Genomic DNA, 140306 nt, shown 5'->3' on the forward strand with positions numbered 1-140306 from the left:
AACCGAATGTGTCAAGTACAGAGAGTGGGAAACCTGTGGCCTGTGACATGTGGGTGGCATGCCTAAGATGCCTTACATGTAGAGGGTTGGTCACCTGTAGGATGTTTTACATGAAAAACATGATCATGTTTTTCATGATGTTTACAAGGAAGGAATGAGCAGAAATGGTACTATAGATAGGCAACGATGGAAAGGCCAAGCCATCAGAAGTGGACCGTGCATGTCCAGGCTGAAAGCTCAGATACCTCTAAACCAGGGACCCATCAGTGATCCCTGTCATGGCCCAAATTAGGCCCCCGAAGCACAGACTGTCATGGCTGCCCTGTGGTTTACCATGGGCTATAGCTCGGTCAGCAATGCTTGCCCTGAGTCTCTGCAAGGAAGCTTGAGCATGGTGGTCCCTGGTGCCATCTGTGTCCTGGCCCCTTGCTCAAGCATCAGTGCTGGTCTTGGTTACCAGCGAAGGTTGAGAACAGGACAGGATGTGACTGAGGATCCAGGTGTGTGGTCCTTCCACCCACCTGTACCCCACACAAAGCATTAACTTTCCACTTCTCCCACGGTTTCCACACATGATATCCGTGGATTTACCATACTCTGTGGCCTTTCTGTTCTGTGGCTGGTCCTGTACTTGGAGGCTACGTCGCTTCTGGATAATTTCCACACACCAGGATTCTGTTCAGAAAATGTTGATCTAAGGATCAGACCAGGAACCAGTTCTTGAAGCCAAGTTGTGATTTAAGATCATATTTGTAAGGTCACTGGGAAGGATACTGTCAGTTTAAGAAAACTCCCTTGCCTTTCTTTGTGAGTGTGGGGAGGGGCGGTCAGTGGACATGTTTAATGCTTGCGACCCTGATAGGAAACATCAGCTAGTGAGAGACAGACACAATCGGCAAATTCAGCACGGAACTTACCGGAAGGTATCAAAGGCTCCTAGGGCACGGTCACCTTCTTAAGGGTCTAAGCAGTTGGAAGTTACGGTCAGCAACAAGAAAGAAATAGTGTTAATTTTTAAAAAGATTTTATTTATTTAGAGAGAGGGAGGAGGAGGAGGAGAAAGAGTGTGTGTGCTGGGGGAGGGGCAAAGGAAGAGGGAGAGAGAGAATCCCAAGCAGACTTCCCACTGAGCAGGGAGTCCAATTTGGGGCTTGATCCCACACTCACAAGATCATGGCCCGAACCGGAATCAAGAGCCAGACACCTAACTGACTGAGCCACCGAGGCGCCCCAGAGACTATTATTTTTAAAGGTATTTCTTAATTGTTCTTCTTCACTCTTAACATTGCCCTGAGCTGGACATTTTGGGGGTAGCAGATTAAATCGGGCAAAAACTTACATAGCTGCATATCTGTGTGGTTTAAGGAGATCGAGTGAACTAATAAATGGGGAATGTTTATTCTAAAGGGAAATGCTGGACGGACTTTTGGTCAGTGTGGAGAACTGGGAAGAACTGAGAGTTTACCTTCCTTGCAAGCTGAGAGACTCCCTGATGCTGGCAGAGGATAGGAGACTCCCGGTTCAGAGATAAAGAGCTTCATTACTCATGGCTTGGCCAGTGGCATGGGCAGCAGCATCTTTGTGTTGGTTCCCTTTGCCTCCAAAGGGGTGACATGGATGGGTCCAGATAGATGCCAGCACACACAGTGGGTCACAGTATAGGAGAGGAGCCCTGACCTCTTCAGGGGCTCAATTCGTGTAAGGGAGTAGGAAGCTTGTCTGCCTTTGCTCTGGGAGGAGACACCATATCTATTTTCCAAGGTTGTTTGCTACACAAACACTGGTTAGCTGAGATCAAGAGCAGTTGATGAGTCATATATGCCCAGCCTGGGGAGTGGGGAAAAAACATTACACCACCTGGGGATGGAAGGAAACAGTAGGGTTGTGGCAGGGAGCTTTGTAGGAACAAGAGGGTGGAGTGCCCTCAGGAGGTTTCCACAGGAGACTGTGGTTGGCCTGTTTGAATAATTCTGGTTGGGGAGTGGAACTCACTGCTCAGGGGTGAGCAGCAACTGTTCCTGGTCCCTTGATAAGGAGGGTTGTTTGACTAGGGGTCATATCTGTGGGAGCAGAGCAGGGAGGGGAATTTGTGGTTAGGTCACTCAAAGCCTTCTGATGCCACCAGACGTCAAGGCAGCACACATCCCTGAACCTTAATTTAACCCCGTATGGATAGTTAATGCCTCAGTCATATGCACAAATGTGAGAGACTTGAGAATTGTCTCCCAACAACCAGTGTATCAAATGTATTGTTTTCAAGACCGGATTACCAAAGAGGAAAGAAAACATGGCGGCATGCTTCCATAACATTTACTTAATAAATAAAATAAAATACAAGATTTCACTCCATCTTCATATTTTAAATTCACTGTTAGAGAAGTTTAAGACTATAATACAGGAGTATGCAGATTTTTTGGTAAAGGGCCGGGACTTGTGGGCATAGTTTCTGTCAGAACTACCCAGCTCTTCCTTTGTAACTTGAACATAGCCAGAGACAATATGTAAATGAGTGGGTATGACTGTCTTTTAATAAAGTTTTATTTTAAAAACAGGCAATGAGCCTATGGGCCATAGTTTGCCAACTTTTATTACACCGTATTATTTTTCCTTGGCGTGTGGTGACTTGAATGGTTCAAACATTTCCAAGTTTTAAGATCAGCCAGATCATGTCTTGTCTCAAACAAAGCACCCACTCAGACACCAAAGAGACATCTTAAAGTAATTTAAATCTTGATGAAAATCAGAGAAGGTCAACGAGGACGTTGACAACAGAGAAGTTCATCCCATGACACCCTGAAAAATGTCCTTAAATTTGTGTCTGTCCAATTATATCCCTGAAATATAACTTACAAAACATCCCCCATGTCATCCCCTCCTAGACTCAATATCAAAATTCCCATCAGCCTCTGTTGATTTCCCTATCTCTTCTCCCAGCTTCGGCCACACTGTTATGTAGATATGTATTAGCTGTGGGCTCTAAAAGACTCTGTTATTCTACATCATTGACCAGCACAACCAAACCGCAGAAACCAAACCAGAAACTTACAATGGTAGGGGGATGGGTTCGGCTGGGGGGGCCTCTGTCCTTCTGGATTTGACATTCTTATGCATATAAATGTTGGAAATAAAAACATGTTTTCTCCCGGCGATAGCGTAAAACTGAGATATTCTATGACACAGGTTTTAGAAGGCATGTGAGACTTTGAAAAGCATTTAAAATTCCTCATTCCACCTATCTTATTTTTTTTTTAAGATTTTATTTATTTATTTGACAGACAGAGACCACAAGTAGGCAGAGAAGCAGGCAGAGAGAGAGGAGGAAGCAGGCTCCCTGCTGAGCAAAGAGACCGATGCGGGGCTTGATCCCAGGACCCTGGGATCATGACCTGAGCCGAAGGCAGACACTTTAACCCACTGAGCCACCCAGGCACCCCTCTACCTATCTTTTGACAGAGGACACTAATCAGGAGACAGGAGGAGGTTTGCCTGGTTTATTTGCATATATCCATATTTAGATATTGTTTTATGAATTACAGAAGGTAATTTGGGTAAGGGGCAACACTAGGTGCCAAGTTCAGTTTGCGGGGTGTTACACACTTGTCCACGCCCCTCACCAAGTGTGGCGGTCATGTGCACACACTAGGTCAGTTTCCCGGGATACAGCATGTGGGAGGCAAGGTCTCGTTCTCACCCTACATGCAGTTGCTGTGTTGCTTGGGCAAATCCTTTTACCTATACAGATCATGAAAAGGGGGTGAAATCTTAGCCCTGACGGGATTGTTGTAGGAACAAAATGAGACAAAGCATGTGAAATCCCTAGAAGATCACCTGCCACAAAGTCAGCCTGTAATGCATGGTAGGGGTTCCCTTTAGTACCATCAATAAAGGAACCAGGAACATGGAAATCCACTTCAGGTGCAGGTTGTGTGGGGTAGTGGTGAAGTGTGCTTGTCTTTACTCCGGTGAAAGTGAATTCTTCTTAGAAGGGGTGGCTCCTGACTTAGGAGCTGAAGGACTGGTAGGCTGAAGGTCACTATGTGTCTAGAGAAGCCAAAGTTGCTTATGTGGTCAAGGGAATGAACCTGGCCAGGTGGGAGAGACCTGCAGCCCCTGGGGGACTCATGCCCTTGGCTAGAAGAATGTCCACGAAAATTCCTCAGACAGCAGGTTTGCAAGTGGCCAATTCTCTTGGCTTTTGTTTGTCTAGAAAAAAGAGTATTTTTGAAATCTCTGTGCCTTTCTTGTTCAATTTTGCTGTGAACCCAGAACTTCTCTGAGATAAAAGCCACATCTTTTTTTTTCTTTTTAAGATTTTATTTGTTTATTTGTCAGAGACAGAGGGAGGAGAGCAAGCGAGCACAGGCAGACAAAGAGGCAGGCAGAGGCAGAAGGAGAAGCAGGCTCCCTGCCGAGCCAGGAGCCCGATGTAGGACTCGATCCCAGGACCCTGGGATCATGACCTGAGCCGAAGGCAGTTGCTTAACCAACTGAGCCACCCAGGCATCCCTAAAAGCCACATCTTAAAAGAGGATTTTTGCTTTTATCATTGAGGGATACACTCACTGAGTATAAAATCCAGGCTTGATAATGGGTGGTTTCTTTTCTTTCGGCACTTAGAAATCATCCTTCTGTTCCTTCTGGGGGTACTGTTTCGGCAAGGTGAGAAGTCAGCTGTGTCACCCTGTATTCAGGGAACTTCAGGGGCTGTAAGAATTCTTTCTATCACTTATTTTCAACAGTATGATCATGCTTGGTCTTGATGTAGTTCTCTTTGTCTTTATCTTGCTTGGAGTTTTATTTATCTTGCTTGGAGAATCTTGAGCTTCTAAGATATATGGGTTTAAGCATTTCACCAAGCATCCCCCCAAATTGTCCAATATTTCTTCAAATACTTATTCTCTCCTCTCCTGCTGGCACACCAATTACATGTCTGTTAGACGCCTTGATGTCTCCTGGGGCCAGAGGTTCTGTTCATTGTTTTCAGCCCCGTTTGTCTCTCGACTTCAGTCTGCAGAATTTATACAGTACTGGCGTCAGATAAACCAGCCATTTCTCCCACTATCTAATCCAAAGCCCGCACAGTGGATTTCATCATCGGGTCATTTCTAGACTCTATTCTCCATTCAGATTTTAAAATGTGTTCCCTCATTATATTTTTATGTTTCTTTTAATGTTTGAACATTTTAATGCAGCTTCTAGGTCTATTTCTATTCACTGTTTTTTCTCATGACTATGGGTCCTGTTTTCCTGCTTCTTCACACATCTGGTGATGTCTGGTTTTGCGCCGAACATCATGGATACAATGTCGTGTGTCTGGCTTTTCTTATTTTTCTTAATAAAATAATGAGTTTCATCCTGTTAGGCAGTTAATTTACTTGCTGGGTGAACCTGATTCTTTAAAGACTTGTTTTAAAGTTCTGCTAGAATGGACACGGAGTGACTTTCCTCTAGAAATAGATCAAGCCTACTTTGATGGCATATTGTGGGCTGAATGTTTGTGTATATCCTAAAAATTCATCCGTTAAGGTCTTGATGCCCAGTATGGTTGTATTTGGGAGGTAGTTATGGTTAGGTGAGGTCATGAGGAAGGAATTCTCATGGCGGGACACCAGAGAACTTATTCTCTCTCTCTCTCTCTCTCCCTCTTTCTCCACCAGGTGACGACACAGTGAAAAAGTGGCATCTGCAGACCAGGTGGAGGGCCCTCCCCTGAACCAGACCACGTGAGGAAACTTATCTTGCAGTTCCAGCCTTTAGAAGTATTTAAGGCACCCTGTCTGTGGCATTCTGATGTGGCTGCGCAAGCCAACAGAGACATGACATGGCCTTCTGTGTCCCTGCTGATGACCAACATGGCCAACAAACCTACTTCCCCATGACTGTCAGAGCTCAGATGATTGCTGCCACACTACTTGTTCTCCCCTCCAAAGAGCACGTTCTTTTCTGGAAGCTTCTGCCACCTGCTCTTATCTTCATGGGCAGCTAAGTCTTTGCCTAAAATGCCAGAGAGACCACCACTCATGTTTCTGGAGCACCCTCTTCTCCGGGACCCTAGCCTGAAAATCCCCCTGCCTCCATGGCTTCTAATTCCAGCCTCTGTCCCCACGGCTTGGTGAGGCTGCCTGCTCGGTGTGGTCGCCCCGCCGGGCTGTGGTCCAGGCAGAGCCCAGGGTGACCCAGGGACTCCCGCCCTGCTTCATCCTCTTAGCTGCCTCGGTCTGTTGCTCGGCGTCTGAACATTCTCTGTCCCATAGATCCAGTGACTCAATGCCGGGGAGGGAGAGTCTGGTCCCAGCTTCTCCATCATAGTCAGAAGCAGAGGTCCAAACAGGTAATGTCTGAGAAAGTTCCCATTTGTGGATTTCTGTCTTCTCTGCGAACTGATAGAAAATATCACCCCCAGAGTTGGGAGGGAGGAAGGCGCGGGCATGGTGGTGCTCTCAGAGGGGAAGAGAGGCTCTGAGGCAGTGGGGGGCCTTAGCATTTGAAGAACAGGTGTCACGGGAGTACCACAGAAAATGTTAGATGCTTAGGACATCCAGAACAGAAAGGATATTAGCAAGTCTTCTTTCTGAGTAGAGGCTGAGTTCCAAGTGTGGTCACGGGAGACACGCGGCGACTTGGCGAAGGGATGGATGCTTCTAGAGATGAGGAGGAAATGGAAACCGGGTGACATGAATTTGGATGAGCCATTCACTGGGATGCTGAAGCCATCCAGGAGGTCACCAAGTGGTGGCGTGATGAGGGACACAGTGAGTTCAGTGCTCAAATCCTGAACAGAAGTGACAGGCTGAAGGTCGGGAGATGACAAGAGGGCAGTGGCATCGGAAGTGGTCTAGTACACAGCCTGCATCTCTGAGGAGTGTGGCTTTGCATGCATGTGGAGACAGTGGGGCACAAGGCCAGTGCCCACCCACCCTGGCCGGTGACGGGCATGTGGCCACCCAGCAGGGCCGCGAGGGTTGTGGTGTGCATGGCTCCGCGTTCGGGGGTGGAGGGTCACGGATGTGGGAGACGGTGCGTCCATTGTCATGATCTGCCCACAGCTCCAAGTCACCTGTCTTGAAGGAAGCAGCGTGCCTGGGGGACGCTCCTGGGAGGAGCACAAGAGAAATGCGTCTGGGAGGCACAGGTTTCTGCAGGCGCCAGGAGGGGTTGCAGGGAGAGACATCAGGGACTCAGTGTGGATGAAGAGGTTCTGCAGGTCTTCTGGAAGGGTCAGGATGGGGGCATTGGGAGGAAGCGGGTAGCGGGTCAGGGAGAGGAAGCAGGGTGGGGAGGCAGTGGTCGCACAGACCCTTTGTCTTGTGGGTGACCAAGGGTGGTGGAGACACAGGATGGGGAAAGTTGACTTTCCAAGGTTTCAAGGAACCCGGTGGCTTCCCAGTGGGTCAGGGACCTGGACTGGAGGGGCTGGAGTGGGTCAGGCAGAAGCTTTCTGGACCCCGAGAACATTGGGTTTTGGATTCTGTGCCTCTGTGGGTCCCTGGCGGCTCAACCCACGATTCACTGATGGGGCCCCTCCGTCAAGACCGCAGGGGCTCGTGGCTCCTCTCAGCCCCAAATCTTTCCTCTTTGTCCCTTGGGGTGCCTCCCTCTCCCCCGCCCCCTCTCCCTCCACCCGATCCGTGGGCTCTTCCCTGGACCATGGCTCCCCCCCACATGAGGGCAGGCTTAGGTCTTTAGGAAACACACGGGGCTCCCATGGAGGAAAAACAGGCATTTCAGGGGTTGCTGAAAGGATCTTGTGATTTTTACCCATCAGCCTCAAGCCCATGGAGCCCAGGGGACACGGAAGACCGGAGCCTGGCAGAGGCATCCACACCGACCTTGAAGTACGGTCTTTTCTACGCCGTGGGCTGGCCTGGTCATTTTCCCCAGTAACCTTGGGTCTAATATTAAAAAAAAAAAAAATCATGTGATAACCACTTACTTTATCAGGAGACATACCTGACTTATCCCTTCCTGGGTGTGACCCTGGGGTGGGGGGTGCCCAGTGCCAGAGGTGCATGTGGCCTCTTTTCCACGTTGGCGCCCTCGCTCGACCTGGCTCCCGGCCCCGGGGCAACGTGGGAGCCCCTGCCGGAAGCCTTGCCTGCACGCACAGCCGCTCGGTCTCTGCCCAGTGACCTATCTCAGCTCCTGTTCCCAACAAAGGACCCGAGGGGTTGGTGCCACAGGGGACAGAGAAAAGCTATTTGCACTTGCTGAGCAAACAGAGAGGCTGTTATAAAACAGCTGATGGCAGCGGGCGGTGCACATTCTGTAAGCGGCCCCGGCGCGCGGCGTGGACATGGGATCTCCAAGCGTCCAGCTCCTGGCTGTGCTCCTTGTCCTGGGGCTGTGTGCCCTGGCGGGGGCCCAGAAACCTTGTAAGTGACTGCCCACAAGTGCAGCCCAGCGTCCTTGACCGGGCAACAGAGCATTCGGGCCCGCGAGCTGGGAGAAGCTCCAAATGCCATGGGGGTACGCCAGTCGCTCGGCCTTGGTGCATCTCCGCTCTTGTTTTCCTCAAAGCCACGGGGTGAAATGACGGGCTCACTGGGGGCAGAAGTAGCTGAAAAGGCATCCTAAGCTCTGCGATGGGGCTGATTGCCCTCGTGCATCCTTTCCTGCCGTTGAGGAGGGACTCCCAGGGCTGTGTGAGACCTCCAGAAAGGCCTCCTTCCCAGAGAGGTCAGAGTGACCACAGGTGCTGCGTGGCTGGCTGGGGAGAGGGGCCGGGGCAGGAGGCCCCCAGGGCATCTGGAACCCACCCTGATTACCTCCCATCTCGACTTTCCTGAGGTCCACGGTCCACTGTCTTTCCTGAAGTTTCCTTTTCTTTCCTTTTCTCTTCTCTTCTCTTCTTTCTTTCTTCCTTCTCTTTTTTTTAACTAATAACTTCTGCAAAGCCCTGTTTGTCCCTCAGGACATTGCATAGTTCAAATCCGGGCGAGATGAGACGTCGCCGTTTCCCCGTGTGGCCGCAGGACCCGAGGAGGGGTCTGAGCGCGCCCCCGAGAGCAGGCAGGGGGCATGCGAGGGGACAGGTTGACAAGGCTCTCTCCGCAGCCCCCTGCCGGTGCTCTAGGATCGCAGCGGAAAACAGGAAGAACTGCGGCTTCCCGGGCATCACCCCCGACACGTGCTTCAACATGGGCTGCTGCTTCGACTCCAAAGTCCCCAATGTGCCCTGGTGTTTCCACCCGCTCCCGAAGCAAGGTAACCAGCCAGGGAGCTGCCCGTCTTCCCGCCCCCGCCCCAGCCAGCCAGAAGGGAAGAGACAGCGGTCCCTGGCCCACTGTCCACACCTAGAGCCCCAGGTGTGGTTCAGTTAAGACTTCTGGAACTTTCCTCCGAGAATGAGGTTTACAGCCATGCACGTTCACGAGGTGGAAGGTCATTCATGCCTAGGTGCGCACAGAAGAAAGTGTGGGTGCGCAGCACTCTGTGGGGGTGGGGCTCGGTACCCACAGCCACCAGTGCTGTGGGTCACAGGCTCCTGGGCTCTGAAAGGGGCAAGACAGATGGCTGGTCACTAGGTAGGGCCCTTTCTCTGGTGGATGCATGGCTGGCTTTCAGGGCGCTCGCTGCCCCTTCTCATCAGGGTACCGCGATCACCCATTTTGCAGATGGGAATGTCAGGTCCAGAGAGGTGAGCTGAGTTTCCCAAAGCCCCGGAACATGGGACCTGTGGCATCTGTGCAGATTCACGGGCAGCCAGCCCTTAGACGGTCCCTGGGGCTCGTGGTCAAGCAGCCCCTCACGACACAGGGAGGCTGACACCCGGTGGCGTCCCCGCGAGTGGGCGGGCAGAGATGCCGCGGGTTCCGGAGCTGCCCTCATTGAGAGTCTGCGGTGCTGCTTTCCAGAGTCGGAGCAGTGTGTGATGGAAGTGTCAACCCGGAGGGACTGCGGGTACCCGGGCATCAGCCCCGAGGAGTGTGCATCTCGAAAGTGCTGTTTTTCCGACAACATCGTCGAAGTGCCCTGGTGTTTCTTCCCCATCCCCGTGGAAGGTAACGTCCTGCAGGACAGCGGCTGAGAGCCTGGGCTGCGGCCCCTGAGCCCATCTCAGGAGAAGGCCGCTCTGAGGGGTTCTCTCCACGGTGACGGCTGCTCTTGGGGGTGCCGACAGCTGCTGGCATTCCTGTGGTGGCTTGTGTGATGGCCGCAGAGAGCAAGTCAGCTTAGGCGCACGCCCGGATCCCGGCCCGGCTGGTGGCCCCGCCTAAGTGACTGCCGTGGGTCGACCGTGCCCCTGAGGGTCACACGCTGTGCCGGGCGCTGGGGGCAGACGGGGACTTCTCCCGTGGGCCTCGCTGGGGACCTGGGAAGATGAGGGACAAGTTCTGCCCACGACGGCCTGCTCAGGGCCACCCTTGCGGGGGGTTGGGGGTGGTCTGGTCCTCCCCTCTCCTGTAGCCACAGTGCATGTCCTGACTCTGAGATGTCAGCACCAAGGAAAGCTCCAGCATGTCCCCCAAGACGGGCAGCGTGCCCGTGCCCCTGCCGGACGCTTTCCCTTCCCCGTTTCAGAACATCGAGGGGAGCCAAAGAGCTTGCCCTTTGTTTGGACACTTGCGAGCGATTTTTGTGGGACCTAAGGGTCTCTCTGAACAACTGCAGTTACACCCCTGAAAAGTGCCCCCCCCCAGGAGGGCAGACTCAGGGCCTGTCAGCGCAGACTCCCTCGGCCCCCGACGCTGTCGCCCACCGCTGGCATTTCACACTTCTAGATTGCCATTATTAGGAGGAACCCCTTCCGAGAACCCACCAGGCTCCGCGGGTGTTTGGAAATGAAGACTTGCCGCCGCGTCTCATGTCCGCAGACTTCCTGGCTTTCCTTCATCTGCGTTTTATCCTGGTTCAACAGTTTCTTCAAATAAAGAAAACCCTTAAAATCTGCTAAGTTTCCTTTTGGCTTCATTGACATGGAGGTGGAGAGACGGAGGGAGAGAGGGAGTGTGTGAGTGTGTACAGGTGTGGGTGTGTACAGGTGTGTGTACAGGTGTGAGTGTGTACAAGTGTGAGTGTACAGGTGTGGTGTGTGAGCGGGGGGAGGGGAGAACTCATCTAGCAGGTGCACCCCCGGAGCAGCGAGAGGGAGCGGCGGACCCACGACCACTCCCAACCCAACCATTTGTACAGAAACTCAAACGACTTTGCCCCTGAACACCTCTTGGAGCAAGGCCTGATTTCAGATCGCAGTTACAAAATCGCCTCGCCGTTCCCAAATACAGCCCAGACCATGGCTTTTGCGGGACGGCAGGCCACCATCCTCCGTCCTCGCAGGGGTGAGGCAGGGTGGACTCCGACGTTTCCCGCCTTCCACTCGAGAGCAGCTGCGTCGTGCCAAAGTCTTGGCCCAAAGAGAAGGCTGCCACTGCCACCGAGACCAGGCCGGCCTGGGGGAGGGTTTTGGCACTAAAACCTCGGGCAGGCAGCTCCGCGGAGGGGTCCCGGCGTTCTTTAGTCCAGGTTGGGTGTGCAGGGGAAAGAGCCCACTGGCTCAGCCAAGGAGTGTCCCCATGGCCCACCTGCCACTTTGGAAATCCAAGGCCTCCCCTTCCAGGGTGAGGAAGGACCAGCGACATTGGCTCTGTGTGGATGGAAGGAAGGACCTGACCCCGGCCCACACCAGCTCTCGGGACACTTGTTTTATGAGTCAAGTCACTGCTGTGTCTCGTCTGGCTTACGCAAACAAGGGTTCTTGTTGGACTTGGGGCCTCTGACGCAGAACGGATGGCCGGGGGAGCCGGACGCCCATGAACTTACTCAGCACGGAGCACCCTGCCCCTCGCCGTGTCGTTCTGAGAGAGCACGGACCCCTGTCGCGCTCGCCCTCCCTGGGACCCACGGCTCAGGGACGCACAGGCCGCTCAGTGCCTGTCCTCCAGTGCCCTCTGCTGGCCACGCTGGGAGCGGACGTCCCCAGCCTCCACGGGTGGGGCGCCGTGGGTCTCCCGGGGCAGCGAGGGTGCGGGGTCTGACCACACGCAGCCTCCCGAGGTCGAGAGACTCATCTCAGTAACTCTTGTAAGTTTCTAAACTGGTCACATAAGCCGGATGGGGCCAGGATGTGGGCACAGGAAGCAGAGATTCTGCATTTAACGATGCAGCTTTGGGGGGTCAGAAAGGCGTTCTTCCGGCTGGAAGACCTGGGGCTTCACTGGCCTTTCCTTTGTGTGCAAATGGAGACGCAGGGAGCACGGGAGGGGGGAGGGAGGGGGAGGGAGAGAGGGAAAGAGGAAGAGAGGGAGGGGTGCACGGGAGGACGGAGACCAGTCTCTCTTCCTGTCTGGACACTAATCCTCTTGCGTAAGGAAAGGGTTAAGGTATGGGCAGAGAGAGGAGGGGCCCCTGGCCTCCGTCAGGAATCTTTCTCTTTGGCGCTACAGTGTATCATACAAAATGACCAAACTCATAGAATGAAGTCATTCAGGGGGTTAGCAAGAGCCCACGCTCAAACCAAGATGGTACCAGACTCAAGACCACAAGCTTCCCGGTCAGTTCCCAATAACACATGGCGCCTGGAAGCCCTCCGTGGCTGCCCATTCCGGACCCTCTCACTCCTCGGAGCTTTTTCTTCCCTTTCTGCTCTCGCCTTATCTTCTGCGTCCGCGGGATTTGTTCTTCGACTCCGCGAGACAAGAAGCCTGTGATCCAGCAACACTCAGATCAGGGTCCTACAGTTATGACCTCATTTAAGCTTAATTACATCTGCGGAGTGCCCCCCCCATACCATCAGCTGAGGGTTGGGGTTTCAACATACAGACCTGGGGGGGGGGGCGAGTTACAACTCATCACAGCATCCTTGATCAGCTCACTGTCTTTGTACTAGTAACACTGATAATAGTAACCATTATATGTTAAAGCTTTTTCTTAAATTAACCCTGCTGGGGGCGCCTGGGTGGCTCAGGGGGTTAAGCCTCTGCCTTGGGCTCAGGTCATGATCTCCGGGTGCTGGGTTGGAGCCCCACATCGGGCTCTCTGCTCAGCTGGGAGACTGCTTTCTTCTCTCTCTCTCTTTGCCTGCCTCTGCCTACTTGTCATCTCTCTCTCTGTCGAATAAATAAATGAAATCTTCAGAAATAAATTAGCTCTATTGAGGTATAATTTAATATAATATAATTTTCCCGTTTTAAGTGAACTGGTTTGTTGAGTTTTGAAAAACATTCCCGGTCATGGAGACTCTACTGCAAAGAAGATGCTGGGTTCCCTCTGCCCTTTCAAGGTCAATACGTCCTCCCAACTCCAGCCCCAGGAGACCAGTGATCCTTTCTTCCTCTACAGTTTTTTTTTTTTAAAGATTTTATTTATTTATTTGACAGAGATCACAAGTAGGCAGAGAGGCAGGCAGAGAGAGAGAGAGAGGAGGAAGCAGGCTCCCTGAAGAGCAGAGAGCCCGATGTGGGGCTCCAACCCAGCACCCGGAGATCATGACCTGAGCCCAAGGCAGAGGCTTAACCCCCTGAACCACCCAGGCGCCCCCATCAGTGGTGTTTTTATCTGTTTTTGCCTGCGTGACCCATTTTTTCTGGTTTGTAAAGCAGAATACCTTTGCCCAGCCTTTTATGGGTACAAACATGTTCATAATGGTTATATCCTCATCGTGACTGGTGCCTTGTAAGTCATCCTTCTTGGTCATGTCTGAGTGCTTGGGCCTGAATTCTATTTTGTGGGATCATTGAGATGGGCTCCCCTATTCAGTGTCCTGTTAGATAAATCCCTTCTGATCCTTAGTGTTTTATAGTTCTATATTTTTAGCAATCTATCGATAAATTCCAATTATTCTGATTTTTCAGTCATGACGACTATTGTTTAAAAGCAGAAAGCAGGGGCACCTGGGTGGCTCAGTGGGTTAAAGCCTCTGCCTTCGGTTCAGGTCATGATCTCAGGGTCCTGGGATCGAGTCCCGCATCGGGCTCTTTGCTCAGCCGGGAACCTGCTTCCTTTTCTCTCTGCCTGCCTCTCTGCCAACTTGTGGTCTCTGTCTGTCAAGTAAATAAATAAAATCTTAAAAAAAAATTGTAGTAGCAGATGGAATCCTGGGAAAGAAGTGTACGAAGCAAATGAGGAAAATCATGATACAAATAATTAGAGTGAAAATTCATCTTTGGATATCACCAGATTAGTTAGCTGCTGGATTGACTTAAAAATCTTGTTGACATGAACAGACATTTCTGCAAAGAAGACATCCAGATGGCCAACAGACACATGAAAAAGTGCTCCTCATCACTCGGCATCAGGGAAATACAAATCAAAACCACAATGAGGTATCACCTCACACCAGTCAGAATTGCTAAAATTAATAAGTCAGGAAATGACAGATGCTGGCGAGGATGTGGAGAAAGGGGAACCTTCCTGCACTGTTGGTGGGAATGCAAGCTGGTGCAACCTCTCTGGAAAACAGTGTGGAGGTTCCTCAGAAAACTGAAAATAGAGCTACCCTACGACCCAGTGGTTACAGTACTGGGTGTTTACCCTAAAGATACAAACGTAGTGATCCGAAGGGGCACGTGCACCCGAATGTTTATAGCAGCAATGTCCACAATAGCCAAACTATGGAAAGAACCTAGCTGTCCATCAACAGATGAATGAATAAAGAAGATGTGGTATATATACACAATGGAATACTATGCAGCCATCAAAAGAAATGAAATCTTGCCATTCGCAACAACGTGGATGGAACTACAGGGTATCATGTTTAGCGAAATAAGCCAATCGGAGAAAGACAGCTATCATATGATCTCCCTGATATGAGGAAGTGGAGATGCAACATGGGGGGTTTGGGAGGTAGGAAAAGAAAAAAATGAAACAAGTTGGGATTGGGAGGGAGACAATCCATAAGTGACTCTTAATCTCAAAAAACAGACTGAGGGTTGCTGGCGGCGGGGGGAACGGGAGAGGGGGGTGGGGATATGGACATTGGGGAGGGTGTGTGCTATGATGAGTGCTGTGAAATGTGTAAACCTGGTGATTCACAGATCTGTACCCCTGGGGATAAAAATATGTTATATGTTTATTAAAAATAAATTAATTAATTAAAAAAAATCTTGATAGCATCCACATTCCTCAGGAAAGTAAAAATAATGTTAAAAAGGAAAAAAAACTGGGGGTCCCTGGGTCGTTAAGCATCTGCCTTCTGCTCAGGTCATGATCCCAGGGTCCTGGGGTGGAGCTCCACGTAGGGCTCTCTGCTCTGCGGGGAGCCTGCTTCCCCCCCTCCCTCTGCCTGCTGCTCCCTCTGCTTGTGATCTGTTAAATAAATAAAATCTTAAAAAAAAAAAAGAAAAGAAACATGACCAGAACATAAACTCTTGTGTTTTTAATGAAGCACTTACCAGAAGTAAAATATTTGTCTACCAACTCACTTCTCCCTACACCCCACAAAGTTACTAACAATTATTTGTCGTAATTCGTACAAAAGGGCTTGCGGCTCTGTTTTCTATGAGAAGTATCTACAGAAGGGAGGGTCGGGGAGCGTTGCTCAGTGTCTGCTTTTATGTTGCTAACTGCTCTTGATTCTCAGAACCACACCCGAGATCTTCATTGGCTCTAGAATCTGAATGCCTGGTCCCTGTCTCTCAATCAGCTCAATCATTCCATCCCACATAAAAGACAGCGAGGGACCCGGCTATGACCACTCTGCTTGGTTCTTGCCATCTGGAAGCCAAGCACCAGGGACCCTCTGTCCCCGGCTGCCCAGGGTGTCTTCCACCACATATGCTCCGAGCCTGGGGACGTCTGGCTCTGCCCCGATGCCCAGGAGAGAGGTGCCTTCTTGCTGCCATCTTCATGTTTAGACAACCCCGGCCCCATGGACTGGCTGACATCGTGTCCCCCTGCCGGAGCCCACTGCAGAATCTTCTGTTCCTTCAATACCGCCTCCACTGGAAGAGTGATGGGCTGATGTTGACCCCCGACACCCACATACCTTCCCTCCTACAGCCTGCACGTGTGTCTGTGACCTCGCTTGCGAAATCAACACATTCCCCTGCCGGATCCTTCTCCGCGTGCCAGGCCACTGGAGGGCAGTTGCCGCAGCGTTAAGGAGGCAGCCGGGATTGCACAATGTGGCTTTGACTTTGAGTTTAGGATGCCCTCCCCATGACCGCGGTTTTCTTATCAGTGTTGACCACATCATCTTCTTCCTCTAGAACCTCCCACAGGACCTGGGCTGAAGCTTGTGCACACAAAGGATGTTTGGTAAATATTGACCAATCATCCTTTGCTCGGGAACTTATCCACCTACAGGAGCTCAACAAATATTAACGCTTTGGTAAAAGCCCTCAAGATGTTCAAAACAAGATGTCGTAGGGTGCTATGTGGGTCCGCATCACCTGCGCACGAACCACAATATTTAGCTTCTTGCCATTTGATATGCAAAACAGGTTACGATGAATCTTGAGACTGTGCGCGCCTTTATAACCAAGCACTGCGGGAAGGTATGGGCCCTGCGGCTCTTGCCTGTGGTGCTGCCACTCTGCGTGATCTCACACCTGGTTTTCAGTTTCCTGAGGGATTACGTACTTATTGGGGTACACCTGCCGCAGCAGGGCAAAAGCATTCTTTGAAACGTTGATGTGATGGCGAGTCCTGAAAGAGCCAACACGAGCCCTATACTGGTTTCAAAGCCAACACATGTCCAGGCGGCTCCTTGAACAAGAACCACCCAGAATCCCTGAGTGCGGCTGCCCTGGAGAGGTCGCTGCCGTGAGGAATTTCTCCCCCGCTCAGAGGATTCTCCCCGCCTGCGTAGACAGACACAAGGAGGCATGTGGAGCATCTGGCCCAGGCCATCAGGAACATTCTCTCGGCAGTTTGGATGGTCCAATATGGTTTTGGCTTTTGGCAAACCATGCGTTCCTCAAGGATGCGATCTGCCCTCAATTTCTTTTGAGCTTCCTAAAAATGACCGCAGCTGAACTGGGACTTGTCTGGGGTGGGGTGGAAATAACCAGGTACGGTACAGGGTTGTGTTTTAGGAGACGTAGGTTGCTTCCAATTCCGATCATTCTTAGGCTATGTTTTAGTGAAAAATCCAAGGGGCCATTTTTTTTCTCCCCCAGAAAGTCAGAGTCATGGTCTGTAGCTTGTTCTCTCTGATGGACGTGGGGTGAAGGGTAAGAGGGTAACCCAGCAGGGGACCCTCCGGCAGCAGCCTTCAGAGGTTGGTGAACGCAGGAGGACTCACTCGGTGCTCCCCGCGGGGCCACCAAGTCACACTCCTGCTCGCTCGTCCTCGCCGCCCAGGATATAGTCAGGTCTTCCTCTCTAGAAGCTTTGGCAAACCTTCTAGCATGGAGAGAAAGTTGAGATCGCACAGGAGCGGCCCCAGGAGCTGGGCATCAAAATCAGAAAACTTGAAACGACTGGAGACTTGATTAGCTGTTCGGACAGATGCTGGATGGGGTTCCGAAGTGCCCCTCCTGCATCCCAGACCGGTAAGCCTCTTCCACACGGACCAGGCATCCCCAGTGGAACGTTAAAACGGTTCCTCCAAACCAGGACCACAGGGCTCGGACCCCCGAGCCTCAGAGCTGGCTCCTCCTAGCCTTGGCCACTCTCCGCGCTTCCCCCCTTGCTTCCCGAACTGCCTTATGTCACCCGGATTTTTTTTTTTAAAGATTTTATTTATTTATTTGACAGAGAGAGATCATAAGTAAGCAGAGAGGCAGGCAGAGAGAGAGGGGGAAGCAGGCTCCCCGCTGAGCAGAGAGCCCGATGCGGGACTCTATCCCAGGACCCTGAGATCATGACCTGAGCCGAAGGCAGTGGCTTAACCCACTGAGCCACCCAGGCGCCCCTGTTACCTGGATTTTTTTAAATGAACAATTTTCAGCAGCCAGATTTCATACCCTTCTCCTTGGATAAACAGTACATAAGTAGTGCTCCGCTCTACCCAGTTTTATCCATGCCGGACGTTTGTTTGGCTCGATACCTCTCACTCTATACAAAAGGAATAAAACGAAGAAAGTGCCACCTGTACCCATTCTCTTCCCTCCGTTCCTGGAAGTAACCACCATTCTGAAGTGAGTGCATATTATTTCCACATGTACCCATAAATAGTATGCGGTGTTTTTGTTGTTTTTTAAATAATCAGGAATGGTATTATAATAGAAAGGCTTTTGATCTTGTATTTTACACTTAACTTCTGAAATTTATCCCTGTTGATAAAAATAGGTTGATGCCTTCATTTTAATGCGGAATGCATTCCCCTGTTGATAAGCAATCACATGTATCATTCCCAGTGCCCTCCTATCAAAACAATATCGGGGCACCTGGGTGGCTCAGTGGGTTAAGCCTCTGCCTTCAGCTCAGGTCATGATCTCAGGGTCCTGGGATCCAGCCCCGCATCAGGCTCTCTGCTCGGCGGGGAGCCTGCTTCTCCCTCTCTCTCTGCCTGCCTCTCTGCCTACTTGCAATCTCTGTCTGTCAAATAAATGAAATCTTTAAAAAAAACCCCAATATGCACTTGTTCCATTTATTTGGTTTTGACAAAACGCTTGCCCAAGGAGCTGCGTTAATTATTCTCAGCAACGTTGAGGAAGAGTTTCTTTCTCTCTGTACCCTAGTCAGTGCCCTTGTCAGTCAGTACCCTGGTCTCTCGCAACATGGGTACAATCCACGTGCGCAAAATGGTGTGCAAATGTTAGTTTCTTTTGTCATTCCCAGCTACGAGGGAGGCGGGGCCCCTTCCCTCCCTCCCTTACCGTCAATACCTCTGTGTGTATTTTAAAAACCGGGTCTGTCCTTTTCTCATTGGTCTTTAGAAATTCTTTATGTATCCTTGATAGTGATCCTTTGTCAACGGCGTGGGTTTCAAATATCTTTTCCTAGTTTGTGGCTTGGCTTTTTTATTCACCGGTCCCGTCTGGCTGAGTGGGTTGTCTGAATTTTAATTGAGTCAGACCTATCAAGTGTACCTTCACGATCGATATGTTTTTTAGAAAATCCCAAGAAGTCTTTAAAACCGCAAAATTATAGGATACAAAGTTAATGTGAATTGTGGTTTTACGAGTCAGCAGCAAACCGTTGGAAATAAAGCTATGCCCCGTGAACAAAGGCAATCTTGCATCTTCTTCTGTGATCTTTATGACTTTCCCTGCCCTCTTGCCTATTGGAACCTTTACAATGTTGAATGGAAATGAGGGTAAGAAACCGGTAAGACTCGGTCCCAGGCTTACGGGGAGAATCTCATGAGCTTTGTTAAATGCTTCTAACTTGTTGACTAAAATGACACGTTTCTTATTTTCATTTTTTCTACCAATGTCTTGAATGCACTGATGGATTATCTGATGTTAAAGTTACCTTGTCATCCTTGGATAGACCCTTGTCATCCGTGATGTGTCACTGCGTACGGGGCCGGGCTCAGCTTGCTGGCATTTCGTTACTATTTCCTGAATCCATGTTCCTGACGGTCTTTCAAACGTCATAATGTTTTCGCCGGGCTCCGGCCGGAGATCTCTGTCGGCCCCATAAAGCGAGCTGGGCCGCCCTTCTTGGTCGTCTTTCTTCGTTCACGTGTGACGGGAGCTCTTCCACAGAGCGAAGCCGTGAAACCACCTGAACCCGAAATTTACTTTGCGGGAAGGATTTTGGCCGTAACTGCAAATTTTCCGTAGAAATCGGGCTGTTTAGATTTTCTATCTAGTCTTGTAACCGCTTCGGAAATTGCGTTTTTCAAGGAATTTGTCCATTTTATCGGAGGCCTCAAGTTTGTTAGGATAAATATTCATGAATTTGCTCTGTGTTTTACCTGATTTTCCTCTTAGTGCCTGCGGGACTCCAGCCACCGCCCACCGTTCCTTCCCGATACTTGTCATCGGTGTTCCCGCTCACTGTTTCCTTGACGGGTCTGTTAGAAACATAGCGATAGTGTTTTTACCTTTTCAAAGATCCAGGGTTGTTAATTTTTTCTTTTTTCTTTTTCTTTTTTTTTTTTCTATTTCACTTCTGTGAGACCTTGTGCTGCTGCCACCGCCCCAGGCCTGGAAGCTTCGTCTTTTCCAGCTTCCCCCACCTCCTCCTCCACCATGCAAGGTGGAAACGCGTGTGAGCCGGAAGAGAGCCCTCACCCGAAGTCAACCACGTGGGCGCCGTGAACCTTGACTTCCGGCCTCCAGAGCTGTGGGAAATAAACCGATTGATAAGCCTCCCCAGCCACGGCTTCTGCTGGAGCTGCCTGAGCACACGGAGGGCTAGACACGTGCGCTCGCAGCCGCCCAGAAGTGTCCCGTCAGCGCGAATGTCAGACGTGGTGGGTCGCGAATGTCAGACGTGGTGGGTCGCGGCACGCTCACGTCTCACGGAAAGCTTGTGTGGGTCCAGAGCTCGGAGGAGTACCCGTGCCCGAGCTCCATCAAAGCCGCACGGACTCGACAATGAGTGCCACCCCCGGGGGGCTGGCGGGAGGTCCCCCTCCTGTAGGCTCTGAAAAGTGTCCCAGTTTAGACAACTCATGACACAGTCCCCTCCGGAAGGGGCCTCCCCTGGCGCCGGGGGTTGGAGCCTGGCCCAGCTTCGACCAGGATGTGGGAGTCTCACAAGTGCCCACCGGCCTGTGTTGTCTCAGCCTCCCCTGAGACAAGGAAGTAAGAACAAAGTGCTCCTTGAGGATTATCTGGGTGAGGTGTGGGACGGCAGGAGAGGCTTCCACAAACACTGGTGATTGATCACCTATGGCCAGCGATCTGTAGAGACCAGAGATCGAAGGTGACCAGGGAGGACAAAGACAGGCCCAGGACGGGGTGGAAGCCCGGGGCTGGGGCCGGCAGGGTGGACAGGGTCCCAGGTGCAGGGGCACCGAGCCCTAGGCGGAGGTCCCGGAAAGCCCAGTCGGGGTGGGAAAGGGAAGGTGGGTCCCGGGACACAAGCCCTCCAGGCCCTCCAGGCCTCTGACTCTGTGCTTTCCTCCCCCTTGCGAGAAGATGCGAACGAAGGTCAGTCCCAGAGCTAGAGGTCCCTTGAGGGGAGCAAAGGCCATTGAACTAGGTGGTCCCAGCAGCGAGACCTCTTCCCTCGCAGTCTGGGGGCCAGAAGTCTGAAATGAACGGGGTGTAAGCTGCACCCCTCCCGGGACGCCGGGGGAGGGTCCCTCCTCTCTCCAGTACCCCCTGACCCAGGCAGTCCGTGGTGTTCCTTGGCCCTCTGTGCGTCACCCCAGCCCAGGCCTCCATTGTCACATGCTGTCTCCCCGTGTCTCTGCATTTCTGTCCCTATAGGGACACTACAGGGACACTACAGGGACATTCAAATTGGATTATGGGCCACCGCACTCCAGTCCAACCTCATCTTTATTTAAATAATCACGCTTGCTGCAGCCCAATTCCAAATAAACCATGCTCAGCGGTTTCAGGAAAGACAACGACTTTGGGGAGGACACTGTCCATTCCCGCACCCCTGGGAAGTCGCTCGGTGACAAAGGCTGGCTTCACAGGGACGAGCGCTGTGGCTGGCGGAGGGCCCTCTTCCGCCTTTCCTGGCTGTCCTCCTGGGACACGGCTCGGGGCCGCGCCAAGGGCTGGCAAGCGACAGGTGCACGTCGGGGGTGTCTCCGCCTTCTGTGTCAGGGCAACTGCCAGAGCCGGGGCTTCCTCCTGGAGCTGGTCCAGCTGCACCAGAAAGGCCCATCCGGGTCTGAAAGGCAGGGCTGCCCGTGCGGGGCCTGGTGCCCCCAGGCACATCTGCTCCCCGGCTGTCAGTTCTGTTTAGTTCTGACTTATCTCTCTCGGTGTCCTGGTCATCGGCTCCCTTATTCCTGGGAAACTTTCCTTGTTGTAATAGCAGCTGGGCTGATGCAACAGCCCCAGACTCCGAGGAGCTCTGGGGTTAGCCCTCCTGTGGCTGAAACCACTGCAGTAGGCTCCGGGCTAGACACTGGTTTCTCCAGAACACCCAGGGGCTGTCGCATGCCCCCGGATATAGTAGGACAGACACTGGCCCAGTATTTGTCAGGGGGCGGGAGACACACGCTCCATGTCCGTCATGGCCTCTGTTCTGACTCACCCTCTGTCCTCCCCCAGATCAGGTGGGGGACTCATCGGCACAGATCTACCCTCCCCCAGTGGTCCTCAGCGCAAACCCTTGCCAAGGACAGGAGCCTCCAGGAAGGCTCTGAAAGCCCCTCTCCAGGAAGCAGGAGGAAATTCTGCGCAGAGCAGAGAGCGAGGGGCCCACACCCAGGGCAGCTGCAGAGCGTCTGACGGACGGTCAATAATGCCGGGGGGTGTGAGCCCAGGGCTGGCCCAGGTGCACCGATTAACCTGACTCTGTATTTCCCCATCCGGCTCTCTGCCGGCTTGAAGACCCCAGAGTGACAGTGAGAGGAGACTCGGCATCTCTAAGCCCGCATAGGCCATGTCGACTCTTGTGTTTGGCTGAGTCAGCCGTGCCCTCCTGGGACACACGCAGACCCTCACCCGTCTGTGAACTCCTACTCCCAACAAGAAGCCTGTTGGCCGGCGTCCCGCCGGCCCTTACCACTCCACCACTGTCCACGTGTCCTAGCTGGCCCCTGGGCTCTTCCCGGCATCCTTAGGGTCCCATAGTAGCGTCCCGCCCTTGATCCACGCTCAGTCCCTGCTTGTGGCATATACGCGCCAACGGCCATGCCCTCTGCAGGGGGGAGTTTGCTGCCCCAGCACTCGGGGCCAGACCGCCCACTGCTCACAGCCATCTGGGAGAACCTCCCCTTCCCTGGGACACCGGCACACAAAGCCCGGGGCAGCGAAAATCGCAGGGGAGGGATCCCAGGACAGTCCAGACACGTGGCCAGGGAGACGGCGGCAGAGGAAGGAGAGGACCCCCAGCAGGGGCCAGAGCGCGCTCACCCTAGATTCTGGGCACGAGGGCAGCCCCTTGTCAGGGTAGGGCTGGGGCCAGTCCTGGGGCTGCAGCTCCTGCCCTAGTTTTCTTTCATTCCTGGAAGATGAACGTCCCCCCTGCGCCGCCCAGAGGAGCTGGAGGCTGGGGGAGGCCACAGGCCCGTGAGCTCCGGAAGGCAGGGGGGCTCCTTGGGCCCCATCCTTCAGCAGGACAGAGAGGAGGAACGCACAGGACAACCCCCAGCCCCCACAAACGTTTACCCAGCGCTGTAGTCCCTGGGGCCAGCTCAAGCCCGCTGTCCTCTGAGAATCCGTGCTGTCTCCGGCCGGCAGCCCCCACTCTTCTGCCGTGGACACCAAACCACGGTGGCCCTACCAGACCCAGGGCTCTCGACCCTCTCTGGCCACCGCTGCTGGCCACCCCCGGCAGATGCCTGACGCAGCTCTGCATTACCTGCTCGTACAGCCCTGTGAGTAAGGCGCTCTGGGACAGGCGGGGAAACTGAGGCATGGGTGGTCAAGGGCCTCGGGCCAAACCTCTCAGCTTCCCATCAGAATCCCAAAATGAACCGGCCTCCTCATGGGGGACTCTTCAAGGGCAGGGATCTGTCACCTCAGCGAGAACCCCGGGCTCCGCTGACATCTGCTGAGTTAAACCGAAGCCAAAGAACTGGCGGTTTCCCCCATGGCGGTGGCGCTGGGTGCTGGCTTCGCCGGCGTTCATCGGAAAGGCCTGCCCAGGCTGGGTGGGCCGGGGGCAGCTCCCCAGGAGAGGCCAGGTGGAAACCAGGGACCTCCAGCAGCCCCGATTCCGGGGCATTTGCACTTTCCTGGAGCCTGGCTCAGCCCCGCAACCCGGCCGGGCCTGAGGACAGTGTGGGGGCTGGGAAGGCAGAGTCTGTCCAGGAATGGTTCCCAGGGACTTTCTCTACGATGACCTTTTCGTAACAGAACTTGTGCCGTCTGTTAGCTTGGAGACACGCTCTCCTTCTGGGAGCAAAGCAAAGCCTGGGAAACAACACAGACATTCCTGTCTCCAGCCTGCACTTGTCTTGGAAGCGGGGAGCAAAGCAGAGGGTGAGGGTCGCCTGGGGTGGGTTCCCCGAGGGTGAGGGCTGGGCGGTCACAGGTGGGACCCAACCCTCCTTGCCAACGCGTGTGCAGGCAGACCCCCTCAGTCGGTGGGTGGAGACAGCTTTGTGGACAATCTGCAGGGGGTTAGGACCTCTCCAGCCCTGCAGCTCCATGGGGGGCTGAGGTGACCAGACGGGTGCACCTGCTTCTGGGTCCTACACAGCTCCCAGGATCCCCGCTCTGCCAGACCCACGAGAGGAGACCCTGACAGGCACCCTGCATTGTGAGCCTTAGTTGATTCGCCTGGACGATGGGCGTAACTATCCCCACGTCGCTGACAGGCTGTTATAAAGTCATGTCCAGGATACAACCTTCATTGAGAAAGAAAAAAAAAAAGCAAGCTAAGTAAAGATGTCTAGTGAGTTCTCATTTGAGTTAAAAACGTGCTTAGATCTAGAGAGAACGTTTCTGGAAAGATACCTAAGAAAGTGTTAAATGCACATCCCACACGCATCTCTGGGCAGGAGAGGGCTTTTTTGGGTTGTCTGATCTTCAAAAACCTACTGCGTGTCTTCTCTTTTTATCAAAATATTGCAATTTATTACCCTCAGTTTTGTTAAAATATGGAATAAGTTTATGGAATACATTTATGAAAGTGTACTTAATGACGAAAAGAAGTCTTGCCATTGACAATACAAACAGAAAGGGCAGGATTTTGAAGAATTACGAGGGAGGAAGGAGGTCTGTGCGCACAGCAGGCCTCACCCGCGGGGGGGACCCGCAGTTTCAGTCCCCAAGGCCGTCAGGGATTCTGGGCTCTGTGTTCACTAAGGAGGGAGCCTTCTAGACTGATCCTGGCTGGGTTTCTGGCTGCCAGCCAGCCCCACGCCGAGCCTCTGTCCTCTGCCCCAGGCCAGGCAAGCCTGGGACGAACAGCCCTGCCCCTGGAGAGGAGCATTAATCTGGAGACTGGAGTCTGGCCTCCCCGCTGGCTGACGTGCTACCGCGGCGGTGGCGTCAGGCTGCCCCGTTCCCCTTCAGGAGGACGAGCCGCTGGGGGCTTTTCAGTCCTGTGCAGGGAAAGTAGGTGTGGTCGGAGCCAGAGGGGAGGGCCGTCCCCAAGCAAACAGAAGCCAGAGTGCCTGTGCAAACACGGGGGTATAAATGCATCTTCTCGGCTGTCACGGCAGGTTCTCCGAGTAGACGGGTCCCCAGAGCCCGCCTGCCTGTGACCATGGAGGCCAGAGCGCTCTGGCTGCTGGTGGTGGTCCTGGTCCTGGGGTCCTCCAACAGGGCAGCGGCGTACGAGGGCCTGTGTGAGTACTGCTCTGACTTCCTCCCCACGCCGTAGGCAGGAGGGCGCTGGTCGCAGACAGGGAATGGAGTAGGATAAGAAGAGACCCAAGATCCAGGCTCGGGGGGCCGTGGGGAGGCTTGAGGAAGGTGACCAGACCCCCACGTTACTTAGTAATGGCCATTTACCAGACGCACACGGTTCCTCCCAGTAGCCCAGCAAACTGGGTCTCGCTGTTCCCATTTTACAGATAAGGAAACAGAGGCTCTGAAAGTTAGTCAGTGACTGCAGGCGACCTTCCCAGGTGGTGCCAGAAGCAGGTTAGAGCCCAGGTCTGCCTGGCCTGGCTGGCGGCTGTGGCCGACCCTTCTCACCCCATCGCCTTCTTGGCACGGGTTTCTGAATTACCAGAAAGGTCTTGGCGCACCGTGTCGGCACATTTACCAAACAGAGAGCCTGATGAACCCGGTCTCTTCCAGAGTATTTTCAGCACAAATGGCCCATTTCCACTTAGCCCTGGCCCTGCACCTGCTGGAGGGGGTGTGGCTGTCCCATCCACCCTCGTTCGAAGAAATTAGGGTGCGGCTCTTATCAGGTGCCAAAGGCGGCCTGGGGTTCCCAGGCAGGGTGCCCGCCGGAGTCCCCCGGACGGCTTGGCACATCCTGCAGCCCGGGACGGGGCCCCCACGCCACGGCGAATCTGGGATCCCGGCACTAGGGAGGTTCGGGAACCCCTGGAGCGAGGACTTAGCGAGTGGCAGGGGCAGGAGAGGACGTCGGGGTTCCCTGTGGTTTCTGTTTTCCTAAGGAAAATCCCGTTAGGTGACGAGGGAAACACCGCAGCACTTGAGACAACGTAGGCTTCAAAAGCAAGTGTTGCGGCCAGAAGGCTGTGCTGGGACGACGGGGCACAGCAGCAGCTGGGGGACAGGGAGCCGCGGGAAGGAGGGAGAACAGCACACGCTGTGGTTTTCTGTTCTGAGTGTGTGTCTTAAAACGGTGTGTTTAAGGAGGCAGAGATGAAACAGTGAAGGGGAACTTCATTTGTGGGTTCGGTGACCCCCAGAGGGTCCCTGGTTCCTGCCCATGGACCCCTGATGGGACACTGGGGGTGCACAGTGCCAGGGGCCCCCGGCAGAGGCCAGAGCTCCCGTGGGCAACACGGGAAGAGTGACCTCCTCAAGCAGGCGTTGGGGTGAGGGTGGGGGTCACGTGCTCTGAGCTGGGAAGCGGGGGAGGCTGTGCGCTGGCCAGCAGAGGTCAGCGGACCCACCGGGGTCAGCCAGCCTCCGGCGCTGACCGGGTGCTCTCTGGGACAGCGACGAACCTGTGTGAGGTGCCGGCCAAGGACAGGGTGGACTGCGGCTACCCCGAGATCAGCTCCGAGCAGTGCACCAATCGGGGCTGCTGCTTCGACTCCAGCATCCACGGAGTGCCCTGGTGCTTCAAGCCTCTGCAGGACACAGGTAAGCCGTCCCGCGCGCACAGCATCCTTCCTGGGTCCCCGGAGGCCATGCACACCCCAGCAGGACCCTCGGCACCGTGGCTGTCCGTCAGCTGAGTCCGTCAGAGGAGTTGCGCCCAGGGACGTCAGGGGCCGGAGGCTGTCCCCTGCTGTCCCTTTGCTAAGGGGTTTGTGCCGATTCTCAAAGCCATTGTCTGGGAAAAGGAGTTCAAAGTCAAAGCACCGCGTGTGTACAGGGAGCCGGTCTAAAAACTGGCCTGGAGAGGAGTGGAAAATGCTCAGGTTAGGGAAGCAGGGCCGGTGCTTGAAGCCACATTCAGCAAACAAAGCACCGTCGCTCGTGACGTGCTCCTGGTGGGACACAGTGGCGGCCCCGGCACTGAGCCCGGTGCCTCTCTGCACCCCCCATCTTCCTCCAGCCCGCCTCCTCCCGGAGGGCCCCCATCCTTCCTCAGCAGTGCAGTAGGGTGAGGACAGCCACCCCGGGGTGTCAGCCGCAAGCAGGTGTTGCCCACGCGGGGGCGGGGGCGGGGGCGGGGGCGGGGGCGGGGGGGTGTGCGGCCCTGGCTCTGTCCGTCCAGCCCCACATCCGGGGCGTGAGGTCTTTCGGAAGCCACCTGGCAGTCCAGAGGCCAGGTCATCTTCTAGGAAGGACACAGGTGCCTTCCTGGAACCAGCCCACGCCCTTTGTGCCCCGGTGATGAGGGACTAGGGCCGCCTTCCAGCTGATGCCAACTCCCCCGGCCTGGGGCCCCGCCCACCGCCCCGAGCCTCCTGGCCCCTCCCGGCACATCCAGGCAGAGGCCCAGATAAGGCTTTGGGAGCAGGAGGGAGTCGGCCACGGCCTCTTTGCTGGCTGTCCCCGTTCTTTGGGGCTCCTCAATGGAGGGGCGGGGAGGGGGCCGCACCTTCTCCTTTGGCTGCTGACAGCGGACCCCGCTGAGGCCCATCCACCAGCCCGACCCCCTAGGTTCTGGTGGGTTCTATTCTCCACAAGGTCAGACACGCAACACTTTCCCAGTGACTTGGGGAGAACCCAGCACGAGGCACTGACCTTAGAGCCTGTCTTGACCTTGAGAAGCCTGGCACCTGGTGGGTGAGGCCAAGGCTGGTCGTGGGGACGCAATGCCTCTGCTTTGTTTCCAGAATGCCGATTTTGAAGCAATGTGCAGTGGCCCCGGACACGCTGGGATAAGACTCCCCACCTCGGGGCCCCGGCCTGGGTCCTCTGCCGGCCGCTCCCTGCTCCCTGCTTTTCTCCTACCCGGCTCGCGGCAAGCCCTTCCACGGAAAGCTAGCGCCTGGCGCCTGACGCCTTTAACGAATAAAGATCCCGTGCTCAGCATGAGGGCCGTTCCTCGTTCCCGCGACTCGAGACTCGAGACTCAACGCTCCTGTGTCTTATTTCGCCAGCGGCTCTCCTCTCTCGGGGTCTGCCGGTTGGGGGCTGCGGGGATGGGGGGGGGGTGAGCGCCTCCAGCCCAGGGCCTCCCAGCCCTCCCCTCCCAGGGGTGGAAAGTCCGCATGAGCTCTTAGCCCGGCCCGACACGGCAGGGAGGACCAGCCCCCTTCTCAGTGGCCACCACGTGGCGCAAATTCAGAAAAGACATTTCAAATGTCAGTTAAAAAAAAAAAAAGACACCAAGGTGATTAATGTCTTCCTTCGTGAAGAGAGCAAAGCACGAAAGCCGTCTTACCGCTGCACGTTTGCTGTTTATTTGTAAGTCAAGGGTGACCCGGACGCAGCGCTGTGAGGAAGGGCGCTGGTCTCCCCGTGAGGGCTCTGTCTCGGGTCCTCGGGAAGTCCTCACGGCCCCGCGATGCAGGGCGATTCCTTCCATCCCTGACTTTCTAGGACACGTGGCTCCGCTCCGACGTCGCAGGGGGCCCCCGGGTGTCCCTCCGCTCAGGCCGGGTGTCCCACAAGCTGTTTCTGCCACCCACACCCTCTTACGCCCAGAGATGCGATGCCCCGCGTGCTCCTTCCTGCCGAACAGCCGTCAGGGAGGGCTGCAGCTCACAGAAATGGGGTCTCTTGGTCTGAGACACCGTCCTACACCAGCAGCTCCCATCAGAGCGACAGGCTTTGTCTTGGGGCCAGGTCCGCCGAGCTGACAATGTCCCCGCAGGTGAGGTTTCGTTACCCTGGCCTTACAGATAAGGACGAGAAGGAAAAACACTTGAAAGATCCCGTGCAATGAGGGCTGCTCCGAGGGGCCACGACAGGACGTCCGGGCCTCCGGATCCCAAGCCCCGTGTGTTCCCTCTCACGCCCAGCCACGCCACCTGCTGGGCTTAGGGAGCGACCCTTTCTGGAAACATCTCGGGCCACGCAGCAGGTGCAGCCCAGAGCGGTGCTCTCCGGGACGGACCCCTCCTTGGGCCTTTGGGTCCGTCTCTCCTTACACACCCAGCCCAGCCTCGGAGCCCAGCCTCGGAGCCCAGCCTCGGAGGCCAGCCTCGGAGGCCAGCCTCGGAGGCCAGGCTGGATCTGAGCTGAGGGTCTGGAGGTCATCCTGCTCCTCCTTGCTCGGCCCGTGGCTCCTTCCCCCACGGCCCGGCTCGCGGCCTCGGCCTCACAGCCCCATCCATGGGGACAGCCCGCATGTCTCCGCCTCCCTCTGCCGAGTCTCGGCGCCGAGCCGGACGCCCCTCCCTCCATGCTCCCCACCGGCCCCGGGACTGCCTGTTGGCCTGTGCCCTGGAGGACAGCGTCCACCCAGAGCCTGCGGCTGGGGCCCCCTTCCTCCCCCCGTCCCTTCCTCGGTTACAACAAGGCTTCGAGAATGTCCCCGCTAGGTCAGCTTTGGCTCTCGCTGTCCCGTGGGGGGCGGGGAGGCGAGTTTGCTCCCGTCACTAGGTGGGCAGACGGGTCCCTCGAGCTGCCATGGGAGAGCAGGACCCCGACTGACGCAGCGCTGTCCCCCCCGAGCCCGTCGTCACACCGGCGCTCCCCACGCCCTCCCACCAGCGAGGGGACGCCACCCAGTCTCTCAGCTCCCTCTGCCTCCTGCCAGCCCCCAGTCCTGAGCCGCGGCGCCCCCGACCCGCTCCATGGGTGAGATGCGCACACGGTGCCGAGCCTCTGTGGGGCTGCCTCACCCCCCGGGGCTCTCAGCGCGAGTTCCGCAGCCCTGGGCACCGCGGACCTGGACCTGGGCCCATGACTGCCAGCTGAGGAGTCACTGCCCCACGGGCCGACGGCCGACGTCCCGGGGGGGCTCGCTTGGGGTAGGGGTGCAAAGAGCGGCTGCGTCCCCTGCGTGCCGCCTGCCGGGCTTGCAGCCTGGTGACCACACAGGCCCTTGGGGACGCGCGGCTTCCAGGCATGGTCACGCATCTACGGAGTGAGGAGAGCGCCGAGGCCTGGCCAGGGACAGGGACAGCCCCCGGCCCCACGGAGGCACGAGGGTCCCCAGGCCTCCGCGCCCCCCCCTTCTTGGATGCAGCCATCACCCCTCACAGCCACCGCGCTTGCCACCTGCCGCCCCACTCGCGGGCTGGATCGGAGGCCCCTGCCCCATCACAGCCCAGACACCACCACGGGGGGGCGGTCCTGCCCCCCACCCCCACCCCCCCGGGGAAGTCTTCCGTCCCTCCTTGTGCATTCTAGTTTTGAGAGCGTCTTCCCGGGTAACTTGCGGAGAGCCCAGGTCAGACTCAGACGCAGAAACAACCTTCTCTCCGGCACAGGGGCCTCCTTCCAGGGACCCCCCAGCTTAGGAGAATCATCTGGGGGGCTGGGGGTCTCAATCATCTCATCCTGGAGCTCAAAGTTCTCTCCCCAAACTTCTCTCTGTGGTTCCCCCAGGGGGCACGGGGGATCTTCACACGGGTCGTGTTCGGACTGTCTGCTCCCTGCTCCCTGGGGGTCCCGGGCAGCATGAATGCTAACCCGCCCCCCCCCAAGCCAATAGCATCACAACATCTTCAAGGAGGGACTGTGGATGCTACAGTCGTCTGGGAGCTTCTGAGGCCTCAGTCGTCAGGGTGGGTCCCGGCCCAGACACGGGCCGGCTGGGCAGAGACACCAGGCAGCTCCCTCTGCAGGGGGCAGACGCCCAACCGCGAAAGCACGTGGGCTGTCGGGAAGGAGGGGATGGCCAAGTCCAAGGTGCGGATGCTGACCTCGGCCCCAAGGTCACAACTCTTCTCCAGCCTGCATCAAAACCAAAGGAGCAAGCAAAACCCTGTCTCACGTGTCCCCTTAAAGCCTCTGGGGGATCAGACGATCGGGGGACCCTGCCAGGCCACTTTACAAAATTAGTCCAGTGAAATACCTTTTACCTTGATGGCTCGGATTCAGGATTTCCCTTTCAGTGTCGGGCCTCAGCCTAGCCCTGTCCCGAGCCCATGGGGGGCTGTGCTAAGCTCACAGACGAGTTCACAGACCACCTGCAACCCGCCAGGCTGCGGACCCCCATGGAGACACCCCAGCCCCAGCCAGGCCCCCACCCGCTGACCAGGTCTGGACCCCAGCGACCACCAGCCCCCCACCGCTGGCTGGCCCGACAAGGATTTACTGGGATACCCAGTCTCTCAGCTCCCTCTGCCTCCTGCCAGCCCCCAGTCCTGAGCCAAGTCACATAGCACACGCCCAAGTCCTATCGAATCTTTCCTCGCTAACACCGTCTTACCGAGATGCCCAGCGTGCGTGGTGTCCCTGGAAGGCTCGTGTGTTCCTGCGGTCTTCGGCAGGTGGGCGTCGCCAGGACTGGGCTGAAGGCCTGGTGGGGTGATGGGGGCCCAGGGACACGTGGACTTGGCCAGTGGTTCTCGGCCTGGGGCTCCCTGATTTCCTAGGTGGTGCTCTCGCTGGGGGACGGGGGGTGTGGGGTTCTGTGCAGGGGCGCGCGCCCGCACCTCTGACACCTTCCCCCCGGCCGCCATGCGGGGGGCGGGCACACAGAAACATGAGGTGTCCCTCGAGCCACCGTCCCTCTCCTAGTACTTCTCCCATTTTGTAGGGCGATATGCGCAGTGATCTTACGTTGTGTGTAGGCATGTCACTAAGCGTAAAATCATTGAGATGACTTCCTTTCAGGAGATCCAAAGGGGTCTTGTGAATGAGGAGGTGGGCTCTGCGGGGATGAGCCTCGTCGCCCGGTGAGGGCTCCCGCCTCTTCTTGCCTGGTACCCCCAAGCCGGGCAACCCCCGGAGACCCCTGCCTCCCTGGCCTGTTTGTTCCCATCCTTTCCATCTTAAACCTGAATCTCAGATTTTGAATTTTAAAAAAATCCTAAAGGCTGACAGATGTGTCCTCTGTTCCCCTAGGGCCACCTCCCGAGAGCCCCCCCCCTCCTACCCAGGTCAGGTGGGGGACAGTCAGCGGCCCACAGAAGCGGGGATGACAAGACCTGGGCTCCCACCTGCCCCAGCGTTCTGCACCCTTACTTCCCATTCAGGGGCTCTGCTCCCACTTTCTGGAACAATCCATTTTCCCCCAGGATCCCAGCAGCTGTCGAGGCTCAGGGGGTAAAGCCTGGTGTCAGGCGCCCCCACCCTGGCGAGCCTGGCCGCACCCAAGGCACAGTGCTGGGGGACCCCGAGGCAGGCACCTGGGAAGGTCGGGTCTGTAGTCGGGTCTGCGCCCCTGCGAGGCTGGGATGGAGCTGGCCAGAGCCCGAGAGCCCCGGGGCCCCTCCCTTGTGAACAAGGGCTGCCTGGCCCCTTCCTCCCCGCCCTCCCTCTCTCCCCACTGACACCACCCAGGCGCCGAAGGACCAGTTCCGCTTCCTGAAATCCTGGCTCCGACCTGACCTGTGCGTCAAAGACCAGGATCCCTGCAGCGGGGAGTCACCCCCCCCTCACTGCCGCCCTTACAGACCGACCTCCGGTCTCCATCAAGTAAGGGAAAACATCTTTGCCAACACGTCAGAGTTCTTTCTCATTCTCCTTTTCCTGTGGATGAGCTGAACCCCGGGTGTGGTCTGTGCCCCCCATCCCCCCCCAGAGAGGTGCTCCGTGCTGGGGGGAGACTGGACTAGAAGAGAGGAGGGTCTGGGGGAGCCCTGGCTGCCCTGCCCCCCGCACGCGATAAAGGGGCAGTTCCGGCTCCTCTAAGGAAGGCTCACGGCTGCGGGGCTGTCCTGTTTCACGCACCTTACATCGCGGGGCCCCCCAGCAGCCCTGCCGAGGTGTGGATTACAAGGAAGCAAGTGGAGGCACAGAGCGTGAGGTCAGGAGTCCAAGGTCACTCAGCAGAGAGGGGACAGGAGCCCAGAATCTGGCGGGTTCCAGGGTCTGCAGAACCCACCCCCTCATCCCAGCAGCTCCAAGCTCTCAGAGCAGAGGAGGGGAGTCGTCCTCAGCTCATGGTCAGGACACTGGGTCGGGGGGATCCTCTGGGGGAAGGAGCGAGAGAGCCGGAGACCCCAGTGCCCTCAAGTCAGTGAGCAGCCATGGCCACGCGGCTGCTTTGCGTCCCACCAGAGAGAGCTAGAGGCAGCTCTGTGAACCTGCAGGAGGGCCCCCAAGTGTCTGGGACCCCCCCCCCCAGGCGTGCACTAGCCCAGGGGAAGCTGGGGGGACAAGAACCCATGTTTGGAGGAAGCTTTCAGAAGTCCGGCCACCCACCCCAGCCACCTGGACGCACTGAGAAGTGCCCCCAGGGCAGGCCAAGCAGGACCCTGCCCCCTGTTAGAAGCCAGGAAACCCACAAGCCCCCAGCACATGAGGCAGGAGACCCCAGACTGGATTTACCCACATGTGCCTGGATGGAGGCTCTAAGTTCAGCAACAGAGAAACACCAAGTCACTGTTTTGCACAAGGGATTTTTGCGTGAGGAAGAATCACGTGTTTGCTGCACATTTCCTGCGTCTGCCCGAAGCCTGCAGCTGCGTCTCATTCCTCGGGATCCGTGCGAAGGCCCCCCCACCCCGCCCTGGGGCAGGAGGGGGCGCCTGGGGAGGGATGCGTTTCCCAGGGGAGCCCCCTGTCTGCGGCGGAGTTGGGGGTTGTTGCCAGCCTGGGGGTGGTGTTGGTGACCCCAATGGGCCGTTCTTCCCACGTGCCACCCAGGGCATGCAGCCCCCGTGGAAGAGCGTGGTCGGGTGACGGGCCTGCCCAGGTGCGCTGTGCTGCTCTGCTTCGTGCTCCCAGCCGCAGCAGGCGCAGGGCGTCGGGGAGAGATTACCTCGTTCCTGGGTCTCAACCTCGTGCAAAGGTCCCACAGTGATCTGCTGGGTTTAAAAACACAACGCTGTACCCTAAAGACACAAATGTCGTGATCCGAAGGGGCACGTGCACCCGAATGTTTATAGCAGCAACGTCCACAACAGCCAGACTGTGGAGAGAGCCTGGATGTCCATCCACCGATCAGTGGATCAAGAAGATGTGGTGTATGCACACACTGGAATACTATGCAGCCATCAAAAGAAACGAAATCTTCCCATTTGCGACGATGTGGCTGGAACTAGAGCGTATCATGCTGAGCGAAGTAAGTCAATCAGAGAAAGACAATGATCACATGATCTCCCTGATATGAGGAATCTGAGAAACAAGACAGAGGATCGTAAGGGAAAGAGGGGAAAATGAAACAAAAAACGAAACCAGGGCGGGAGACAAACCATAAGAGACTCTTAATCTCAGGAAACAAACAGGGCTGCTGGAGGGGAGGGGGTAGGAGGGACAGGGGGGCTGGTGATGGGCCCTGGGGACGGTCCGTGCTATGGTGAGCGCTGTGAACTGTGTAAGCCTGATGATTCACAGACCTGCACCCCTGAAGCAAATGATACATTCTATGTTAATAAAAAAGAGAACCTACGACGCTGAAACACACAAACTAAGTCTGAGCAATTACTTCTAACGACTTGCTTGCCAGGAGCCCCAAGGCCCCCAGAGCCCAGTTCTTTCCCTGAGTCCTGCAGGACTGGCTGGGGGTCTCCCGGGGGGCAGGTCTTCCTTGGGATTTTTAAGCAATGTTCTTGGCTGGGGACTGCCGTTGTCAATGGAGCACCCAAGAAAGCGCTAACCAGTGTTAAAACTGGGGGCTAGGACGGGCTGTAGCGTGGACTGGAGACCTCTCTTCCCTTTTACTCAAACTGCTGTGGGAAATCACATATTTACTCTTTACCAATGAGGAAGTGGAGAGAAATTTACTCAAGGACACAGCCTTGCTGAGGGTCAATGCCGGGACGTTCTGGAAGCTTCTGTGGGGCCGCCGCGGCAGCTCTTGGCCCTCTCGGGCACCCTGGCCGCAGCCACCCCCAGAGGGCCCCAAAGGGCGCCCATTACACCGCCACCTGCTGGTCGCCCAGCAGAGGCTCTGGGTGAGTGGCATAATGAATTGGGTTCCATAGGACCCAGGGCTCATTTTGAGATTGAACACCTGCCTCAACAACTTGGACATGGTACACATGTGTAGAACCTTCCAGAACCCGCAGAACGAGAACTTTGTCTTGCCCAGGGGAAAGCCAGACTCCCTTGCTGCTGGTGGGAAGGGGACATAAGTGCTAGGCTCTCCGCCTCCTCACACACACACTGTGGCCACTAAACCTGATTATTACTTCCTGTCGCGTGTACGTGCGCTCCCCCACCCTTCAGTCCAGCGGGGCAGTAAGAGTGAGCCTTTAGGGACCCTTCTACACTGTCGGTGGGAATGCAAGTTGGTGCAGCCTCTTTGGAGAACAGTGTGGAGATTCCTCAAGAAATTAAAAATAGAACTTCCCTATGACCCTGCAATTGCACTACCGGATATTTACCCCAAAGATACAGATGGAGCGAAAAGAAGGGCCATCTGTACCCCAATGTTTATAGCAGCAATGGCCACGGTCGCCAAACTGTGGAAAGAACCAAGATGCCCTTCAACAGACGAATGGATAAGGAAGATGTGGTCCATATACACTATGGAGTATGATGCCTCCATCAGAAAGGATGAATACCCAACTTTTGTAGCAACATGGACGGGACTGGAGGAGATGATGCTGAGTGAAATCAGTCAAGCAGAGAGAGTCAATGATCATATGGTTTCACTTACTTGTGGAGCATAACAAATAGCATGGAGGACATGGGAAGTTAGAGAGGAGAAGGGAGTTGAGGGAAACTGGAGGGGAGATGAGCCATGCGAGACTGTGGACTCTGAGAAACAAACTGAGGGGTTTGGAGGGGACGGGGACGCGCGGTTGGGGGAGCCTGGTGGTGGGTATTATGGAGCACTGAGTGTGGTGCATCAACAATGAATTCTGTTACACTGAAAAGAAATTTTAAAAAATAAATAAATAATTTTTAGAAAGAATAAAATAAATCTAACATAAAAAAAGAGTGTGCCTTTAACCTTCTTATTTGGCAGTAGTTCCTCCTGCGTGGGCTGCGTGGGTCTGTAGCGTCCCAGAATATGTTGGCCGGTCACCGGAATTCACCGCTCTGGTCTAAAAATCCTGAAACTTTCCAGAGAGGAAGGTGGGTGGCCTGTGGCACAGCGACTGTCCCAGAAAATTCTCCCGCGCTGTGTGTGTGCTCTGAGGCCCTTCAGGGTCCTGGGTGGCAGAGGCTGGAAATTCTCCCCTCGGACCTCTGGTCTTCCGCGGTCACGTTCTGGAAAGAGTCAGACATCCCCCCATCTTCCATGTCCCCATCGGCAAACGGGGGACCACGGCTATGGGCATCAGAGGGCGTTTGGTGGCTGTGACAGCAAGAGGCAGACTCGGGGACACCTGGGAGCTCCGAGCCGGCACACTTCGGAGGGCCATAACCCTTCTGGGGCACGGAGTGTCTCCACATTTCTGAGCTGGAGCGAAGCTTCTCGTACGTCGTGTGCTACTCACCTGTGCTTTCTGCCAAGTGAAGGCGACGTGTGCGTGATCACACCCGCACGATGGGCCCAGAACAGGTACATCCAGGGGACAGGAAGTCAGTTAGTGGCTGCGCGGGGCTGGGAGGAAGCAGGTGCGGGGGAGTGACTGGTGATGGGCTCCTTCTGGGGCTGACGAGAATCTTCTGGAACCAGAGCGTGGTAGCAGCTGCAGGATTCTGTGAGGACGCTGGAAAGCGGTGAGTTGCACACTTTAGCGGGTGCACTTCCTATTAAATGAGCTCTCTCTCCTTCCATCATATGTCTACAAACCCAACTGTGATTGTATCTCTCTCTGTTGATTTCCTGACTTTCTGCTCCAAGAATGGAGCTGCCCTCTGAGACTTTACCACGGGCCCCATCCCGGGCTGGCTCATCTTGTCTTCAAAGCCATTGGTCCTACCAGATGGCCTCTGAGGGGTGTGGCCCCCTTCTGGGTGTCAGACCCACCTCTACCTACTGTAGCTCGGGGCACGAGAATTATTAGCCACTTCTCACCTGGAAGCGGCCTTTGCCCCTGCTGGCCTGGATGCTCCAGCCTTTCTCGGTTTTGTGGGGCCCAGGTGCCTCCCCCCTTCTCCTCCATCCCACAGACCTGCCTCCCTAGGGCTCTGTCCTCCACAGCCCCGTGGCCGGCGGTGCACAGCCCCAGTGCCCACTAGAGGACACCCACCCCTGCCCTCCCCTGGCTTTGGTCCTAGTTCTCACCTGCCCCCAGGAACTTCCTGTCTCGGGACGTGCAGAGATGCTCTCTCCTCCTGCCACCTGCTGTCAAAGATGGCCACCGGATGAGGGGATCAGGACAAACGAGTCAAGTTCTGAGGTCACCGCGCCCGCAGGCTAGGCTGCCGGCACGCCTCCTTGTGGCCCGATTAGCGGCTCCCAAGTGGAGCAGCTCGGCGCAGAGCGACCCAGGCACCTGGTGGCTTGCGCGGCAGGAAGGAAGGAGCCGGGCGGGGGGGGGGGGACGTCAGCTGGTCCGTCAAGAGCGGTGACCCGCCATGAGGTTTGACCTCTATTTCTTACGTCGTGTCTCTCTGGAGGATGAGGTTAACAGGAACACGGACTTGGACTGCCAAGGTCACGGCGATCAGCAAAGATTAGCTCCCGTCGATGGGGTAGGACTGTCTTCCCTGACGAGGCTAATCTTCCCTGACAGCATCACGAACGAGGCCTGGCAGCTTTGTGAGGGTTTCCTGTCCCCCCGCACACCTATAGGCCCCAAGAGTCACCATGCCCAGGTGACAGAGTGTCAACCACGTGGGACTGTCCTAAAAGCTCCCTCAGGGGCACCGTGGGAGTGAGGGGACACACAGGGGGGCTGCAGGTCCCCACCGTCTCTAGGCGCCCGTTTCACTTTTTGGATTTCCTTCCACTTGCGTTTCCAGAAAGGCTTCTGGGATTCAAATCGTCAGTGGTGAGGATGTCAGTTTAAGATGCTTTCCAGATTTTCAGATTTGTTTTTTTTTTTTTCAGTATTTTTTTTTTTAATTTGTCATAGAGAGAGAAGCGAGAGCAAGCACAGGCAGACAGAGAGGCAGGCAGAGTCAGAGGGAGAAGCAGGCTCCCCGCCAAGCAAGGAGCCCGATGTGGGACTCGATCCCAGGACGCTGGGATCATGACCTGAGCCGAAGGCAGCTGCTCAACCAACTGAGCCACCCAGGCATCCCTTCAGATTTGTTTTGAAGCCTGGTGGTTATTGTAGAAACAGCCGCAGTGTCTATCAGAAGGCAGACGGCTGCAGGGATTCTGGAACATTCCCACGACGGTGTGCCACCCGGCTGTTGCTGTCCACTCCGGTCTGGAGCGCCGTCTGCGACACCGTGCGAGGAAAGGCAAGGGCTGGGGACGCCGCGTCTGTGTCTCTGCGAGCGACCAGGGGAGGACAAGTAAACAAACGGCTGGTCGCTGTCGACTCTGGGAACCTCACTGGGCGCGCCCGGGATGGGCTGGGGGCCTTCCGTATTACTAGTTAAAATGAACACGGAGAATTTTTGTAACTTGAAGATTCTAATAAAGATAAATCGGGAAAAAGTGTGGAAGGAAGGGGGATTCCACTGGGGGAAGGTGGCGAGCGGTTTGGGAGCAGAACACGACGTCTGGGGACGGAGAAGCTTGGGCAGGAAGAAGGGACGGGAAGTGCTGAGTCCCAGGACCGTGGCTTTGCTCTCTGCGTCCCTGCGCGCACATCTGCGAAGATAGCCCGGTTCTCCCCATCACAGCCATGCCCAGGCGATGATCCCAGAGTGAAACCTGCACCCAGACCCAGCCTGAACCCCAGTGCTGACCTATACGGGGTCCCCAGAGCAGAGAGCCCCCAGAGCTGACTCCGGGGGATACTCACCCGTCATCTTGCCCCTCAGCAAAGCACCTGGAAGAAGTTTCTCTGGTCATGGGGGATAGGCTTCCCCTTAGCTGTGACCCGATGGGTTCTCCTCCTCAGCTCTCAGTGCCACAGGGTCTTCCCATGGCGGGAGGGTGATGAAGGAGCCAAGGGCCCTGCCTAGACCATCGCCCTCGGAATTCAGCTTCCACCAGTGCCTCGGGCAAGTGGTGTAACCTCTGAGCCTCACTTCCTCACCTGTGACACGGGGCGGGGGGGGGGGGGGCTGCAGCTCTCTGCCTCCCCCCACCCTGGGAGAGCGTTCAAATGAGATAGTCCGTGAAAATGCACTTGACCCTGTGCTCCCACAAACAGGTGCGGGCTGGCACAGCACCCCGTCACTCTTCTCTTCCCAACTTCATCCAAATCTGTTACAACGCTGACCCAAGGAACTGCTCCATTAAGCCCGAGGTTTCCGGGGGGTGTAGTGGGTTAAACACCCCTCTTGGTTTCAGCTCAGGTTGTGGTCTCAGGGTCCTGGGATCGAGCCCCAGGTCGGGCTCTGCACTCAGCTCAGAGTCTGCTTTGGATTATCTCTCTCCCTCTCGCTCGGCCCCTCCCACGGCCTGCTCGCTCTCTCTTAAATAAATAAATAAGTAAAATGTTAAAAAAAAAAAAAAAAGTGAGTCTCCCCCAGTCCCCAGGCCAAGTTCTCCTGGCGCGTGTGAGGGCTGGCGTTGTGGAAAGCAAGGAGAGAGAAGCAGAAGTCTGAAAATAACAATGCTTTATTGGCTTGTTGTCCCATTTTCATAAGTGGCATCTAATTTCAGAAAACAAAGTTCAAGTTCTGCAAAAAATGCACATACAAATCTTCTAAGGAGATAACTACAGAAATATGTACAGCAGGATCTCGGCCTGTAAGGTGCAGTTACAAAGCTCCCATTCTAGGCTCCGCTCGGGTCTCTGCTCCGGAGGAGCAGAATGACCGATGAACAGCCGCCCGACAGAGAGCAGACGTTATTTTTAAATATATATGTGTATACATGTGGCGTCTCTCTACAACAGTGCAAACCTCTGGCGAGTGCAAGCGATGGTATTCGCTAAGGAACAAGGCAAGATCGCTGTAAATTCGTCCATCCAGGGTTCTAAACAGCGGGGATCATACGGTCACAGCTTAGACAGATACACAGGTGTGTGCCCGCGTTTGCAGGTTGATTGAAAATGTTACTTGCATTGACTCTTGCTTTGGAATAACCAAGGGATGACACAAAGTAGCGGTTCATCTAGTAAAAGGCCACAGTTCCCCCCAGGCGGCTCTCCGACCATCTGTCTACAAGGGAGATACAGACAAATGAGGGGAAGGGGTTGGTTACAGAGAGTAACGTCTTCAACACATTACATTTCACCCTCCTCTACAGGGATCATGAGACTCTAAAAACGGAAACCCTTCCTCTGGTGGTCCATTTTGTTAGTAATTTGGATGATAAGACCCTGGCCATCATTTTTAATTGGCTGGGGATTTAATGAGATATTTATGATTCAACTCAGGCAGCCTGTATTCCAAACATCACAGGAATGAGAACTTTGGGGTACATAATGACAGAACTATTTTTTTTTTTTTTTTAATGTAAAACTAGAACAAAAGAGCTACCATGACCATCAAAATACTTCCAGGAAAACTAAGACCCAGCTCAGGTTGCCGCCTGGGATCTCCAGGAACCTGTGACTATAGGGCTCTCAACCTTGACCCCGTGTTCCCCACGACTCACCTCTCCCTCAGGCCTAACGGGTTTGCCCAGCAGGAGAGGGCACCTTCAAGGCCCCCCGGGAGGGGAGGTCGTCTGGGTAACCTGTGCTGCAGAAACGGGCAAGCACTGCTTCTGGAAGCCGCCGTACTAGCTCAGGGCTGGGCGAGGGTGTGCTGTCAGGCCAGCGTTCTGGGCAGGGAAGGTGGGTGGTAAACAGTGCCCCTGTGTCGGGCGTAGGTAGCGAGGACCTGCTACAGCCTCCTTCCTGGGAAACTGGTCTGGGGGCCTCGACCACCGGGCCCAGGGTCGGACGCCCACCCGCTGGGCCTCAGCACCTCACCCCGCTCGCCCTGCCCCGTGGCACGTGGGAGCGGCTCCTGCGTGCAGAGGTCCCGGCAGGAGGCATACGGTGAATGGAAGGAAAACCATTTAACTGTGCGCAAAACCAGGGCCACGTTCCCATGCACGTGGAAAGTGTGGGCCAAAGGCCCCCAAAGGCGATCAGCAGGATTCCCTCTTCTGTTTACGCAGATGCTCCCAGAGGAAGAGAGAGAGGAGCTGCTCTGCTGGGAAAATCTGAGCCGAATGTAGTAATTTTGGGTTTTGCTCCTTCTTATTGATGTGACTTGGGGCACGTGCTGTTCCCCAAATTTGATTGCTGCGTGGGGGCTGAAACCACGAGCCCAGGGAGAAACGCTCATGTGCCTGTGGCTGTGTCCTTGCCTTGGGCTGTGAGCCCGGTGGTTGTGGGGTCTTGGGGTGTCTCCCGGGAAGGAGGGGCAGATCCGGGTAAGCCCAGCCCTCCAGCTGTGGAGGGGTCCCCAGGCGGGCTCCGCCTCCCCTTCCCTGCAGCCTCAGAAATGAGAGCCCAGACACAGCCGCGAGCTCCCCCCCACCCGGGCTCGCGATCAAACAAGGACACTCTTATGCCCCTGCTCCCTCCTCTTCAGTCTCACAATGGTCTTACCGCCCCGGAAAGCCCCTACACTGTGCCCCCACCCGGGGCACTCCTTCGCTCTGTGTACCTAGGCTGCACCACCGTGTCCTCCTTTTGGATGCCCGGGGACTATTTTGGGGACCAGGGAGGCATTAGGGGCTCTGAGCACAATGGGTACAGACCGGCTCTATAAAAACGCGGAGCGGTCTTCCTCAGTGGGCCTCCGTGTGCTCGTGACGAGGCCACAGAAGCGACTGTTGGAGGAATGATTCCAAGTTGGCGTGTTCAGAGGTAACAGACAAACTTGGGCTAAGGCTAAACCCTTCTGTTTGTACAAAGACGAGAAAAACTAATGGGAGGAAGGTGCGGTGGTTGTGGGAGACCCCACTATCCCAGCAGAGGGTTTGAGGGTCACCTTCACCCGCCTTCCTGCCCCGGAGGCTTGGGTGTTAGCAAGAGGCTGAGCCGGGCTTGCTACCGCACTGGGGTTTGGTCCCCAGCTCTGGCTGCTGCCGGCCCCCCAGGAGCCTCCGGGTACGGGCTCTGCGGAGGCCGATCATCCCAGAGGCATCTCCCTGACACGAAAGGTCATGGACAGTGACCCAGAAGGACCCTGGCGTAAAAGGCAGCTGGACCACAGGCCGGCTGGCCGGTCTGCAGGGGCAGGTGCGGAAGGAGAAGCAGAGGGAGCCGGTGGGCACACGGCACCGTTTCGAGCGGGTTCCACACGCGGGATGCCCTCCAGTTTTGCAGACGAGTTTGAAGGCCATGCCCCAAGCACCACTGTCCTTGGAAGTCCTGGGTCCACGGAGCTGAGGCAGCTCAGAACACCAGGATCCTTCGAGGTCCTGCTCGTGTCCACTCTGGGAGCCCAACCTCAGGAGGACATGTTTTCCCCCATCACAGCCGTCTCTGCAGAGACCAGGCCAGAGAAGAGGGTTTCCAGGAGCCTGAGAACTATGAGCGAGGGATGTCCCATCCCTCTGAGGAGTCACTGCCAGTGCCCATGTCCCCCGAGCCCCCTGTAAGGCAGAAGGGACAGGAAAAGAAGGCTCCAGCCTCAGCACATGAGGGTCTTGGCAATTTCCAAGGTTGTGACCAACGTTAGCAAGGCAGGAAGGAGCGGGTGGGGAGAGGGAAAGCGCAAACCTCGAAGACAGTCCCTCGTAGCACAGGAAGGTGTCCCAGAAAGGAAGGCGATTGTACAATCGGGGGGTGTCAGACCAGGACACTAAGTAATAACGCGGAACTCTCATTAGACGTACAGCAAATACATCCAAAATGCAAACTAAAGGCCCATTTTGCCCAGTAAGAGTTAAGCAAATCATGTTGACCTTGAAGCATTTAACACTGAACACAAGTAAAAAGTTTTATATAAAATATTTATTAGCGGTCTTTATGTTGTTCAAGTGTCTACTTTATAGTCTCACACTGTGCACCTCCCCGTCTTGGGGGTTTGGTTTCGCCCTTTGTCACATTCTACTTTCCCCAGCGTTGGACGAAAGCCTCGGTGGGGTCCGACTATGCTTGTCACCATGTGCGCCGCAGGCAGGCAGGGAGGGATTTTGTCTTTCCTTCGGGCAGTAAAGGATGATGGAGTGTTTAGAGACAAAGCAAAGACTATGGAATAATACTATCCCAAACCTGGATCAAGGCTGCACGTATGTGCACATGTACACACACACGCGCGTGCGTGCACGCACACACACACCAGCCCTCTCTAGGCCGACCTAGTCCTCATGTGTGCTGTGTTGAGAAGCCAGGACCAGACAAGGGCAGAGGATGGCTGCTCTCCACGGGGCAGGAGGCAGCACAGCCTCAAGGCCGGTTGGGGGGTGGGCAGGGGCGTGGGCCACCTTCCCACCTCGGCTTTCTGTGTGGTGACAGCAAGTCCTCAAGTCGCCACTAAACTAGCATTGCGCCCCCACGCTTTACCAAGTATCTTCGTGTGTATTTGTGCATTACAAACAGGAGGCAATATGGCAAAACAAAACAGAAGGTCTTGGGGTCAGACCGTGGCTCGAATGTTGACTACGCTCTTCCCTGGCGTGGGACCTGGGGCCTCGCCCGCTCTCCCCCAGCCCCATGCTCTGCAGCAAAAGGAACGCACTCCCCCCCCCCCCGCAACCTGCTACACTGGCCACTGTGGCCAGGCCACATCTGGGTTCCCTCCCCCTAGGCCCCCAGTGCCTGGGACAGTCCCAAGCTCGTCAGGACCGCCAATGGCCATGTTTGCTGAGTTAGGGGATGGACAGAGGACCCGCGCGGCCCCCAGTGCAGGGCCTGGGACCCCCAGGTAGGGAAAGACACTCAGGACACAGGGGCTCAGCCTTTTCTTCTCTCTGCCCAAAACCCAAGGGGACTCCACCTGTCTTTGAGCTCCTGGTAGTGCCCTTCTCGGGGTGGGAACCCAGCATTTCTGTGGTTCTCTAGGTTGGGCTGCTATCTGGAAACTAAGGTTCCATTTCACCCATGGTGACTGCGGCAGACTCCAGCATCTTTTCTGTGAATGTTTACAAGGGTTTCCCCCCACGAAACTCACGCAGGGCTTCTCAAGGACTGATCTCTCTGGCTGACACTCAGCGAGGGCAGGAGCAAGGGAGGTACAACGTGCTCTGAATGTGCGCGCAGGTGGAAGGCTCCCAAGGTGGGGCTGGCGCCAGAGCCCAGGCCTGCAGCTGGAGCAGGAGCAGGAGCAGGAGCAGGTGCAGGAACTGGATCAGGAGCAGGAACAGGGGAAAGAGCAAGTGCAAGTGCAGGAGAGGAACAGGAGCAGGTGCAGGAGCAGGTGCAAGACCAGGTGCAGGTACAGAAGCAGGAACAGGTGCAGGAGCAGGCACAGGTGCTGGAGCAGGTGCAGGTGCTGGAGCAGGTGCAGGTGCTGGAGCAGGTGCAAGAGCAGGAGCAGGAACAGAAGCAGGTGCAGGAGGAGGACCAGGAGCAGGAATTGGATCAGGTGCAGGAGCAGGTGCAGGAACTGGATCAGGTGCAGGAATAGGAGCAAGAACAGGAGCAGGAACAGGTGCAGGAGCAGGTGCTGGAGCAGGAGCAGGTGCAGGAGCAGAAGCAGGTGCAGGAGGAGGACCAGGAGCAGGAATTGGATCAGGTGCAGGAGCAGGTGCAGGAATAGGAGCAGGAGCAGGTGCAGGAACTGGATCAGGTGCAGGAATAGGAGCAAGAACAGGAGCAGGTGCAGAAGCAGGTGCAGGTGCTGGAGCAGGGGCAGGAGCAGGAACAGGTGCAGGAGCAGGTGCTGGAGCAGGAGCAGGAGCAGGTGCAGGAGCAGGGACAGGTGCTGGAGCAGGTGCAGGTGCTGGAACAGGTGCAAGAGCAGGAACAGGAGCAGGTGCAGGAGGAGGACCAGGTGCAGGAGCAGGTGCAGGAGCAGTGGCAGCAGCAGGAGCAGCAGCAGGAGCAGCAGCAGGAGCAGGAGCAGTGGCAGCAGCAGGAGCAGCAGCAGGAGCAGCAGCAGGAGCAGGAGCAGTGGCAGCGGGCAGTATCCGAGCTTCTCCCCCTTCTCCCCTGACAACGTCACTGAAAAGCGATGTTCTTTGGACTTCTGCTTTTGCCTCTCCTCACAAACACGGGAGAGGCTGCACATCTTTTGGACAAGATTTGGTTCTTCCTTCTAAATGAGGAATCACGATCCGAGATGCAGGGCTGGGGCAGTACATTCAGAAATTCCATTTGGAGACGAACTCCGGCAAGCTGGCCTGCTTTCAGTCCCAATGTCTGAAGGACACGGTCACCTACCTCCTAACCACAATGATTTAGAAAAACAAATCAGTAAGTTGTTTGGACATTATCTTTGGTCATGGGAATAAATGTTTTCTCTGAGGGCCGGGAGCGGCAAACCACACCCTTTGCATCACTGCCAGCAGGGGGCGCTGCCCGTAGAGGGCCGGGCAGTGACCCTGGGCTTCCTAAGCAAAGCCTCTGGCCTGGCTACTCCCTCCCTCCAAAAATCACCGTATTACTTTGAGTCTGCGTCTCCCCTGAAGCTGCCGATGACAGCCCTCACGTCCCCCAAGATCGGCCCCTCACTCGGTTCCTCATCTATTAAAGGGATGAAGGTAATTTATTAACAGTGGAAAATTGAAATGCGGGAGCATGAACTTCCAGGGAGACTGGGTTTTGGGGGATTCCTTCCAAGGGCGCAGGTAGACTTGGAAAGCAGATTTTCAATTTCGAGGGATCTCACCGTCTCCTTCCCAAGTGGCTGAGACCTGGAGGAGTGGGCTCAGGGCACACGATGTGAGCTGCCCGTGGGGGTGGGCTCAGCCCCGCAGCGCGGCTCCAGGCTGGCCCGTCCTTGCTGGGCCACCGCGGGAAAGAGCTCTCGCCTCCTGACCACGCGTGCTGTGAGGCCAGGGGTGACCACAGCCATCCCCGCCCCTTTCACCAGCCTGCTCCTAGGTGGGTCTTCCTCCCCGTGACGTCTGGCAGGCAAATCTGTCTCGGAACTAAGTGAGGACTCTCTATAAAGCCTAAGTTCGATCCTGGGTAAATGCTCTAATCTGGAAGGCAACGCCACGTTTGTACGGAAGAGTGAAACTCAAAGTTACAGTTTACTAGGCTCAGTGCGTTCACTACAAAGGACGAAGGCTTAAAAAGGGTTGCTGAGCATTTGTCAAATCTGTGTGTGAGTAAAACGGGGCCCTTTCCATTGTCTTTAAAGTGGGAAACAGAAGTTTTGGGAACAGAACTGGGGAGTCAAAGACGCCTTTAGGGGTGACAGCCGTGCTACTGTTCATAGCGGAGGAGATAGGCTCAGACAGGGCCTGAGCGCGCCCACGAAAACAGGCTGTCCCTGGGAGACCCCCGCCCCCGGGCAGGGAGATTCCAAGTGGAGGCTACTCCAGTTTCCTCCTTGGCCTCCTCTGACCTCCTGCTGGGCCGCACGGCCTCTGACAGCCGACAGGCACACGGCATCAGGACACGAGCCGGAGGCAGGTTACCCCGCAGGTGCGCCCGCCACTCCTGCCCCACAGGGATTTTGTTCTGTGACTTTGTCCCTGGGAAGAAGGAGCTTCTGGTCTGTGACATCAGCAGGGGCTCAGCACCGAGAAGGCAGGGATGTCACAGACACTGGGCTCGGGAGGTGGCCTCGCACACAATCCCGTGCACCGTCGGAACACGCCACAGGAGCCTGGGCTACGCAGACTGCGCCAGTTGCTTGTAAGGCCTTGGAGGCCGCGAGGTCTGGGCACCGCCCCGCCCGTGCTGGTGGCTCCCTTCCTGTGGCGCCCCGAGGCCCTCCCCGGCCACCCTGGTTTTGCCACCTGCCTAGCTCTCCCGGCTCCCGCGGAGGTAGACGACGTGACACGAGAGGAGAGGGACATGTGTGCAAGAAATCAACAAGGCTCATCTTCTAGACACGTTTTAGGCGAAATTAAGGTGTTCAGAAAGTTAGGAAGAAATAAACAATGTATTTTTGCTTAAAATAAGCAGCACGGGGCAGGGTGACGGAGGAAAAAAAACTTTGGGAAGGTTGGCCAATGCCACCCTCCAGCTTTCTGTTCGATTTTTGGGAGCACGTGCAGCCCCAGAGCCTTCTCCCTGCCGGGGACCGCGCCGCATCTTTCCCCAGTTCTGCCTGAAAATGAGACCAGCTCCACGCCTTAGTTAAGCCCCTCGTGTCTCTAAGCAAAGTGTGTTATTTACCCTGAATAATTTCCTTTAACAAGTACGAAAAAGATACAGTTTCTTAAAAGGAATGAGAGTTATCGGCTTTTGGCTTGGAAATGGACTTCTCCCCGGAGGCGGCAGCAGAACCGCAGGACGACAGCGACCGTCCCGAGACCGGGCTGTCCCTGGTGCGGTTCCTTCCTCCCCGGCCCCCCGGCTGCGGCTCTGCTGCCGGTTTCTGCGTGCCTGGCCTCCACGGGGTGAAATTCTGCATGAGGACGCGACACCTTTCTACACCTTCTTCCCAGGTGAAGCTGGAAAGGGAGAGGAGAGAGGCGCGGGCGCGGACACGGGCGGCACAACGCCCGCAGACGGACGCACCGCCAGGGGCTGGGTAGCGGCAGCGGCCCCCGCGGCTCCGCAGGGGCCCTGGGCCACGATGTCTATGTCCGTGTCTCCTGGAGCTCGGGTGTTTTTACCTCTCTGCCCGGATTTTGTATCTCAGGACGAAATAGGCGATGAGGCGTAGGGAGATGAAGAAAATACCCAGAACGATGAAGTCTAGGTAGAGCTTGGCGTCCTCCACGTCTAGCTCCCTCAGGATGGCCTCCGACTTCTGGAAGTGACACGTCTCATCGACGCCGCAGTGCAGGTCCTCTCGGTCCAGCCCGTAGATGGACAGGATGACCCCCTCGAATCCGTACCTAGAGAGGAATGTTCCGGCCATTAGCCAGGCCCTCCCCACGGCCAGGGGACCCCACGCCCTCACGCCTGCCTCCATCTGCAGAGGGAAACAGCACACTCCACGCCATCCGTGATCCACAGCGTGGCCATGCTCTGTCCCCGAAACCCGTCTTCACACAACTGCTTCCCAGCCACGCAGCAGCCTCCAGAGATAAACACATCCCGCGGCGTGGATGAGGTTTGCCCGATTTTTATCTCCTCCGGAGCCTCCACCCACAAAACCAAACGGAATGGGTAGGAGCTATTTGTTCAGTGGAGGAAACCAATTGGAAGGCTCTTTGATTGCCTGAGATGACAAACTCTCTCACAGTTCGATAGAATAAAGGATCTAATAGCCTTCCAAGGGCTAGAGAGCGTTTCAGTAAAACCCTGCCGTGCCGTCGTCTCTCATTCTGGTCCAGCCCTAGAGTGTCCAAACAAAAACACCAATTTTGAGAAGAAAGACATGGGTTTCTGATTTCTTGGCATTGGAACACACACAGATTGCTGAAACTCTGTACAGCCACTTTGTTTTGATTTTGTTTTCCTGAACAATACATCTGGGTCTGAACTGACGTTCTAGAGAAAGAAAGCTTGTTCCCAACTTTGGCTCTTGTGTGTCACATGGGATCGCTGGGGCTGGGGGAGAAGAGCTCTGGAGATGAGCCCTGCCCGGCAGGGCCGGCGTGACAGGACCCGGGGCAGAGAGGACAGGCCTGAGCACTCGGCACCAAGGGGCCAGGATGCTCTCATTCAAAGACATTAGGATGTTTAAAACAGGACCTGGTTTCCACGGGATTTACACAGTCGGAACCTCGCTTGAGTGCTGTTCATTCCAGAGAGGGACGAGGATCATGAGATGGAAACACGCCCCCCACAGCAGCTCTCCGAAATGGGCAGAACGCGGGGTCCACCGCAGCTTCTTCAAGGCACAAACTGCTATATTTAATTCTTGTGTGCGTGTGTGTGTGTGTGCGTGTGTGTGGAGGCGGGGTGCAGACACACCAGACTTAGGAGAAAATGAAAGGCACCAACAGCCTCGATTTCATGGGGCAAGCATGCTGCTGGGGTCAGGCCCTTCAGCTGGGGGCTAGGAAGTGACTTTTGTCCCTTCCCTCTGTCCACATAGAGCTCCCGAGTGATCCGGGACCCCACACACGCTACCTGACGTAGGAGATGTAGGACATCCACTGCAGGTAAGTTGGGATCGTGTCGAAGCTGACGAAGAACCCCGAGAAGAGGAGGACAGGGATGGCCGTCACGGGCCCCACAAAGGTCGCCACCTGGGGAGACACACGGGGGACGTGCTCAGGGGCAGCATCTGGGACTCCCACCCGGTTTCTTCAGGTGTCCGTGGGAGGCCATATCCCAGGTGTATGGGGAAGAGTCACCAGCAACTGGGAAAGGGCCAGGGCTCCAGGCTGGTCACTGAAGGCCAGGACAGCACTGAGCAGCCCCTCTCTTCCAGCCTGCAGCCTGTCTCTGCACAGGGAGGGGCTGGGACATCCCACTCAGAGAGCAGAGGGCCCCAGCAGGGGTGGGTGAAGAGAGAGAGCCTCCCGCAGGGGGCAGAAGCCAAGGTGAACCGAGACAAGGCCGTGGCACAGCAGCTGGGGGAGCAGAGAGCCGGGTGCTGCCACCGTGTCCGAGGGAGGAAGAGGCAGTGGGCACCATTCCCAGGCCCTCTGGGCAGCTGGTGGGTGGAGCGCTCTCCACGGCTGTCCCATGCACACATTGCTATGCCTGTCCCCAGAGAAGGGGACCCCCTGGAGGCTAAGCCATCAGTGAGTGGAGGGGGGGGGGCTCTGAAGACAGGAACGTAGGGTCCATCACATGCAGCGGCGGGAAGGCCTGGCGGACATTCGGTTCACCAGAGTGTGGCTTTGTTTTGGGGGACGAGCTGCCCAGGGCACCCTGAAACCGCCACAGTGCGGGTTTGGGCAGGCTGGGGGCACGTGAAGCCCTAGGGCAGGGGAGGGGCACAGGCTGCCCTCGGGGGGCCAAGGGACAGCAGAACGAATCCCTCAGAGGCAACAGAACATAGGCGTTGAAAGCTTGGACTCGGAGCCAGGGCAGCCCCTGACCCGACCATGTTCCCTTTCTGGGCCTCAGTCTCCCCCACTGTGAAATGGGAATGGCACCGCCCTAGCTCATGGGGTGTCCGAGGCGCAGTGAGCTAGGACGAGGAAAGCACCGGGAGCAGCGCCTGGCAGGCACCGAAGCCAGCCACGGGCCCCTGCTGCACTCAGCGCGCCAGCCCTGACCCGCCCGCCTGGGCGTTGACCTGCTGAGACGGGTCTGGGAGGTCAGGGCAGAGGAGGCGGCTATGTTTGGGGGGGAGGGGCCCCAGCTGCACCGGCCCGCCCCCCGCCCCGCCTCCGCTGGTACCTGCAGGGACGTGGAGGCGGCTCCGATGAGCAGACCCAGGGACTGCGCCACCAGGGACGTCATGGTGCCCAGCGCGGCGAACAGCACGAACCTCACGGCGTCGGACGGCTGCGACGTCATCCAGTACACGATGCTGCAGTAGGCCACGGGGAACATGATCTGCAACACACGGCCGGTCAGCCCCCGGGACGCGGCGTCCCCCTCCGCAGGGAGTGCGGGGAGCGCGCCCTCCGCTACCACACCTGGAAAGGCACGTCGGCCATGGTCTTGGCTAGGTAGTAGGCCTTCAGGCTGTACCAGTAGTTCAGGTGTTCCCGAAGAAATACTCCCATCTCCAGGGGAACTAGGAGACAGACGGAGGGCAAAGGGGTCAGGCCCACGCGCCCCGCGACTCCCCGCAGGCGCGCATGTGCGGAGCTGGAGAGGGCGCGGGGCATCGGCCTGCACGGCCCTCGGAGGCGGGGCTGAGACCTGCGGACCCACGCACCGGCCTGGGAAAACCTCCAACCGTGACCGTGTTTATAACCCAAAGGGTCACCAGCGGGACAATCGAAGAGCGGAGAACCTCTGCTCCGACACTGAACACTATTGTAGTGATTGGCACAAGTATTTCCTGCTAAGCCGACGGCGAAGCAGTGTGATTCCTCCCACGGGCAAGAACCCCCCCCCCCCCCCCCCCCCCCCCCCCCCCCCCCCCCCCCCCCCCCCCGCCCAGCTGGTCCTGAGCATTCAGGGCCATTTAGGGAGGCGACACTGGGGCAAATTTTATGCTGGAGTTTATGGTCAGCCCGAGTGAGCAAGGGCCGTGTGCTCGGCAAATAATCTGGAACTGTGTGGGAATCCATCTAAAATAGCCTTATTCACTCACAAATTTCGACCACAGCAGGATGCCTAATGAGCAAATGGGGTAACAGCTAAAGAGTAAGATTTCAGGGGTTCCTGATTAGAACACTTTGGGAATCTCTCTTTTGTCAGCCTTCCACAGTGGTTATAGTTTCCCCATTAGTGATTAATTCCTTTGGCTGAAACATGGTACGTATTTTGTTGTCTAAGAGAAAATATGATCATCCCTGTCAACAGAGAAAATGATACTTTGAAGAACCAAGATATTCTGTGTCAGAAAACTCAACTATGGGCCGAGCCTTGACCGGGGTCCCCCGGTGCTGGGTGGGCATAGGGTCGGCACTCACACGTGAGAACGGTGGGCATGAGGGCTGCGAACATGAGGAACAGCATGGAGAAGAAGAGGAAGCCGGAGTTACTCAGGACCTTCTTGGCCTCGTTCCCAATCCCCAGGTACAGCAGGCCGATGAGGAGGCCGATTCCGATGTGAGACGTGATCCGCAGGTGCGTCAGGACCTGGGGGCAGACACGGTTCCCACTGAGTGCGCGGGGGTGGGGCAGAGACCGAGGAAGGCACTGGCACCTGATTTCTCCTCTAGAAAAACAAGCCCTGACCCTAAACCAACTTACACACACACACACACACACCAGAAGCAATCGCTATTATTCTCTGTTAAATCCCCTTCACGAAAAGCAGGAAGGGTGGTCTGCCTGGTCTGCCTTCAGAAGAGGGGCCGGGTGAAACAGTGCTGGGGGGCAGAGAATGGACACACCCGAAGCCTCTCCTTGGAGCGCTCTGGCCTGGGCAGCTACAAGCCCCCCAGTGTTCAGCGCAGTTCCCAAAGGCCCCGCAGGGCACTGAGCCCTCCCCGGCAGGGGGCCTGCCAGGTTGTCCACTAAGATGGGTGGATAGGATCATGGCTGCTGGTCACTCGCCCCCCTCCGGCCGGCGCCCTGTGCCCACAGGGCCTCCTGGAGACAGGAGCACAGTCCCCCCTGGGCTCGGCCAGAGGCAAGGGAGCCCGAGAGGGTTTGCCACCCCAGTGGGAACTCTGACAGGCTGCCCTTTGCCAAGTTCCAGAAAAGGAGCCGTGTCTCCATTCGGGGTCCCAGGATGAGACATGGGGGGCAGGGCCACCAGCCGCTGCTGCCAACACAGAACACCAGCGTGACCTGAATTCACTGTCAGAGCCCCCGGGGGTGTTTGTCACAGCAGCACCATGGATGGAAAGCTGACCGGTGCAAAGGCAGGGAAAGCAGCCGAGAGCTCAGCCAGGACGACCACAGCGGAACCCCGCCTGCGCCTCCCTCAGCCCTGAGAGAACGCCGGCCCCCAGCCTCACCGAGTCCCTCATGATACTGAGGAAAGTCCGTCTGAAGAGGATGCAGAACTGCGTGAGGCAGCTGGCCGAGAAGCTGTGGCAGCCCTCCATGGAGGCGGAGTCCTGCGGGCGCACACGGGGAGGGGGGCCGTGAGCCGCCAGCCCCGCACGCAGCGCCCCGCGGCCGAGCGAGAGCCCCCAGGCGGCAGGGTGCAAGGGGCAGCCGTCCCGCGGGGGCCGGGGCGTTGCATTACCTTTCTAGACCCCTCCAATCGTTTTGCCTGCTTTACCTCTTCAGAGGGCCGGTGCCAAAGAAAAGGGTTCGCCTCGGCGTCCCCCCCAGGCTCCCTCCTGTGCTCAGAGTCGCACATGCCCTCCCGGACGGCTCTCACCAGGCGGCCGTTCTGATCACCGTACTCGCCGGACGCGACCTCCATGACTGCGGGAGACACACACGGGTCAGTCCCAGCGCCCCCCACACCCCCCCCCGCCCCGGCTACCCGCCACACCCCCCAGGAAGGAGCGCCCCTGTGGCTAACGTGAACCCAGGCCTTGGTCGATTTGCAACAACATGGCCGTGAGCCTCGCGGGAGTCCTTTTAACAGATTATAGGGGTGCTCTGTGATAGGATGAGACCATTCCTCAACCCACATTTCGTCGGCTCTAAAACCCCCAGCAAGGGCAGGGATGACGTCAGGACCCTAAAAATGCGAATTCAGATGGTGATGCCAGGGAGTCAGAGGGAACGAGCTTGTGCGTCTGTGAACTTATTCACCCACTGATGTGAGTGAACCCCTGCCTCGGGCATCCAAGCCCCAGGATCGGAGCCTGCTCAACCATGGGTGAGCAGGAGGGGGCTTGCGTGTCCCTGTGGGCTCAGGGGGGATGACCGCAGTGACAGTGGTTCAGGACCATGGAGAGTGGCCCATGGCCTCCAGCGGGCTTGGAACCCTCAGCCCCACCTCCTGATCCCCAGGGAGGGTGTCCTCTGCTGACCCCGTCTCTGGATCCCACGGCCTCTCTGTGGCCCCTGGTTCCACACCCCACACGACTGCCTCTCCGCCCCTCCCCCGACCTGCGGTCTCCCACGCCTCCTTCCCACGGCCCCTCCCCTCACTGACTTTCGTGCTGAAGCCCAAAGTCCCCGGCCTCAGTATTTGGGCCCTGCCCTCTGGCCACAGCAGCTATCTGCTCTCCTGAGCCTGACCCGGGGCAGCCAAGCCCTCCTCGAGTCTGTCATAGACCAGCTCGTGTTGCCACAGGAGAACGTCACCGTCCGTGACGTCACACACGCCCAGCATGGCCGGCCCACCTGCTCACTCGTGCCCACCCTGCTCTACCGTGCTCCGAATCGCCCCTCTCCCCTCCCCTCCTGCCCTCCCTCTGGGGACGCAGAGGGCACGCAGCAGCTCCCTTCCCGAGACCTTCCCTCAGTCCCATGTGCCCGGTTTCCTACGCCCTCCGTCCTCTCCTCTTCTGCAGGCCCTGGACCTCCCCACTCCACCCCTGCTCTGTGGCCTGTTCCCACCTGCCTCTCTCTCTGGGGAACGAGTGTGCGACAGTCATTGGCTCTACCCACTGCCTTTGCGACATGTCAAAGCCTCTCTTTAGATGAGGCCCCCCTCCCCCGGGCCCCTTCCTGTCCACTGTGTGCCCACCCCCCCATCATGACCCACTTCTCAGAAGATGGAGCCTGGCCTGGGAACAGTGTCTCCTGGAACACAATCTGGGGGATGACGTTGGAGAGCTGTGGAATCCAGCAGTGCTGTGGCCGGGTGTTTGGGAGGAACCATGGGGGAGAGAGTCTGGTCCCATTCCCTCATTCACATCCACCTAGAACCTCAGAATGTGGCTTTATTTGGAAAACGCTCTTTGCAGGTTTCATTTATTATGGGTCTTGAGATGAAACCGTCCGAGGTTTAGGGTGGGCCCTGGGTCCTGTGAGTGGTGTCCTTACCAGAGGAGGAAAGTTCACCCAGAGACAGAGAGGAAAAAGCCACGTGAGGACACAGGCAGAGACTGGGGTGGCCCAGCCACCAGCCCCGGAACACTGGAGCCCCCAGGAACTGGAGGAGCAGGAAGGACCCTCCCCGAGAGCCCTCTGAGGTGGCACAGCCCAGCCCACACCTTGACTTCCAGCCCCAGGGCTGTGAGAGGATGAATTTCTGCCGATTTAGACCACCCAGCTCGTGGGGTGTGCTTGCAACAGCCATGGGCAGGCAGAATGTGCTGGCAGGGACTGGGCCCCAGCAAGAGGCCGAGGTGGAGGAACGGGACTGGGTGGGGGTGTCTCAAGCACTTGGCGGCCTAGTGAATATGAAGCTTGAGAGAAAGAGAAGGCAGGAGGGTTGCCAGGCTCCCTAGCTTTGCAGAGCCTGGTGAAGGAGACTTGGTGTTGGAGACATAGCCTGGAGAGGTTGTGCGGCTTGCTGATAGATGTATGGGGCACGGTGTGGAGAAGGGGTGCTGGGCCCAGAGCCCCAATGGATGGGGAAAAGGGATAGCCAGCAGCAGCGGCATCAACACCCTGGAGGGCATGGCCAGGAGAGAGGCCTGGGGACCGCACCAGGGCAAACTGAGCCCTGGGGTGAGCTCCTACATCTCAGGGCCCCAGACACAGTGTGCTTGGCTGCCAACCCCGAGACAGCCAGTCCAAGAGGAGGAGCTCAGACCATCAACTTGGTTTCCAGACTCTGAGCATCACCTTTTTGTTATGTTTGGTGGAAACTTAAATCCGCATTTTAATGACTCAATTATCAATGTGAAAGGGTCATTTTTTATTTTCAAAGGTTATTTATTTTCAGAAATACCTTCCTCTAAATCAGAAACCTAACATACAAAGCATTAGGAAAAACAGCTCCAAACAACAGTGTCCTTGTTCTAGGTCCTAGATATCTTCTCTGAAGGAGGGAAAATCTCTAATCTGCTTTTAAAAGCTCCACCACAGGACGGCACTGGAGCCACATGTGCAATAGTCAAGGAATTCCAGATTTGGGGGTGTCAGGTAAAAGCAGAAACTCACCAAGAGTGGAAAAGAGCCCTTTTGTCAAGGTTCTACTTACCAAAATCAGCTGGGTTGTGATAGGTTGGGCAGTTCAGACCTAAATCTCTCAAGTATGGTACGAGATTAGAGACTTTTCCCCGGTACACACATTGCCCTTGACTGAGGACATAAAGCTAGAAAAAAGTAAGGAGAAGGAGAACATCAACCTTGCCCTTCTTTGTAAAGCAACAGGAGCTGCCAGTCTGTCCACCCCTCCGTCTATCACCCATCCAACCTTCTATCCACCCACCTACCCATCCATCTACACATCCATCCACTACCTACTCACCTCCATCTGCCGTCCCATTTATCCATCCGTCTACCCACCCACCTACCTACTAATCCACCCATCCATCCACCACCCATTCAACCTTCCATCTACCCATCTATTCATCCTCCCGTTTATCCATCCGTCCATCCATCCATCCAACCACTACCCGTTCAACCTTCTATCCACCCACCCACTCACCAATTTACCTAACCATCCACCCATCCATCCATTACCCATTCAGCCATCCATCCTGCATCCACCACCCACCCACCCACTCATCCACCCATCCCTCCACCACCCATTCAACCTTCAGTCTATTCCTCCATCCATCTTCCCATTTATCTACTCATCCATCCATCCATCCATCCATCCAACAACTACCCATTCAACCTGTCTTCCACTCATCCACCCACCCACACATCCACCATCCATCCACCACCCATCCAGCCTTCTATCTACCCACCCATCCATCCACCCTCCAATTTATCCACCCATCCACCCATTCCTCCACCACCCATCCAACCCTCCATGCATCCATCCCTCTACCCATGCACCCACACATCTACTCATCCATCCACTACCCATTCAGCCTTCCATCTACCCATCCATCCTCCCGTTTACCCACCCATCCATTGATCCATCTAAACACTACCCATTCAAGCTTCTATCCATCCACTCACCCACCCATTTACCTATCTACCACCCATTCATCCTTCCAACCATCCATCCGTCTTTCCATCCATCCACTCACCCACACATCCACCATCCATCCACCAGCCATTCAACCTTCATTTACCCATCTCTCCACCACCCATTCACTCTTCCATCTACCCATCCATCCATCCATCCAACAATTCCCATTCAACCTTCTATCCATCTGCCCACCTACCCACCAATTTACCTGTCTATCCACCTACCCATCCATCCTTCCATTCAGCCTTCCATCTACCCATCCACCCATCCTCCCGTTTACCCACCCATCCATTGATCCATCTAGCCACTACCCATTCAAGCTTCTATCCATCCACCCACCCACACATCCACCATCCATCCACCACCCATTCAACCTTCATTCACCCATCCATCCACCACCCATTCACCCTTCCATCTACCCACCCATCCACCCATCCATCCAACAGCTCCCATTCAACCTTCCATCCATCCATCTGTCCATCCATCCACCCACCCACCTACCCATCTACACATCCATCTACCACCCATTCAACCTATTTTTCCATCCATCCACCCAACCATGAGTCCATTTCTCTCTCTTTCAGGAGAGTTTTACATTACATCCCCAGGGTGTTAAAGTTCAAAGGGAACTTTAAGTTAGGGAAGATATCATATGCACAAGCATTGCTTTTTTATATTGTTTTTCTTCCCCCTCACACCAACCACATTTTGAAAGATTTTGAAGCTCTACACATTTCATCCCTGGGCCTTTCTTTTTTCTTTTCTTTCTTTCTTTTTTTGCTTACAATGTCAAAACCTATGATTTATAAAAGAAACGATGCTGTACACATATGATAACCTCCCATTTGATTGTGTAAAGCAGGTGTTCCCCCATTGTTACAGGGTTGGGGATAGAAAATGAAGCTTTAGCAAGGTCAGACCCCTTGGCCAGATGTCAGCCCCAGGGGGAGAACATGGGCCAGCTCTTTTTACTCTCTCCTGCTCTACCACCTTAGCTGCTTATGACTCCATAGTTTTATGAAATATACCACTTAAGGCCACTCAAAAATGAGGACACCCCCAGGAACTGACAGTAAGCTGTGAGTCCCTGGAATCTGGTGTCACCTGAGCCAACACCGCACGTACCTGGTCGAAGAGTTCAAAGAGTTTGGCGCTGGGCTGGTGGATGGTGCAGATGATGGACCTCCCTCCTTGGGCCAGCCCTTTCATCAGGGAGACCACCTGGAAGCAGGAGGCACTGTCCAGGCCACTGCAAGGCAAGGGGCACCGTGAGATGCCTGTGGGACTCCCTCCACCAAGCCATACCCCACAGCACAGTGGGGAGGCCTGTCCTGCCTCTGTTCTGGGACCCCGGGACAGGAGAAGATGGGCAGGCAGAGCACATGACCCCTACCCCCTTAGAGGTGACTCTAGGAGCCCCTGCAAAAACCGATGGTGAAGGCAGGGCTCTTCTCTCTGCCACTTTGGATTACCTGGTGGGCTCATCGAAGAACATGACGGGGGGGTTGTTCACCAGCTCCAGCGCGATGGCCAGGCGCTTCCGCTGGCCGCCTGAGAGGCTTCCAGTCCGCGTGTTGGCACAAGACAGCAAGCCCAGAGCTGTCAGGATCTCCTTGACCTGGGGGAGCAGCAGAGCCCGGGAGGCCATCAGGGACCACCCACCATGCCTCACCACCTCCAGGCCCACCCGGAAACACCCACCACCTCCCCCAGCCTGCTCGTGGACACACACGGATGGGTTGCATGTCAGGGCTCCTCCCAGGCTGCCTGTGACCAAGTGGGTAGGTGCCTTTCCAAGTCCAAGGTCCTTGTTTGGGCCGAGGAACCTGGGGAGCAAGTGCTGGAGCCGGGCCCCCCAGGGTTAGAGGCCCCTCTCTGCCTCCTGCTGGAGACCTGGCAGGATCCTGCCCTTTTAAGCCTCGCTCAGGCCCCAGAAGGTGCTCAATGACCATGTGCAGGGGGGTCGGCAGACACACAGCCGTGGGCGAACTGGGGTCTGAGGAGCACAAGGAGTGGGCGATGTGAGGGTGATGTGGGGGAAGCAATGAACACACACAGCATAAAGCTTGGCACAGAGGAGGCCCGGTAACCACCAGCGTCCATTAATGGCACCCTGTGTGGGGCCACGGCTCCTGCGGACCCAAACCACACCAGCCAGGCTCTCAGGAAGGAGGAAAGCCACCTGCTGGCACTTGGCATGGGAGACCCAGGGCTCCAATGGGGCCGCAAGGTCAGGAAATGGCTTGACGCAGTCACCACGTCCATGGGGGCCCTGCCCATGCCCCCCAGCCCGGGGAAGCAGGCGGGGCCCCAGGATATAAACAGTCCGCTGTGACTAAGCCTCTGTGTCCGTTCCTAGTCACTGACCATGTTGACTCGGGGAACAGAAGTCAGCTGACTTGAGGGTGGTGCTCTGGTGTCTCCCGGAGGCAGCCCCTGGTGCCTGGTGGGGGTCCGCGGCTACCGCCCTACGTCCACCCCAGGCTCACCTCCCAGGGCCCACTCTCCTGGTGTTCCTGCCCGGCCACTTTCCCGGCCCCGGGGAGCGGACCGCAGTCCAGTGGCTTCTCCGGGGAGATGAGGTCATCCAGAAGGAGAAGGACGTCACAGGGAAGAAAATTTCCACTCTAGCTCTTGAGTTACGCACGCACGGTCAGGGCAAAATGCAGCCCGCGTGCCCGGATGAGCGGGGACACTACCCTCCCCTGGCCGCGGGGCAGGCGGGTCCTACGGACCTGGGTGCGGGTCCCACGGACCTGGGTGCGGGCCCCACGGACCTGGGTGTGGGCCCCACGGACCTGGGTGCAGGTCCCACGGACCTGGGTGCGGGTCCCTCGAGGCTTTTTCCTTGCTGATCTGTAAACCCAACCCACTGCCCTTCTAGAACACAGCACATCCGAGGGACCCCAAATGGGAAAGGTCGTCAGCGGGGCTGCCTGGGAAGGGCCATCAGGCTGGGGCCGGTGGGGAGGGCTCTCCGGCACAGTTTCCTTCCCGGCGGACGGCACCTGTCGGCTTTCCCAGGGCCACCAAGCCTGTGCGGTCTTCTGGAGCCACAGGCCGAACTTGCAGAGGCAAAGTCACTCTGGTCGTTCCGGGCTTGCCTTCGGGGGCCCCCCGCAGCTCCGCCCACGCCCACTCCCTTCCACCATCTGTCCTCGCCGGGCTCCCTCCTTGTGGCCGGGTGCCCCTCCAGACAGGATGCCGGAGGTGGAGGCAGACGTCAGTGCTGGCCCTTCTCCTGCCCGTCTGCCTGCTTCTCCAGCGTCCTCTCAAGAGGGAGGCTCTGTAGGTCGGTTTTGTTTTAATACTAGTCAGAAAGAACAATGTCCCAGCCCTGGGGGACCTCGCTCCGGAACAAGTCCCTTGCTGGGAACCCTCGAGGGCTGAGGCTGCTTTTCTGGGAACCAAGGAAGGCTGTCCACAACACACTCCGTTACCTACTAGAACATTCCATTCTATTGTTTCCACGAGATACAAAAAACCTCAGCCTAGGTTCAAGGGAAATGAGTCAGGGCAGACACTCCGCCGCTGTTTCTTCCTTGAAATAACCACACGGCCCTGCGGATGCTTTCTTCAGAGAGGGGGGCCTACACTTGGCTGCGGACTGGGACCGGGGCTTCTGGTGAGAAGCGTGTGCGGGACCAACGAGCAGCTCCAGGCCCACTGGGGATGGCTCACAAGTCGTGCTCAGTCCAGCAGCAAGCGAATCCAGAGACAGGCCAAGGCTCCCCCTCCCTCGGGGAGGCTTAGCCACACAGCCCGCACAGAAGACCCTCGCTGACTTGAGCCCTTCGCTCTTGTAAACACAGCTGAGACAGCACACGTCTGTCTCCTTCCATGGCTCAGGCCAAGCGTCTACAGGACATGCACACAGCGTGGCCCACTGGAGACATCTCCTCACCTTCCCAAGAAGACAGCCTCGCCCAGTCCCTTCTGCTAGAGCAGGCAGAGTGGCCTCCCTAAGACCCTGAGCGGCCACCCAATGGCGCAGTCCCCACCCCTGCAGCGTCTGGGTTCCAGGAGTCCATTTCTTCCCTTTGGCCCGCAGACTAAAAGCTCCCCAGCAGCACGGGGACGTGCGCCCCTCTCCTGCCCGCGCAAGGCGGCTGACCCCGGATTCCCGGACCGATCCCGACGGTTCTGAAGGGTGGTGGCTGGGCCATGGGGTGCAGGGGATGGGGGGAGCCCCAGTGACGCCCGGCACTGTCTTCCTGACACATTTACATCACGTTCACGATTATGCGCCACAAGAAAGGGAATTGACGCCGTGAACAGAATTGCTGTTAATGTCTCTTCACTGGGCTCGCCGCACGGTTCTGATTTATGGTAACGAGGCAAGTCGCACCGCTTGGGGTAACCCTGTTGATTCTCCTCCTTCTGCTGCCGGACCCTCGTCTTCCAAGGGTTTAGGAGACGAGGTGGTGTCGCGCACGAGTGGGATTTCACCCACTCTGCTCTCACGTGGAAATCCCACCAGTGCCAGGCTAGCCATGGAGTGGGGGCGGGAAGCGGAGTTGCCCGCAGATAGGCAGTGAACATAAATGGGTCCCGCCTGCTGTACGGGGCTGTACGGGTCTGTATGGAGCCGTGTGGGGCGGCGGGGGCCGCGGGGGCCACGCGGGGCTTCCCAGCCCTCAGGGGCTGCTTCCCTGTACCTGGGCCCTGGGCTTTGGGGGAGCAGGGGAGGGGCGATGCAGAGGGTTAGAAGGTCTCCAGCAACCTGGAAACTTGTTCGTGTGTTGTTGTTGTTGTTTTTTTAAGCTGCTTAATAATGTGTAAGAACCAAATTTCTTCTTGTGAGTGCGTGTGGGTGGAGGCTGGTTATTTTTAAGGGAATGACTCACCGTCTTCATTGTTAGTGTTTTATAAAACAACAACAGGGTATAAAGCATATCAAGTGCCAAAAGGGGCAGATCTCGCGCCTGGTTGACCGTCGAGGCTGGTGCGCTCTGGCCACCTAAGCCTTCCCGCTGCGCCCTTGCTGGCAGGCGGCCGGGCCGAGATCTCTAAGTCTCAGGCCAAGGAGGCCCCTGCTGGACCCCCAGCTGCCAGGCCGGAACGCACCCTGAGATGTCACTGTCCCCAGCACAGAAACCTAGGTGACAAACCAGCAAACAAAACCAGGGCCCTAAAGTCCCTCCCCAGGCATTTGCCAGATGGATTTCGCGCACTTTGGGGACACCCTGCGGCCTGAGCGCACTCACCATCTCCCTCCTGCCTTCGTCCTTCTCCTGGAGCTTCAGATGCGCGGACACCTGCAGGGGCGGGGGCAGGACAGACGGCGGTCAGAAGGGCAAACCTCACGCTGACATGACCTCACGCTGACATGACGGGGACACCCCTCAGGGCCGTGGGCTTCCCACCACCCTCGGCTTAACAAAGGCAGGGCCCTGGAGGTGTAAATGCCGGATGCTTGCTGTCTTCTCAGATGGCTTCTTGGCTGTGCCTGAAGGGCGCACACCTTTTTGCTGAAGCTCTTCTACTTGAACCCCTCCTGAGACCCCGGTGCCTTGGTCCAAAAGGTCACATAGAGGCAGGATAAGCGCTTAGGGGTCCCAAGCTGGGTCTGCTGGCGAGGCCCAGCCCGGTGGAGAGTTCTCCCCCTCCAGAACACTCCGTCCCAGGGACAGGGATGAGGACCGCCTGCAGAGGGCTGGGGGTGGACTGGGTATCCGACATCTTACTCCACTTCCCTTTGCTGAGATAAGAATGCCCGGGAGTAACCCTTCGGATAACAGACCGGGCAGCCCCTCTCCAACCCTGCAGAGAGGACGCTTTGCCCCATCTAGGTCAGAGCACAGGGCAAGACCTCTCTTGGCAGGGAAACTAAGGCAGACGCTCATTTACTGACTGTGGCACAAAGCAGGGCAGCTGAGAACGGGGAGGGCCTGGATCCCGGGCGCTGTCTTTTGCAGTGGGCGAGGAAAAGGCCGGAAAGCAAGCGGCCCGAGCATACGACGTCCAGGCTGTCCCAGACCCCGTCGTGCAGGCGCCCGGGCTCACGGCCACACCGCTGGTGACTGTGTGAGCTCTGTGCTTACAAAGGGGCCTGGGAGGGGGCCCTGGGGCCTGGGAGGCCGGGGGTGTGCAGCAGGGGCTGGTTTCCCTCCCCCGTGACTCCAGCTGGCAGGGGGGACCGAAGACCAGACCCTCAGGGCCCCAACTCAGGTGTCAGACTGGGGAGCTCAGGCCGAGAGCCACAGATAAGTCAGGCAGCTGATGGCCCATGGGCAGGAGGATCTTGGGCACAGAAGGTGGGGCCATAACCTTCTCCCAAACTTGCCCATGACCTTGCCATCCCGAGTCCAGGAGAACCGGAGGTGCTGGGAGTTTGTTCTCAAGGATGCTGTCCCAGCAGCAGGCCCAGCATCAGAGCCACACTTGGCAGCGTGCAGGTGGCCCATGGGGTCCCCGGGCCCAACCCAGGGCGCTGCTCTGCCAAGGGAGGCCGGGTGGGGGCAGGGGACTCACCATCATGGCCTCCTGCACCGTGAGGTGCGGCAGCAGCATGTCGTCCTGCATGATGTAACAGGACACCTTCCGGAAGCAGCGCAGGTCCCGCGGCTGGCCGTTGATGAGCACGGCTCCCTTCATGCCGGTCTCCCTGCAAAGCCCACGCAGCGCACGGTCAGCTCCTCCTCCCGGGCCTCGGGCAGGGGCGGCCCCTCCCAGCAGCTGCCCCGCAGACCGGTTCTAGCAGGGATGCCAGGGGGCCGGAAGGATGGGGGGACTCAGAGCAGCTCCAGGACGTGCGGGCAGGAGCGGCGTGGAGAATATGTTGGGGGTTGTCATGGGGGGGGGCGGACCTGTAGGCACAGCGGCCAACGGGCGGACATGTGCATGGAGGCTCCCACCTGTGGCCCCCGGGTTGGACAGACACCCTGACTCTGCTGGGCTTCGGATGATCTCGTGAGTCGCCAAGGCTACACCGAAGGCCCCCAAGGCCAGGACTCCGCAGCCAAGGGGGTGGCCGCCCTCTTCAGAACCAGTTCCCGAGGCCCAAGAGGGTTCAGCTCCCGGGGCACAGGGGGCTGGAGGACCGGGCCAGGCCCTGCATCCCTGCGGTCCAGGGACGCTCCTTGTCCCCTCATGCAGTAGGTCGGGGGACGCCAGCCACCTTCTCCGCTTCCCCTCCCCCAGGCCCACTGTGCACCGCGCCTCCCTGTGCTCTCCCCATGTGTCATCCCAGCCCCTGGGGGATCTGGCGGGGGGGGGGGCAGGCTTTCCCCGAAGGACCCGCCTCCTAGATGCCCCATAGCACAGAGACACCAAGGGGCTGTGGCGACCAGCGAAATCACTTCTGGCTTCCAAGTTGTCTTGGCCCGTACAGCGACCTTGGGCTCTTTCCTCCAGGGCAAGCACTGGCATCCCGCAGCTGCCCTGGGAGCCAGGCTCAGGCCCAGACACCTCCAGGCAGCAGTCAGCGGCCCCAGGCTGCCGGAGCACCCCCAGGCCAGGCAGTGGCTATGGGTGTGGTTGTGTTGAAAGTGGCCGTCCCTGTCCCCGCCCCCGCCATGTGCCCCAGTGACACTGGGCCTTGGTCTCAAACTTCTGAAGTGAATTCAACGGCAGAAAACTGCCATATGGGAGGTTTTTAAAAATCCTAATTTCTGGCATTAAAGAGTAACTCAGAGGGCGTAAGGGAAGGGGTGACAGCTGTCCTCTCTTCCAGGAGATGAAAGCATTGCTAGTGTTAGCAGAATTCGCTAACGTTGGCAAGTGGGAACCCGAGAGCAGACGACCGCCGGCTCTAAGAGGGGAATTCAACACGCGGGAAGATTCCCTCTCCAGCCGCTGCCCCAGGAGAGACGCTGGAGGAACTCAGGTGCTAACACAGGCCCAGGCTAGAGCATGGGGCCCCCGGCCCAGCCTCTCGGTTCTCCTGCAGCTTACCTTATGGTTTTTTCAATCTTTTTTTTTTTTTTTTTTTGCCCTTAAATTAGAGAAAGGGTGGGGTGGGGAGAAGGAGAGGGGGCTCTCAAACAGACCCCCCGAGGCGCCCAGAGTCTGACACGGGGCTCCATCTCATGACCCTGAGATCATGATCCGAGCTGAAATCAAGAGTCAGACGCTGAGCCGACCGAGCCTTCCTATCCTCAGACCCCTTCATGCTCAACCCCACAGGCCTCCCCGGAGTCTGTTCAGAACTTACGAATGACAGGACAGACCCGGGGGGCCTCGCCTTTCTGGTGGCTGCCCCAGGCCAACAACAGGTGAGACCCCCTTCTCCGCGGCAGGTGTCCTCACCTGTACCCGGCCAGAATGTTCATGAGCGTGGACTTCCCAGCCCCGGAGGGCCCCATGATGGCCACCAGCTCCCCGCTGTTGAACTTGCCGGAGATCCCCTTCAGGAGGGTCTTGTATCCTGCAGAGAGCACATCACACTCCTTCCAGCCACCGCGGGGGGCGTGGGCTTGACGCGGGGTGGGGGGGGGCAATCGCACAGGTACGCTAATGACACAACGGAGGTGAAAAGATTTTTCACGCGAGTGTAAACGCCGAGTTCTGGGCAAGGACATCGGCCTCCTCCGTGCCTCCCCCGCATCCCGTGGGTTCCCTTAGCCGCTTCCGGCTCGTGGGCGTCCCCACGGGGTTCACGGGCCGCTCACAGGCGGGTTCTGTGGCCTCTGGGGAAGCCGCCTCACCTAGGACCAAGGAGGCAGGTGCTCCCCCCCCTCCAGGACCCCACAGCCAGGGTGGACAGATCTCAGCCAGGGGCCAGGCCACCGGCCATGTCCCCTCCCCCCTGCCCTGACGGTAAGCAAGTGCCTTTATTAATTGAATGATTCTTATCTCGTGTATTTATCATTTATACACACATGAATTATTCATCGTAAAATGGATGCATGTCATTATCATATAATTAAATAAAGTAGCGCTAATTAATTAATAATTGAGGGTTTACTATTTTGCAGCCACATCGAATTGCTCTGAACTTCTGCCAAATCTCCGTCCCAGAGCTTCATCAAAGGGAAACCCGTCCTGTTGCACAGCAAGCCCCATCAACCTTCCTTCCAGGAGATACAGCAGAACCGGAGCAACTCCCGGTTCCAGAACATTCTCTCAGGTCCTGAGAAACGCTGTCCGAGGAGGCCCTCCAAGGACCACAGTCCTATTTGACCTCCCACACCCAGCGGTGCAAGGGGCGGTGAGGCCTTCCACGGAGCCCCCTGTTCTAGACTTTCTCCCGGGCCACTGACCCTGTGCTCCCTGCAACCCCGCACCTGCGCGGGCCTGGGGAGCTCTCGCCCAGCGGACTCCTCATCTTTCGCAGGCAGGACCCCTCTGCACCCCGCCTGTCGCCGGGTGCCGCCTCGATTTGGACGGGGCGCCCCCAAGGACTAGTTTCATCAGGCAGAGAGGAGCGGAAGCAGAAGGCAGGAAGCTTGTGGCCCAGCGATCTGCCTCATTACGCAGAGCGACAGTCGCCTGGGGAGGGCTGGCGTCGCCGGGTGGGAAGGGGGCTGAGGAACGAGGAGCGCACGGAGTCTGGAGGAGGAGCTCACACGCCTGCCCCTGGGACGCAGGTGACTCTGGTCAGCAAACAGGCACCAGAGCCAAGGGAGAAAAGTGCGGGGAGGGGCCCGGACTCCAAAGAGTAGAGTGTGTCTGCCCCTTGGTGGGCAAACACGTGGAGAAGCCAGGGGACAGCAGAGGCTTTCTCCTCTGCAAGGTCAAGCTCCTGGTGCAGGGGTTCTAGGCAGGCAGCCCGGGGCCCGGGCCACGGGGACCTGTATGACATCACTGAGGGAGCGCTCCTGCCCGGCAGGCGTCTGTGTGTTCATTGCGGGCCTCCTGGCGGCTCAGGTCAGGGTTGGGGTTACTCACGAGCAAACCCTCTCTTAGGCTGCTGACCTGGGAATCGGGAACCGCCTGCGGGTGCAGATGAGTCCCCGAGATGACCACGAGATGACCATCGGTCATTTGGAGGCCAAGGGCAGTCCCCTGGCCTGGGGATAGCCCCGCACCCTGGGGCTCTGAGAGGCCCCTTCCTCGGAGCTGCACCCACGGGGAATCCTGTGACAGCATCCGGGGATGTCCCGGGGTACTGGGGGGCACAGGCTGCAATGTCCAGGGACAGCTTGCCAGGAAGCCCACCCTGGGAGCTGTGGGAGCAGAGGTCGTTTCAGGGCAGGAGGTGGCCTCCTGCGGTATAGCCTGGGGTCTTGTCATTTGCAGCCAGCGACGGGCACGGGGGTCTGCCCAGGCACCCCGGGCTTGCTGCACCAGCACACGGCCCAGTCCCACAAGGCTGGGGAGGCTCCAGACTCGTGCCTCTGCTGGCTCCCAGAGCAGCCTGAAAAGACAGGTGGGCTGCGGCGTGCTGGACAGGAGGGGTCCTCCCGTGTGGGGCCTGCACGCGCCAGACAGCCGAGATGGGGCAGGACCGGGCTCGGGGCTGTGCCTCTTCTAATCTCAGGAACCTGCTTTTCTTCAGAAAACACACACACACACACACACACACACACACAGGACAGAAGAATGTCAAAGCGACGTCACCTCTCTGTCCTCCTCCCGAACCTGCAGAAGTCCGCATGCCCACTTGGAGATGGAGACCTTCCTGTGGTGCTGGGGGGCCGGGAACCCCCTTAGAGTGGGCTTTGAGGGGGTCCCACCTGCGCCCAACTCTGTCTTCATGTCATGAAACCGTCCTTGCCTGCAGAGCCTTGTGCGTGTCCCCTTCTAGAAATACGAAACGGAGGGGAGGCACCCCAACCCCCTGTCCTACTTCCTGCCCAGGAGCTCCACCCCTGCACCCAGCTCTGGGCACCGTGGAGGGGCCGCCGGCTTCCTCCCCCCGTGTGCCATGGACACTTGTTCACACAAATGCTTGTCCTGTGGTCTCCGGTTGGGGTCGTGACGCCCCGGGGATCCCAGGGACAGAAACCACGAGGTGCCGGGCCACACAGGGTGCAACCCATCCCCCAAACAGGCCAGGAGCCAAAGCAAAACCCAGACAGGAGAGGAGAGATAAACAGAGAGGACACTGTCCGGTGCCTCCCTCACGGGGCCGGGAACCCTGCTCAGACACCGGGTCTTCCCATGTCAGGGGATGCTGGCAAGACCTGGCCCGGGACCTAGGTTAGCGCGGCTTTGGAGGGACGCAGTGTCTGTCGCACCCACAAGGTTCAGAGAACACACAGCAACATCATTTCGGCTGAGTGGGGGCACACAGATGTCTCCTTCTGTAGAAAGGAGCCCTTAGAGGAGACGCTCGGGGAACAGCCCCGCTCCCGGGCACGTGTCCGCACGGGGTGTGCTCGGGGCGAGTCCAGCACCAGCGCGCACACATCTTCCCCTTCGTGCCCCCCGGCAAGCCCAGCACCAGGTTCTTCCCCGTAAGCTGCAGACGAGAAGCAAGGGCTCAGAGAGTGTTCATGGCCTGCCCACGGTCACACAGCAGGTCAGCAGTGGAATGACCTTCCCACCACGCTGCCTAACCTGGAAGTGTCTTCCCTCCGGGGCAGGAGCGTCTGCCCTGGGCAGGACCGGGGCGGAGAGGTGAGGGGACTTGCGGCATCTCCTGTTCACGGTCAAGGTCAGCCGGACTCAGGAAAGTGCCTTCAGTCTCCTGGGCGGAGACTCACTCCTCTCAGAGAACGGAAGCCAGGACATTCCTTCCCTCCTCAAAAGACTAAATCCGCCATCTCCGGAGGCCAGGGATGCCCCCCACCCAGGTCATGTTCCGGATCTAAGGCCAAAACCCCCGTGTGCATCCCAACAGCTCTGAGCAGGTCAAAGCCTCCCTTAGCCTTCAGGTGCTTTGTTCAATTGTGGGGTGCGGGAGGGTGTTCGGTCACAGGGGGAGGACCCTGGCTTTTGTTCCAGACCCCCGGGTGCATGCGGGAGGTGCCCGTCCTCTGACCGGAATGGGTGCTCCCTGAGGCCGCCTGCCTCCCGCCGCCATCCAGCCTAGCGAGAAGGGGCAGCAGGGGAGGGCGGTTCGGCTCCTCGCAGACAGCACCAGCAAACCGGGCCCTGCCGTCTGAGCTCTCGGGGACCCATTAGGCCCCTGACCCTGGTTACCTGCAGAAAACAGTAAGCAGCCTGTCCCGCAAACTCCGGCAAGCCACCGGGTCCCTTGGCTTTGGTTTCCCGAGTTGCGGCTTCAGAAGCGATGGCTGGTGGGCCAACCCCCAGGTCTGGCTTTGGAGCCGAACCAAGCCAAGGCACGCTGTTCCCCTGGGCCAGGCCGGGCCGGGTGGCAGACAGGAGCAGTGGGTGCCCAGGAGAGCCGGGCCGGATCTGCTGTTGTCCCAAGGTCAAGTGCCATCCTGACCGTTCAGTGCGCTGAGCCCTCCGGGAAACAGACCCACCGCAAACATAACTGGGGACAGGCCGTCGTGGTGTGTGGAGCCTGCAGGGAGAGCCACAGGGGGCTCCGCACTCACGACCGTGCCGAGGCGGCCGCCCCACGCAGAATGGGACCCGCAGGGCTCTGCGGTTTTGCCACCGGACCGCTGGGCGTGGCCACATCCCCAGACATTTACTAGGAACCGAGCAGGTGCCGCAGGCTGTGAACCTGCCCTGAGAACTTCGGGGTGGGGTTCGCCCCGGTGTGCTCGCAAGGTGGAGGAAAGGCAAGGTAAGGGAGGGGGTGCACCTGCTCCGGGGGAGACTGGGGAAGGCAGCTCTGACAGGAAGGGGCCGAGGGGTGGGACGTGACCCAGGGGCCAGGCGGGCGCCGCCAGCCCCAGCTCCGTAGGAGGAGGGGTGACGGCCTGTCAATGCTCGCTGATGGACGGCCTCAGGGCCGCTGCTCCCCATCGCTGCCAGAATTCATCCTAGCCAGGAAGCCACGCTGCTGGGGAGCAGGGGGGCACCCGGCCACCGTCTCCAGAGTCACGCACAGGGGCCACCTCCTCACGGGCCCTCAGGGCAGCTGCCATCAGGGGCCCCACTTGCATGGGAGCATGAGGAAAGGTAACCTCAGGGCCCATTCTCTGATAGAAGGTTCTAGTTCATGTCTCCAAAGCTCACCGAGGTACCACAGAAGCGTGTCCCTTCAAAGCAATCCCCACCTGCCCTGGGGGTTTTTCAGGCCTTGAGTGTTGGGGTTGGGGTGAGAACTCGGGGTGGATGGAGGTATGGAGAGAGGCAGGACGGGGGGAGGGGGCGGGGGCGGGGGAGGGCTACAGGACGGCCAAGGCAGGGAAGGATGGGGATTTGTGCCCGCTCCTGTAGCGGACAGAATACTAACCTGAAAGATGTCCACACCCTATTCCTTAGAATCTGTGTTACTTGGCAGATAGGATTAAATTAAGGATCTCGAGACGGAGATATTCTTTCGAATTATCCAGGCAGGATCCCTCTTTCTAAAGGAAGAGGGAGGCAGGCGGGGCAGGGGCGGTGCTGGGAGACACGACCAAGGGTGCAGAGGTCGGGGACACGCGCGCCGAAGACGGCACCTGCTGGCTTTGACGATGGGGGAGGCCGCAAGGCAAGAAGGGCCACCCTGGGAGCTGGGAGAGCCGAGGGGAAGATGCTTCCTGGAAGCCTCCAGAAGGAGCACATCCCCGTGTCTGGACTCCTAACACCCGGCACTTGAAGACAACGCGCGTGTGTGGTCTGTAGCCTCCAAGTGCGCAGCGATCTGTTCCAGCGACCCCCGGACGCGCGCACGCTCAGCCCCGCCCTGCTCACACCCGTTCACGCCCCACCTGCGCCCCTCGAAGAGGACGCCCCCTAAGCCTTCATAAGCAGCCGCTTGACGGACAGTCTGCCCTGCGAGACAGAAACCCCGGATTGCTCTAGAAGAGATGCCTGCTGCCATCGGGCCACCCTTCCAGAGGGAGTCCTTCTATCCAGGCTCGTATGACTTCCTTGGGTCATCCACCTGGCACAAAACCTGGTCAGAACACGTCCCACTGTGGACCTCTCATAACCAGTTTCAGGGAGCAGATGAAACTGCGTCGTCAAACGGGACCAGGAAAGCAAGGACGGGGAAAGGCCGCCCACCCGTCCCGGCCTCGGTTTCCCCAGGATAAAACCCCTCTGGCACTAGAAGCCTCTAGATGTGAGCCACGTGCACACGTCTCTCCCTAGACAACCAGATGGTGGCTGCGGCTCACACGCAGTTCCCACGGAAACGGCCACGGGCTCCTAAGACGGGAAATCCCCTCGGCAGGGGCCTCGCTCACAGCCGGTGTCGGGCCCAAGTTCACCACCGCGCAGAGCCTGACACAGCCTCTTCCCTCAGACTGAGCAGGGCTCTCACGTCACAGAGATGTTCTTGGCCACGGTAAGTTAGAAAGAGCCAGGAAATGAACAGGTTATTGGCTATTTTTTAAATCAATACATGATTTTATTCTCTGTATTTTTCGGAGGTAAAGTTCTGCACCGCGAACTCCCAGAATCCTAGAGCTACACAGACATGTGCTCGCTCTGCCAGGCAAGATTCACGCCCCCCTGGCGTGCAGTCCCTCTGACCCCAAAGGCGCGACCCGAACCCCATTCCCCACAACTGTGTCCCACGGACGCTGTCCTCTCTGCCACAAGGCGGAAACGCAGTCATACCTTCCTACCCACCTGACGGAGGTCAACGCCGATGTCCCAGAACACAGAAATGGCACCAGTCCCAAGCCTGTGTGATCTGGTTAGCACCGAGTCACTCCAGAACATCCCCAGAGTTCGGAAATCAGGAAGAGCCAGTCCGTGGGAAGATGGAAGGGAGGGGGGGTGAGGCACAGAGAGTCCTCTGCCCTCTGGGGTGGGGGCTGGTGCAGGCCGCGCTCTGACGGCTCACGTCACCTCTGGAGTGTACATGCTTCCCGCGCGTGCCAGCGTTGTCGTGTCTATGCAGACCTCACAGCGGGCTCGGCCCACGTGCACGTGCTCCCTCCGTGGGAGGCTTTAGTGTCAGGAGGGCCTCCGCTAGCGCAGCGCCCGGGCCTCGCTCCCACCGTGCAGGAAGGCTTCTCCGGACCGGGCACCGTTCATGGCGAGGCTCATCACATCCCAGAGTGGGTGAAATGCTCCTTCACCCCTAATTTAAACCCATTCCCATGAGGTCTCTGGTCTGGCTTTGGTGTCAGAGTGGCTCCAAGCACCGAGCCCGGTAGGGCTACAGGTGGCTGTGGCCCCCGTGACCCACATGACGTCAGGGATGGGCAATGGTGTCACTGTTCATATCCCACGGGATTTTCTGAGATGCTCTCCCGCTAGAACAGCTATGGGTTCGGGCGGCATGAGTGCGGCTGGACACAGACCCCACCACCAGGCCACGAGGACAGAGGTACACGCCGGTGAGGCTCTCCATCCCAGCCACCGCGCCTGGAGCCCAGCACACGGTGCCCACGGTCCTCCGTGGACTCATGCACAGGAGCTGAAAACCTCACTGACCCCGGGGGGGAGACAGACAGCGTCCAGCCAGTGACCATCAGCGTCTCCCCACGTAGCTGTAACGGGCCACGTAGGGGCTAAGCCCTCTGCATAGGTCACCAAATTTGCCTCCGTGGCTTGACAGCCCTGGGAGGGAATTAATGTCAGAGTTGGAGGCCGAGGGTCGCAGGGGCCAAGGGAGAGAACAGCACGAAACAAACAGGACAACGATCAGTGTCTCAGAGAGTCACTCCCTGATTTCTAGACACCCGCGCCTGTGTGGTGAGTGAGAGGCTCACACATTAAATCCGGATTCCATTTCAACTTCCTGCGCCCCCTCGGTAATTCGTATCCACAGGAACCCTCGAAGTGAGGCCCCAGGAATGTGCGCGCCTCATTGTGCACCCAGGAATGTGCGCGCGCCCCGTCTATGTGTGCGCGCCCGTCTATGCGCGCGCTCTGTCTACGCGCGTACATCCCATCTATGTGTGCGCGCCCCGTCCACCGTGTCCACCCGTTACACACACGTGCACATGCCCCAATCCCCAGCACACACAGACACAGACACACACACACACACACACACACACCATGTACACACACACCCCCCACGCCCACGCCAGCCCCTGCCCCAGCGCCGACGCCGGAGAATCAGATGGAAGTCATTTCCAGCTGCCTGTCAGGCATGAAGCAGGTGTTATTTTTGTGCTTCTAAAAGCAGAACTGGTCTTTTTCACACACTTCTAAACCTGGCTAGAACAATGAAGAAAAAAAAATCCTTCTGATTTTTCAAATGATGCCAAAAGTGCCAGTAAGGTACCAAATAATCCCCAATTGTCACACCGCGCTCATCCCAAGACCACAGGCGACCTGCTCTCCGCGCCCACGCTCTGATTCCTCTCTGGATGCGGGTGTTTGTAAGATAAGCCCGGCTGCGCAGCTCCCTGCTCCCCCCCTTCACCCCCTCCCCCTCCCCCCTACTCTTGGCCCCAAAACTAAAAGGAACTCTTGTTGAAAACTGACCCTCATTCTCCAGACGCTTCCTCCTCCCTCTCCAAGAGCAACCTCAACACAAAAAGGACCAAAGTCCATATTCCATGCACCTGGCCATTTCATTTTTACCCTGCCTGGTCCTTCCCTCGGATGCCCAAGGGCCTTCGCACCCCCTGTCCGGGTTTTCCCTACTAAGGAGGCAAACCTCCTTCTCCCGTTTTGCGCACCTGCTGAAACACCGGGACGGCTTTGAACTGACGGTGACGGCAGGAGCTGGGCATCGTAACGTGAGCCAGGACTGAGCGAGAGTCACTTGTGACGGGAGGACGTTACCATGTGTCCCCAAACCATGGAAATGGCATGTGTCCCCAAACCATGGAAATGGCATGGCCTCCCCTCTACCACTCCAGGTAGTGCTGGGGCAGCACGCCCGGTCCAGCTTCAGAGCAGCGCCGTGACCTGTCTGACCATGACCATGGACCACTGGCTTTCCCGGGGCCTCGCGCCCGCCGCGGCGGGAGAGCAAAGTGCCAAGCTTTCGGAGGCCTTTCCTCAGGGTACGACGTTCATGGACTCAAATTGGCCCCCTGGCCACGGCTTGGGAGGCCTTCCCCCTTCCTTCCTTACAGCCTCTCTGTGTTGTCGTCCCGGGTCAGTGGTCTCCCTCACGGTCCAAGTCCCTCTGACATCCATCGGTCTGTCTGTGTGTCTGCTGCCCCAGCCCAGGGCCCTCCTGGGCTCCACCTCCGCCCGGCTCTAGGCAGAAGCAGCTCCCTCATTCTTTCTGCCCGCCCGGGTCTAAGATTTTAAACTACAGTGTCCACAGATTCCGTGCGGGATGGCGCTCGGTGCCCCGCGAGCACCCGGGGGAGGGCAGGCCGCCCCTCTGGCCTCCCGCCCCAACAGTAAGGGGCAAGCCCATTCCCGTGAAACACCGCTGCACAACGCCGGGCCCCTGCCTGTCCCTCAGAGCCGAGTTACTCCACAGCCTCGGAGGACAGCAGGGTGTTGGGGGCCCCTCGGCAGAGTCGCTAAAGTGCTCTTCCCTTTTCATGCCCCCCAGAAGCCAGTCGTGGCACCGCGGGCGCTCGTCCAGCTCCTCTGTGCACAGGGCTTTGGGCCTGCGGGTCAGTGGGATGTGGCCCCCGCGAAGGCTCAGACAAAGGCCTTTCTCCCTAACATGAGCCAAAGGGGCCCTAGAGCAGAGGGCTTTGGACAAGAAAACCATGAAACGGGCATTATACTATCTCGTGCCCGCTGAACCGCGCCGGGCCTGGCCGGGCTTCCCACACCTTCTGACACGGCTGGGTGTGCCCGCCCCCAGCTCAGCCGGGGTCCTGTCCTGTGCCCTGCTCTGGGCACCCGCCCTGGAGATGCTGTCCTTGACCGGGTGCCTACAGGGCCCCACTGGTCTCATGGGGTAAGTCAGTCTCATGAGAGAAAGCCCAGCACCCTCTGCACCCACGGGGATAACGGGGGGCACCCCGAGTCTCTTGGAGCCCCCTCTGGATGAGGCCCCATGATCTCCATCCAGGATCGACTCCGTGGGCTCTGGCCTCGGGTTCAAGACCTTCCTTCCGCAGCTGGCCCTTCTAGGCTCACCTCCTCACCCAGTAAGAACTTCAACCGTCCCCGCACACCAGGCCAGTCCGTGGGGCTCCCCCAAACGTGCCTTGGGTGGGGCACTTCACCCCAGAGAATGTCCTCTTTGTGCTGGCTCCATCCTGGTCCTGCCAGTCACGTGGCCAGCGGAGAACAGAGCGACGCTTCCAGGCTGGCCGTCCACAGGTCAGATCCCAAGCCCGCCCGTGCTTACCAGATGGCAACTAATGTGTCCTTGTGTGCCTTGGTTTGCTCCTCTGTAAATCGGGGATGACACCTACCAGGTGCTCCTTGGAAGAGGAAACGAGATGAGAACGAGGAGCCTCGGGGCTGGGCCGGGTCTCAGGGGACACACCCCTCCCTCCCCTCAAACGTCTTCCTCCTCCACACCTCCAGACCATTTTCTTCTGTTTCCTCCCGTGTCAACTCTTCACCGCCTTGTAAGTCAGGGCAACAGGCCTGGGGGCAATCCGGTCGGACACCAGGCTTGTCCCTCCAGGCTCCTCCACCGCGGGGACAGGGCCACCCAGCCCCCCTCGGCGCCAGCGTCGGGGTCTGGTGGGGCACGGAGCCCAGCAGCGCGTGGGCAGTCGGAGTGTTAGTGATATCATTGCCGTGGCGGTGTTCCTGTTGCCAGCTCTGGCCTCGTGTCCCCCGCAGGCGGCTGGACCCCTGGGTACGCGGGAGACTCCAACACAGACACGCATGTGTGCCAACAGCACGTGGGGCTTCGAGAAGTCAACTGTAAGGACCGTGCGCGCCCACAGGGAGAACTCCCGAGCTGGCCGGAGACGGGGCGCTGCCCTGGACAGACGGACTTGTTCTCTGGACACCCCAGTGCCCATCCTCTGTGCCCTTCGCAGGAGCCTAAGGTGGCTTCTCAGGGTCTGGGCACCACTGCCAGGCCCTGGGCAGCCCAGAGTCCTCGTCTCTGGGCAGGACACCCACGGGCATCCCCAGGAGAACAGAGACCAGTGAGGCACCCAGCAGGACCAGGAGAGCAAGGTGGGTTTGAATCTGGCTCCTGGCTATTAAAATGGCTTCGAAATGTGGCCTGAGGCATGACACTCCCCTGGGCCCCTGCCAGCTCTCCCCACAGGGTGGCCGACACCACCAGCCAGTCCCAGGGTGGGGCCAGTCGGGAGAAAGGTGATTTGCCCAAGAGGGGCTCATCACACCTCCTTCCAGGTGTCTCCCTTCCCGTGGTCCTTCCTTGTCCCCGATGGTCCGAGGTCCCTCGGCTTGCAGTTAGGAATCCTACTCCACGTCCCGGACACGCACATGCCTGCCGTCTCTTAGCGGGAGCCCTCCGTCCTGTCTCTCACTGCCCTGCGGTCCCAGGCCTCCTGCTTCTTTCTTTCTAGATGTGGAACTGCTTCCGCGACAGGACGGTGGTGACCGCAGCGGCCTGCGCTTCCCCGGGCTTGCTGGGCCCCGTCTTGTCTTTTGCTCCCACGCGTACTAACGTATCTGATTCCCACACCAGCCTCCGTGGGACGTACTCTAATGCCCCCACTTTACAGATGAGAAAACCGAGGCATGGAGAGCTAAATAACCTTCCCACGGTCCCGCAGCCAGCAGGTGGGAAGCCAGAACTTTAGCCACGCGGCCTGGTCCAGAGGCCCTCCAGCCCCACGGGTGGGCGCTCAGCGGGGCCGTCCCAGCGGCTCTGACCCCTTTCTTTTTTGGGGATCTGGGCTCATCACCCATCCATCCTCCGCCCCAGCTTCTTCTCAGTGGGACTGATGCCCACCCACTCTGCTCCCCCCAGTTCCCAGGACCCTTCCCGCACATCTCCCCACCCCCCATGACCCCTGTCCCAGGGAAACCTAAACTCCTCGAGGGCCATGGTTTTATCCACATTCCCCGCCCCCAACACTTAGCAAAAATACTTTGCTTGTAACAGAAAAGTCATAAGAAATTTGCTGAATGATGGGGCACCTGGGGGGCTCAGTGAGTTAAAGCCTCTGCCTTCAGCTCAGGTCATGATCCCAGGGTCCTGGGATCGAGCCCTGCATCGGACTCTCTGCTCAGCGGGGGACCTGCTCCCCCTCCCCCCCGCCAATGCCTGCCTCTCTGCCTACTTGTGATCTCTGTCTGTCAAATAAATAAATGAAATCTTTAGAAAAGAAAAGAAATTTGCTGAATGATGAGTACACGCTTTATCCCGTCACGTGGACAGGGAAAACAATTTAAACATTTTCTACGCTGAAAATCACTCCGATGGGGAAGGAAGCAAACTCACCAAGAAGCAAAAAAAGCGTCGGCTAGAGATTGTTTCTTGAGAGTGTAGCACGCCTCACATCTCTTACCTTAGACATTCCTGCTTGATCTGAGATAGAACGGGGTTTTCCCAGTGTAGTTTTAAAATCATGGTCAAGTTTACTGTCTTACGACCACAGGCTTTGCCCCACCCCCCTTTTCTTAACTTATCCTAAGCGGAGGCTTTAGGACCGATCATATCAATCATACATCACCTTCCCCCTCAGAACAAAGTCAGCATATACAGAGGAGATATGAATTTGGAGGCGGCGGGGATGGTGTGTGATCTCAAAAGCTGATTTCTCTTAAACCAAACTCTGCCAGCCCAGGGCCTTGTGTTCTGGAAGCCTGGCTTCTGCGAACCTTTCCAGCCTTTACCTGACTTGAAAAGAAATACCCACGTAGAAATGCAAGCATACGTGTACAGGTTACACCGGCCAGCACGCGCGCCCGCATGTGCCACTGGGTCTCCAGACGACATGTCTTTCCGTGGCAGAAATCATGAGAAAGAGACGGAAAAAAGCTCACGGGACCGCCCATTCCGTGCCGTCAGGGAGTCGACGCCTTGCCTGACAGGCTTCTCCCCGCCCCGCAGCTCCGTGGACATTTCTGGCAGGAACTGAGGTCCCTCAGTTCGTTCACGGGTAATTTATGAGAGCGGCCGTATTGTTCTGCCAGTATCGCATGTGGAAAAGGCCTCGCGAGCCATACTTCCTTCTTCGGACAGCTGTTTCATATCCATGGATGACTTTCTCCCCCTAAGAAGCTGCCTTGTACAGGCAGCCTCTGTGGAAGTCCCCACGTGGACTCCCTCGAAGCGCGGGGTGGCCCAAACACTCACCTCGAGCGATACCCGCAGCTGCCGGGAGCCACTCCAGTGTCAGGGTCACTGTCCCTGGAACAGTGACCTGTGCCCTGCCCCCTGTCCCCTGCGGCTAGCCTGCTGCTTCCCCCACCTGCCCTGGATCTTGGGGCTCTCCTGCCCGGGCCACGTCCCTGACCTAACTCCAGGATGTTCCTAGGGAGAAGAGGCGGGGGCACGGGTCTGTCTGGGGCTTGCACACCCCAGTTCCACCGGACGCTTGGCTGGGGAGGTGCGCCAGGACAGGTGGAGCCCAGGAAGTCGAAGGAAAATGCTTGAATTGCCCGGTTTTCCCAGCAGGCTGGCCCACCCGGCCTGGCCACGTCCGAGCCCTCAGCAGCTCCCTCTTCTCTGCCTCTGGTGAGGCCCCAGGTGTCTGCTAGGCTCATGGGCCTCTCCTGGCCTCACCCACAGCCTTTGTTTCGGCTCTGTCCTCTGCCCTGACCCCTTCCCGTCCCCTAGTTGGCGTCTCCTCTGTGCCTGGTTGTGGGAAACGCGGCAAGCCTGGCTCACGAATGAACAGACCCCGCTGTCCACAAGAGTGTGGGGTGGGCAGTAGCGTGAAGGGAACTGGGCTTCAGTTCCCCTCCCCGGGTAACCCCTTTATCTGCCGGGGACACCTGAAGTCAGCTGGAAAAGAACGCCACTTTCCAGCTCCCTCCTGACCTTCATGACTTCGAAACCCCAACCCGACCGCTTCCCTATAAATCAAGCTTACCCACAAGCCAATAAAAGGCTCAAGTCTTCATGTAAATTGCATTTCCTTTGACTTTCCCATCTATGAAGTCCCAGAACCCTTCTGATCCTCAAGGTTTGCTCTATCCTATCCGCTCTGGCACAAAGCACAGGGCGTCAGAACAGACCGGAGCGAGCTCCAGAGGCGGTCCGGGGGAGCCAGGTTCCGCCAACACAGCTCCCAGATGGGGGCTGATCTGCACCTTTGGGGCAGGGCTGGGCCGATGACTGGGGGACCCAGGAACCTGCCAGGCACAGGTCTTCCGACTTGGAAGTCACCCCCAGCTGGCAGGCCAGGAAGTGAGGGAGTTCGCACTCCGGTTTCTACTCGTCCCTGCCGGTGTGACTCTCGCCGAGTCAACTCCCCTCTCCGAAACACCACCTCTGCCAGCAAGCCGGCGGTTTTCTCCACCTCCGGGCTTTCTGCGGGCACAGGTGCTTCCCCAGTGGTAAAGGTCACTCCCAGCTCTTGCAAGGTTTTTCCAACAGAGATACTGTTACAGCATCAACTATTTTGTGTCAAGGAAATGGGCATCATCCTGACAGCCCCTGCCCTTCGCGCAGAGGGGAGAATCCTTGGGATCACCCCCTCACACTCCAACCATGAGGACCCCCTCTGTGCTCCCAGGATTTTTTTAAATCACGAATTACAATTCTGCGACTCAGAACCGACCATCTGTGAGCCAGGGAGGACGCTCAAGTTCAAGGAAGATGCTCAGTGTCTTTGCTGCAAAAGCAGTGAGGATTGCAAAGGAAGGCGGCGCCTACCGGGAAGGCAGCGCGGAGGGGACGCAGCTCGGGGGGCTGTGCGTGCGCCGATTACTGGAGCGGTGAGGACGGTGCCAACTGCCGTGTTTCTTACCGAGTCCCTAGAGCTGGTGCGGGGGATTTTGGAAATGTGACGGTGTTCTGATCAAGTTTTGCTGAATGCTGACAGATGGCTCAGGTAGGCTCGTGTCGGAGCCCTGCGCCGGGAGGGGCGAGGAGCGGCTCGGGGTCCGACAGCCCGTCCTGCAGCCCTACAAGCCCCACCCCCACCCCGCGCCATGTCTACTCTGGCCTCATTCTCCCACGAGAGGCCGTGCCCGGGAGCCTGCAGCAGACTGAGGTCCCTTCACACGGCCCTCGCTCTAGGTTTCCCGGTGGAACTGGCCAGGGCAGGGACCCAACAGCGACAGAGCTCACAACAGATAAAGGCTTTATCTGGGTTTGACACATAAGCAGGAGGAAACCTTACCTTCTCTATCCCGCGCAGATGATCTCTCCAACCAGCGCGCGAGCTCACGCATTCACACACACGTGTACACACACGTGCTAAAATACCAATCTCCAGATCAGATGAAGAGACAAACTAACATGTCTTCCCTCAAATAAGAATAATAAATTTGCTGAATTTACGCAGCATCCTGAAGCCAGCTCTCCCTGCAGAGATGCCCCAGAGGACGGGGGCTTTCGGTCCCCAGTGGAAAACAGGGGACAGAGAGGCTCTCTCGGGCCACGTGCGGCTCAGAAGCCTGGGCCTGGCCCTGTGCTGCCCACGGAGCTGCCCCAGCACCCCCGTCCCACCCCGCTAAAGCCCTGTCGATTTTCAAAACCCCAACAGAAACACGGGCCCAACACGTCCTCCCTTTTCAGGGAACAGCGAGCTCACGCACAGGACAACGAAGAATGTCCATTTTGCACGAGTTTGCATGAAAACCGGCTGCCCAGCGTCCTGAGGGGCCGTCACTCCTGAAGCTGTCACAGTGAGTGTAGGGACGCCAGATGGTGAAGGTGGCCCTCCCAGGCTGTCCCGGGCCCCCAGACCCCCTGCTTTCCACTGACACAGGTGACAAAGCGGCTGACTTTACCCCTCCTCCACTGCCCATCTCTCACCCCCCACCCGGGTCGTGCGGGGCAGCGAGGGCCACGGGCCCCCGCCAGAGCTGTGCACACTCCTGGGAGAGTCTCTTCTGACCACACTGTCTCATTCTCCAGGAAAACAGGGCTTTAGGGCACATGCGTGAAGGAAGGCAACATTTTCGTGTAGGGAGTTGACAAAACGTGGCCATGGGCCTGGGTGGCCCCCAGATCTGCTTTGTAGGACCGAGGACAAAGAGGAGGGACGTGGGGGTCGGCCAAGCTGGCCTCCATCCCAGCCAGGGTCTCCGCGGCCCCTGCAGGAACTCTGAACCTGTCGCTTACAGGGTTCCATCATCGATGACGTGGACGCGGTGCCCCACACGGCTTTGGGGACGTGGCGAGGCAAGCCGTCAGCCTACCTGGTCTACCCGGCGCCTGCAGCCCAAGGTGGCCTCCCAGGCCGCAGCCCTCCCTCCAAGACAAGACCTAGAACCTGTGACCGTGCCTGTCGCATGCGGCTCTCCTCCACTCTCCCGCAGGGCCGAGGGGAGGGTCACGCCAGCACAGCTGGGACACGTCCCTGAACGTCACCATGAACCAGGTCGGCTGCCCTTACTTTTTAAAGCCTCGATTTTTGCCTCAAACTTAGTTTTAGAATGACAACCAAACAGCTTTGATCCGACCTATTATTTATTATATCACATATAGAACCATTCAGAAGGATTGTAGCTACTGTTTATTGCTGGGTGGGGGCAGGTGACTTGGTCGGTTGAGCATCCAACTCGTGGTTTTGGCTCAGGTCGTGATGTCAGGGTCATGGGATCGAGCCCCGTGTCCGGCTCCACACGGAGCGACGAGTCTGCTTGGGATTGTCTCTCTCCCTCTGCCTCTGTATGCCCACCCCCCTCCCAGCTCTTTCTCTCTCTTCCAAGTAAATGAAATCTTAAAACAAAACAAAACAAAGCCAACACTACGTGTCGGGCACGGTGTTTCCTATGGATGAAGTTACCCGATCCAGTGCGATGGGTGGACGATGGTGGCCATGACGATGGCCCTTCACAGAGAGGGACGGGAACGCGCCCAGCTGCCCGGGTCGTAGGTGGTAGAGCGGGGCTTTGACACACACGCCCTTATCCCGGAGCCCACATTCCCAAGCCCAACCCTCCTCCTCTGAGAGTGTGTTGCTAGAAGGCGCCGGACCTACAGTCCTTTTATTGAAAGGAAGAGAGGAGACAGGAAGATTCTCACGAGGCCCCACGGATCATGCAATTCGCCTTGTTACACATTCACTTATGACTCAAAGGAAGGAACATGCTTTTTTTTTTTTTAACAAAAACTACAGCCTAACAGGATTTCACACGTACTGTCAGCAAAGGCAAGAGCAAGGTCTACATGCTGGTGATGCCGCCGCCAGGCTGAGACCACGGCCCATCACCACCCACCCACGCCTGAGAGGCCGCCGGCCCCACCGTAGCTGCCTGTGCGCCAGCAGAGGGCACAACGTCCCTAGTTTGCAGCCATGAAAAGCTAGCCACAAGACTAACATGCCCAGCACCTGATTACATCTCACACCCTTGTCAGATAACCCACATGAACCTCGCGCCTGAGCCAAATTCTGAAGTGTAATGTTGCCGGGAACACGGTTCCTATGGTGGAAATTTCCATCCTGTCACAGCAGCATAGATGCTTCCGTGTCAATAGCGTCGGCGACGCAACCCGCCTCAGCCAGCGAGCAGGACGTTCTGGAAAGACCCCCCAGAAATAACGGAACCTCTGCCTAGCTCACACACAGAAATGCATGAGCCTTAAATAAGGTATCTGCTTGCCTCTCTGAAATGATGGGGGTCAGTCCTGATAATAACCGTGAGCAGGAAGCCCGGAGGCCTTCGAGAAGGGACAGTACAGAAATTCCCCTGGGCACACTCCCAGTGCTGGTCGACGGTCTTCTCAGGGCGGAGAGCCCAGGGTGTCGGGACGCGAGATAGTGGGTCCTGGGTAAGGGAGGGCACTCTGCTGCGGGGACAGGGGACCTTGCTGCTCTGAGCCACAAGGGAATGGTAAGGAGAGCTTCCCGTGTGGTTTGCTAGGAAGACAGACACGGTGGTATCATTGTTCTTATTTGTGAGTAAGATCCTCGATGAAGCCAAGGGCAAGAGCCCAGCAGCCAGCACTTGGGCCGTCTGTCCTACAGCACTGAAATGCATCCGGCTGTGAGCCTCAGCCACTCCCCGCTCCAACCCCCTACTCCTAAGTGGTCGGCCAGAGGCGGCACATGGGCTCCATTCAGTGAGGGACGATCCAAGTGTCCCATCTTCTCAGGGCCCGGGCCGTCCTGCGACAGGGGTTACTGGCGTAGTCCCCATTAGGAAGCAGAGAAAAAGAAAAACACAAAATGGTATGCTGCGTGCCAGGACGGTGGGGGCAGAAGGGCACGGAGGCACAAGCCGCAGAGGGAAGGATGGGTGCAGGAACGCTTCCCCCCACCTGGGGAGACAAGGTAGGCTCCTGGCACGGGCCACGGGGCAGGGCAAGACCGCGCAAACACAGAGCAGTTGTGCCTGACAACGTCTGAAGAGGGGCTCCCGAGAGAACCGTCTGGAGACAAACAGGAGGGGGAGCCCTTGCGACATACCCAGTTCCAAAATCGAGACGCACAGAACATTCCTGCGAACAGAGACAAGAGGATTGGGACCGTCCTCCTCTCCGAGCCCGGTAAAAATGAGAGGCAGGAAAAGTGGGGCGCTGTGGCCCAGAGCACGTGACACATCGGTTAACGACGTAAGGGAAGCAGGACCAGACCGAGGTTAGGCTAGAAGGCCCACTGCGCACACCACTGAAGACACAGGCACTTTCTGGACAAGCTCTTAGAAACAGGAAACCCTCAAGCTTCCTTTGCATGTCCATTGAGCCCCCCACTTTTCAACCAGACTTTTGTATATGGTATGATCCTGTGTTAGTAACGTGCGCGGTTACTGTTCACGACAATAGGACATCTCAGTTATCAGACATGTGCGCTTCCTTCTCTGCAGAAGTTTTTACCCTCCATACCAGCAAATCCCCCAGGAACGGTAAGAGAATTTACGGTGATGAGACTTACCCACCACCGTCTCTGACTTCCGGTGCATTCTACCCTTAGCCCAGCGAACCTCAGAGACTCGGGAACTCTGGAGGTCCCTTTGTCGGTTTACAGAAATGTCAGCGCTACAGTCACAAAATCAAATAAGCAACCCAGTAAAACCCAAGGCTGTGAGAAAAATCGTTAGTCCCCAGTCTCCTTGCATTGGGTCGGGAGCCCAAAAGGTTGAGCAAAGCATATGAGCCATGGTGTTTAGTGTTTTAGTGTTTCATAACACAGGCAAATGCAGCCCAAAGGAACCAGGGCCAGACGTGTGCGGAGAAAGCCCTGGTCCCGCGGCGGAGGGTGAAGGACCGCACTCAATTCCACTGGCACTCCCAGGTCCAGTGCAGAAGCTGTATTTACCATCACCTTTGTGGGTTCAGGAAACACGTGTACTAGATGCTCCAGCAAACCCAGGGTCAAGTTCAGCTGTTACTTCTGCTGGCCCGGCTGCCGCCCAGCCTGGAAGTGACTCAGCAGCCCGGGCCCTCCGGATTCCAGCCCGCTTACTGGATCCCCCGCTCCGGATTCCTAAGGGGAATTCCAGGACTCCAGCGGCCGCCCTGCTCATTTTTAAGCACTGACCTGAGGGGAGGGAGGGCGCCAGGTCTGCGGCCAGGTGCTTCCCGCCCTACCTGCCCGGCCCCGCCCTCTCGGCGCCCCACCTGCGGGTGAGCCTGAAACAAAAGGAGACAAGAAGCTTTTACAGGGGTTCAGAAGTCGGTGATCTCAAAGGGAACGACCTCATGGCGCCAGCTTCCACGTTAAAGGGAAGTCTGGAAAATTCGCGCAGCCTGCCCCGGCGGAGGATGAGCGCCCGCCGGGGCGCAGACACGGCCCCTCTCCGTCGGACGCCGGCGGAGCCCCGGGTCGTGCTCAGGCCGACATCAAAATAGCCGTCGTCGCCGGGAGAGTCTCTCCATAAATCAGCTCCGTTTCGGACGCGCTCCGGGGCGCAACCGGGCTCCGGGAAGGGGCGCGCGCGGCCCCCGCGCCAGTGTTCGGCGGGCCCGGGCGGGCCCCGAGTCTGCGCCCCCGGGGTCGGCGCGCCCGGGGTCCCCGCGGCCATGGGGCGCCGGGCCCGGGGAGGCGGAGACCCGGAGACCCGGCGGCCCCGGGGGCGCAGCATCCCCCCTGCGCTCGCGCTCAGCTCCCGCTTAGCAACAGCGCCCCGCGCGCAGCCCAGCGCGCCAGCCGGCGAGGTTACCCGCGAGCATTGACCGATAGTAACCCCCGCGCGGGCGGCGGCCCCGGCGGCGGCCGCCACGGCGCACGCGCGGCGGCGCGCACCTGCCCCGCCCGCATCTGCGCGCGCGCTAGGGCCCTGGCCCTGTAGGGCTCTAACTGCGGTGCTCAAGGTGCGGTTCCCCAGGCACGCGAAAATCCTCGGAAATCCTCCCGGCCGCCTCCACCAGACCCGCCGCCAGATCTGCATGTGGGCGCAGGGGCGGCCGGCCGGCCGTCTCGCAGGGACGAGCGCGCCCCTCACCCCCGGGGGCAGCCCCCCTGCGGCGTCGGCCTTGGCACGGCCGCCGAGGAGAGGAATGGGTTTTCCCTCCGCATTTGAAGCCCGCCGAAGAGCCTCCTCTAGGCCGGCGGCCAGAGCCTCACCTTGTCGAGAAGGCGCAGGTGAAAATTGGCCAGAATGAATCCGCTCTTTGTTTGATAACAAGCCAGTCTGGCAGCCCTGGGAAGGAGCGGGCAGGCGGAGGGCAGCTGGCCGGACACCCCCATCCCGGAGGGTGAGGGCGGGCAGAGATGCTCAGCCCAGTCCCCAGCCAGGCGGCTGGAGTTCCTACCCAGGCCAGAAAAGGAAACTGTCCCCTCCCCCAGACTAGCCCAGGTAGGAAATGTGGGAACCGCCTGGCCAGGGAGGCAGGGAGACCTTCTGTGGTGCCTCAGCTGTCACCAGGGCCTGGGGCTGGGGTATGTCACAGGCAAGAACGTTTCAAACAGTTAGTTTGATGTGGGCCTACGAGATGACAAAAGAAGGTGAGTTCTCAGTGGAGCTCATTGAGAAACAGGTAGACTTGAGGTTTAAACCTGAATCTGAGGGGCACCTGGGTGGCTCAGTGGGTTAAGCCGCTGCCTTCGGCTCGGGTCATGATCACAAGGTCCTGGGATCGAGCTCTCTGCTCAGCAGGGAGCCTGCTTCTCTCTCTCTCTCTCTGCCTGCCTCTCCATCTACTTGTGATTTCTCTGTCACATAAATAAATCAAAAATCAAAAAAAAAAAAAAAACAAAACAAAACCCTGAATCTGAGATCTGTCTCTCTGGAAACCTCCTTTACTCCTGGGTGAGATGTCCGTGCTGATAGACCCCCAAGACCCTCCCGTGAGCCCTCCAGGAGACAGTGCGCTAAAGCCAGCAGCATGGGCTTAGGGGGCAGTTTTCTTTTTATTAAAAAAAACAAACACTTCTCCCAAAAAAGTGGGAAGGCAGAAATAACAGCTAAGAAATCCCACAAAACTCCCGCTAAAAAGATTCAGTTTCAAGATAGGCCACTGAGACATGAAGGCAAGGGACTTTTCGTTGCCTTATGACAATAAAAGAAACAGAAAGACGGCCTCACATCCTCCTCGTCTGTGAAGCCCCACTCCTCAGTTTAGGGCCGGAGAGCATGAGCTCTGCTCGCTACCCTGCCCCCAGGGATGCCATGGTGATGCCCAAGCCCCAAGCGAGACTCCAGCCTCCTTCCCTCCAGGGGCCCCATACTTCTGTGTTTTCCTTCTCCGGTGACCCTGGGTCTTGATGCACTTGGTTATTTTTTGTACTTGGTGAGGCATTTTCCTCTTCCTAATTTGTGAGCTTATTTCAAGACCAAGACTGTAAGTATTTTTGCAAAGTTCCAAAAAGCAGAACTGGGGTCAACAGATGAATTCCAAGTCAGTTTCAGTTTCAGCGCAACAGACAGAAGCCTTTTCTAAGAATTACACTGTGCGAGCAACGAACGACCTGACTACCCGGGCAGATGTCAGTCCCTGGTTGTCGCAAGTGTCCAGACAGAGGCTGGCATCCTGTTGGCGGGGGAGGAGGCGAGAAGAGTTGCTCCACCGGCGGGAGGTCAGACCAAGGGAGCTCAGAGGCCCCGTAGGCCTGCAAGATTCGGACTCTCAGTATAGGCCTCAACTGGGCATAAGAAGAATCTGGAAGTCACTCTGGCCTGTCCTGATGTTGACACGGAATGCCGTTTACCCCACAGAGCTGCAGGTGGCTGACGACACAGCTGCAGAGTGAGAAGGGAAGCCAGTGGCGGGTGGTGGGGGGGGTCTCAGGGCCTTCCTGCAGGCATGCCAGCCTCCACCCTTGGCTCTGAAAACTCCTCTTGGTGTCTCATCTAGTATGCTGAGCCAAACACTCAGTATCAGATATATTTCATTGGAAGGGAAGCGTCCCCTCAAAGGTTTTGGAAGCTGGTCAGCCTGGATTTGACAGAGAATGCCCCGCCCCCTTTCTCCAAACCCCTGGATGGGGCAGGTCGCATTTACCCAGACCACGTGGTTACCTTTGTTCCTTCAAATAAGCAAATCTGTTGATTCCAGAACTGAACTCAAAAAGAAAGGGTGTATGGTTTCTAAAGGTTTCTTTCTGCCAATTTATAAACAACAGGAATGGTTTCAGGTTCAGCAAAATGTCACCTTGGGTTATTTCTTTGCCTTGACAGATTAGGTTTGGGTTTATAGCTCAAGAATGTGCAGTTCTCAAGATGTGAGCATTTCTGGGGTGTTAAAGGAAGGCAGGAGGGCACCCACCTGGCAGGTGAAAACAAGGGTGGCACTGATACCTTTAAACAAGTGAGACAGTGACACCAGCACCCCACTGAGAAGGGCACAGCCCTGCAAAGTCTCCTCGAAGAGACCAGATGGCTCAGGGACAAGCAGACTCTGGGAACATGACAAAAGGTGAGCGTGCCCTAATAGAGAAGCCGCAGATGGGAAAGTGACAGGGTGGCCTGACATGGAAGCCGAGGAGAAAAGGAAACCTCAAGGCCAGTGTTGGCTGGACCACCAAAGCCATATCTGCAGGGGCCATCAGCCTGACGGTGCCACACCTTTCCTTGGGCACCAGATTGCAGGTCCCAGCTAGTGATGGCATGGCTTCCAGGCCGGCTGCCGGCTGCAGAAGAGGAGCATGGAAACTCTTGGATGTTAACGTTCTCCTTGGAAACTAGCACCCCTCTGATGTTGAACATGGTCGCTATGCACCCCTCTGTTATGATTCTGTGGGAAAGCCAGTCCCTCCTCAATGTGTTTTCAAAGCCCACGAAGCAGAAGATCAAGACTGTTCCAGAAGACCTCATCACCAAAGGGCCTGAGTGGGCGGCTTACCTGCCTGCCTGAGGGAGCCACCAAGGACTGAGGACCAAAGAACTGGCCCCAGAGGAGAAGGGAGGAGTGCTCTCGCGTCTGGTCTCTCCATGGCAACGTAGGGCCACTGGGCTTCCTTTGTAAACGCCCCAGCCTCAAGCAACGAGCCCCTGGAGCAAGGTATAGATAAGTTCATCCCACTGCCCTAGAAGACTACCTACCGTCTCAAAGACAAAGGCAGACTATTAAAAACAATCTTCTTTTGTACCTACCCCCCCCAAATCCACTTTAGCATGATGGTTCCCAGGGAGCACATGAAACTCATTCATTTGTGCTGGGGGCTATCTGAACCCCCTGGAACCTGAGCAGTCCCCACCCTTCCGAGGGCCCACAGCCGCCGCCGGAGCCCCACAGTCCTCCTCTCCAGGCCTTCCCTCCCTGTCCCTGCCCCTGTGGGTTGCACAGAGCCAGCCAGCCCCGGGTTGGAATCCAGTCTATCCTTAATGGAATTCCTGAAAGGGATTTATTGGTGGCGCATTCCACTCATTTTAGCCTGTCTGTGTGGTGGGGCCTGGGAGGTAGCTTTGGAAATTAAGAGAAAGCAAACTTTAATTCGAGAATGCGTTTTAAAGCTTAGACGCAAAGCAGGATGGATAATTCAATGTGGATCCGCCCAGAAGGTTCTAACTCCTTCCTGGTTATTTAGCGAGGCGGAGGCTGGGAGGTAGGGTTTCAGAGTGAGCCCACATGCTGGTCTGTGCACCACACGGGTGCCAGGCCGAGGCGCAGTGGAGAAAACTCTCTAGCGCCCCAGGTAGAATTCCTTTCCTTCTCGACCTGAATTCTGTCGCCAGGTAATCATGGGAGGCGTAGATAATTTCTAAGAATCATGTCACCTGTTTATGTGAACCCATGCCATGCACACAGCTCACCTCTCTGGTGAGGGGACGGGACAGCTGGAGCCTGTCCCAAGGCCAGGAGATCCTTCCCAGGTCCTTGGGAATGGTGAAGGGGACTGACATCCCCACAGGTCAATTAAAAGGGACATCCACCAGCGTTAACAGTTGAGGTACTGCCCAATGGTTTCATCAGATGGTCACGACAGCCCCAGGCCATGGTGGTCTGATAGTGCGTGGCCTCGGGGCCAGGGGCTTACCAGGTTCCTCATTGGGCCCTGGCCCCAAATTGTACAGACCCGCTTTTCCATCTTCTGTGCTCCTGGGACTCAGGGCCTATCTGTGAACCTCGTGCATCCCACGGGGAGAGAGAGAGGCCAATCAGAATTGGCCCCTGAGCCAAGGGGCCCCACGCACAGCTTTAATTCTCCAGACAAAAACGACCTGGGTTTCCTTGGGGAGCACTGTTCTCCAGTACCCCAAGCACTGTCTTTGTTCCTCGTGATGGGTCACATCCTGCGGACAGCGCCTGTGTGACCCGGCCCTGAATGCCAGCAAGTGCTATTTAAGTGTGAGACGTCCCTGTCACCTCCCGCGGTGACATGTTCCCCTGAGAATTTCATGATGGGGATTCTGTTCTTAATCGGGGGTCCTAAACATTCCCAACATGGTGTCTTCTTTACAGGAACGGAAGCCACTTTCAAAGTAAGTCACCGTGAGGGCGAATGAGGACCTCTGGACCAGACCGTCCCTACGTGTCCCCGACACGGGGGCTTGTGTGTGCCCACATCCACACTCTTCTAGATCATTTGTCCCATCCACTTGTGCTATGTGAGTGCATTCCTTGGGGGCGAGTAATTACCACATCAGAAGCCGGTGAAATTATCCTTGGGGTGTACCGGTTCTCCCGAGAACACTTCCTTTCACAATTATGTTCTCTACTAGGAATCTATTATATGATGTGGTTTTTCCTCCAAAGACATCATTAATCATATGGTGAAAATGTTACGACAATTGAAAATGTAGAGATGTTTGTTCGATGCCATATTCAGTGCTTGGCAATCGTCCCGCTTAAGGGTTTTAAAGAACCAGCGCCTGACATCTTTCCAATGATGCCGCGGATTCCATCTACCTGCTACCTTTCTTGCGAGGATTAGGACACTCTCTTTAAAACGATGGTGTTAGGAGTTTCTAACATTATTCCAATCACATGGCCAAGCTTGGCTACCACGTTCTGTGTCGAGTTGGGTCCCAGCACTGGTTCTGGGAGAAGCCGTGGGAGGAAGAGGCTGCTCTGGAACACACGGAGGGGCCCAGGGTCTCTGTGATGGGAAGAGAGCTGGAGCAGGAGTCGGACCGCGGGTCCGGCCTTGGCTCTGACCTTGCACCATCACTGTGGTTCCCTGGAGCCGGGCCCTCCAGGAATTCACGTCCTGGAAATGCCAGGGCGTCCAGGCCCAGTGTGATCGCTCCGGGGAGCTCGATACGGAAAGCTGAATTTTAAACAAAGCCCCCTCCCCACGGGGCGCCTGGGCCGTGCAGTTGGTGAAGCGTCTGACTCTGGGTTTCTGCTCTGGTCACAATCTCAGGGTCATGAGGTCGAGCTGCACGTGGGGCTCCACGCTCAACACGGAGTCTGCTTAGACTTTCTCCCCCCGTCCTTCCCCCTGCCCCATGCTTGCTCTTTCTCTCTCTGAAGTAGGTAAGCCTTAAAAAAGAAAGTCAGCAAAACAAATGTGCTGAGAGAAGTAAGAGAAAGAGCCCCTGCCCCAAAGGTTGGCCACACGGGGCCTCTCACAGAGGGGATGCCGGACATGCAACGGCCCCCGTGAGACACGGGCCCGCAGAGTGGCTGAGTTTGACTTCTCAGCTTGGCTGAATCACGGCCGGGTGCCGCGGCAATCGCCAACAGGCAGAGGAACAAGAGCAGGAAAGGCAGGATCCCACCCCGAGGGCAAAGGAGCGGGACCCCAGCAAGGAGGGGCTCACCCATGAGAAGGTGGTGAACGGGCTGGGAAAGGCAGATGGGCAGGTCCCCGCCCAGGGACCTCCCCTGGGCAGCCCAGATGACCAGTTCCAAATTTCGTGCCTTCTTTTATGATTTGTCCTGGGGGGCTCTTAGTCGGGGAGATACAGTCCCCACATTCTGAGCCTACTGGGAGCTCTGGGCTTCCCTGGCCGCAGCTCGCAGCCTGATATAGCAGCCACCCCGCCAAGCCGCAGGGCCGAGTGGGCACGAAGTCTGGAGGGGCAGCGCCATCTCCCTGAGGCGAGGCACGGGGCATCCCGGCGGACCTGCTGGGGAGCTCAGGCTCCCAGGCGAGCCCCTGCACCGCTCAGTTTCCTTTCTACTCAGTGAGAAGTATTTCCCACCCTAAATTCATGGGGAGTGGGAAGCCATCTAAATTCCGAATTTCAGGGTCCTGAGAACAGAGGAAATGATGGGGCACCCCGCGGGGGGAAGGGCTGGGGGAGCGAAGCGGAAACAGGTGCGGAAGCGGGGGGCAGGGACTCGGGCCCCGCTGGCTCGGAAGCCAGCAACTGGGACACAGCAGGCCGAGGCTGCCCTTCTTCCCCTCTGGCTCCAACCATCTCTGACTCACCGGCAGGTCCCGTGGGGCCCACTTCCTGCTCCTCCCCTCCGGAGCCCACACAGGTTACTGTAGGGCAAGCTTCTGTCTGGAAGCCACTTGGGCGGAGCCTCCAAGGAGGCGGCTGGGGAGGGGCGGGGGCCCCTCCCTCACGCATAAAGAAGCCGTCACCACTGGCTGACCTGGACAATTAGCAGGACCAGTTCTAACACGGAGAGAGCATGGGATCCACAAGCCCCTGACTTGAATAGAAAATGCTGTTCTCCATTTTGCAAACCGCGAACACTGGCTGTGTCGCACGTCAAACCGAGATTCTTTCCACTGTTTTCTCGCATGGCTCTGCAAGCCACCCTCGCCTCAGGGACACCCATCCGAGCCTCATGGCCGTTTCTGCGGCCACAAGTAACAGATGTGCCAAAATCGACCTCGGACCCTCGCAGGCCTGCCATGGTCTCTGTCTAGACCAACCAAGCCAAAGCAATGAGGCCCTCCTAGTGGCTCGGCGAGGTTTTCCCTAAGTTTTCTCGTTCACTGTGGGAAGGAAAAGGTCATAAGGAAGCCTGTGTTGAAACGTCAATGGGCTCACACGGACGGACCAACCCGTGAGCCCGGCACAGGCTTGCTTTCCTTACAACACCGGCGGGCGAGCTCTGAGAATGCAAGCCATTGCCATTGATAAGACAAAGGCCATTGATAAGAGCGAGCGCTTGGCCATTGATAAGACGAAGGCCACGTTCCTGGTTGTACAAACAGAAATAAAGTCATCTGGCAACCCGGGTGGCGAGCAGGTCCCAGGGGCCAGTCCATCAAGGGTCCAGCACCGGGGTCACAAGGAAGCCCAGTGTGTCGGCGCCAACAATCTCAACAGCTTAGCATCAAGGGAGTAGGAGAACAGAAGGAAGGTAAGCGCGGGAGAAGAAAATGAACACTAAAGAAGTCGTGTGGGGTCATCCCGGAAAACGAGGAGCGGCACCTGGGTCACTGTTCTTGTTCCAGAGTCCTCACAGACGTCCCTGTCCTGGGAAACGGCTCCTTAGAACCCACGGGCTGCTGTTCCTGGGGGGACGTGGGACATGCCCTCTCCCAGCCGGCCCCCCACCCGCCTGAAGGAGGGTGTAGGACGGGCGCTCGGAGCAGGGGGACACGTGGAGTCAGGTCCACGGGAAGAAACAGGTCAGGCTGGACAAAGAAACGCCAACTTAGGGAAGCATGAACTCTACACACTTTGGAAACCCTAACCCATCGCAGGAGCACACACGGGGCCTAAGGAAACTCCAAATAGCGGCGTCGGTCGCCGCCCCCACCCCCAGGCGAACACGCAGCAAACCGCGGCGAACCCCAGAGCCTCCCGGTCCTCTGTCTTCCTTTCCGCAGCTCAGTGGACAATGGTCTATTCATGTCCCCTCGTCACCACTCATAATGCAGACGATCGGGTGCCAGAGAGGCCGCGCTAGGTCACCGGCTACTTTGTGCCCCTCCAAACTTGGGAGGGAGCCCCTGTCTTCCCTTCCCTCCCAAACAGTCAGAAACCATCCCCTCTCGAGAGACCAACATCAAGGGCACCCAGCGAAGAGGGCCGGGCCACCGGGGCAGCCAGCACGCGCGGATGCTGACCGGGAGTCTCTGTCGTCGAACCAGGACGGAAGAGCCGGCGGGAATCGGGAGTCCTCTCACCCAGCCTCTTCGCGTTAGAGGCCGGGACGCGGCGGCCACAGAGCCATTAAAGAAACTGGCCGCATCAGCCTCGGTGGGAGTGGGAAGGCTCCCACCTCCCGAATTCCAGACCCCGATGGCCCCGCCCACCTGTCGCCTCCCCGGCAGGCTCCGTCCCCGCACCCCCCCGAGCGCACAGCAGCCCTCCTACCTTTCTTCCTCCACCAGGGTCCTTCGGGGACTGAGTAGGAGAGGTCCTTGAATTCAATGTTCACAGTCGCCCTGCGCGGCAGGGACGAGAAGCGCTGCGCCTCCGTGAGGTTGTTGTCGACCTTCTTCAGATGCCCGTTCAGCAGGTCGGTCTCCGAAGCCTCCGTGTTACCCGAGACCACCTCGTCCACCGAGACGCACACGGACTTGGGCTCCGTCATGGCTGCGGAGTAACTGCTGGCATTCTAGAAGAGACGGGCAGGAAGCACAAGAGAGGTGAGGCGCTCCGCGCAGGGAAGGGCTCCAGGGACTAGCCATGGGGCTCGGGGTCACCGATGACCCACGGCAACCCTTGGGAAGCCACCGCCCTGCGCTGACCGGGAGGGGTTGGTCATCTCTCGCGATCACTGCTTCTATTGCATTTCTATATATCTATATGCCTAAGGTAGAAGATTAAACTAATCTACCAAAATCTCACTGCGGAATCCTCAGATCGACTCTCGAAACTATAACAAAGGACTTGCTTGTCTCGAAGAGTCAAACACTGGCTGCCCTGAAAATGATGTCTTTACACGAAGTCCACTCATTCAAAGACCAGGTACAGATGCATGGAGCCCCTAAGAAATGTGTAATTGGGAGCGTTTGACTTAAAATGAGCTGTTTTAGTGCCTTCCTGTGGAAACTCAAGAACATTTCCCAAGGGCCGAGGCTCCACGGGCACCGCTCGGTTGGGCGGGCGTCGGCCTTGTGTCTTCCTGCGGATTTCCCAGTTCACTTCTAGCTCTGCCTCTCACTGTCTCCTCCTCCTAGCACGGGACGTTGGGAAGGCTGATGCTCGCTCTCTCTGCTGTACACACGGCAAAATGCAGACTCAGACGCTCTCTGGAGCTTGCTGAGAGCCCTACAGTCAGGCGAGGGGCAGCACTGATCCCCGAACCCAGTCATCGAAAGAGGAGGTGTTCCTCCCGCTGCAAGCGGAGGACCTGACACTGCGTAGCAACGTCGGCTTCTGGAAGCTTCCCTTGGGAGTCAGCATACAGGTATGCCAAGCACCAAAAGTATTTATGCAAAGAACGGAACATCTTTATCTAAAAGCTTGGCGACCCTGAGCAGATCGATGGGCTTCAGGTACAAAACACAGAGCCACCCTGGAGCGGACAAGGACTGCGTGGTGCTTTTCCAGGCTGTCTCTCGAGTCCAAAGAGAGCGTTGCACAGTGCCAAAGTGAGGGCCTTTGGCACCTCTCCTCCATCCGGTTGCATACCATATCGGGAGAGCCCATTGATCAGCCTTGCCAATGATCCCGGGCCCTTCTGCCCGCGGGAGGACTGCCCTCTCCCCCCACCCGAGCGCCCTCTTTAGGGTCCCTGACTGCACCACTGAAAAGCTGGGGTTATTTCCATCACGGTATTGAAAGCCTTGGAAATCTTGGAGGCCTGGGGCAGCTGGGTGGCTCCTGTGGTTAAATGTCAGACTCTTGATTTCAGCTCCGGTTATGATCTCAAGGGTCGCAAGATCAAGCCTCACATCGGGCTCCTCGCTCAGCGGGAGTCTGCTTGAGATTCTCTCTCCCTCTGCCTCCGCCCCTCCCCCTCTCTAAAATAATACACAAATACATCTTTAAAAAACATCTCAGCAGGCTCTAAGTTTCCGAGTATTTAGAAGCACACGTCGGGCGAGGGGTGATGTGGGCACACGGATTTCGGGTTCTCGTCATGTTTGAAAGTGTTGCTTTGCTGTTTAAGTAAAAGACATACACACACACACACACACACACACACAGCCTTCCCAGGCATCTCCTACCTCTGAAAAGCTTAACCAAATCAAAGCTTAGCTCACTGACTATAACATTCTGTGGATAAAAATTCAAGTGCCAAGTAAAACTGAGAAAATTAAGCTCGGTTTGCTGCTGGCACCGAACATGTGAAACATTTCACACGCAAACAGAAGTAGGTTCCTGCGGTCCCGAGGCCGAGGCCAGGAAGGCTTGCGTCTGCCTGGCCGCGGATTCCTCAGGGCCCCTCTGCTCTGCGGTGGGGGTGGGGGGGGGTGCTGCGGGACATGGCCTTTGCCACAGCTCTGCCCGCTGCCTTCCATGCTGGGGCCCCTTGAAGGAATGACAGCAGACCCTGCCCTAGCTCAGCACACACTTGACTTCGGGCACCGGGCAGACACACGCAACACCACTCCAGCACCTACGGCGGGCGCCGAGCGCCACCCGTCTGCTCCAGGCCTGCCCCTCAAAGCCTGTGATCCCCGCACTAGCCACCTCCAAGTAAAAGCGAACCTACATCCTACAGGCAGCCCCAGCTCCAGCTGTGGGGGGTTCAGCTGGGAGCAGGGAGATCCAGAGGCTCCCCACCAGAGGTGGCTCCCAGGACCTCCACCCTGGCATCCCGGCTGCCACAGCCCGTCCAGATGGTGCCACTCTCCCTGGCTGCAGCAGGCAGACTCCAAGCCTGTCTCTTCTCTTGCTCACTCACTCGTCCAGGAATGAGAGCCCCCAGCAAAGCCCTGGGGGTCAACAGCCAGCTCCAACAGGCAGACAGCAAGCTCCCCATTCCAGGTTGGGATCCCAGACACGAATGCTGCGGGCAGTCACAATGCCCTGAGGCCAGAGCCAGAATGAGACCAGGTGGGGTGGGGGGAGGACGCCTGCAAGGGAAGAGCATGTGCAAAGGCTCAGCGGCAGGAGGGAGCAGAGCATCGGATCTGAGGGACATTCAGAGGCTGGGGCTCCGCTTCCGGGTGGTAGGGAAGGACGGAGGGCGGAGGGTCCGAGGGAACTGGAGACGCATGGGGTCTGCGTGTGAAGCACTTGCAAACCCTGTGGAGGGTTTTGCCCTTTATCCAGAAGTCTTGCGGGGTGGGGGGCACCACGGGTTCTGAAGTGGAGGTAACAGACCAGAAACTGTAATTACAAACCATCCCCTGCGGCGACATGCAGACGGGAGGGTGACGGTGGCCTTAAGCACCTAGTGGCGGTGGGGAGGGAGGCAAGCGGACAGGCCAGTAGGACAAAGCGGGGTGACTAAACCGATCAGGGAGAGAGGGGAGGAGGCAGAGTCAAGGACTCACTGTTTAAGTATGAAATAATGCCTCCCGCATCCCAGGTGAGTGATCCCAGACAACAGGAGCTACGGGCCCGACAATGCCCGAGACCCAGGAAACTCCAGGCGGCAGAAGGGATGCCTCTTACTATCTCCACACCGCTGGGGGGATCGCCATCTCCCACTCTGTTCAGAGCTGGGCTCTGAGACACAGAGAAGGCCTCCTGCCGGAGACCCCTGGTCAGTGAGTAGCCAAGCCAGGGTCCGGCTCCTGCGGCTTCCCCTCCGCGCCCAGCCAGTGTCCTTAACAGCACTTGCATGTGGCTTAGCTTTCTAGAGGCAAGTTGTACGTGACCCTGGGTCATGCCAACCCATGCCCATTAGAGTGAAAGCCACAAGAAACTGAGGAAACCAGATAATCCCACCCCCCAAAAAAACCCTGACACCCAAGCATCGCATACCATTACCCACCTTTCTTCCACGGATGTCCCATGACCTTGCCCAATTAAGAAAATCATGAAACCTTGGATGATGGGAGGCAGTGGCTGTCATTCTGAAATAGACCAGCTCTCTGGAAACGGATCCGCAGACCAGAGCGGCCGGCAATGTAGGTTACAGCTAGCTTGTCCTCAGCCTCCTGAGCTCATTAAAAATGAAACAAATACATCTTCCCTCCCCATTGGTTCCCTTTCTTTGTATGTTTCCCTATTTTTTTTTCCAGCATCTGGGATCTTCGACCTCCCCGTCCACACACAATTTGTGCCGCATAATAAGTGGCAAATAATAGTAAATCCATTCACGGGTGTTGAATGCCGAGGAGACCCTATCTGGGATTGTTGCTGCCTGTCGTTCCTGAGAATATTTTCTTGCGTGCTGACTTCACTTGAAATACAAGCCTACAGAGATGCCTGTTTTGCTGGGGAGGGTCTCTAACAGGCCCCCAGGCCTCTGTGAGGCTGGTTCACGCTATTCACCCAGGGGCACACAATGAGAGATAGAAACTTCTTCCCACAGCCCATGGAGAAGGGAGGAAAGGGAAGAGGGCGATGCCGGTGGCAGGCGTGGGCACACGCTTCTCTCTCAGTTCTCTCTCCCATGTGTCGCTCCTGGGCTTGGTGCCCACCTAGACCAGTGGACCCTTCAATTGGAAGGCAGAAACGCCAGGCACCTGAGAGGAAAACACTAGCCAAGAATCTTCAAGGCTACTACCATGGGGGAAATAATCCACATGTCACACCCTTAACTAAGCCAAAGGCAGGTACTCCGTGTACGGTCACTTAGATTGAAGACCTCATCACCACTGAACCCTGCTTCAATCAGCCCCAAACACCACCACCCTGCTGGGACCGCGTGCCTGCCCCTCCCAGCCCAGCGCAAGGCCAGGAGCTTCGCCCAACCTCCAAGTCAGCTGTTCCAGACTCACACCTGGCACAGTCAGTCCCAGGTGGGACCCCAGAGCGGGGGGTGAGGGAAGGTTCAGGACGCTGGGGCTCTCTCAGGGGCTTTTTGTTTACAACTTGGGTGGAATGTTTTAAACTAAAAAAAAAAACAAGATTTTTGAGGAGGAAAACAGTTTTTCAAACAAAACAATGTTCCCTGAAGAAATAAGCCCAGTGGTTAGTGTCTCCATGTGAGCACAGAACAGTGGGGTCCTGGGTCTGCATCAAACTAGGACATAGCACTAAAAAATCCTGACATGAAAAAACCATCTATACCTTAAAACATTCCGATTTGTTGTTTTTTCACATGTATAAGCCACTTTTGCAGCTTTGAAAGGACTTCAAGAGAGAGTTACCGGGCACCTAAAAGGTCTGAAACCTTCCTTACCTACAGCTACCCTAATAGCCTCCCGAATTTTCCATGATCAGCATAATTTAGGAATCCCAGAGCGATGCACAAATGTAAAAGGAAGAATGGCCCCGGCGTTACCGAACGTTGGACCAGATAAAAGCAACTGTCAGGAGGAGGCGCTGCCTTTCCTGTGGTTCCATCCCCCACCTCCTGCTTGAGAAGACAAGGCAGGCAGGCAAGGCATGCCCGCAGAGGGGACCTGGTCGGCGAGCCCCCCTCCCCCTGCCCGCCCCCGCTCCACCAACGTCCCAAGCACGCCTGCAGCCCCATTCTATCGGTTTACACAAAATCATTATATAATGAGCCGGCGACGCTCGGTATGTGTGCTACCGTAACCTGTTTGGAGGCCTGGGATGCGGTGGTGAGAGAGCGCATGCGCAGACAGCCAGCTACGCTTTTTTTTTTTTTTTTCCTTGGGCTCAAGGCAAGAGGTAACTGTCGGTCAAACCCTGCCGAGCCCTGCTGACTTCAAACACAGGATGCTAAAAATGAAATAAGGCGAGGGCTGGGGGTGAAACCCCGGTGCGCGCTGCGCGCTGTGGGCTCCCAGCCTATGGGGAGTAATTAGCAGGGTAGTACATCCATAGGCGGACGGCGGGGAGGGGGCTGGAAACCGAGGGCGAGGTGGGTGGGATTCGGAATACTTCCCGTCTGTACTTTATCTGACCCGGGATCGAGTCCGTCAGTGCCGAACTGCAAGGTCGGGGCGCTAGGCAGAAAAATGAAAGGCCCCAGGTTGGATGGGTCGGCGGCTAGTGTGTTGTTTTGGGTATTTGGGGTTGGTTTTTTTTTTTTTTTCCCCCCTAATGTGAGTTTATGGAGCTCTAAGAAAGGGGCAAGAGGAGACTTTGGACCATCCCTGGGACAAGCCCGTGATGTCACTGTGTCTAGCACTCATCTGCCGGCGCCCGGGGGTCCCCTACGGATCTGACACCCTCGGGAGCGGGAGACCCGCGTCCCTGTCCCCACCCTGGTCTCTGTCCAGGGTGCGGAAAAGGTGGCCTGCAGGTATCCAGGCTGGTCCCTAGGCTGCCTCCCCGGAATCGGCCGCCCCCTCCCCAGCAGGTCCGGGAGGGGTTGTTGTCCCCCGGGGAACGCCAGGGACAGAGCAGGATCCGGTTCTCGGGGAGCAGCTCCCTCTTTTGTTCCCCCAGACCGTGCCCGGCGCTCCGGAGGGTGGCGCGAGAAGTGCCGGTTCCCGAACCCCCGCCGCGCGCGCCGGCAGGGAGGACCCCCGCCCCTTCCCCCGACCCAAGCTGCCACCCTCCCCAGTGCGCTCGGGAACCCGGCACAGGCCCCTACCCGGAGGGGGCCGAGGGGGGCCATCGGTGCACTTGTGGGGCTGCTGGCCGCCCCCCCGCACGCTCCTGGCCCCTCCGCCAGCCCCGCGGCCCCTGCCGGCGCAAGGAGCACCCCGCGGCTCCAGGTGGTCAGGGCTGGCAGTCGGAGCCGGGCTTCTCCCCGGGGACCCAGGGGCGGCCGCCAGGGTGAGGGTGCGGGTCTTTGTGCGTTCCTGGCTCTGCCGGAGAACGGAAGCAAGCCCCGCGGGCGGAGGATGCGCTCACTCACCATGGCGGTGCCGACCGAGAAAGCGGCCATCAGACAGGCCATGCCCCGGGGGCGGCGGGCACGGGCGGCGGCGGCGGGCACGGGCGGCGGGCACGAGGCTGCGCTCGCTCCAGGCTGGGCCGCTGCGCCCCGCGCCGGCTCCGGCTCCCGCTGCCGTTGGGGCTCCTCGGCCCCGCCCCGCCGCGCCGGCCCCGCCCACTCCCCGCCCACGCAGCCGCGATTGGCCGGCGCGCGGGGCGGGGCGGAGCCGGCAGGTGCGCGTGCTCTTGTTTTGCTCCCGCGGAAGTGGCGGCTGCCTGCGCCCGGCAGGTGCGGCGGGTCCTCCCCAGCCCCGCAGCCCCCCGCGCCCAGAAACTCGAGGCGGGTGGACCAGCCGCCCTGAGCGCCCGGCGGACAGCGGGGTCTCCGTCCAGCACCGCCGCCCCCAACCCGCGCGGCTGTGTGCCTGGTGCCAGCGGGGGCGTCAGGGAGACTGGAAGGCGAGGAGGCCGGGTCTTCTCTGCCCTTCTTCCGGGTGGGAGTTCCAGGACCGGCTTCTCCGACGCCCCCCTACCACAGCTCCCTATCTGGGGTGACCCCCCGCCTCCACACGCACTGAGACAGTGCCAACACTCCTTCCTGCAGCTCTGCCGTGGCCAGAGGCAGGACGGAAGCTGGGTAACAAAGGGACGCGGGGTGACGGTGCCCAGGCCTCTGTCCTGCCCCCCACACCCCAATAAAATAAAGGCTTGTTTCCAGGGCGGGGCTCAGTACCTGGCCCACCGCCGTGTTCGGGTAACTGCATAAGGAATGGACCTCCAGACACCCTCTCATTTGGCCCCAGCCTGGAATATCAGATGGCCTGGCGTCTTCTAAAGCCCTTATTATATGTGAATGGGAGCATTTCCCGTAACCACGGTGACAAGGCATTCTTACTCCCAATATCAGAGGCCAGCGCCTTGGTTCAGTGGTTTGCATGTTGGGACGGCAGGTAGGAACACATCTTCCCTCACCTCCAGCACACCTGGCAGGTGGACGTCTCACCCAGAGGTCTGACAAGCATAGCCAACTTCTCTCAACCCAAAGGAGGGAAAGGAGGTATGATGTCGAGTTCAGGGGGAGGAGGCCCTGCTTTTGTCTGACTAGTTGCACTGGGAGATCAGCGCATTACCTCTATTCTGTCTTTGGCCGAGAGGAAGGAAACATGACCACCGTATTTTCAGGAGCTGCCCTGTGCACCCAGCCCAGCAGGCTGTGTGTTGCCTTCAGTGTACAGAGAAGCCAGAAAATTACAAAGGTACTGGAAAGAAGATTCAAATCCCCAAACCCTCTGGGGAGAGATGAGGCCAAAAGGCAGAGAGAAAGGGGCCTCCCTTCTGGGGTCTAGGGCTGGTGGCTTGTCCTGCAGCCCCCCGCCTGCTCCAGGAGCAGACAGGACAAGAAACAGTAAGAGGAAGATGCAGAACACAGCAGGGGAGAGTTCTGCCACGAGCATTTGTCTGGACGCTGCCCAGTTATGTGATCGAGGCAGGAGATGTGACATCGTAGCCTTATGGCGCTGGCCTCTGTGTTCTGTCCACTGTCAACTCTCCTCACTCCCACGTATGAGCGCAGAATTTCCCTCTGGAAACCTCCCGACCCCACCCCCCCACCCTGTTCTGTATGGTGTGATTTATAGCAACGGTTGGTCAGGAACTAGAGGTGGAAGGCAATGCCTGCTGGGCTTCTGGGGACGGCCAGGGGGACAATGGGTAGAGCCTCAGTGTGAAGCCAGAGAGGGAAGACAGTGGGGAAGGAAGTCCTTGTTGGCACAGCACAAGCTGCTGGGTTTTCCATTATAGCGCTGAAAGACTCCTTACTTGTACATCTGTACGCTGGATAGTAAGACTCCCAGTCATGTGGGAAATGGTGCGTGTCTAGCACTTTCCACCATGCATGGCACCTAGCAAGCAAGCCTCCCTGGTATCATCCATCTTGTGCCAACTTAGGGAATAAGGAAGCGGTAGAAGAAGTTGGACCTGCAACATTTGTATCTGCACTCCTGGTTGCAAGTAACAGAATCCCAATCCCAGCTGGTTTACGCTGAAGGCAATGCATTGTCAGGTAACGGAGAGGTTCAGGGTATGCTGGTTTCAAGCCTGCCAGGACCAAGGACCCATAGTGTCCTCAGCTCTTGGTCTCCAGCTCTTTCCATGCCTCTACTTTCCATGGGCTGGCTCCCCCCTCAGCAAGGCTGTCTCTGGAAAGCCCCCCCCAGCCACTCCAGGCTTGCCCCCTATTAGCCAGTAGCCAGTCACTGTCCCCCACTGGTGTGGTCTTGCCAAACACGGATTAGCTGGGCCAATTAGGCCAAAGGGGAGAGCAGCCCCACTGGAACCATGCAGAAAGATTGGGACATGGGTGCTTCACAAGGTCGTCTAGGGGCACTCTGAGCAGAAGTGTATGTGCAGAGCAGGCAAACACAAGACGAGCTCATCAAAGGACTGTGCAGTACAGATCCCAAAGCCGACGGAGATTTCTGCTAAGACATCAAGTCACAGAGACAGGCAGGCCCCCCTCCCCACAGCAGGCCTCGAGTTATTCAACCTAGATGTCCTATTTCTCTCTAGACCTTCACTCCTCTGGACCAAACACCCCAGAAAACCCCCCTTCCCCCAATATTGCTTCTTAGACCATGCGCCTTCTTCCTGTTTACCTTTCGCTGCATGGGTCCCATTGACCCAGTGTCCCTTGTGAACTTGGGGGGCCCCACTGACCACCTATTCAAGGCACTCCCTCCCCTGGCGGAGGAGACAGTGACCCCGGGCTCTTCTCAGACGGCCGGTAAGGACAAGCTTCCCAGCCGCAGAACCGGCCACCCGATATCCCAGGACAAGCAGGTCAGTGGACTCCACCACCGGGGACTGATTTCACTTTCCTTATAATTATGTCATTCCTGTTGCCTGGTTTGCCCTTTATCCCCTTTGAAGGACTGTCCGATTTATCTCTGCCAGACTTCCAGCCACTGAGGCTGGGAAATGGCGGGGCAAGGGGGGCACCCCAGGCACCCGGTCTCTGCTGCAAGGGCTCTGCTCTTGGTGTCCACTGAAGGGGGTTAAAGGGAGGGATGGGTAGGTTAGACATCCAGATGGGATGGCTGTGGGCCTGGGGACTGACATGAAGCGCGGGCTGCAAGGGGGTGAGGCTGGGCTTGCCGTCTTGGACTGCCCCACCCCTGCAGGTCCCAAACTCGAGATCCCTCCAGAGAAACCTTCAGGGACACCCTGTGGCTTCCCAGCCTCCCTGCTCCCAGCTGGCTAGGAAGAAATATAATGAATATATTCTTTATTAAGAGAATCTTTTTTGTATTTTGGTAATTTGGCTCTGAACAGTTTGGAACTTGAGCCTTCTTTGATGACAGGAGGCTGACCCTGCATTCACCTAAGTGGACCCCATCAACTGACTTTCTTCTGCTCAATTACAGAACGACACCATCCTGAACTTCCTTTACTAGGACCCATGACTTTCGCCCCACGTTCAGAGGACACTCAGAGATCGTCTGCTCGGGGGGCGCCCAGGTGGCTCAGGTTGCTGAGTGTCAGACTCTTGGTTTCAGCTCAGGTCATGATCTTGTGGTCCTGGGATCAAGCCCCATGTTGGACTCAGAGTCTGCTGGAGATTCTCTCTCTCCCTCTCCCTCTGCCTCTCCCTCCACTCATACGTGCGCCCTCTCTCTCTCTCTCTCTCTCTCTAATAAATAAATAAATCTTGAAAAAAAAAAAAAAAGATTGCCTCCTCTGCCCAAAGCTGATCTCCACATTGGAACACGGGCTGGGGGCAGCTGGGTGCAAAATGGAGAAAAACCGTGCCCCAAAGTATCGTCAGGCAGTAACGGGGAGAGACGGGAAAGCTGCAGTTCTCATCGAGAATGGGCATGTTTCTTTTTTTTTTCCCCCTCTTAATTATTAAAGATTTATTCATTTATTTGAAAGACAGTGAGCAAGCAAGCACAAGCAGGGGTGGGGGGTATCGAGAGAGGGAGAAGCGGGCTCCCCACTGACCAGGGATCCCCCAACGTGGGGCTCGATCCCAGGACCCTGAGATCATGACCTGAGCTGAAGGCAGGCGCTTAACCCACTGAGCCCGCCAGGCGCCCGTGGACTGGGTATGTTTCTAACTCGTTCTGTGAGCTTCACGCTTTAGGGCTAATTCTTGCCCTGAAGCTGGAGGAGGCCTTGCTATGTCGTTTAGGGCAGGGTCCAAATGGGGACAACAGGCCTCCTGGTCTTGGGTGGCCCTGCCCCTTTTGGAGCCAATCCATCAAGGCTGTTCCCAGGACGCTCGAGACCCCACTGTGGAAAAGTGCCCGCTCCGCCCATATTCCGCCAGGGGAACATCTCCCTCACTTGACATATCACCATTTCATGGAGGAAGACAAGAAGCTCAAGAAGGCTGGTCCGCCTGGCCCATCCCCAGCCCCCCTTCCACCACATCAAGGGCTGCACAGTGACCCTGAGATTGCTTTCCCCAAAGCCTCCGGGAAACTCGATTCTGGAGGGGATGATGTAGGAGGTGTTCACTTGCTCGCTTTCCACCACCCAAAGCTTGGCCTCTGAAGGTAAATGTTTTCAGACAAATAAAAGCAAAATGTTGGTGCTGCACCAGGCAGCAGGGGAGGGGGCTTGCCCCTTCTCTTGGCAGACAGAGTGGGGAGATGTGACAGGGACTCCCGGAGCTGAGCCAGCGGGGATGAACCCCACCCCTGCTGTATCCACATCTAGCACCGTATTCAGCAGGTGTGCATTCCTGGAGGCGTCCCTGTGGGAAACCTGCTCTGGGCTGGAGATCTGCCTCAGCTCGTGGCCCCTGATTTGTGGGCTTCTCTGATGCTTTTCCTGCCATGTTAACAGAGAATTAGGGCCACTGGGCCTTTGCTACCTCCGTTGCCATAAAAGCCAATGCCTCCACATAAAAAAAAATTAAAAAAATAAAAAATAAATAAAGGAAGAGAGTGAAAGAATGATGGAGAGAAAAGAAGAATTTGGGTGTGAGAGAGCAGGAGAAAGACAGCGAGGGCAGGAGGGGTGGGAGGCAAGGAAGGGAGAAAGACTGTTCAGAGTAGGGGCGAGTGCAGAGGACAACCGTGTCCCAGCCCTTGTGGGCAGAGATGGGAAAAGCAGCGGACACAGTGTATCAGGGAGGGTGGCAGCCTAAGGCTGGGTCTGAGCACCAAATGGAAACTCTGTGTAGGCTGGTTCATTTTAAAGAAACATTGTTTTCACCTCCATGGTTTGCTGGAGTCCTGTTCGGCCCTCCTGCCCCCTGTCATGTTCTGTCCCCAGCGTCCCAGATCCAAAGGGGACCCCTCCCTCCTCACCTTTTGGGAAGTGGGGGCAGACGAGGGGCGGCAGGTGCATGCAGGGTGGAGGTAGGGAGAGGGGGAGTGCCAAAGACGGAATGGTGAGGTTATGAGGGATGGCTTCAGGGAAAGAAAAATGCAAGACCATACTCATGAGCTAAGTTAGGGAAAAGTTAGTGTTGCAGTGATTCCTGTTTTCTTCCATGAGCTCAGAGCAGAGAGTGGCAAGAAAGTTCTAGGAAACAATTTCCACAAATGAAGAAAGAGGAAGTATGGCAATGAGATGACCTCCAAAACTGAAGACCAGGACAGAAGTCCAAGGGACAGACACCGGAAAATTACTGGACACCGCCTCCCACACAGAAATAAAAGCCTCCCAACCATTCCCATTCAAGGGACCGGTTGGGAAAAAAAAAAAAAAAACTGGTAGTTTGGGGGGTGCACCCCACTTTTCCTCTGCAGAGCTGCTCTGCCCTAACTGCCTGTGATCAATCTTAATACGCAAGCCCCACCCGGAACCAGTCAGAACAATCCATCCCCAAGGCCACTGGAGAGGATTTACCAGCCTGGGGGGAGAGGGCACATCAGAGTTCTCCCTGGGACTTGCCAGGGCCCTGAGAAGGAGAGGCTTTCCTTTCCTTTGGGGGTTGACAGCCCCACACAGTGGCCACCTTCCCTACCTGCGGAGACTGGCCAGCTGGGAAGGGAGACCATGGAGGCACAGAGGCTGTGCAGTATGTGGGAAGTGCTCGGCCCCTGCAACAAGTTTGTGCCTCCCGGTACCTCCATGACTGCAGCTATAGAGTGACTGACAGCTGTGCCCATCTCAGGATCATTGGGAGGATTGAATGAGTCAATTTTGTGATAAACATGTCCGGCTCACCGTGTGCGTCTTGTACGCAAATGTTGGTCACCCTCATTATGAGAACCAGTACTCTCCCTCTGACCTTGAATGAGCATGAATCAGGTTTCCGTCCCTTGCAGCCTAAAAATCCTGATTAGGACAAACAGGCTGTTAAAAGTCGGGGCCCCTACGCCAGTGTATGGGGAAATCCTCACAAATAGGTTATAGGTCAACCCCATAGTGCTTGGTTGCGTTGGTCCCTATTCATCTGGGCACTTGCCTTATCTCCCTCAGGAAATCATAAATCCCAGTGTCTCTGGAATGTATCTTTGCCTCCAACATCATTCTTAGCATGTCTTCTAGCCAGACTAGGCGCTTGATAAACATCAAGAGCTATGTTGAATAACCTCCAATGTTTCGAAAAGTACTGAACCATGCATGATCCCATGGGACACTCAGGATACCCCTGCAGGCAAAGGGAGGCAGATGCCATCACTGGATCACATGTGAATCCAACACCCCAGCCCCAGGTCTAGGACAGGCCACGTTTCACTTTCCTTAGCAGTCAAATAATGTGTCCCTGGTCCCTGGAAGGCAGTGTCTCCACGCCATGCCAGCTCAGGCACAGATCTATTCCTCCTGGCTCCAAAGACCACAGCTCAAGCCCTGTGTGTCCGGTGCCCTGAAGCCCTCTTGCCTCCCTGAGATGCCTGAGCTCTCCCGTCATCTGAAAACCCTACCCTTCCCCTTTCCCAGGCCTGGGACTCCTGCCTTTCTTCTCCAGTTCTCCAACTCCTCTTCTCCTACCTCCCAGGAAGACCTGGGCAATCACCTACTTAAGCTTGGGTTTTTGAAAGCAAAAATTTGGTTGGGGGAGATTATCTTCTGTATGTTTGGAAACTTCTAGGCAGGGCCTTGCAACTCAAAAGTCCCCAAGGCAGAAGAAAAACAATTTAATTTAAAAAAAAAAAAAAAAAAGATTTGGCTACCTTTTAAGGGAAGGGAGGGGAAATGAGCTACCGTAAGGAACTTAGCCTCAGAAATGATCTCAGGAAATGATCTTTGCACTTGGAAGTAAGGAGATTGAGATTCCTTAAGGTTTGAAAAGCCCCAGGTCTCCTGACTCCTGCTAAGCACCCCTTGCATTTGACCATCATGGCTCTCTCAAATAGGGACAGAGATCTCAAGAAGCCCACACTTAATCTGTTAAAAATCACAAGCAGGCTAGTGGGGAGATGGAGAGATATGCTTTTCTCTCTTCCCCCCACCTGAGCACCACTAAAAACACTGGACATTGTACAAAGCACATGAGGAGACCCTGAAAAGTGGGGAACATAAGCCAGATGGCCTGGGGATCTTGGGACCCAAGGAACGACACTGTGGTGAGGTCCCTGGGTTTTCTTTGTGCCTCATATAACCCAGACTTTCTTTGAAGAAACCAACAACCTGAAAATGCTCAGGGACACAGACAAAGCAAGCCCCAACAAAAGGCTACTCTCTCTGGCTAAAAGAACAGAAAAGGGGCACCCTAGAAATACAGAAATTTTTCAGACAATTGGTGTTCAGTCAAACACCACACCCACCTACACTAATAAAGGTGAGTGGGGAGCCTAGGTTTCCACCTCCTCCGGCTGTAAGCACCCAAAACTGCCCCCATCCCTCATCAAAATGGTGTCAAAGAAGGCCATATACAGAGGCTGGAACCATGCCCATCAGGCAGTCATGAAGAGCCCCTCCTTCCCTCACTGGAGTGGTGGCAGAAGAGACTCAGCAGATTTAGGACTTTCACCACCACACTGTGTTAAAAAAGACATTACACTCCCTCCAAATCATGGTGTCAGTGGGGATCAAGTAGGGAGCAATAATAAGGTCTCCTACTTCTCCTGGCCAGGGAAGTGTGGGTGATGGCCAACCATTCCAGCAGAAATGAGGAGCTCCTCCCTTGGATGTCAGCAAACAGGGAACCTGGACTTCTACCTTCACCTGGCAGTAAGGAGGCAGTGCCCTCCCACTTCTCCTACCTGAGTGATGTCAGAGGAAGTCAGCTAAACAGAAAGATTAAATGAGATCCAAAGTCTCATAACATAATACCAAAAATATTTAGGCTTCCACCAAAAGTCTTTCATTACCCAAGAACCAAGAAATCCAAATTTAAAAAACCAATCAGTAGATGCTAACACCAAGATGACAAAAATGTTACAATCACCTAACAAAGGTTGAAAGCAGCCACTATCAAAATGCTTCAGTGAACAATTACAAACACACTTGAAACAAATGAAAAGACAGAAACTCTCAACAAAGGAATAAAAGATACCCCCCCCCAAAAAGTGATACCTAAATTGGAAAACTCAGCAGATGGGCTCAACAGCAGAATGGAGAGCAGAAGAGAAAGAATTAGTGGACTGGACAAAAGAACAACAGAATTACCCAATCTGGACAACAATGAGAATAGAGGCTGTACGAAACATGAGCAGAAGCTAAGGGACATATGGGACTATAACAGAAGATCTAATGGCAAATTGATAGTTTCAGAAGGGTGATTAGAGGTTGAAAATTCTCAAAGAGAGGTGCCTGGGTGGCTCAGTCCATTGAGAATATGAATCTTGGCTTTGGCTCAGGCCATGATCTTGGGGTCATGAGACTGAGCCCTGGGACAGGCTCCACACTCAGCGTAGCATCTGCTTGAGATTCTCTCTCTCCTTCCTCCTCTCCTCCTCCCCCTACTCATGCATGCTCTCTCTCATTAAAAAAATAAAATAAAATAAAATCTTTAAGAGAAAGGAAAATGCTCAAAGAAATAATAGCTAAAACTTCCCAAATTTGGAAAAAGACAGAAACCTTCAAATTCAAAGGATTCAAGAAGTTGAGTAACTCCACATAGAGTAAATCCAAAAAAATCTACAATAACACACATCATAGTCAAACTTCTGGTACTAAAGGCAAAGGAGAGATCCCGAAAGCAGTGAAAGAGGCATGACATCTTACCAGAAAAGAACAAGCAATTCAAATTACAGCAGATTTCTCATTGAAAACAGTAGTGGTCAGAAAGAATTGGTACAACACTTTTCACTTGATGAAAGGAAAGAACTAACAACCAGGATTCTTATGTCGAGGAAAAATATCCAAGAATGAGAGGGAAATCAAGACACATGTAAGAAAATTTGTTACCAGGAGACCTATCCTGAAAGAATGGCTGAAGGAAGTTCTCTCAAACATAAAGAAAATGGGAAAAGAGGGAAATGTTTTTGTATCAAAAAAGAGAACACTGTAAGCAACAATATGAGTAAACAAAATAAACTTTTTCTTCTGCTATTGAGTTTTTCGAATTGTGTTTGATGGTTAAAGCAAAAATTGTAATATTGTCTGATGGGCTTCTAAATTAGTGTGAAGTAAATGTTTAAGACAATTATATTATAAACAGAGGAGAGTAAAGAGACAGGAAGGGAGGCAACATTTGTACATGTCACTCCAACTTCTAAAACATGATGCAAAAAGTGATGTCATGTATATGTAATGTAATATCCAGAGAAACCACTAAAAATGGCAATACAAAGAGATACTGTCAAAAACATTATAGAGAAGTCGAAAAAGCAATTCTTAAAAATGTTCAAGTGACTCCTTTCCAGGCAGGAAAAGGAAAACAGGTAAAGGAAAAACTGAGAACACAGAAAATAAAAAAATAAAATACATGTTTAAATCCAACAGGTCAATACTCACATTAAATATAAACAAACCAAACAACAGAACTACAAACTATGGGAAGCAGAACTCAATAGAACCAAAACAGAAATAGATAAATTCATAATTACAGTTGGATACTTCATTGCTTCTCTCAATAACTGCTAGAACTAGACAGAAAATTTAGCAAGAATATAGAACCCAATAGCACCACTGACCAACAGGACCCAATTAGTATTTATAGAACACTCCACTCCAGTCAATGACAGAAAAGTACACATTCTTCTCAAATGTTCATGGAACAGGTACTACCATAGATCATATCCCGGGCCATTGAACAAACCTCCACAAATTTAAATTAAATTTAAAGAACTGAAATTACACAGAGTGTGTTCTTTGACCCAAATGTAGTCAAACTAGAAATCAATAAAAGAAAGATAATAGGAAAATCTTCACAAACACTTGGAATCTAAGCAACATGCTTCCAAATCATCCCTGGACCCTTGGATCTTAATGGCAAACAAAATATAGTTAACTGAATTAAAATGAAAGTACACGTGTGAGAGCTAAAGGCTAAAATCATACAATGATTTACAATGCTAAAATAATATAAATTAAAAATTAGGAAAAGTCTGGGGTGCCTGGGTGGCTCAGTGGGTTAAGCCTCTGCCTTCAGCTCAGGTCATGGCCTCAGGTTCCTGGGATCAAGCCCCGCATCAGGCTCTCTGCTCAGCAGGGAGCCTGCTTCCCACCCCCCTCTGCCTGCCTCTCTGCCTACTTGTGATCTCTGTCTGTCAAATAAATAAATAAAATCTTAAAAAAATTAGGAAAAGTCTCATTCATAATCTAATCACCTCAAGAATATAGATAAAGAAGAACAAAATAAACCAAAATAAAGAAAATAATAAAAATAATAAAATAATAAAAATAATAAAACCAGAAATCAATGAAATTAAAAGTAGGAGAATAAAGAAAGTCAATGGAACACAAAGCTTGACTGATCATTTAGAAATGATGATTAAAATTGAAAAATCCTCCAACATGTCTGACAAAGAAAAAACATGCAAGACTCAAATTACCAATATTAGAGATGGAGCAAGAGTTATCAGTACAGATCCCACAGACGTCCAAAGGACAATGAGTCAACACTACAAACAACTCTGCACATTTAAATTGGACAATCTGGATGAAATGAATGGATTCCTCAAAAGCATAAATTACAACTCACTGAATATAAAACAGATTATTTGAATAGCCCTATAACGACAAAGGAAACTGAATTAATTATTATAAAACTGAAAAAGAGAAGAAGGAAGGAAGGAAGGAAGAAAAGGAGAGGGAGGAAGAAGAAAGAGAACTCTTCAGACCCAGGCAGCTTCCCTGGAGAATTCTACCAAGTGTTTAAAGAATTCACAACAACTCTCTACAGTCTCCTCCAAAAATTAAAAAAAAGAGGGAACACTTCACAATTCATCTTATTTAATGAGCATAGCCTTGGTATCAGATAAAGATAATATTTTTTTAAAACCCTACAGATCAAAATCTCTCATAAATATAAATGCAAAAGTCACTAACAAAATAGTAGCAAACAGAATTCAGCAATATACACTTAAAATGATACACTACATCCAAATGGGGTTTATCCCAAGCATGCAAGTCTAGCTCAACATTTGCATGTCCATGTATTTACCATGTTAATGGACATGGTGACATAAAGAAGAAAAATCACAAAACCATGCCAATTGATAAGGACAAAACCCTTGACAAAACTGAACACCTATTCATGGTTGGCTTTTGTTTTAACTTAGAAAAATAGAAATAGAGGGCGATTTCCTCAACTTCTAGCAAATACAATCCCGGACATTTGTTCCAGGGAAATGAAAAATCACATTCAGACAAAAATTAGTACACAGACATTAACCGCAGCTTTGTCTGTGACTAGCCAAAACCTACAAACAGCACAGATGTCCATCGATAAGGAAATAGTGACCTGTGGTCTACACCATGGCACACTACTCAACAGTACAAAGTAACGAACTACTCAACATCCAACAACCTGGGTCGATCTCCAGAGAATTCTCCTGGAAAAAGCCGAACTGAAGAGGCTAGACACTGTACAACTCCTTTCATGTGAAGTTCTTGAAATGACATGACTACACAGATGGGAACAGACTTGTGATTGCCGGGGTTAAGGAGGAGATGGGGTGGAAAGAAAGAGAGTGGGGGTATGGGAGAGTGGGGGTATGGGAGTGTGGGGGTATGGGAGTGTGGGGGTATGGGAGTGTGGTACGAGGGAGCCTTGTGAGCGGCATTCTGCGTCTGGACTTTATCAGTACTAACATCAGGGATGTGATGTTGTACTCATTTTGCAAGACGTGACCAAGAGGGGAGCTGGGCCAGGAGTACATAGGATTCTGGGTTCTTCCTTATAACTCCATGGGAACCTACAACTATCTCAAAATTCAAAGGTCAATTTTCTTTTAAGTCACAGAACTGTCCTGAGTGAGGCCACTCGAGACGAGGCGGCCTCATACCCACCTGTGGCACTGAGCAGACATCACACGGACTATGGGGAATGAGGACGTAGGTGGCAGAGTTTGGGGGATGAATAGGGAGAGGACATGAAACCAGAGGGTTTCACTCTGGTCACTCGGGACCACACAGTGGGCTGCTGGACAAGGAAGCACTTGTGACCGCTCTTTGTCAACTGTCACTTTGAGAAGGTGAAGATGGACGGAACAGTTCTCTTCCTCCTTACTAGCACTCCTGTGTGTGCGTGCTCAAGTGCCCAGGCACCGGCAGGGTCGCCGGCGGAAGGGACGCCAGCCCATCACTAGCCATCTGTGGTGCTGGGCTGGTCCTCACCTCTCAAAGCCTCCATCTTCATCAGTAAAATGGGCATACTAAGAGTACCACGGTGAGGGTTGAGGAAGATGGGGTAGTTATGGGCCCTGGAGCCAAGAAGGGGAAAGAGCAGAAGGGTCGTGGGCATCTGACCTTATCCTCTGGGCTCTGAGACCACGACCTTCCCTGACCCACCACCAGTGTTGCCGCTGCTCACCATCTTCCCAAATGGCTGAGTCTTCGTTCCCTCCTGTGAAGAACCGCTCCACGTGGGACGTTCTACAAGGAAAAGTGGATGGATTAAGGTACAGAGGGCCTCCCAGCTCAGAGTGACGACATCCCAAGGTCCACTGTGAAGGTGTCGATATGGGAGTCCGAAGTTTGAAAGTTCTAGTTCTAAGACAAACACGTCCTGGAGAACAGAACAGGCAGCACAGAGAGCCTTATTGTATCGTGTATCTGAAAACTGCTAAGAGAAGAAATCTTAAATGTTCTCATCAGAAGAAAAAAAATTATAATTATGTGGGGTGATGGGTGTTAACTAAGCTTATTGAGTGTGGTTGTTTTGTGATATAAACATCATCAAACCATTCTATTGTACACCTTGGGACAAGTACAACATTATATGTCAATTCTTTCTCAATAAAACTGGAGAAAAAATGAAGGCTTCTCGCTTTTCATTGAGAGGCAACCCATCCCAATTTACAGATGCATCGTGTTTCCCTCACTGGTCTGTGGGGGGTTTGGCTCCTTCTCACTGAGCCCCAACACCCAGCAGACCCCGGCCTCCTATTTGGCTCCCCAATATTTGCTGACTCAGCGATATAAATCAGAGACACTTTACATCACAGCTCAAATATAAATTACTGTTTGTGCTTATACTAACACACACGACATATTTTCTTTGACCTACGGCTAATGACATTTACTCTATACATTTATACTGAAAAAAAATTTTTTTTACTGAAAAGCACTTTGTCAGTGACTTACCCAGCAGCTGAGATGTAAACACTTCTCGAGGAGCCCTTCCACTACACAACAGACCTTTCTGCAGGGAGATGTATTTATTCTGCAATTAATAAGGGGAAGAAACCCCTGCCCTGTAGGACAGAATTTCAGTTTTCATCACTGCAGACATGTGAAAACCCCCAAACCACAAGCAATGATTTCAGTTTCTGCTCTCAGCACCTACAAGACAAATGGTTTTAAAATAGGCCTAATGCAATCATATGTGAAATAATAGGGCTGGTGCCACTGTTGCTGCAGCAAACAGGAAGCTCGTGAGGTTACTGGAGGTCAGTTGGCTCCCTCCAAGGTCACAAGCGTAAAAGAGCACCCACTATCTGTCGGTCCACAGAGAGGCCAAGTGTGAAATCTACTCATTTCCCACTCCTGGTCAGATGATAGATTTCACATTTGTGAACACTGTGGAGTTTATTTACTGTTTTGTAACGCAGGTAAAAACAACACGGCGAAGAGGAAAAAGCATCAGGGCCTCTAGGGTAATAGTTAAGGATAAACGAAGTATTTCCTCGCGGAAGGGTTAGAATAACTTCAATAACACCGTCTCATGACAGCCCTGGCCAGCGGTTGTTGCTGCAAAGTGGGGGGCAAAGTGACCTCACGGCGTTAGGGGAGATCAGCCATCACCCGACAACAGAAACTGATAGCCTCGGAGGCTGTGGTGGGTTCCAAATTGTGCTCTGAACATTACAGCCACTAATTCCTTTAATCTTCATCTCAGCCCCAAGAGCCCGACACTGTTCTTATCCACAATGGGGAAGTAAGGCACAGAGAGGTAACATAACCTGCCTGAGGTCACACAGCAAGACCGTATCCAATCTCAAATCCAAAACCGTCAAGTCTGGCTCCAGAGATTGCAAAACATTTTCCCTGTGAGAAGGACTCCTTTTTTCTTCTTTAAAGCAAAGCACAAGAGCTGAAGCATAAGGCTTGGTGAATTTTACATATCTATACCCTTGTATACTCACCACCCAGATCATGACGTAGAGCATTTCCCTCTAGAACATTCCCACCATGGGAAAGGTTCCTTGTGCCCGATCCCAATCCACCCCCGTCTCTAAAGTTAAGCACTTCCCTGGCTTCAATCGCCATAGATTAGTTTTGTTTATCCCTGACCTTCATAGGATGGGCGTACCGTATGTCCTGCTTCGAGTCTGGATTCTTCCGCTCTACAGTATGTTTCTGAAACTCATCCGTGCTGTCGTGGTACCCACAGTTCCTCCGTCTGTCGTTGACTTTCCTTTCTGCTTCTACGGATGGACACATGAGTTGTGCCTGGCTTTCACCCATCCTCAGTAAAGCGACTGACTGTCTTCTTGCTCAGGTCTCCTGGTGGACCCAGACATCCATCTCCCTTGAGGACATCCCCAGCAGTGACATCTCCAGGGTACGGGATAAGAATGTTTGACTTTAGTAACTACTACCAATCAGCTTTCCACATTTCTACCACCAGCAAGGAAACACCCCTGCTGCTTCATACCATTGCCCCCTACATGGGATTTTCAGGGTTCTTTTTTAATATGACCACCCTGATAGGTGATTGTACCACCAAGGTTTTAATTTGCTTTTCTGTTCTCACTAATGATGTGCCCATTCAATTTCCCCCTCCTTTTAAAATTGCATTGTTTTGCTTTTAGGATCGATTTGTAGGATTTCTTGATAGGTTCTGATAGGCGTCCGTCTTCCCTCACATGGATACCCCACAAATGTGTTCCCCCAATCTGAGCTCCCATTCAGTTTCTCAATGTTTTTTTCACGATAGGAGTTCCTCGTTTAAAAAAAAAAAAAATCCAATTTAGGGACGCCTGGGTGGCTCAGTTGGTTGGACGACTGCCTTTGGCTCAGGTCATGATCCGGAGTCCCGGGATCGAGACCGGCATTGGGCTCTCAGCTCCACGGGGAGTCTGCTTCTCTCTCTGACCTTCTCCTCGCTCATGCTCTCTCTCACTGTCTCTCTCTCAAATAAATAAATAAAATCTTTTAAAAAATCCAATTTATCACTATTTCCCTTTACGGTTATGGGTTAGGGCTGTCTTTGCACGCTCGTCTTCTCTAAGAAATCTCTGCCTACCACAAGAATATGAAAATAGTTTCTTACGTTTTCTTCTAGAAGCACCATTGTTTGGGTTTCCACATCTAAGTTTGTGATCCATTTTAAATTGATTTCTCTGTGAAAGGCAGAGGTCTAGGGGCACATTTCCATATGCTCGCTCAATGGTCCCAGTGCCAATTTGCTGAAAACAGCATCCTCTCTCCGTCAAACTGGACCAGCGCTTTGATAGAATCAAGTAGCCATATGTGGAGGAAGGTGCATTCCTGGATGTCTATTCTGTGCCCTTGGTCTGTCTGTCTGTCCTTACACCAACACCACACCACCTCCGTTACCGCAATTTTCAAGTAAGTCCCGAAATATGACAGTGATCAAGACCCTTTGTATTTCCACATAAATTTTGGACTCAGCTTGTCAGTTATCATCAGAAAGGAGAAGAGAAGAAAGCAAATGCAGTAGAGTTTTGACGGGGGTTGCCCTGATCCACGGATCCCTTTGAAGAGAATGGGCATCTTACGACACTGAGTGTCCTCGCCCACGTCTGTGGACGACCTCTCCATCCACTTGTCACCCTGGGTTTCTCTCCGCGGTGCTATAAAGTTTCCAGTGCATAGTTCTTGTCCACCAAATAAACCTTTACTGTTAGCTTTCTTCTTTTTCGTATTTTCATGTTACTGTAAATGATATGCTCGAACTACACTGTCCACGTCTTTCTGGCTACAATGTAGAAATAAAAATTGATTTTTCTATATGGAGGCTTTGTATGTTACAACTTTGCTAAAACCAATTATTTATTTCTTCCAATAATAATCTCCCATCTTCCTGCTGAAAGATCCTCTTTCTGCGGGCTTTGGGTTTAGTTCGCCCTGCTTTGTCTAGGTTCTCAAGACGGAAGATCAGGTTATTGGTCTGGAGATCTTCTCTTTTACTCTTGGCACATACAGTTCTGAACTCCCCTCTAGGCACTGTTTCCTCTGCTCCTGCAAATTTTGGTGTGTTGTATTTTTCATTTTCACTCATTTCATTTTCATTTTCACTCAGAGCAAAGCATATTCTAATTTCCCTTCCCTTCTTTGAAGTATCGTTTATTCAGGAGCATGTGCTTTAATTTCCACATATTAGTGAACTTCCCAAAATCACCTATGACTGATAATAGTTTATAAATTGATTTCTTAGATAATTTTACTATGGTGTGCCTAAGTTGGATTTTTTAAAAAATTATTCATCCTAGCTGGATTTAGTTTCTTGGACCCATACATTACTACCTTTCATAAGATTTGGAAAATATTTGTTATTATTTCTTCAAATACTCCTCCTGTCCCCTCTTCCCTCGCCCACGCTGTCCCCTCTTTTTCCGGGATGTCAGCCACACCTGTGCTGCTCTCGGTCACGTCCTCCCTATGCGTCCTGTGCATTATTCTGTGTTCATAATTCTTTTTCTCTCTGTGATTCACTTTGGGTATTTTCTACTGATCTGTCCTCAGATTTATTTACTTGGGTTCTGCTGTATCCTGTCTGCTGTTACAGCCATCTGAAATACTCCGATTTAAGATATTTATTTGTGCATCTAAAATGTCCATTTCATGATTTTTGTAGATCCTGACTCGCCTGTGAAATGCCCCCCTCTTTGCATCGAATTTCTTTTTTACTCTCTTTTTCACAGATTTATCATGGTTATTCCGATGTCAGGCCCTGCTAATGCTTTCTCTGAGTCAGTCTCTGAAGTTTGACCTCTATACACGCAAGCTATTTCCACAGAGGAAATGGTGCCTGACTTCTCGCCCAGAGCTTGCGGCTGTTTGGGGTGGGTGCTCTTGCCGCACACCCAGGAACTGGTCTGGGGATGAATGTTGCAATCCTCCCTTAGTAATAACGCCCAGGCAATGACCCAAGCTATGTTGTCACTGGAAATCAGGAGGCATCTGACCCTGCCACCAACAACACCCTATTGTCTTGGCAACACCAGGTCTGCAGATAGAAATCACTTTCACCATTTTTTTTGACTTGGACCACCCATATGGAAGCTTGCCAGTTCCCCCATGTATGACCCACATTTGGAGTTCCCAAACCGAGTTTCCAGGCAGAACCTTCTGGGAGAGGGGCTCTTCAAGGATATCAACACCCCCCTTCACCCCCAGAATGTGCGTCAGCCCTGCCAGGGGAGCTGGGAAAGAGGTCCAGGGCCATGCCTTGGAGCCGCTGCTGGGCCCAGGCTGAGGGCTAGGTGCCCCCACCTCTTTTACAAACCTTGGCTGCCAACCCACCCACACTCCCAGGAGCTCTGCGCCCAGGGCTGCAAGTGGCTGATCCTCTTCTCTAAGTGGGCCCGCTGACCTGAGGCTGTGCAGCGGCCCGCACCCTCTGTGCCGGTCCTGTGGGGTGGTGCGGTCTGAGGTCGCTGTGGGGCAAGATTGTGGCATACAGACGGAGCCCCCTGGGGACACGAGGGCGAGGGTGGGGCTTTCCTAATGGGCCACAGGTTAAGAAATGGGAAGTAAAGCATGAGTCCACGTCCACTGCCTTACTTGCTCTTCCCAAAAAGTCCGGGGACATTTTCTTACTATGCCAAAGGTTAAACGGGCTTGAGAAAAACAGGCACCCAAACGGCAACAACAACAACAACAAAGCAGGAAGTTGGGGGCAGAGCCTTTTGTCCCCAACACCGGAAGAGGGGCCCGAAGATGTTCTGCGTCCAGGGCAGCAGATTCCCGCAAGCACCTCTTCCTGCTGGCTAAATTCAGAACACGGACTCTGGAGAAGCAGGGGTGGATATCTCACAAGGCTGGGACCGGAAAACACACGTACACTATTTGGTAGAAGTCACAGGGATGCTGGCACAACCTCAGGCCCGCTCACACGCAGGGACAGTCGCGGCAGCCACGGGGCAGGCTGAGAGCCCTAGAGCCAACAAGAGGAGAGACAAAAGCCAAGGGAGCCAAGTGCCGGAGCGGGGCCAGAGGGCCTGGAAAGCGGGAGGGACGGCGGCGGGTCTGCACCAGCGCTCGTCCGACGCCCAGTCGCTCTCCCCGCAAACGCGGGCCGGTGATGCTTGCAAGCAGGCGTCTGGGCTAAGCCGAGCGGGTGGGTTTTTCGCGCTGGCCTTGAACCCGTGAGAACCAGCCTCGACCGGTGAGTGTCAAAGAAAATTCCATCTGGGCAGTAGCGGTCCTGCAGGGCCAGGGCAGAGCGCGAGCTCCATTCAGGCCTCCCGGCCTCCCGGCCCGCTCTTTACGCCACGCCCACCCAGAACCGACGCCGGGTCCTTCGTCCTTCGTACGGGGACACCAGCTGCCAAGGGCTTTGCTTTTAGAATGGTAGAAATCCCAACTTGCAGATCGGGGCTCTAGAAGCGCTTGACACAATGCGCGTGGAGCACAGCAGCCCCGCCCCCGCGGAGCGCAGGACGTGGGGCGCGCGGTGGCCCTGTTGGTGTCACCCCTCCACCTTGGCTGGTCCCAGTCCCCGGGGGTGGGGGGAGGGACGCTGCCTCCGGGGTGCTGGCCTTCCCTGTGCCGTCCGTGCCAGCCCTTTCTCTGGCTTATTGTGGAGAATCAAGAATGCGTTTTCCCATAGACACAGGGGTTAGGTTCCCAGGCAGAGCCATAAAAGCCCATTCTTGTTTCCCTTGTAGATACCCTGCATTACTGCAATTCCTCCCCGTACTAAATTGTGGAACTCATTAGAGAGAACCCTACAGCGCTCTGTTTGTCAGAAAATATCCCCAGTTCAGCCTCCGACCGCCAGGACACGGGGTACGGGCTGGATCCTCCTTCCTGTACGAGACCCGTCTTTGGGGACACAGGCCCTGGGACTCCCACCTGCCTCCAGGTGGGGTTGGGGTCGTGGGCCACCGTGGCCCAGAGGGGTCCAGGCCAGGGCCATGGAGGCAAAGCAGAGAATTGGTGGGAAGAGCTGAGCCCCAGGCTGACTCAGTGTTTCCTAGTAAAGCTCTTACTCATTTCTGAGAGCAGAGCCTGGAGTCCTAGGCTGGCTTGTGGATCCCCCTCACAAGAAAGAGCAGAGGAGGTGAACCAGCCAGAGCTCCCCATCAGGACAAAGGATCTAACCTTGGGTTCCTCCTCCAGGCCGAGCTGGATCCGTCAGGATGACTGTCTTTGCCTTCATCCTCCACAGGCCACGACAGGACTCAGCAGAACACAGTGCCCTGATTGATTAGTGATGTCTGCCAAGGAAAGGGAATAGGCAGTCTGCGATTAGTGATGTCTGCCAAGGGAAGGGGCAGGGCAGTCTGAGAGTGTTTGCCAACCCTGGCTACACCAGGAAAGTCAGTGCCTGCCATATTTTTAGAATTCCCCGAGGAAAGATGTGCTCTTATATGCAAGAAGACACTTGGATAATTTCCAGAAGTCCATCATAGAAGAGGTGCTTATCAAGGATTCCACAGCTGGGCACAGAAATCTGGAACTATTGTGTGCCCAATGATGTCTAAGTGTTGCAGGGAAAAGAATGGGATAGTGTTCTGGGGGAAAGGCTTTCTTATACATAACATTCCTATTGCCTGGATCTCTGAAATTGCTGTGTTGAAAAGGACCTATCTCCTGATTCAGCATCCAGAAAAACATAGCCACCTATGACCTGTGTAGCCACTATGCACTGCCCCTGAATTCTTACTGGCATTTTATCCTACCATACTTCACATATCTTCATAATTGTATATTAATGGATTTGGGGGAAGTAAAATCATATTTTGGTGATTGATTTACAATGTAATGTGAAGATGCTTTGTCTAATATGCTAAAATTCTATTATTGTCATGTAAACATGTTTTTCATGGACAGCTACCCCCTCAAACTCTCTGTTCCAATGGGACCTTCTCTGGAGACAGTTCCCGAGGTGTGACCAGGCGCTCCAGGACCGGGGCAGCACACCATGAACCCTGTGGGAGGGGGTATCTTTACACAGCAGAATCAGCAAAACTCCTGACACCCTGCTGAAAATTTTGCTTCCCGCAGCCCAGCTCAGAACCCAGACAGGGGACTGGGGGCCCAAAGGCATCCACAGGACCTACAACCCAGCTTTCCAGCAGAGCTCGTGTTGTGTCTACGGCTTTCGGTGGGAAGAACTGGCTGGTTCCCCGACCCGTGCAGAGGTCAGGTCTCCCCTGAAGCTCACTGCAAATCTTTCAGGTTTTTTAAATAAAAAAGATGTCTTGTTATTAACATAGTGAAGCAACCACATTTAGGAGGTCCTTTCAAGTTAATGAATGACGGATGGATGGATGGGTGGATGGTGGATAAATAGATTTACATGATAGATAGGTGATGATAGATTTTGTTTTGTTTAGATTTTATTTATTTATCCAAGACAGTGAGAGAGCATGAGCAGGGGAAGTGGGAGAGGAAGGAGCAGGCTCCCCGCTGAGCAGGAAGCCCGATGCGGGGCTTGATCCCAGGACCCTGAGATCATGGCCAAAGCTGAAGGCAGACACTTCACCGACTGGCCCCTCAGGCACCCTGATGAGGACAGATTTTAGATGAGTAAATGCCTGGCCTAGGCCTTCTTGCTGGTCTGTATTTGACGTCTCTGCTTTGGTCTGGGAGGCCAAAGCCCCTGGCTACAGGTTTGCTCAACCTTCCAGAGCCATATCTGTTAACAACAGGCCCCAACCTGCCTGGCTGTCATGGCCTCAGCGGTGACATTTCATCACAGTAAATGCCCTTTTGACCCTGCCATTGTCAATGCTCCCGCAGCACCTCTCCACCAGAGAGGACCAGGGGACGGCAGTCCGACCCCTCCACCCTCTATAATCTGCTGCCAGAGCCTGCGGCTGGCCGGGCACGTGGGCCTCCTGGAGTATCATCACTGAGGCACCAATCATCGCCGTGTCCCATGAGCCACTGCCGGCGTGTGACAGGCCTCAAGGTGTCGGTCCTGCCGGCAGAGGACGGGTGCGCCCTCCTGGCAGCCAGCATCCAGTCGGCCAGCGCTGGGCTGCAGAGTTAGGGAGAGAGAAATAGGACCCTTCTGACCCAAACCCCTTAAGCCGGCTCGTTTACAACCCCTAATCTGTTTTGTACACCAAATTTTAATATGTCACACTTTGTCCCAAGTGGAAGATGTCTGTAACTGTTCCTGTGATTGTGAAAATACGTGCCTACCGCGTGCCCAGCACCTGCTCAGCTGTTTACATACTCCGTGTGCCTTACTCCTTAGGACAGCCTGGACGTGGACGTATTATTTCCGGTGACCGGTTGTCCTGGTTTTCCCAGGACTGGAGGCAGCTGCGACAGGAGTCCCCGGGATGTGGGACTTTCGGTGCTAAAACCCGGGTGAGTCAGTCACCCGATAATATCCCCACTTTGCAGATGAGGCGACTGAGGCCCAAAGAGCTCTGCTATTTGCCCAGGGCACAGAGAGAGTGAGGCGGCCCGATCCTAGGCCTGCTGGTTCCGAGTCCAGGCCATTCCCCCATGGCTTACCTCTGAGTGTTTTTTTCATACAGAACTATCAAAACATCTTTTTCTTTTTAAAGATTTTCTTTATTATTTATTGGACAGAGAGAGATCACAAGTGGGGGAGCAGCAGGCAGAGAGAGAGGGGAAAGCAGACTCCCCACCCAGCAAGGAGTCTGATGCGGGGCTTGACCCCAGGACTCTGGGATCATGACCTGAGCCAGAGGCAGACACTTAACCCACTGAGCCACCCAGGTGCCCCTCAAAACACCTTTCTTAATGGTCTAATCACAAACTGAGAGTGTGCCGAGAATGTCCCTTTCCAAGCCTTAAATTAATCCTGAAGACGTAGGAGCAGAAAGTGGGGCAGGCTCGACAGGACATCAGCTACACTGTTCAGTCCCTAGGGAGACACACTGCTGCCCTAACTGGGCATCACTGCCCCCCGACACTTCTACACCTCCGTTGGGCTCCTACTCGCATCCCCGCCACCTCTCCCCTCCGCGCCGACCGCTCCCCTCCGGGCCGGCGGCTCCCCTTCGGCTCCCAACCCAGCCCCTCTGTCTGAAGATAGAAACAGGTTTGTTGATGGGTCTTAAAGCCAGGGGGAGGACACACGGCGGTTTGTCGTACTACTCTCTCTGCTGTCATGCTTCGAAGTGTTTATATTAAAATGTAAAGAGAGGGCACTCGGGGGGCTCAGTCTGTGAAGCACCTGCCCTCGGCTCAGATCCCTGATCCAGGGTCCTGGGGTCGAGCCCCGCATGGGGATCCACGCTCGGCGTGGAGTCTGCTTGGGATTCTTTCTCTCTCTCCTTCCGCCCGTCCACCTCCCACCCCTGGCTCACGCTTATTCCTGTGCCCTCTTTAAAATAAATAAATAAAGTCACACAGCGGAAGCATGCTGGACTAAATAAATAATTTTTTAAAATCTTGAGGGCTGTGGATACAAGGTTTCTCAAAGAGATGTTGAAAACCCTAAAAGCTTCCATTAGAAAAGAGGAGAGACTAAGGTAATGACGAGCTGGCTTTCCAAATGTAAGAAGTCAGGAAAAAGAACGAGCAAATACGCCCAAAGAAAATGGCAGGAAGTCACAAATGCCCAACAGACACTAACAAATTAGGAGACAATTTGCTCCAGATGTCCTGTCTGCAGCTCAGATCCCCCCGGTGCCAGCTGTGGCCTCGGCAAACAGGTGCGCGCAGGCTGGGCTCGCGCCCGGCGGAGGGCTCTCACCTCCAGCTGGTCCAGCCCCACGTGTCTCTCACGTCCTGTCCCCCTCCCCGCCCCCGCCTTCTCCGATGCCTTGGAAAGAGGCTGCCTGCAGGACCTTCCCCACTGCTCAGCCCTGAGTTGCCCAGAAACACAGGAGGTGAGCCGTCTCATGGAATAATGCCACCAGTCGGAAGGCGGGAGCCCCAACCGTCCTTCCCTGGACAAAGAAGTCTGGAAAGTTCTACGCCCTTCCCAGTAGATCCCAGCTTGGTCAAGCCCGGGTTGCTCACAGCAGTGGCCAGTATGTTGTGTCTGAAAGGTAGGAAACGTGCAGTCTTTCACGGGCGTCCGGCACTAGGACAATTAACCAAAAGGGAAGGTTTTTTGTTTTTTGGTTTTTTTTTTCTAAAAAGTTTCAGCACATTTAAAAAATTGCCATTATCCAGAGCACATTCTTAGACCTCGGTGCAATTAAATTACAAATCAACAACACAAACACTTCAAAAGTACACTGAGAAAATGTAAACATTCTGCTAAATGACTCTGGAGTTAGGAAATCACAATAGAAATCATGAGGCGCCGCCCCCCCCCCCAAGGACTGGCTAGCGAGAACACAGGATTCTCTAACAGCTAAATGCCACCCCCAGAAGTGACGACAAAAATCAACAAACCTAAAAGTGAGTTCTTCATAACTCAGAAAAGAGACCAATCTCTACGCTGAAAGATACAGAAGAGAGGGGGTGGCGGGGGGTGGGGGGAGAGGGAGCAACGGATTATGACTAATAGGAATGAAAACTGGGACCTAATTACAGAGGAAATTAAAAACACACTTAAGAGATACTATGAATAACTTGATACAATGAATCTCGAAACAGCAATGAAACAGATGATCTTCAGAAAAGGGAAAATCACTAAAATTGAATCAAGAAGAGAACAAAAGCCCAAATAAATCCTTAACCTGTATAGAACTAGAACCAGTACCCAAATCCTCTCACCTCCCTAGGCATCCCAGACTGAGTGTCAGGTGAACTTGATCCAATCTTCCTGAACTAGATCACTTTCATCTTCTACGAATTATTTCAAAGGACAGAAAAAGAGAGTGTTACACAATTCGTGGTGAGAAGCTAGTAGAGGTTTGACAAGAAAATTGGACGCAAAGATATGTGTGTGCCACTCAACCCCCAATCTTAATATCTAGACTAAAGAAATCCTACAAATTAACAGCACAAAAGAATCTACCATTTAAAATGTGCAGAGCAGATGAACAGGAAATTCACGGGAGAAACTCAAGCATCTAAGAGACATGTGAAAAGATGTTCCAAGTTGTCGGTAAGCAAGGAGCTGGAAATGAAAGCCGGAACCTCCTACCCCCACATCTCAGACTGGCAGATCATTGAAATCTATCGATCACGAGTGTCCCCACGTGATCTCGTACCTTCAGTGGGGGGCCTGAAATGGTACCACTACTTTGGAGGACAATTGGGCAGCATTTGGAGATGTTAAAAACCCCGTTCCTATTTTTTACAACCTGCTTCTTTCAAAGCTGAAGGGAAGGGGCGTGCAGTCCGGCTCACACGGTCGGTAGCTGGCAGTCATGGGCTCTGTCCATCCGGCAGCTGCCCCTCAAATAAGGAGCACCATCACGTATGGTGATTCATCTCTTAGTGGCATTTGAACATTTTAATAAATCAAGATTTTTTTTTCACTTGAACAATTGTCTTATAATTAAAAAAAAGAAAGAAAGAAAAACTTCCAAAGAGTTTAATCCGAATAAAAGATCTAACCATCAAATGTCAGCTCCTTGAGTGTGTCAGTGTAAGTGATGTCAAAATTGCAAACAAGGGAAAAAAGCAGTGGGTGTATTTTTAACTTAAAAGCTAACATGAAGCATCCACTGTGATTGTGTGAAAATGTTTCCCAGAACATTTAACCACTTGAAAAATGGCCTGTTTTCTAAAAGGAAACCAAGGGTATTTTGCTGGAGCAGATCCATTTTTCTAAGAAGTTGAATTGGATTTTGAAGGAATCGCATCTTGAAAGGGACTGCCTTTAGGAACAGGACCTCTCCAACTCCGCACGCATATACTGGGCTTCTAAGTCCGGCTTTTCAGCCACAAGGAAGATGCGGACCACCACGCCAAGCTCCCTGTTTGACAGAGGACGAACGTCATAAAATATTTCTCCTGCTCCACTGTAAATTCTTACAGAGACCATGGTATGTCTTCCCAACTACCTGGTGATCTTTCTCACCTTTAGGGGAGTGTAGCTTTCTAGTGGGAACGCGCCAGTAAGACTGAGCTCTTCTAGGAGATACACGCGTACCTCAGTGTTGGGTTTTGTACATTCCGATGTTGAACCTTAAAGCAGGTACCGCTTTGAGGTTCCAGAAAGAAATGGGAAAGAAGTTCCATAGCACCCCCCCAACAGCAACCGGGTGGCCCTCGGGGCCGAGAGTACAGAGGAATGGCCTGACGGGTGCGGGATGCTGTGCAGTGATGTGTTAGGGCACGTGCAGAGCTGGGGAGAACACGGAGAAGCCACTTCTGTAAACGTGGAAACGGGTCTTCGGTTGATTTGAAAGCATTTCCCGGACATCCGCTGTGATGCAAGTCGTCATGCAAGGCCGACCCTGGGAGGAGTCTGGAGCCGTGGGACACTCGGTCCCCAGCTCAGTCTTCACAACCGAAGTTCTGTGAATGCATGAATGCACAGGGGAATGTGCGCGTGCACACACACACACACACACGCATCCAGAACATACTCATCGTTAAGCGGTATCTGATCAAATCGACCAAGGATTTGTAGAAGCCTGAAGAAAAATACACGTGCTGTGAGACGGAGCAGCAGGATGACGTCTAGAAAGAGACGGAAGTGTCAGGTGTGCACTGGAGTTCAATTCCCCAGCATTAATTATACACCAACTGTGTGCAGGGAAGAAGTCCCTGAGGGGCATCGCCCAATGACCTAGGATGGAGTTCCTAGCTTTGAGGACCTAGAGCATGCCTTCGCCACTTTGTAAAGCCAACTTCCAACCTGCCGTCTGGGGTCACTTCTGATAACTCATCGGGCTACAGTGCAGACACGGCAGCTAAGAGAAGGCAAGAGGTGCCAAGAAGCCGTAGGGGGGACACCGAGCTGATGACCAGGCCTCTGCCGCCAGCCAGCGGCCTGGGTGAAGGTGTGCAAGCAGGCGCTGGAGAGAGCGCCGTAGGGCGCACACTGACATTTTTGGGAACGCTGCCCGCTGCCGGAGAGAGCAAGACGCAGGGAGCCTCGTCCGAAGGCGATCGGCAGGGGAGGCCCCGAGCTGGGAGTCCGAGAGGCCATGGCAGCAGGTGGAGACGCCGCTCGCAGAGCCACGCCGGCCTAGAAGCCCCCGACCCGGGGATGACGCCCCATCTCCGAGCTCCCGGATTTGGGCTGAAGTGCGCGGCCAGGGCGGACGGGCTGCCTGCCGAGCGCGAGGGAAGCCCCGCGCTTGACGCAAGTCCGGGACGGAAGCGCGGTGCGCTCGGGCTTCGGCCTCGCCCCGGAAGGCCCGGCTGGACCCTAGGACTCAGCTGCGGGCTGCGGGTGACGGGAGCCCGAGACACAGACTGCGGGAAGGCCGCGTCCCATCCGCTGGGGCCGGTGCAGCTGCCCTTCTCCCGCCGTCTTCAGTGGACTCCGCCCTGTGTCCTGCCGGGACAACCTCTCCCCTTGGCCCAGGAGGGGCTGCCATCCTGTCGACCGCGAGGCTCAGCCCGACCTGTGGGAGCCCCTGCTTCCCAGCCACAGGGACTGGGTTGGGTCTGCTCATGTGACTGGGTTGGGCCTGAGTCCTGCCTGGAGCCGGTGGGAACTCGGCGCACATCCTGGTGCTGAGCCCGCCCCGCCCGGAGCGCGTCTCGGAAGCCTGGCTGTGTTCCAGCCCCCAGGGCCCGGCAGGGGCACGCCGGGGCCCCCCACCTGTGTGAACCCCTAAAGCGCCCTGTTTTTCTTCGGCTGGTTTGGGGTGGCTGCCGCTTAGAAAGACTCCTAACACAGCCTTTTATGATAATGGTTTTTAAAGGGACATCTTTAGGAAATTACAGCTAATAATTGCCCAAAATAGAAACAGAACCGGCTGTTCACTGAGGCCATTGAGAGAGAAATGATCTACAGTTTAGAGGTGCAGATAAGCCTTTGTGATCATGAACTATTTCCCCAAACGCTCCCTGCCCCTCCCCTCTCCATTTCTCTCTGTCTCTGTCTCTCTTTCACAGGCGCACACACACACACACACACACACACACACACCCTTCATAAGTGTAACAGATGGAATCAATTTTCCCAAGTGCTAAGATGTTGTTAAGGACCATAGAGCTGTAATTTACCGAATGACACCTGATCACTCTGGAAGGGCTAATGGAATTTCTGAAACAACACCTGGCTCACTTTCTCGGAGCAGTTTTCGAATCGGTCGAATCAGTCTGGCCACTTCCATAAAATTCTAAGCCCCAGCCGTAGACGGATATTTTTAAATGCAAAGGACATGGGCGCTGTCTTGTGTGGTAGAGCTGCTGGGGCTCTCACTTGAGAATCTGGACAGTTCTCCTGGAGCTCCCTGGTGAGCCACACAGAACGTCTCTGGAGGACATGGCCCCACGCTGATTCACCTTGGAGGGGGTCTGGATTCACTGACCTCTCTGTGCCATGTGGAGGTTAGAGGTCTCTGTGCCCCTGCCAGACATACCTGGCAGCTTTCCACACTGAGCAGGACACAGATCAACCCAGAATGGGCTTTTCGTCAGATCCTGGCCTGGCCTTGAGTCTCATGTTGGTCCCTGCTTCCCAGGCCCCCTGCCTGCCGGGAGTCCCAGCCACGAAGCCACTGCAGCCACTGCTGCATCTCACCAGGCCACCGTCCAGGTGCCCACAGGCATCTGCCACTTCCCAAAGCAGCCCATCTCCTCCCCACCCACTCCCTGGGTCACCCCAGAGAGAATAAGTCCTGAGAATGTGACAACACTAGCCCAGGGGTCACAAGACCCCGTAACCCAGGACAGTTCTGACGCAGGGGCTGTGGGGCCTTGGACAAGTCACTGATCCTCTCTGGGCCACAGCTTCCTATGTATAAGTGAAGGATTGGACAAGGTCAGTGTTTCCCACTGTCCATGGCCCAAGGCTGGAGCCTGGCGGTGGGGCTGGTGGGGACGGGGCGGAGCCGCAAGTGTCCCATCCGCTCTGCACCCAGGCAGTTCCGGCTCTACCCCAGTCACTGAAGGGTGGGCTCCTGTAGGGCAGGAGGGAGAGGCGTGAAGTCCACCTTAGTCCGCTATCCTGAAAGGCTTTCTAGTTCTGGGATGCAGTGAACAGAGAAACCAATGGCCCCTCCATGAATGCCTCAGAAGAACAAAGAGAAACCTGGAGAGAATGGACGGTCGTCTGGGGGGAAGAGCCCCGTGTCCCCCTTTGGCCATGAGACACTGACATCTTTCCAGCAGAGAAATAACATAGACCTGGTCCCTTCCTCATCCTGTCGATAAGTGCTCAGTACGTATTGGTAAGTGAATAAGATAGGAAACAGGAAGATTGTTGGACTTGGGTTTAATTTAACACTTGAAAGAAAATTCTTGAGTTTTTAAAAATCTTTATGTAAGTATTAAAGATCGCTCTGTGAAATAAGTTCTCCCCTGTAATAGAAGGCTAAAACCAGCTGGAAGGGAGAAATATTATGTTTTGGTTTTCTATTTATCACTGTAGAATTTTTTTAAAGCACATTGGGAACGTTTTATAATCCTCTCAACATTTCAAGGATTAGAAAATTAGAGAAAGGTCAGCAAAGCAGGGTAAAATCTATAATGCTCTGATTGTTCTGAATTCAAAATGCTAGAAGAGAAATATTTTCACATCCACAGTTTCAGAAGGACTGACTGTTGCCCATTGTGAGCCGGCTTTAACCCTCCCTGAGCTGCCCAGCCGCTGTAGGGAGCGTCTGGGATCCAAGTTTGCAGCTGTGTGCGTGAAAGGTCCATACCCCATGATTAATTCCATCTACACTACCAAGCACTTGAGGGTCTCGTGCAGCTGCAGAGAAATCTTGACCTTCATGCAGCTGCTCAGTGGCCTCTGTTTCCCCAGTGAGATCGGGAGCAGTCGGGTCGCAAGTCAAGCGGCAGGCTTGGGACTCGGCGCCACTGCCCTGACCGGCCACAGCACGATCTGGAGTGGCTGACTCCATTCCCAGACCCCACCCAGGGTCCCATTTGTTCACAACATAAGCATCTCTCAGGCCTCCAGACACAATGACATACCCAATGGGGCCGCGCCCGGCAGCTCCTGGAAAGTGGCCAAAGTCACGCCTGTTCTGTGACCTGAGTCCTGATCTGTGACCTTCGAAGTTCAGGTCTCTCTGAGGCCCCTGTTTTCCACTGCTCACCTGCCGGGCTGTGACTGGGAGGCTGATGGTGACGGTGGGGCACAAGGAGACAAAATGTATATAAAAGCAATTAGGAGGCAGCGAAGATGTCATCTGCCAGCCAGAGGGCATTCCACCTGTGCCCAGCAGAAGCATCTCAGCTGTCTGGGCATCCCTCAGTGAGTAAGTCAGTCAGGAAATCAGTGAGTCCTGCAACGTTTGTTGGAAGCCCCAGGCACTGTGCAAAGGCTGCCGGATGAATAGATACTGTTTCTGCTCTCAAGGACTTTATTGTCCAATGTGTGAGAAAGACAAATAAATAATAACAGCACGAAAATGCTGCAGGCACAGTACAGACAGTCTGCTCTGGATGCGACAGGAAGGGTGATGCACTTCCACAAAATCGTGTGTTTGGGGCATTTTATGTGACTAGTTTTATCTGAAAGTTATTTTTCCATCAAATTGTGGTTTTAAAAGACCCGCTTTAAAACACAATTGCCACAAACTGTGGGATTCCTAACGCGTGTAAAAGTAGAATGTGTGAAAACGATTCGAAAAAGGACAGGATGGGGGAAACAGAAGTATATAGTTTTGGTTGTAAGGGCTTGGCTCTCCCGGTGAAGTGGCACCATGTCATTGGCCAGGGACTGTGGCCCGTCAGGGGACCCCGTAGAGCCTAGCAGGAGAGACAAGCAGCGAAGAACAGCTAACAAGAGCTCAAAGTGGAGACACGTGAAGTACGAGAAAGTACTGTTTGAAGTGTGTGTTTGTGCATATTATACCACAACAATAAAAATACTCCATGCTCTGTTGATTAAAACATGGAATGAAAAAATGGAAAAAGGAACAAGATGATAGATGTAAACCCAAAGATAAACCCAAATCATTGCAGACATAAATGGGCCAAGCAGGCCATTTAAAAGGCAGAGATGATGGAGGTGAGCCAAAAAGCAGACCTAAATGTATGTTTTCTACGAGACACCTGTTCTAAGTATAGTGACACAGATTTGATTAAAAGGTAAAGGAACGGGAGAAGATAGACGTGTAGGTTCGAGGCACGAGGGTTGCTGAACTAGTGTGCTGTAGGTATCAGACAAAGTAGACTTCAGAACAAGGAATATCCCCCGGGATGAAGAGGAAGATTTCAGAATTATAAGTGAATAAGTTCATCATGAAGATATAACACTTCTGGGGCGCCTGGGTGGCTCCATGGGTTAAGCCTCTGCCTTCGACTCAGGTCATGATCTCAGGGTCCTGGGATCGAGCCCCACATCAGGCTCTCTGCTCAGCAGGAAGGCTGCTTCCTTCTCTCTCTCTGCCTGCCTCTCTGCCTATGTGTGATCTCTGTCTGTCAAATAAATAAATAAAATTTTTTTAAAAAAGATCTAACAGTCCTAAATGTGTACACAACTAATTAAAGAACTTTAAGAATGCATAAAGGAAAAGCTGACAGACCTAAAAGGAGAAACAGACAAATCAGCCATTGTATCTGGAGATTTCAGGGGTCCTTTCTCGGTAACGTTGGTAACAGTATCACCTTTACTCAGACACACTGTGTCAGCCCACTTGCCTGATTTAAAATCGTGGATACTCCACCTGACAGCTGCAGAATACATTCTTGCCAAGTGGAGGTGGGACATTCGCCAAGGGAGACCATGTGCCAGGCCATCAACCAAGTAAACTGGTTCAAATTATGTAATGTCTGTTCTTGGAGCATAAAAGAATTAAACGAGGATTCAGTTAACATCTCCTAAATGTTTGGAAATTAAGTAACACGGTTTTAGATAACCCAAGGGCTGAAGAAGAAATCTCAAAAGAAATTAGAAACTATTTTGAACCTAATGAAAATAAAATCACAATATATCAGAATTTGTGTGATGCCACTGTAGCAGTGATTAAAAGGAAATGTAAGGCAAAAAAAGAAGGGGCCACCTGGGTGGCTCAGTCATTAAGTGTCTGCCTTTGGCTCAGGTCATGATCCCAGAGTCCTAGGATTGAGTCCCGCATCGGGCTCCCTGCTCAGTTGGAAGCCTGCTTCTCCCTCTCCCACTCCCCCTGCTGTGTTCCCTCTCTCACTGTGTCTCTTTCTATCAAATAAATAAAATCTTAAAAAAAAAAAGATATGTGAGGTTTTGGATACTTAGGTGCCTAAGAAAAGAATAAAGACCTTAAATCAGCAATGTCATTTTGCAAGTTCAGAAACCAGAAAGACAACAGTGAGTCAAGCCAGATTAAGACGGAAGGAAATGATGGGTGGAGATCAATGAAATGGAAGACAGAAAAAGAACAGAAAATTCAATGAAAGTGGAACTAAGTTCTCTGATGAGATCAATGTATTTGAGGAATCTCTAGCCAGAAAAATGAGTAATTTTAAAAGAAGAAAGACAGAAATAAATGTTAGAAAGTATTAAGAAGACATGACTCTAGATACCATAAAAACGAGAAAAATAACAAAGGAATATTATGAGCAAATTATGCCAATACATTTGACAAATTACTTAAAGTGAACAATTATCTTAAAAATGCCAATTATATCAAAGCTTACAGAAGAACAAATAATAACCTGAATATCCCTGTATCTATTAAAGAAATTGAATTTGTAGATAAAAATATGCCTCAGGGAGCCAGGGTGGCTCAGTGGGTTAAGTGACGGCCTTCGGCTCGGGTTTTGATTCCAGGGTCCTGGGATCAAGTCCCACATCGGGCTCCAGAGAGCCTGCTTCTCTCCCTCCCTCTGCTTGCCGCTCTGCTTACTTGTGCTATCTCTCTGTCAAATAAATAAATAAAATCTTCGTATGCCTCAAAGCAAGCATCTGGGTTGCTCAGTCTGTTAAGCATCTGACTCTTTCTCTCCCTCCCCTCTGCCCTTCCCCCTACTTTCATGCTCTCTCTCAAATAAATAAAATCTTTAAAAGTTGTTAACTTTACTAATAATTTACATAGCCAACAATGCATCCAGTTTAAATGCCTATCTCATGAACATGGCGTGAGGTAAGGTTTGAGGTTCATTTTTCCCCTCATCTGGGCATCCTGTTCTAGCACCACTTGCTGGAAAGACTCTCTTATCCCCCACTGAATTACCTTTGTTGGGATCTCTGTGGGCAACCGACTCTATGTGAGGGTATTGCCAGATGCTCCATTCTGTTCCATGAACCTCTATGTCTGTCTTGACATGGGACTTACAAGGTCTGGATCACAGTGGCTTTCTAGCAAATCTTAAAATCAAGTATCATAAGTACGCTAATTTCATTCATTTTCAAGAAAATCTGGCTGTGCTTAATCCTTTGCATTGCTTTATTTTTTTTTTAAAGATTTTATTTATTTATTTGACAGAGAGAGATTACAAGTAGGTAGAAAGGCAGGCAGAGAGAGAGAGGGAAGCAGGCTCCCTGCTGAGCAGAGAGCCCGATATGGGACTCGATCCCAGGACCCTGAGATCATGACCTGAGCTGAAGGCAGCGGCTTAACCCACTGAGCCACCCAGGCGCCCCCTTTGCATTGCTTTATGAAGTGTTATAATCAGCTCAGCAATTTCTACAAAAAAAGATCGCCGGGATTTGGGGGAAGAATTTCTGTTGGATCAACATGATTTCTTCCTAAAGTGTTTAGTAGAATTCTCCGGTGAAGCCATCTGGGATCAGATTTTTCTTTGAGGAACGTTTGTGTTGTTGCTTTTGCTGTTTTCACGATTTTGCTTATTTATTTGAGAACGGGGCAAGGGGCAGAGGGAGAGAGACAGCATCTCAAGGAGACTGCCCACAGAGCTTGGAGCCCCAACACAGGGCTCGAGCTCATGACCCTGAGATCATGATCTGAGTCGAAATCAAGAGTCGGACCTTGACTGACTGGGCCACCCAGGCGACCCAAAGTTAAAGTTTCAAAAAGTTATTTCTTTATAGCTGATTGTGTCGGGATCAGAAAATATCCATAATCCTGATTCTTTAGTCTTATAATGTTCATCTGGGAGCAAATAAATATTGATACAGAAATATTTACCTGGCAAAAATCCATCTAATTTTTTCCTTGACAAACGAACACAAGTAAATGTTTGAAAGGCACACACACAAATGTTCAACATCACTGCTAATCAGAAAGACCCAAATCAATCACAAGATGTCATTTCCCGCCCCACCAGCGTGACTGAAGGAAAAGACTGGCAACACCAATTGTTGGTCAGGACATGGGACAACTGGAATCTCAGACACTGGGAGGGACTGGGGGAGCCAGTTTGGAGAAACATCTGGCAGTGGCTTATAAAACGGAACATACTCATACTCATACCACTCCATGAGCTGGCCCTCCATGAGTAAGTACTTGACCAAGAGAAGTAGAAGTATCAGAAGTTTTGTTCAAGAAAGGGCAGCTTCTCCAGACCAACCAGACACTGGAGTCAGCTTGGGAGGTTATCATCAGGAGAATAACCGTAGATCACTACCCTTGGGTAGAAAGACCAGCACTCCCATGATGCAAGACGGTGTGATTCCCACCATGGTACATAGCGTGAACGCACCCGTGCATGTGAGAGGATGTAGCGTGCCAGTCCCTTCTCTGGAAGTCTCAAACTGGCAGAACCAACCTACAGCGAACCAAAGTCAGAACTGTGGTCATCCCAGTGGGGTCATAGTGACTGGGGAAGGTCATGGGAACTTTCTCTGTCTCGATAGAGGTTTGGATTAGACCTCAGTTTTATACATTGTGTTGCTGGTGTATTTTAGAAAAACCCGCTAACTAACAACAATCTCTAACCCATGATGCACGTGCTGGGCACTGAATGAGTGAAACACACTCGTGTCCACCACTTTAAAAACGCACGGGCAGGCTGTCTGGATTGATGCCGGCTAAAGGGATGGGCAGTTGTGTGATGAAGCCATTATAGAAAAATGTTAATTTTAGCATCTAGGACAGGGGTCTGCTAAACTTCTTCTGTAAAGGGCCAGATAGTAAATATTTTAGACTTTATGGGCCATACAGTCTCTACCCATCCACTTTGCCTTGTCCATTGGTGCAGGAAACCAGCTTAGACCACATGTAAATAAATACAGCGGCTTTGTGTTTATGGATGCGGAAATTTGAATTTCACATAACCTTCATGGGTCACAAACTGGTTCTGTTTTGATTGTTTTCCAACCGTTGAAAAACATGAAAAGCGGGCAGTGGGGGAGTTGAGCCCACAGACTCTGGCGGGCTGTCCTCCGACGTGGTGGGTGGCTCTCTGTTCACCGTACACTTCTTCCAACTTTTCTCTGTGCTGCTGACCCGTGAGCCACATAGATGTGAACTTCGCGAGTCCACCTAGAAACATTTTGTTCCGTAACTGACTGAGCCACCCGGGCGCCCCTGAGATTTTCTTTCTTAAATACAGTATGGTTCTGTAAATGCATTTTCTCTTCCTTGTGATTTTCTTTTCTTTTTATTGTTAAGATTTTACTCACTTGTCAGAAAGAGATACAGAGCACGAGCAGGAGGAGGGGCAGAGGGAGAAGCAGAGCCCCACCGCTGAGCAGGGAACCTGATGTGGGATTTGATCCCAGGACCAGGGGATCCTGCTCCCAGCCCAAGGCAGATGCCTGACTGACGCAGCCACGGAGGCATCTCTGATTTTCTTAACAATAGCTTCTTTTCTGCACCTGACTGTACGGAGAATACAGCATACGGTACAGAGAACATAGAAGAAGCTGATAATTGAGTGTTAGGTCATCAGTAAAGCTTGCCGCCAACTGTAGGCTCTTAGTAGTTAAGTTTTGGGGGATCTCTATGTGGACTTTTGACCAGGAAGGGGGTTGGCTGCCCCAAACCCTTGGGTTGTTCAAGGGTCAACTGTATTTGAAACTTTTTCACAGTAAAGTATTGGGGAAAATACCCAAAATTTAACAAATAAACCGAAATAGTTATTTTCTTAAATGCCGCGTGTTAGTACTGTGACCCGGGGGCACACCATCCCCTCCCCTACAGCTTTTGCTCTGTAGGTATTGAAACATACTGGGTGCCTAAGTATCCCAAGCTGGGACCCTTTCCCCACCCCAGCTACGCCTCCTCTTCTGGTGCCTTACATCGATCTTCCGGCCTCCCCGTCCCCCTTATCAGAGGGACACTTGGTGCTTCCGCCCCCATCACGCCAGGTCTCCGCACATCGTCCTCGAGATGGAGCAGGAGCTGCCTCGGACCGCCGGGTTTTAAACGGGAAGTCGTGCAAGTGCATTTTAACCATCTACTGGCTCTGACTGCCAGTTACATTTTCACTGCGCTGTTGTCTCCGTAAGAGCTGAGCCGCAGGTGACCCCCATCAAGAGAAAATCCTAAACCACTGTTTTACGTGGCTGCTTGTGTTATTAAAACAGGAGAGTCTCTGGGTTACACGTGGGGTGGATGCGTAAGTCCGGCTTCCCACCGGGAAGGAGATGGGGGAACGGCCACTCAGCTCAATTAAGTGAAAAGAGCACCCGAGTCTGCAGGCGGACAGTTGTAGAAAAGGAACCGCCACGGTTTAGATGGAATCTCACGGGGAAGCCTCTTGCTGGTCGTGACTCCGTTTCCCCACAGCCAGACACAGACTAGTGTCGGTTTGATTTTAAGTAGGGTCCCAGGGAACTGCAGTTCTGGTCGTTGTCAGTGTCACACGTCAAACTCGGACCTTGTCTACACAGCGTCAGACGGGCGGCACCCAAAGACGTTCTCAAACACACGGGTGTCCGGCCACTCTTCACCCCAAGCTTGTCCTGTGAATGTCACTGGAACGTGTGACCTCTGGTTCCACCTGTAATTCTGCACAGCTGAACTGCGGTCTGTGCAGTCAAAGGTCAGTCTGTCCCTTCCCCTTCCCCGTCCTCTGGCCACAGCTCCCTGACTTTGGAGGGCTGCCCTTGACCGATGGCCACCGCTGCAGGCTTAGAGGACCATCAGCCACGGAGCTCCTCCCCCTTGACCAAGAGTGGGGCTTGGACACAAGCCTGGTCAATGGAACTTTCTCCCCCGGGACCCTGATCGGGTAACGCTGGGGTAGGGGACAGCTCCTCCCAGCGGCAGTTACCTGGACCCCCGGAGCTGCCTGGAGACTGTCCTTCCTAACTTTCTTCTTGGCTGTTCTACCAGTCTGTGAGTCCTCTAACCCACCTTCCCAGCTGGGGCCATATTCTGTGGCTGCCACCAAAAATGCCTGCCTAACCTGGCTGTGGCTAGCTGTATGCTAGTCCCTGAGACCCACCACAAACACGAGGACTGGCCATCGGGAGCCCTCCCAGGTGAGCCCACAGGTGGGCGGCTAGGTCTTCTCTATAGGGAAAAAGATGGCTTTCGAAGCCAAGGGCAACAGCATCAGGGTCTGGCCACCATGGGGAGAGGGAGTGCAGGGGAGGGGCCGGGAGAGCCCAGGTGCCAACAAACATGGCAGACCACCGAGCCCTGCACGGTGCTCGACGGCGGGAGCGGAGAGAGATCAGATCTCGGCATGGTTTCTCACGACGGACCAGGAACCTACAGCGATCTGGAAACAGAACATGTCTAGGGCGGCAGAAAGTCCTCAGGCCCCGGGCCCATCGCGCCGCCCAGCCCCTCACCCCGACCTCATGGCTCACCTCCTGCCCTACCGGGAAGCGGGCCGCCCACTCCTCCCCGTGGCTCCGCAGCCTCCCCCACTGAATGCACACGTCTCCGCGCTCCCCTCCATGCCGGCTTCCCTGGAAACAAGGCTCTCTTTGCCTCGCGTCCTCATGGCCCCGAGCCCGCCTGCACCGGCCCCCCAGCTCGGGGCCGCCTGCCTCCCGCTCCGGCCCAGCGCTCTGCTCCTCTCTGCGCTCCCCTCGCCTCCGCCCTCCTCACCCGGCCCCTCCCCGCAGGGATCTCCTCCGGGACAGAGACTCGGAAGAGGCTGTTGGGGGGAGGCTGTTAGGGCAGCAAGTACTTGACGAACTCCAAGGGGTTATGTTTGGACACCGGCCTGTGCGGCCAGGGGCCAGCGCCTCCCCATCGTGGCCACTGGGGGCGCTGCGTGAGCCCCCTGTGTCTGTGTGTCCCTGTGTGTGTGAGTGTGCGTGTGTGTGTGCGCGTGTGTGTGTGTGTGTGTGTGTGCGTGTGCGTGTGTGTGACCAGCTGGGGCAGAATCAACAAACAGCCCCAGGAGCCTTTGCCCGAGCCTGTGGCCTCCCGCATCCGCTGCTCCGCTCACTGATTTCGAGGTCATTGAAAGATCCGGCAATGTTCGCAGCCGCTCCAAGACCCCTCCCCGGCCCTGCCGTGTTGTCCTGGATTTCTGCAGCTTGTACGAGAACGTGGCTCCTGGGGGCCACAGCCACCCAGCCACACCCAGGAGACTTTGAGGGAGGCCTGCAGCGGGGGGCGCGCGCCCGGGGCTGGGGCCGCTCCACTGCCCGGCCTGGGGCAGCGGCTGCTTCTGGGGCTGGGCCGGGCCTCCCCACCTGTCCTTCCTCCGCACCCGAGCCCAGTGAGTTTTCCTGGGGGCTCCTGCTGCTTTCCGCTGAGCCCAGCTAAGGTCCGGCGGGGACAGGGGAGGACAGAGGCCCGGACAGGTGCCCAGGGGAGGCCAGGAGCCCCCGGCCGGGCACCGGGTGTCTGAAGGCCAGTCAGGAAGTATTGTGCGGTGGTCTCGAGGCTTGGATCCCAGAGGCTGTCCCGGAGCTGAGGTTCAGCAGGTGCAGGCCTCCGTCTCCCCTCTGTAACGCGGGGTGGTCCCGAGTGCCACCCACGTGGACCTGCGCGTGCGGGAAGAGCCGGCCCGGCATCTGGCAGAGCGGGTGGCAGCAGCACTGCCGTCACGGGTGACTCCCCGACTCGGCATCTCTTCCGGATCCCATCTGGTCTCCCCTCCACCCCACCCGGCTGCCACAGCCACGGGAGCTGCGTGAACACGACGTCGGGGAGGCTGCGTCGTCTCCCGGGAGCGCCGCCCACACTTTGCCCCTGAGCCCCAGTGAGGGTGGCAGGGCGGGGCGGGTGGGCGCATGCGGACAGCTCCACACCTGCGCTGACTGGGCCCAGGGCCTCCCCCGGGAGCTGCTTCCCTAGGAGCTGGCTCACCCTCATTCCTGCTTATCCTCTGAGCACACCTGGGCATGATCTCAGATCCCGGATCCCCCCTGGGGAGGCAGCTAAGCGGCCCTAAGTCCTGGGCTCCCCTGCGGATCTGCATAAGGAAACCCTTTGTCAGGATGGCAGGCTTTGAAGGGGGGGGTCCTTCCTTCAGACACCCCCAGGCCTCCCCACCTGAACGCCGGGAGGGAGCAGCGGGGAGGGCCGGCTCCGGAGCCTGTGTACATCAGCAGCTGGTCTTCCTTCCCGTTTCCTTCCGTCCTGGGAGAAACAGGAATACCTCCCTTGCGTGGGGAATCTCTCCAGCCCCTTATGGGAAGGTTCTACCGTTCTGCGGAGTGACGACTCTTGAGCCCCCTGGGGCCAGGACAGCCTCCTGGGGGAGAGGGCCTCTGGGTTATGCCCCAGGGACCAGCAGGAGCCGCTGGGCAACGCATGGACCCGGTGGGTCACACCTAACTGAGCGAATAGCATGTGTACCAGCAGGGAAACTTCTGGAAGGTGTGAGTGGTTCAGAGCGTGACCCGCAGCGCCCAAATGCCAAGGGGAGGCCGGGGGAGGGGCAGCGGTGTGCCGGTGAGGGTTGCACAAGCAGCGTGTGTGAACTTGCCCAGAGCACTTTCAATCACTTTGCCCGCCCTGCAGACACTTCCATTCAGCCCAGGGAGCCTTGTGTCAGACTTCCAGCCTCCAGAAGCCTAAGGTGATACATTCGTGTTGCTTTAAACCACAGAATTTGTGGAAATTAGTTGCGGCTGCCCGGGAGAGTAGGGAGCGCCCCTGCCACGGTCTTCCCCGCCCCCTTCTTGGCGGGGCACCGGCCGTGGGGGGCCCTGGGCAGTCACCCAGCTTCACTCAAGAGGAAGGAGAGCAGCAGTGTTGCTCTTGTCGGGTCTTGATGAGGATTAATTAGGATAATGACCTCGAAGGGCTTAAGCTGGTGCCACCGCGCGGCCTCCTTTGGCTGTGGCCGCTACGGCAAACAGAGGACATCTGAGTCCTCCCGAAGCCAGCTTCTCGGGGAGGACTGGGCTCTCTCTTCCCCGAAGCAGCCATGGCTGGACGTGAACCCGCTTCTCCAGGACAAGGGCTGCTGTGCATTGTCCCCCAACAGATGCAGCTGCAGAAAGCGCCGAATTCCTGACCGCAGCGTGGCCCCGGGCCAGCAAGACCAGCGTGTTTCTGTTTGCCTTTGTCCTTTACTGACTTGGGAGGGAGCCATCTTTGGGCGTTGTGTCCTCCAGACAGATCAGCAAAGCAGAAAAATGCCTCTTTTCTCGGGTACAGCTGGGCTGGGGGAGCGGGCCCTTCACCCCCAACCCCCCGACTCCCCATTTTTGGAGCACGTGGCTCAGGTTTTAGGGGCGACCCTCTGCCTCCAGCCCACTGTGTCTCCCCTGAGAGCAGGTGCAGGGGGTCGGGCAAGGCCCATCGGGGTCTGGGCCATGGACAAGCAGGTGGCATCTTTACCAAAGCAGCCACGCAGAGACGGAGGGGTCAGAGACCAGGACTGCTTCCTGCCACAGAGGTTCCGCCAAAACCCCAGCTCTCAGCAGCATCCCAGACCAGCTGGAGGCCCCTGAGCCTTTCCAGATTCAAGGGTGTTAGCTCCATTATGGACTTATTGCCTGGGGACAAAATGGTGGTGACAGTGGGGTGTCAGGGTGCCCTTTCCGCCGGGGCTCCCAACCTTTGCCCCCCTGCCCTGGCCTGTTGTCTCCAGCAGCAGCCTCTCCCTGTGCCTTCAGCTTCTCCAGATCGGGCCCAAGGGGTGAAGGGAACGCAAACCCCGAGACCCCGGGAGTGAGGGGCTGCAGACTGGGTGCAGGGGAGTGTTAGGGCCAGGGCAGGGGTGAGGCTCCAGGGCAGAGACCACCTGTGTGGCTCCTACGGGAAGTCAGGCCCTGGTGGCCAAGGACCGGGCAGTGCCACCTGAGTGCCAGACGGTGTGGCATCGAGAACAGGGCTCGGGGGGCACTCGTGGGACCCCATGCACAGTATCCAAGTCCTCCAGAATCACGGACACACTCAAGCCGCTCATGTCTTCAGCCCTGCAGATGCGACAGAAGCTCGGTGCCGGAAAGAAGAGACAGCCTCCTTGTCTCTCCTCCACGGAGACACCTGTCGTGGGATCGGAACTACGGGCAGCGGAGGGGACCCGAAACTGCCCTTTTGGAGAGCCCCCCACCCCGGCCCGTGCACGTGGGCTGAGGAGGGAGGAAGGCCTGGGGCTTGGGGGCTCTCAGGTCAGACGGGCAGGGACGTGCTGGCTAAGCTG

The 140306-nt window shown here is 55.3% G+C and overlaps 3 protein-coding genes across 6 annotated transcripts; 2 read left to right on the forward strand and 1 right to left on the reverse strand.

Annotated features, from left to right (window-relative positions):
- The first annotated feature begins 8227 nt into the window (after positions 1-8227).
- On the forward strand, positions 8228-10890 carry TFF2 (trefoil factor 2). The gene is made up of 4 exons (XM_013061257.2): positions 8228-8372; positions 9055-9204; positions 9855-10001; positions 10722-10890. The coding sequence occupies exons 1-4, from the start codon at positions 8294-8296 to the stop codon at positions 10733-10735; spliced, it is 390 nt and encodes a 129-aa protein (XP_012916711.2). The 5' UTR covers positions 8228-8293; the 3' UTR covers positions 10736-10890.
- A 14152-nt stretch (positions 10891-25042) lies between these two features.
- On the forward strand, positions 25043-27992 carry TFF3 (trefoil factor 3). The gene is made up of 3 exons (XM_004762208.3): positions 25043-25204; positions 26502-26648; positions 27794-27992. The coding sequence occupies exons 1-3, from the start codon at positions 25123-25125 to the stop codon at positions 27805-27807; spliced, it is 243 nt and encodes an 80-aa protein (XP_004762265.1). The 5' UTR covers positions 25043-25122; the 3' UTR covers positions 27808-27992.
- Positions 27993-46855: 18863 nt separating this feature from the next.
- On the reverse strand, positions 46856-112999 carry ABCG1 (ATP binding cassette subfamily G member 1). Of its 4 annotated transcripts, none has more exons than XM_004762206.3 (16): positions 112896-112999; positions 112123-112184; positions 92754-92997; positions 64608-64725; positions 62832-62964; positions 61565-61615; positions 57830-57975; positions 57483-57606; positions 55413-55527; positions 52605-52789; positions 52372-52473; positions 51376-51544; positions 50428-50528; positions 50186-50344; positions 48962-49080; positions 46856-47778 (listed from the first exon to the last, which is right to left on the reverse strand). In XM_004762206.3, exons 2-16 carry the CDS (start codon positions 112123-112125, stop codon positions 47550-47552), a joined length of 1998 nt encoding a protein of 665 aa, XP_004762263.1. In that variant the 5' UTR covers positions 112126-112184; positions 112896-112999; the 3' UTR covers positions 46856-47549. The 4 variants fall into 4 exon arrangements, with proteins under 4 accessions (XP_004762263.1, XP_004762262.1, XP_004762261.1 ...); XM_004762205.3 differs by having other exon boundaries at positions 112123-112317; positions 112896-112992; XM_004762204.2 differs by lacking the exons at positions 112123-112184; positions 112896-112999 and adding an exon at positions 99223-99389 and having other exon boundaries at positions 52641-52789.
- Between the last annotated feature and the right edge of the window lie 27307 nt (positions 113000-140306).

Source organism: Mustela putorius, unplaced genomic scaffold (assembly GCF_011764305.1).
Source record: "Mustela putorius furo isolate JIRA1106 unplaced genomic scaffold, ASM1176430v1.1 tig00000765_pilon_pilon_pilon, whole genome shotgun sequence".
In the NCBI taxonomy this organism is placed as follows: Eukaryota; Metazoa; Chordata; class Mammalia; order Carnivora; family Mustelidae; genus Mustela; species Mustela putorius.

Coding starts and splice junctions, on each gene's coding strand:
- TFF2 (XM_013061257.2), top strand. CDS start 8,294: ATGGGATCTCCAAGCGTCCAGCTCCTGGCTGTGCTCCTTGTCCTGGGG. Junction 8,373..9,054: donor GGCGGGGGCCCAGAAACCTT/GTAAGTGACTGC, acceptor CTCTCTCCGCAG/CCCCCTGCCGGTGCTCTAGG. Junction 9,205..9,854: donor CCACCCGCTCCCGAAGCAAG/GTAACCAGCCAG, acceptor GCTGCTTTCCAG/AGTCGGAGCAGTGTGTGATG.
- TFF3 (XM_004762208.3), top strand. CDS start 25,123: ATGGAGGCCAGAGCGCTCTGGCTGCTGGTGGTGGTCCTGGTCCTGGGG. Junction 25,205..26,501: donor AGCGGCGTACGAGGGCCTGT/GTGAGTACTGCT, acceptor TCTCTGGGACAG/CGACGAACCTGTGTGAGGTG.
- ABCG1 (XM_004762203.2), bottom strand. CDS start 99,264: ATGGCCTGTCTGATGGCCGCTTTCTCGGTCGGCACCGCCATG. Junction 52,790..55,412: donor TCACAACCCAGCTGATTTTG/GTAAGTAGAACC, acceptor TGTCTCCCGCAG/TCATGGAGGTCGCGTCCGGC. Junction 47,779..48,961: donor TCCTACATCTCCTACGTCAG/GTAGCGTGTGTG, acceptor ATTCCTCTCTAG/GTACGGATTCGAGGGGGTCA.